Source organism: Bufo gargarizans, chromosome 1 (genome assembly GCF_014858855.1).
Source record: "Bufo gargarizans isolate SCDJY-AF-19 chromosome 1, ASM1485885v1, whole genome shotgun sequence".
NCBI lineage: Eukaryota > Metazoa > Chordata > Amphibia > Anura > Bufonidae > Bufo > Bufo gargarizans.
In genome coordinates this window covers 50,657,330-50,768,053 of record NC_058080.1, presented here as the reverse complement: position 1 = coordinate 50,768,053, position 110,724 = coordinate 50,657,330, and the positions used below count along the sequence as shown (strand labels likewise).

The 110,724-nt window shown below is 47.3% G+C and overlaps 2 protein-coding genes across 2 annotated transcripts; one reads left to right on the top strand and one right to left on the bottom strand.

Moving 5' to 3' along the window:
* The first annotated feature begins 1,097 nt into the window (after window positions 1-1,097).
* On the top strand, window positions 1,098-65,790 carry DNAAF9 (dynein axonemal assembly factor 9). Its single transcript, XM_044295402.1, has 37 exons — window positions 1,098-1,251; window positions 9,396-9,475; window positions 9,685-9,804; window positions 9,891-10,015; window positions 10,129-10,225; window positions 10,906-11,012; window positions 11,342-11,419; window positions 12,885-12,983; window positions 13,860-13,915; window positions 21,596-21,731; window positions 23,025-23,106; window positions 23,511-23,547; window positions 33,690-33,777; window positions 34,554-34,630; window positions 35,588-35,632; window positions 36,527-36,572; window positions 37,320-37,431; window positions 38,447-38,517; window positions 39,220-39,270; window positions 39,564-39,651; window positions 40,613-40,716; window positions 43,445-43,591; window positions 43,928-44,019; window positions 46,621-46,722; window positions 47,345-47,462; window positions 48,493-48,581; window positions 49,294-49,452; window positions 58,298-58,423; window positions 58,528-58,565; window positions 58,660-58,795; window positions 61,479-61,565; window positions 62,429-62,535; window positions 63,269-63,343; window positions 63,740-63,945; window positions 64,032-64,097; window positions 64,471-64,564; window positions 65,074-65,790. Exons 1-37 carry the CDS (start codon window positions 1,202-1,204, stop codon window positions 65,184-65,186), a joined length of 3,504 nt encoding a protein of 1,167 aa, XP_044151337.1. The 5' UTR covers window positions 1,098-1,201; the 3' UTR covers window positions 65,187-65,790.
* A 28,325-nt stretch (window positions 65,791-94,115) lies between these two features.
* Window positions 94,116-99,644, bottom strand: LOC122939323. The gene is made up of 2 exons (XM_044295395.1): window positions 97,201-99,644; window positions 94,116-97,158 (listed from the first exon to the last, which is right to left on the bottom strand). Exons 1-2 carry the CDS (start codon window positions 97,644-97,646, stop codon window positions 95,433-95,435), a joined length of 2,172 nt encoding a protein of 723 aa, XP_044151330.1. The 5' UTR covers window positions 97,647-99,644; the 3' UTR covers window positions 94,116-95,432.
* Between the last annotated feature and the right edge of the window lie 11,080 nt (window positions 99,645-110,724).

Sequence of the window (110,724 nt, the reverse complement as noted above, 5' to 3'; positions counted from 1 at the left end):
TGAGTTATATGACAGTATTATATGGACACTGTATGGTGGTATTAATGAGGGGTTATATGACGGTATTATATGGACACTGTATGGCGGTATTAATGAGTTATATGACAGTATTATATGGACACTGTATGGCGATATTAATGAGGGGTTATATGACAGTATTATATGGACACTGTATGGTGGTATTAATTAGTTATATGACAGTATTATATGGACACTGTATGGTGGTATTAATAAGGGGTTATATGACAGTATTATATGGACACTGTATGGCGGTATTAATGAGGGGTTATATGACGGTATTATATGGACACTGTATGGCGGTATTAATGAGGGGTTATATGACGGTATTATATGGACACTGTATGGCGGTATTAATGAGGAGTTTAACCCCACATTTAACCCCTCAGAGGCCGCGTTCAACAGCGATGGCGGCATCTGTGAAGTAAGGCAGAGGATACAGCTCCCGGCAGTGACATGGCGGGGGTCCGGCCGGTTCCCATGACAGCGGGGTCTGTCTGAGGTTCTATTGTCTGAACTTTTGAAATATTTTTTAAATTTCCTGTGCGGTGAACGCTGTGACAGAAAAAACTATAACACAGGTATTCGCCATTTTTCCCCCTAAAAAACAGTGATCAAAAAGTGGTAGATACCCCAAAATGTCATCAATAAAAGCCACAGTTTGTCGCGCAATGAACGAGCCCCTCACAGGAACAGCTGTAACACTATGGAGGGACAAGACGCGGGACATTAAGCGGCGCCATCACAAATGCATCTTGTGCTGCAAGAAATAAGCCCCCTGTGGGGAAGCAATAACCGGGGCTGGCCTCCCACGTGACCACAGTGAGGAGCGGCTGTCACTCCCAGGCCAAGCAGCAGAGGGATGCTGCAGGCGGAGAAGGCCTGTCAGTGGTCTGCGGCCTGGGCAAAAACCGCATCAGCCTGCCCGCCGGCTCTGAGCTGCGGCTTCTCTGCAGGACGGAGACCATTTCACCTCACATTGAGGCGCTCGGGCGCGCGCACCTCTCCCCGCCTCCCGGGCGCAGCTGCGCATGCGTGGACGAGGCTAGGGCACCGGCCGCGCGCTTGGAGGCCGTGGACGCGCCTAGTGAGAGCGGTCGGGCAGGAGGAGAACGGTAACGGGGCCATGCCAAGCGGCGCGCGCGGCTGTACGGTGTGAACTGGAGCCAGAGGCGGCGGCATCATGTCCCAGAGGAGAGGAACCCGCTACCAGAGCTGCTCCCCCGCTGCCAGGTAGGTGCCAGCCTCATTGTGTGTATACTGCAAGGCCTGGAGGAGCACAGGTCCCAGCATGCCCCATTGGCACCTCAGGAGCTTTTGGTGTCGGGGCCTGTTGTCATAGAGAGACGTCTCCATGGCAACCGACCCGACCAATAAGAGAATCATGGCGCACGCCAATGGGAAAAAAACGATGGCGATTCGTAATGTTCCGCGTTTATTGTGGCGGTTTTACCGATTGTGGACACCATTGATGGCGAAGGAGCGCACGATGGCCATTCTAGCCTAGATTGTTCCCATATCTTATGACGGGATGGTTACTATGGTAACGGTGTCACTACACTGTGACACTGACGAAAAATACCCGCTGTGCGTATACATTGTGTTGTCGGTCTGTAGTCGGGTTTTGTTGTCAGGTAAGTTGTCACTGTCGGTCTCGTTGCTATGGCGATGACCCTGGTGAACAATCCGGTTGTCAGGTCCAGTACCCCCCCAACACGAGAGCGTTACAATCGCCGCAGCGTCCTCCGGATCTGATCGCAGGGACTGGACGCGCCGTCATGAGCTGTGCACCAACCCCTGTAAAACCCATATACGTATATAAGACCGATGCTTGATGTCAGTGAATAGAAACCTCCTTAGTCAGCCTGACTTAGGGGCTGTGTCACTTCAGCAGAAATCATTTATCATGTAGATACAATAAATACAAAGCTCTTACTAATGTACTGTGATTCTCCATATTGCTTCCTTTGCTGGCTGGATTCATTTTTCCATCACATTATACACTGCTCGTTTCCATGGTTACAGACCACCCTGCAATCCAGCAGTGGTGGTCGTGCTTGCAGACTATAGGAAAAAGCATCGGCCTCTCTGGTGACCGGGACCGTGGGAGCGCGCATAGGCTGTGCTGTTTCCTATTCAAGCACGACCACTGCTGATGGATTGCAGGGTGGTCGTAACCATGGAAACGAACAATGTATAATGTGATGGAAAAATGAAAGGAAGCAATATGGACAATCACAATACATTAGTAAGTGCCTCGTATTAATCTTTCTCTACATGATGAATGCTATTTGCTGGAGGGAGACGTCCATATTGGGTGCTATTACTACGATATTGCCTAACTTTATATTTTTTTGCAAAACTGCAGTTTTTGTTTCCAACATTTGGGGTCATTACAGCCTAAAACTTCCCCTCTGCGATTTGACCGCACCATATAAATGCCCTCTATGGCTGCGATCCCATTCCCTGCCTGTGAGGTGTCTCTCAAGGAAGAGAAGAGTCTCGGCAGCGCCACCTAGTGGACGTGGCCCCTGTGAGGTAAGATCCGACTCTCCAACAAGCCTTGGATATAGCCAGGCCACAGATCCGACAGCTGTTTTAGGTGGCTTGCCCCTCAGATCTTCACTCATAGGGAGCCACTTCCAGTAGGTGGCGCTGGTGAGACGGTTCTCCTTCTCGGGAGACCCCTCTTTGGATATTTGCTTCCCGTAGAGCATTGCCCATAAGTCTCCGTCCCGGGGCGCCCTCCCGGCGAGTCTCCGTCCCGGGGCGCACTGCCGGCGAGTCTCCGTCCCGGGGCGCCCTCCCGGCGAGTCTCCGTCCCGGGGCGCCCTCCCGGCGAGTCTCCGTCCCGGGGCGCCCTCCCGGCGAGTCTCCGTCCCGGGGCGCCCTCCCGGCGAGTCTCCGTCCCGGGGCGCCCTCCCGGCGAGTCTCCGTCCCGGGGCGCACTGCCGGCGAGTCTCCGTCCCGGGGCGCCCTCCCGGCGAGTCTCCGTCCCGGGGCGCACTGCCGGCGAGTCTCCGTACCATACCGTGGACGGGCACAGTTCTTTCATGGGAGTGAGGCGCATACGAATGGCACACGGAAGGGATCCAGATCTGGCGGATCCGTGGTTTGCAGAAGGTAATAACGGACCGGCGCGTGCATGAAGCGGAGCGTAGCGGGCTCACGTAGGCCGAAAGGGCCCAGAAGGAAAATGCAGTGTGAAAGCAGAAACCTATAGAGGTATCCAGACATAAACCCGCCATACGCCTGTGTTTGCTGGGACAGTACTGCCGTATAGGTGGCGGTGGAGCCTTGTCCTGGGCCTCAGCCTTGTTGTGGACGGGAAGCTTGGATACGAGGGGGTGGGGGTGGGGAGGAAGTCATCAATTAACGGGATGTGAGCGCTGAGCTCACTGCGTCCTCCCCTCCCCCGCCTCTGGAGGAATCTCACTGACCCGGATCATGTCACTGCTATTGGCTGGTGGTCAGAGAGTCCCCTGACAGGAGGAGTTATAGGGGGATTTCCAGTGATCTCACTGCCCCCCATAACAAGAAGCTCAGTGTTCTGATATGTATTCTCCAGGCACGGCTGTGTGACTGTGTACAGATGAAGCAGAGCTGAGCGAGTTGTGTGCCGACAACAATAGTAGATCTTCTATTTTATTTGTATTTTTTGCGGGCTGCGGAATGGAGGCGAACAGTACACGGAGAGCTGTCCGCATCTTTTGCGGCCCCGTTGAAGTGGATGTGTCCGCGTCCGATCTGCAAAAATCACGGATTGAATGCGGAAAAATAATGCGTTCATCTGCATAAACCCTTACATGTAGGATGAAAGTCAGCCAAAGCACTGGTCCTAGTTGGATCAGTGATCTCCCAGTGTGTGGGGGGCGTCCCAGCCCTCTCTTGTAATGTTCTAGTGGGAGTAATAGAGGAATAGCACAACATAGAGTCATAGGGGTACTTTCACACTTGCGGCAGGACGGATCCGACAGGCTATTCACCCTGTCGGATCCGTCCTGCCGCCATGCCGCCGGACCGCTGCTCTGTCTCCATTGACTATAATGGGGACGGAGAGGCGCTCCGGCGCAGTACGGCAGTTCGCGGTCAGAGGCCGCCGGACTAAGAAGTCGGACATGCAGAACTTTTAGTCCGGCTGCCTTTCGCCGTGCACCGCCGTACTGCGCCGGAGCGCCACCCCCGTCCCCATTATTCAATGGGGACGGAGTGGCGGTCCGGCGGCATGGCGGAAGGACGGATCCGACAGGGTGAACAGCCTGTCGGATCCGTCCTGTCGCAAGTGTGAAAGTAGCCTAAGAATAGAGGTTCCAGGATTGTTATTCCTTGGGGAAGGCCAGGAGTCAGTGAGACAGACGTGTCAGGAGGGGAGACTGTAGGGCAGGGCTGGCCAACCTGCGGCTCTCCAGCTGTTGCAAAACTGCAACTCCCAGCATGCCCAGACAGCCTATAGCTATCAGCCTACAGCAGGGCATGATGGGAAATGTAGTTTTACAACAGCTAGAGAGCCACAGGTTGGCCAGCCCTGCTAGGGGTTCTCAGCCTCTGGATGTTCACTGACAGCAAGCAGGAGTCTTTAACATGGTAAGGAATCTGGGAAAGTTAGCGGATGACTGGTGTAAATCCATTGGGCAGCGCGCCAGGTAGTGCCTCACCTGTGTACTCATTACCGCACCCTGTCATTTCCAGCAGTGATTACGGCGATCTCCTTTACCTTTATGACGTGTCATAATTGAGTGTAATTACGTAGTGCAGCAACCGGCGGTCGGTCACACGGGCCCATGGAAGACGGGCCCACGTTGACTTTTGGCGTACAAGGCTACAATTTAGGCCACGCCCCCTGTCCAGCTAAACCACACCCCTAAATTACAGAAATGCGCGATGCAGCATTTTGCTTCAAAGTTGCGAGCAGAATCCGTAGTGAATCTGAGCCATTGTTTTGTGCCTCAGGACGGGTCAGTGGAGGTCCTGATGGCCCCACTACTACGTCCTGACATTTGCCTTATAGGGGCTGGAGCTCCGGGCTCCACATCCAGAATCTGTCTGCCTGCTGCCACCACTAGGGGGAGCTCACTGCCCCATGTCCAGAGAATACACAGAGGCACATTTCATGCTCACTCTCTGCTGTGGTTAAAGCAGTGTTTCCCAACCAGTGTGCCTCTAGCTGTTGCAAAACTACAACTCCCAGCATGCCCAGACAGCATTTGGCTGTGCGGGCATGCTGGGAGTTGTAGTTTTCTAGCAGCTGGAGGCACACTGGTTGGGAAACACTGGGTTAAAGGGATTGTCCAGAAACCCTCTTGTCCTGCAGCAGGGAGGTCCTCACCTCCTGGCCAGGTTGGAGAGCAGTTACCAAGAGCGTCTCTCTCTGTGGAGGACCAATCATGTGTAATACCTAATTCCCCCTGTGGTGGCGCTGCAGGGAAATTGAAGGAGATTTATCAATGTGGCATAAAAAGTCACAGATTATGGTGGCTGCCAAATTTGTGCCAAAATGTGAAACTTTTTGAGCTTCTCGACATTTTTTTAAAAGGAGCAGGGCATAGCGGGTGGGGGCGGAGCCTCCCGCCAAACTGGCCTAAACTGTGCCAGCTCCTAGGCGGTGAACAGGTTTTGGCACATGGATTAGATTTCTGGCCTCTTATTCCAGCGCAGTCGCCAGTGTAGTAACCGCCGGACAGCGCTGGGCTCATGTACACGACCGCGCGCCCTGTATCACCGATGCCGACCCATTCACTTGAACGGAAGGTGTGGTGCCAAACGGAGGCACAGATCGGAGCTCCTCCGTGGGGTTTCTGTTTGTGCTTCTGCATCGCCTAAAAGTAGTGCATGTAGTAGTGCGGGTCGTGGGCCCGTGTCTGCAGGAGCCATGTTTGGATTAACATGCGGATTCGCCATCACAGTAAATGGGGAAGATCTGCGTGCGTTTCTGGCGCAGGATCCGTGCCAGAAAGCCATTGTACGAACGTTCCCTTAGAGCATGTTCCGATGGAGGGTTTTCCCGAATCTGCGCTGAGGCCGTGCCACAGTCCATGCGGCCGAGGCATGCAGCGCGGTCTTCAAGATATACAGGTCCATTTTTGGTGCGGTCACCGCGCAGACCCCCTTACTGTCAGGACTCCCCGCAGATCACCGGGGTCCAGCAGGGGGACACTTTGTCAATGGAGAACTGGGATGTAAGGGGTGTACTGTGATGTACGTGGACCACGAGGGAGAAGACGGAGGGGATCGGGTAACTACAGGAGCGGGTCTCAACGAGGGGAGCAGACCGGCGGACACACGGCGCTGCGCTGGAGGGGGCCTACAGTTCATGGAGCTTTAGGTCGGCTGCCCTGGGTCCTAGAGATCCCGGCCTGTCATCAGAATACCCCGGCAGCAGCACTTGTTTGTTACAGTGTATCAGCAGAAGATGGTCTGAACAGTTGGAGCAGACCCTCAGCAGTGACCAGTATCGGACCACGTACACATGCCACTAATCTGTGGAAGGCATACATTGCCTGCTATGGGAGAGGGTTAACCCATTCTGCCGTGAATGTCCCAGTAAATGGATGCCACGTGCCCCTGTGTTTGGCCCGTGCACATGGCTTGCCTTGCTTCCTAATTCCCTGACAGCAAGCAGAGTTGAACAGATTTATTAAAGGGATTATCCTCCCCTAGAAGTGAATGGAGCGGTGGACTGACCTGATCACTACTCCTGTGTATAGAGAGGAGACCCCTCGTCCTCAGGGACATGGGGGGGGGGGGGGGGTCCTCTCACCAATATCTCCGGACTCTCCTGTAGCTTAGATGGGAATCTCCATCATATTCGGCAGCCGCCAGGGTTACAGAATGGGCCGACTGGACTATACACTGCTGTTTCTGTGACCCCATTGAAGTGAATGGGGAGAGCGTAGCCCACCCCGTATTTCCGTAATCCTGACCACCGCCTGGCGCAGGTATTCTAGTCTGTGACTGAGGTGGGAGCACTGGTTCTAGGCCCCGCTCCCTCCTGGAGACCACACTCTATTATTTGTGTGCATTGAAGGACTTTTTGTGCAAACTGCTTTCTTGAAGGGCTGTTTGATGCCATAATCTGGGGGATGTGAAGGTGTCTCTGGCACGGTGGTCCTGGTCCTTGAGGGGGCTGATAAGAAGACACCAGGATTAGTAATGGGGGTTGGGGCTCAGTGAAGTCCTTGATTTGAGGCTGTGTAATCCCAGAGGTGAGCGCCGCTAGGACGGTGTAATGTAATCTGGAGGTCCGGGGTGTCAGGAGCCATAGGTTCTCCTTCCCGGGGTGCAGTATATATGTACGCTGTGCTCTACCAGGTTCTTGGCTGCAGATTCTGGAGACTAATTAAGTCCCCTCGCCCGGCCTCATTCCAGCCGTGTCTTCTGCCCGTCCCTGGATGATTTAATTACATGCTAGATGAGCGCAGCGCTCCCCGCAGCAGTTTTCTCACCTCGATGAATCCCTTGAGGAATTATTCCCTGAGGCCTGAGCCGCGGTGATCTCTGTAGTCAGGCGCCTCGTGCTGACTCCTCCGTAAGATTTCATCTGGGATCGCCGCGTTACACCGTGGATATTGGGGGGTGGCTGCAGATCACCCCAATCCAAGAGGGGCTGATTGGTGGGATCCTCATCTACCCCTGCTGGTGACATGGCGGTTACAAGATAGTCACCGGAGATATATATATATATATATATATATATATATATATATATATATATATATATATATATATATATATATATAATCCCCCCCCCCGTTATTCGCCATTTATTGGCCTAAAGTGACAGCAGGTTCATAAAGCCACGGTAAGTGGCTCCTCCTAGACCAGTGACGTCCCGTCCATCGGTTACATTCTAGTGAATGGTATTGCAGCCCAGACCCAATCACCGCCACTACACAGCGTATGGCGCTCTGCTTAGTAAGCTATGAGGTCCCGGAGCACCACAACCTCTCCAAACAGTGCCAGGTGTCGGACCCCCACCTATCCTGAGGGTAGGCCATCAGTATAACTCCCGGGAGACCCCTTTCTATAGCCCCAGCCTATTCCACAGCACTTTACAAGTGGACGCATGGACTAATACAATCAGAGGTTATACAGCGAAAAGAAGAAAAAGCAAATCCAGAAAAGAGGAGTGAGGTCCCTGACGAGATTAGAGTGCCTGCTGAGTGCCATAGTCCGCCGGCGTCTTCAAGTGCAGGGAGTGGGGGGGATACTGCTGAATGAGGGGACCCGGGGCACAGGGTGGAGGTGTGGGTATAGCGGCTGGACAGATGGACGGCTGCTGCAGGGTCTGACGGGAGCCTCTTCATAGTGATATAGTGGATAACCCTGTCCTGGCACCACCGCTCAGCATCGTGGCTCGCACAGCGTGCCCTGCGCCATTCTTGTCACTTGCTGATAACAATCCTGTATTGTCCTGGACAACAGTATTGTATGTGTAGTGACGGCGCCGCGCTGTGGTGTCAGACTACGCCGGAATATTTCGGGCTGTGGCCGAGACCAATTTATTGACTAAAGACAAAAATAGTTAAAAGAGGGACAGTAATGTTTTCTGCCCCCTTCCCCGGTCCGAGGACCGTCTTGTAAAGGGATGGCATGTCTCCAGGTCCTAGCTCTGTGACCCCTGCTGATCGAGGGCCTCGCTGTGGTGGTCCCAGAGGGCAGACCCTCTCTAATCAATGATTTATAAGATGGGAGTACCCCTCTGCACAGGACAGGGCAGATAAGTGTGTGATGGTGGGACCTGCACTGTACGTTAGGGTCCCGTGCCCCCCTGTGAGCACTGCGCTCTCTTCATAGTCCATGGGACTGCTGGAGATGGCTGTGTACAGCGCTTGGCGGTCTCTAATGGAGTGGCAGTGCACATGATCGAACTGCCGATCTATTAATGCGAGGGCGCCCCGTTCTTGTGATGTGTGGGCGTCCCAGCGGTCCTACCCCCCCATTGTTCAGATACCTGTAAAAAACGTAAAAGATCAACTCTTTTGAAGGGGTTTTCCACAATTTTAATATTGATGAGCTATCCTCTGGATCTGATCGGTGGGTGTCCGACACCCGGGACCGCCGCTGATCAGCCGTAAGAAGGGAAGGCGCACGCAGCGTGCAGGTGCCGTCTCCCGTCTCTCTTCCTGCTTGGTGCTATGTCTATGGCAAAGCAGCGGTGCCGGGTATTGGACCCCCGCCGATCAGATACTGAGGACCTATCCTGAGGATAGAAGCCCGGAGACCCCCTTTAGTTCCCGACTGTCGGATCAGCCCAGACATCCCCCCCCCCCCCCCCTGCGAGCTCTGCGGCGGCGGCCATCTTTCCCTGTGCTGTGATCGGTGGTTTAGTCGCCTGCTATGTGTGTACATCCAGTGACAGAGTTCCCTTATATCTTCAGCTGCAGTCGTCTGAGGAAAATACAAGAAATCCTCTCAAAATCCAGCAAATCCTCTCCAGATGGCATCCTGTGTATCCTAGGTAAGGGGGCGAAATGAACGTTGTACCTGCTGGTATTGTAGAAGGGGGGGTACATGGGGTGGCACTGGGGTATGTGCCGATTGCTTGTGATAGCGGGGCTAGCGGGAGCATGGGTCCGCTATGTGTAGTGAGGCGATACAGGGTGGCTATGTGGGCTGCACCTCTTGTTTTGAGCCCCCGACCTCCATTGTCCTACCCTTGGTCTCCAGGAATTGACAGCCGCTACAATGAAGGATGCAGGGAGCTGGCCAATTACCTGCTCTTTGACTTGTACAGCCAGAGAAGCATGGAGTTTGAGAAGACGGCCTTTCCAGAAGAAGTTCTTGATGGTGAGACGACGGGAAGTCACTCGGGGGGGTCTCGTCTTTCTGGAGATGATTGTAGTGACCTTATCTTTGTGGATTCTTTCTTGCAGATGTCATAATCCTGATAAAGTCAGACGGCGTCCGCCTGTACTGTAATCCTGTGAACTACTCCTACCTGCTGCCGTACGTCAGCTGCTGGAGGAACCTGCATGTCCACTGTATGACCCCGAGCGAGGTATGAGGACTACCGTGGGCATGGAAGGCGGCCTACTTCTACTCTCCTGAAGAGCTGACAATTAGTTGCATGAAGGAGGTATTATTCAGCGTTCTGTTCTTTATTGTCCTCAGTATGAAGATGAAGAAGCAGCAGAAGAGTTTAAAATTGCAAGTTTTGTCAACATGGTGCGAGACTGCAGCCGCATCGGGATTCCTTACAGCTCCCAAGGTCAGCAGTAATACAGTCCAGCGTCCCTCTCAGGACTGTCCAGCTGGTGGTCCGGACAGAATAGAGTATCAGTACTATGAGTGAGCCAGCTTATACTGCCAGCACAGTGCATACCCGACTGCTGGGACCCCTACTGGAAAGAAGTTCATCATCTCTACAGAGACAACAGCCATGCTGTTCCCATTGAAGTCAATGGAAGTGGTGACCTCAGTCCACTGTCTGCTTCAGGCACAAAAGCTATTACTGATTGTTGGAGACCTGGGGGTCAGACCCCCACCGATCAGCTAAGGATAGGCTATCACTTAATAAAAGGTGGACAACCCCTTTAACTCCAACTCTGCCCTAGACCATGAGGTAGGCAGGCATTAACTGCTAGTGGACTTGACTCCCTTATATCCCCTAAAAAACCCTTTAATGTCTGCTTCTCTCTTGGTGTAGGGTAGTGGAGGGGTCAATGCTTGCCTGCCTATCAGTCTAGGGCAGTGAAGGGGTTATTGCCCACTTCCCTGCTGGTCTAGGGTAATGGAGGGGTTAGTACCCGCTTCCCAGGAAGTCTAGGATAGAGGAAGGGGTCAGGGAACCTTAAATGTGGTCTGAACACTGGTAGTTGATTTGCTGGGACTCCTGGGGCTATAACCCTGCATCCACAGTGTCACAATTTCCCCACGTCTCACCCTCAGGTCACCTGCAGACCTTCGACATGTTCATAGTGGAGAAGTGGCCGATCGTGCAGGCGTTTGCCTTAGAAGGCATCGGAGGCGGTGGTTTCTTCACAATGAAGTACGAGGTACGTGAGAGAGACCGAGGCTCCTGTTCCTTTAGCATTGTGGCACCGTGCTCGGCTGCTGACTGCCTCCCTCATAAACTTTCCATGTCCTCCTCTGTTCACTGTGTGTGGGTGGTAGGAGGGTGGGGACAACATGGACAGTTGGTGCTTTAGATCCAATGTTAGGAGGAGACGGAAGACTACTGTCCCCAGCCTCCTGCCGTCGGGGTAAGGCGTTGTGGTGTATTGTGGCCTGTTGTTCACCACCCCGGGTGGAGGCCGGTACTGACTAAGGCTGCGTTATGTGCCATGCTCATAGCATAGGTGTCACGTCCCTGTATGTCTTACAGCTAATGGACGTGAGCGAGTCTCTGTGGAAGGTGTACAGCATCATGGACCCCGTGTCACTAGAGGCACTGCTAATGGAGGTACGTTTGGTTTCTACATTCATAGAACATTCCTTTTTAACAAAAACCCAAGAAATATTAGTTCTTACATTTTTATAAATGATGTTTGTCCTTGGCGACGATGTTTTCTAGACTCGCGTACCAGCAGCCCTTCGTGTTATTGTCAGGTTAAAGGGGTACTCCAGAAGTTTAGCATTGATGATCTATCTTCAGGAGAGGCTGTCCGTATCAGATCGGTGCGGATCCGTCCATTGTATGGTAAATGCAAAGCTGCAGACATTGAAGTGAATGGGAGCAGCGCTGCAGATACCGCACGATGGACGCGGCTGCGTAGTTCCCGCAACGGTGCTGCTCTGAAACGGCTGATCAGCAGGGATGCGAGATGTTGGATCTCCGCCAGATATGAGGATAGGCAATCAGTATTACAATCCTGAAATATCCCTTTAAAACAGCATCTCTAGGGTATAATTCTAGTGGTAAGATGTTACCGTTGTCTCTTATTTTCTTCTACATTTCTGGGGCGTCACACGTGGCATCCATTCACATTCCCCCCAAAACATATGAAGTAAAGTTCTGAAAGTGACGAGACAAATTCCTGCCGTTCTCTACCCGCTTATTACACCTGGCAGTATGGATGGAATCTAGTCAGTTACAGCCATGTGATGTGCCATTACTGCCTCTGTCCGGCATGCTTGTCATCTGCACATTAGTCAGGTATCTGGACATCCATCATCATGTGTAAATACCGGTTGCACATGGTCTGATTTATGGGCAGGCGTGGATGTGCATGGGGAATCAGATATGTCCCGTGACCTTTGTTGGCAAAAACTAAAAAATGTCCTGTGTCCTTAATGCATAAATTATATTCCTCACGTTGTACTTATTCAGAGTTACGGCATGTGTTCTACTCCAGAGCTGAAATCACAGTGCTGCTGGTTTTCATTGGAACTAGTCAGTTATTCTCCGGGGAGATCATTTTAAATAGAAATTGGGGCAGAAATAAGAAATGGTGCGCACTCACTTTAATAATTCCTTGCTGCTTCGCTCCTCCTTTACTTCCGCTTCTCAGACTCAAGGCGCCAAAAACGGCTTGACCTGCCAGATCAGCCAATCGCCAGCTGCGCCGGTGAGCCGCCTCAGCCAGTGATTGGGCAGGCCACGTCGTTGCCAGCGTGCTGAGCCAGAGACGAGGTAGTGGGCAGCACAGGGCACCAGAGTAGCGGCAGGGGGCGGTGAGTGCACACCGTTTGTTGTTTTGCCCTGTGTAACCTCACCGAATACCCCGTTAATAACTGTTATAACAGGTTTGAGGAGCTCCTATGATACAGTAGATTTCCTTACATCAGATGCAGTGGTGCACAGACCAGGTTATAGGTCACCAAGCTCTGTGCAGACACTGAACCAGCAGGGAATGCCCGGAGATGTATAGGAAGACTGTCTGCTGCGGTGTTCAGTGTGGGACTAACCCCTCTGGGTTTTCCTATAGGATCTGGTAACATTTCAGCACCAGTGGAGCGGCTTCCTGTCAAACTTTGAGACTGAAATTCCTTTCCTCCTGGAGTTGTCGGAGTCACAGGCGGGGGAGGTAAGTGGTTATCTCGCGTATTAGATGTTTTATAGTCCTGCACTTCTCAATGAGCAATCCCTTTAAGATTGGGGCTTCAAGCATAAGGTTGGGCTACATACGACTGCAAAAGAAACATACCATAGCCGGCTCTATTCGATTTTATATATATTAAATTTTTTCGTGCTAAGTTATTGCTTCCTACAAGAATTATTCACCTGCACAGAGGCCCACCATGGCAGAAGACAAGGGGGGGGATTGATAATCAACCTGCGCCTGAAAAGTCGCAAACATGCATTGAAAAAAAATAAGAAAAAATGCAAGTGGTATTTTTACGCCACCCTGCCCCTTTTCAAAAAAAGGGGCGTGGCAAAGGCAGGAATGAGGCGTGGCCACCCGCATCGACAGATTTATCTGGCGTACATGAGCACAGAAATCTACGACTGCGCAGAACTGCTGTAGACTTCTTTTTAGGCGCACGGACTGTCGGAGAATAAGCCTAATTTAAAACAAAGCCCGCTCCTAGTAACTTAGGCGTGTCCTCCAGCAGTGCAGGAGATGTCAAGGCCGACGCAGAAAACGTCATTCCTGGCGCACCGGTTTTGTGAAACCTCCCCCTAACGGTCCCACAGGCTACATACACATACAGACGCTTGGGCATGAGACCTTTCGCGTAGTTCTGTGACTATCTGATGATGCGCAGGATTTAACAATTTGCCACCTGGTTCCTCCTGTTGTATCGACAAGTTATTTTTATGCTTTGTTGCACAGGATTATTATAGTGTGTGAAGGTTATTAAGATGTGACTCATCTGAAGCATCATTGTAGTGAATCGATTACCTGATAGTAAATGATATGAATTCTTATAAGACTGTGTCATCTCTTATTATCCTGCAGCCGTTCAGGAGTTACTTCACCCACGGGATGCTCTCCAGCCATATCGCAGATAACAGGTTTGTGTGTCTCATTTTTGGAATTCTCTGTCTTTCTGAACCATCTCTGTTATTATCATTCCTAAGTTATATGCTGAGGGCTCCGGGTGGAGGAAACAGTTACTGTACTACAAGAATACCTCTGTGTACAATAATGTTATCACTGTAGTACTGCCCCATGTACAAGACTGGAACTACTGGATCACTGTTTCCTAAGTACAAGATTATGACTACTATAATACTGCCTCCTATGTACAAGAATATAACTACTATAATACTGCTCCTATGTACAAGAATATAACTACTATAATACTGCCTCCTATGTACAAGAATATAACTACTATAATACTGCTCCTATGTACAAGAATATAACTACTATAATACTGCTCCTATGTACAAGAATATAACTACTATAATACTGCTCCTATGTACAAGAATATAACTACTATAATACTACTCCTATGTATAAGAATATAACTACTATAATACTGCCTCCTATATACAAGAATATAACTACTATAATACTGCTCCTATGTACAAGAATATAACTACTATAATACTGCTCCTATGTACAAGAATATAACTACTATAATACTGCTCCTATGTACAAGAATATAACTACTATAATACTGCTCCTATGTACAAGAATATAACTACTATAATACTGCCTCCTATATACAGGAATATAACTACTATAATACTGCTCCTATGTACAAGAATATAACTACTATAATACTGCTCCTATGTACAAGAATATAACTACTATAATACTGCTCCTATGTACAAGAATATAACTACTATAATACTGCCTCCTATGTACAGGAATATAACTACTATAATACTGCCTCCTATGTACAAGAATATAACTGCTATAATACTGCTCCTATGTACAAGAATATAACAAAACAATAGCAAAAGACAGGTGCACTCTGCAGTCTCACTAAACCCTCAAACTGATTTTAAAATTGAGAGATTAGTCAACATGTCCTACGGTGTAGAACATGTCTAAGCCCGAGCACCACGCCAAGGTTTCTCAAGTAGCTCGGGACCTAACGCTCTCCTACCTGAGCCGAATGGGCAAATACCAGGAGCCAGTGGGCAAATTACAGGAGCATGAGGCCGACTCACAAACAGCTCACCAGTTACCTCCAGCATGTAACCATGCTTGCAATGGGAGGAGGGAGGAGTCTGTGAGTCCCACTCAAGACTGGCTGATATGGCCCAGGCCTCACAGGTGCACCTAAATGTGGCCTGTAGGTGGAAAACAGGCACATTTAAATTGGAGTTTATATACCTCCAGGAATCTATATATACAAACTAAAAAGACAGGGTGGCATTAGCAGGAGGTGCTCAAACCCACATGCAGTTGTGCATATATACAGGGGAGCAAATCCTGCACTTGTGGCCCGTTGCTAATGGCGATCCCCAGCAAAATGCATACGGTGGAGGATGCCCGCGGCGAACCATAAGTACCACAATGGACATCTCACACATGGTAACAAGTGCGGATGTCATAATCAATATAACAATATAACAAAACAATAGCAAAAGACAGGTGCACTCTGCAGTCTCACTAAACCCTCAAACTGATTTTAAAATTGAGAGATTAGTCAACATGTCCTACGGTGTAGAACATGTCTAAGCCCGAGCACCACGCCAAGGTTTCTCAAGTAGCTCGGGTAAGTCATGCTCCTGTAATTTGCCCACTGGCTCCTGGTATTTGCCCATACGGCTCAGGTAGGAGAGCGTTAGGTCCCGAGCTACTTGAGAAACCTTGGCGTGGTGCTCGGGCTTAGACATGTTCTACACCGTAGGACATGTTTACTAATCTCTCAATTTTAAAATCAGTTTGAGGGTTTAGTGAGACTGCAGAGTGCACCTGTCTTTTGCTATTGTTTTGTTATATTGTTATATTGATTATGACATCCGCACTTGTTACCATGTGTGAGATGTCCATTGTGGTACTTGTGGTTCGCCGCGGGCATCCTCCACCGTATGCATTTTGCTGGGGATCGCCATTAGCAACGGGCCACAAGTGCAGGATTTGCTCCCCTGTATATATGCACAACTGCATGTGGGTTTGAGCACCTCCTGCTAATGCCACCTTGTCTTTTTAGTTTGTATATACAGGAATATAACTACTATAATACTGCTCCTATGTACAAGAATATAACTACTAGAATACTGCTCCTATGTACAAGAATATAACTACTATAATACTGCATCCTATGTACAAGAATATAACTGCTATAATACTGCTCCTATGTACAAGAATATAACTACTATAATACTGCCTCCTATGTACAAGAATATAACTACTATAATACTGCTCCTATGTACAAGAATATAACTACTATAATACTGCCTCCTATGTACAAGAATATAACTACTATAATACTGCTCCTATGTACAAGAATATAACTACTATAATACTGCCTCCTATGTACAAGAATATATCTACTATAATACTGCTCCTACATACAAGAATATAACTACTATAATACTGCTCCTATGTACAAGAATATAACTACTATAATACTGCCTGCTATGTACAAGAATATAACTACTATAATACGGCTCCTATGTACAAGAATATAACTACTATAATACTGCCTCCTATGTACAAGAATATAACTACTATAATACTGCTCCTATGTACAAGCATATATCTACTATAATACTGCCTCCTATGTACAAGAATATATCTACTATAATACTGCTCCTACGTACAATAATATAACTACTATAATACTGCTCCTATGTACAAGAATATAACTACTATAATACTGCCTGCTATGTACAAGAATATAACTACTATAATACTGCTCCTATGTACAAGAATATAACTACTATAATACTGCCTCCTATGTACAAGAATATAACTACTTTAATACTGCTCCTATGTACAAGAATATAACTACTATAATACTGCCTCCTATGTACAAGAATATAACTACTATAATACTGCTCCTATGTACAAGCATATATCTACTATAATACTGCCTCCTATGTACAAGAATATATCTACTATAATACTGCTCCTACATACAAGAATATAACTACTATAATACTGCTCCTATGTACAAGAATATAACTACTATAATACTGCCTGCTATGTACAAGAATATAACTACTATAATACGGCTCCTATGTACAAGAATATAACTACTATAATACTGCCTCCTATGTACAAGAATATAACTACTATAATACTGCTCCTATGTACAAGCATATATCTACTATAATACTGCCTCCTATGTACAAGAATATATCTACTATAATACTGCTCCTACGTACAATAATATAACTACTATAATACTGCTCCTATGTACAAGAATATAACTACTATAATACTGCCCCCTATGTACAAGAATATAACTACTATAATACTGCCTCCTATGTACAAGAATATATCTACTATAATACTGCTCCTACGTACAATAATATAACTACTATAATACTGCTCCTATGTACAAGAATATAACTACTATAATACGGCTCCTATGTACAAGAATATAACTACTATAATACTGCTCCTATGTACAAGAATATAACTACTATAATACTGCTCCTATATACAGGAATATAACTACTATAATACTGCTCCTATATACAGGAATATAACTACTATAATACTGCTCCTATGTACAAGAATATAACTACTATAATACTGCCTCCTATGTACAAGAATATAGCTACTATAATACTGCTCCTATGTACAAGACTATAACTACTATAATACCGCTCCTATGTACAAGAATATAACTACTATAATACTGCTCCTATATACAAGAATATAACTTACTATAATACTGCTCCTATGTACAAGAATATAACTACTATAATACTGCTCCTATGTACAAGAATATAACTTACTATAATACTGCTCCTATGTACAAGAATATAACTACTATAATACTGCTCCTATGTACACGAATATAACTACTATAATACTGCCTCCTATGTACAAGAATATAACTACTATAATACTGCTCCTATGTACAAGAATATAACTACTATAATACTGCTCCTATGTACAAGGATATAACTACTATAATACTGCCTCCTATGTACAAGAATATAACTACTATAATACTGCCTCCTATGTACAAGAATATAACTACTATTATGTACAAGAATATAACTCACTTAAAGAACCACTCCCAGAAAAAAAAAAAAATTCTGACCTGTTAGGAAAGTACATGATGTAAACTGCAGTGAAAGAAATCTTCTTACCAGTGACTGTATTTGTGAGTTATAACCTCCCTTCTGATCCTCAGGTGTGTTGTGACCAGCACTCTAATCTCTAACTGAAACCAGACAGGAAGTCAGTTACTTCTATTTTTATTTCTATGACACGGACATGGAGGCTCCTATAGGAATACATAGAGAAACTGACTTCCTGTCCACACATACGATGTATGACACAGCTGAGGATCAGAAGGGAGGTTATCACTCACAAATACAGTTACTGGTAAGAAGATTTCCTTCACTGCAGTTTACATAATGCACCTTTCTAACAGCTCAGAGTATAATTGGATTTTTCTACTTACCGTAAAATCCTTTTCTCGTTCAATTCATTGGTGGACACAGCACCATGGGTCTACGCCCAGCTACCACTAGGAGGCGACACTAGATATAAAAAAGGTTGGCTCCGCCCAGGTGGGCTGTACCCTCTCCACAGACACTAGGCTAATCAGTTTGTACCAATAGATGTAGGAGAGAGAAACAAAAGCGAAGAACCAACATGTCCGGGACCAGGTAAGGAAAGAAGAACAACAGCCCGGTGACAGAAAGAGAAATGAAAACAATGGGTGGGAATGGGATCTGTGTCCCCCCCAATGAATTGAACGAGAAAGGGATTTTACGGTAAGTACAAAAATCCAATTTTCTCGTTAATGTCATTGGGGGCACAGCACCATTTAGACGTCCCAAAGCAGTCCCCGAGGGTGGGAAGGAAATCTCATGCAAAAAGTTGGGCGCACAGGTGCAGGAGAACTCTGTGACCCAACAGGACCAGGAGAGGCCATAGCATGATATGGTTGGTAGAAAAATAATGAAGTGAGCCGAGAGGCTCCAGGACCAGGAAGGGTCCAAAGAAAGAAATTATGGGAGACCGCCAGTATCCCAAGGACAAGTGCCTGGGAGAAAAGGCCATATGCAAGAAAGGAACAATGGGAAACGCCCAGCTCCACCCAAGGTGGGAAAAATAAAGAAGCTAGAGGATAGGGAGCAGGGCTGGACGTCCTGCGCAAGAACAGAGAGTTGAACAAGTGCGCACTAGAGAGCCAGAGGAAGGAAGAAACAGAGAGCAGCACAACCGGAAGGCGTCTGTTGGTAATGGCCTAGCGCTCTGCATATAGAAGGATGATCCAGGAGGAGGATCTATAAGAGGACAGACCCAACAAGAAAAGTTAGACTATGAGGGAACCTGGCAGGAGAGAAAATGCCTGGGAAATAGACAGGAGCAGTCCTGAACCAAGGAAAAAACTTCCTGGAGACAAGCTAAAGAAAGACCCTGTGGACCACCGCTCAGCAAAAGGAAGGCGATTCCATAAGGCCTGGAAGCAAAAGAACCCGACCAGTAAGTGGACCCAGCAAGGAAAAACTCCAAATTGTCTCAAACCAAAAACATGGCCTGTCCGTGGCAAGCACCATGTGGATGCTAGGGTAGAGAGGACACAAGGAAGCACTGGAGGCTGAACGGTTGAGAGAGAGAATAGCAAAGATTCGCCATGGGAAGGGAGCAAGCCTCCTTCCACTGCAAGGCAGGTGGGGAAAAAAGAGAAACACCCTAGGAGAAGGTGGACACCCCATCCTGCCAGAGAAAGCAGTCAACCTCTGGGGGAGGAGGGGGGCCTCGGTAATGGCCAGGAAAAAGGAAGGTAAAGACATGGTTTCCACACAAAGAAGGCGAGCGAGAATCGAGCTTCAGAAAAACTGGAACAAAATATCATTGTGAAATGTAAGACTAGAGAAATCGCTGGCCTCGTGAAGTCGCAGGCCTTGGTAATACAAGTGGAGACACACTCGTCCGAGAGATATTGGAGTAGAAGAGAGAGGACTCTAAACAGCCTAAGGAGGAACAGTTCTCAAATCGAGGGAAAGCTCTATCCCAGAAGTGGCCAATATGAATGTAAATTTCAAACTGGAGCAACAAACCCCCAGGTACCAGGACCTGAACCTGGGGAGACGGGAAGAGAGGTTAGAATCTCAAGAGGGAAACAAGCCTGTGGGGATCTAGGAGGGAAAAGAACTAAACCGGGCCCAAAGAAGCATCTGTCATACAGAGCATGTGCGGTCAGAGATGCCGTGAGTAGCTTCCCCAGAGGGAACCGGCCAGCTAGATGGTGTAAGAATCATTGGGGCAGGGACTCCAAGCAGGATTACCCAGTCAGAGGGTCAAGTAGGGTCCACAGAACTGGGCCACATGAGGACAATAATTGATCAGATTATCAAAAGAAAATGTAATAACCATTGGGAAAAAAAAAACATCAGCCATGGTTAAGGTACTTTCACACTTGCGGCAGAGGATTCCTGCCAGATCCGGCAATTCGGACACAAACGGATGCATTTGTGAGATGGATCCGGATGCGTCTAACAAATGGATTGCAATACCAGATCCGTCTTTCCGGTTGTCATCCGTGGATGGCAGGGAAATCTGAAAACTGATGCGGCCTTGTCACAGCCGGAGCCAGGGACTAAAGTAGATGCCGCAGCCGAAAATGAAGCACCCTAAGCGGGCGGACACCACGGGACCTGGAGAGGGGAGGAGGGAATGCCCTGGGGGGAGGGAAGGGGGGGTTCATTGCGACCCCCATATAGAGAGAGAATGAGCCACACAGAGATCCTGGTTGCCAGGAAAAAGGCCGGAACTGGTGAGGCCTAGTCCAGGCACAAGCCAGGGACTAGAGTAATTAGAAGTCCGAGGAAGGAAGGGAGGGGACCCGATGGAGTATGGATGAATGGGAGGGAAGGAATCCCTAACTAGGGCAGGGAGCATACTCGCCATCTGGCGTCTTCAGGCGCCGCATGGTCACCCCTTCGGTAAACTCTCACTAGAGTTGGATTACCGGTACTCCACTGCAGATGCAGTAATAGGGGAATCGGTGACCAGTCAGGTACCGAGGTAAGCACCCGCAGGGGCTGCTACTAAAGTGGATTGCCACTATGAAGACCCCCTGCTGCAGGATAAAACCTGTACCTGTAAAGTAAAAAATAGAAAAAATAAAATAAAAAAGCAAAAATAATAGCAGCAAGACCTGGAGGAGAAGAGCAGGTTGTCTGCCTCCTATGGACACTAGACCAAAACTGATTAGTCTAGTGTTTGTGGAGAGGGTACAGCCCACCTGGGCGGAGCCAACCTTTTTCATATCTAGTGTCGCCTCCTAGTGGTAGCTGGGCGTATACCCATGGTGCCGTGTCCACCAATGACATTAACGAGAAAAACTTTTTGTAGGAGCGCTCCTTCAATAATATTGTTGCAGTCCATAGTCATGGTGTGCTGTTTTGATTAGAGGGTATTAAGCTGGGATTGCAGGCTGCAGAATGCAGTGAACGGCTTCCTCTGGATTTGTCTTCCATTGTTATCCCAGATGTGGTCTTGTTCCTGTTATTCCCTTTGTGCCTCTATAAGTCCAACAATCTGAATTAGTGAGAGGCATCTATTTGGTCTTTTCTAATTGTCTGATCTTCATGTAGTCCTTGTAGGCAGCCATTTGTACTGTTCGGCAGTCACTCCACCAAAGAGAACCTGAAACCTGGCAACTTTATATTCCCATCCGAAGGTCACCTGGTCAGGAACACGGGGCCTGGAGGCAGCACAGCCAAACACCTGGTAAGGAGCAAGCAATCTGTAATGTTCCATAGCCAGTTACACTGCATAGCAACCGAGGCACATTATTTCTCTTGTACTGAGTTACATCCTGTATTATACTCCAGAGCTGCACTCACTATTCTGCTGGTGCAGTCACTGTGTACATACATTACATTACTTATCCTGTACTGATCCTGAGTTACATCCTGTATTATACTCCAGAGCTGCACTCACTATTCTGCTGGTGCAGTCACTGTGTACATACATTACATTACCTATCCTGTACTGATCCTGAGTTACATCATGTATTATACTCCAGAGCTGCACTCACTATTCTGCTGGTGCAGTCACTGTGTACATACATTACATATCCTGTACTGATCCTGAGTTACATCCTGTATTATACTCCAGAGCTGCACTCACTATTCTGCTGGTGCAGTCACTGTGTACATACATACATTACTTATCCTGTACTGATCCTGAGTTACATCCTGTATTATACTCCAGAGCTGCACTCACTGTTCTGCTGGTGCAGTCACTGTGCACATACATTACATTACTTATCCTGTACTGATCCTGAGTTACATCTTGTAATATACCTCAGAGCTGCACTCACTATTCTGCTGGTGGAGTCACTGTGTACATACATTACATTACTTATCCTGTACTGATCCTCAGTTACATCCTGTATTATACTCCAGAGCTGCACTCACTATTCTGCTGGTGCAGTCACTGTGTACATACATTACTTGTCCTGTACTGATCCTGAGTTACATCCTGTATTATACTCCAGAGCTGCACTCACTATTCTGCTGGTGCAGTCACTGTGTACATACATTACTTGTCCTGTACTGATCCTCAGTTACATCCTGTATTATACTCCAGAGCTGCACTCACTATTCTGCTGGTGCAGTCACTGTGTACATACATTACATTACTAATCCTGTACTGATCCTCAGTTACATCCTGTATTATACTACAGAGCTGCTCTTACTAGTGTTTTGCAGCAGCAGAATAGCGAGTGCAGCTCTGGAGTATAATACAACTTGCTGAGCATCCTGTTTGACATGCAGTTCTGTCACACTTGGACATTAGTGATGTGTGTGCTGTATACATCCCCCCTCTGACAGGACATGCTGCTGTGATTCTGGCCTGTCAGTGCCGGCTCTGGTAATTACACGTTCTGTATGTGATGACTTCAGGAGTGAATATTCCTTGTGTAGACGGCAATGCTGTCCTTGTGTGTATGTGTACTGTATATACTGTGTGTGTGTGTAATATATATATATACTCAGATCTCATTTGTATTTACAGGTGGCACAGTGCGTCTCTGCAAAGGGGCCCTTAGCCTGTTCCAGGACTTACTTTTTTGGGGCCACCCATGTTCCATATTTGGGTAGGTTCACTCTTGGCATTGCGGACTGTTAGTTGTTCAGGACTTCCTCCCACTTCTATACCATTAATGAGGGGGAAGCCCCTCTTACACTGTCCAGCGGGCATCTCTCAGGGCAGCCTACATGTAGCCACTGAGCTGCGTCCCCGGTGTCATGGCCGTCTTTCTGCACGGTCTGTGGCTTGTATAAACTGTGCTGCCGACCACAGAGCTTTGTGCCATTTCCCTCCCAGGGTAGGTTACCAGCACATTACCTTGGTAGTGACCTGGGTACTATTGGAAGGGGCGCTCTGCCCAGTCCTGACCCACAAATACCCAGCTATCAGTATCACCCTATCGAAAAGCATTGATTCATCCGGACTCACAAGACAAATGTCTTCATGACTTTCCCTTCTCTTTTATTTTAGGTTGTGACAATGAGACTCACAAGAAAAATGAGCAAATGTGAGTATCCCTGTCATGGAGTATCTGTAATTAGTGTAGTGCTGTAAGCATGGGGGCCCCCACTGCACCCACCGTGGATAAAGCTTCCACACCCATCAAGGGGGCCCCCACTGCACCGACTGGGGATAAAGCTTCCACACCCATCAAGGGGGCCCCCACTGCACCCACCGTGGATAAAGCTTTCACACCCATCAAGGGGGCCCCCACTGCACCCACCGTGGATAAAGCTTTCACACCCATCAAGGGGGCCCCCACTGCACTGACCGTGGATAAAGCTTCCACACCCATCAAGGGGGCCCCCACTGCACCCACCGTGGATAAAGCTTTCACACCCATCAAGGGGGCCCCCACTGCACCCACCGTGGATAAAGCTTTCACACCCATCAAGGGGGCCCCCACTGCACTGACCGTGGATAAAGCTTCCACACCCATCAAGGGGGCCCCCACTGCACTGACCGTGGATAAAGCTTCCACACCCATCAAGGGGGCCCCCACTGCACCGACTGTGGATAAAGCATCCACACCCATAAAGGAGGGGGCCCCCACTGCACCGACTGTGAATAAAGCTTCCACACCCATCAAGGGGGCCCCCACTGCACTGACCGTGGATAAAGCTTCCACACCCATCAAGGGGGCCCCCACTGCACCGACTGTGGATAAAGCATCCACACCCATCAAGGGGGGCTCCCACTGCACCGACTGTGGATAAAGCATCCACACCCATAAAGGAGGGGGCCCCCACTGCACCGACTGTGGATAAAGCTTCCACACCCATCAAGGGGGCCCCCACTGCACTGACCATGGATAAAGCATCCACACCCATCAAGGGGGGCCCCCACTGCACCCACCGTGGATAAAGCTTTCACACCCATAAAGGAGGGGGCCCCCACTGCACCGACTGTGGATAAAGCATCCACACCCATAAAGGAGGGGGCCCCCACTGCACCGACTGTGGATAAAGCTTCCACACCCATCAAGGGGGCCCCCACTGCACTGACCACGGATAAAGCTTCCACACCCATCAAGGGGGCCCCCACTGCACTGACCACGGATAAAGCATCCACACCCATCAAGGGGGCCCCCACTGCACTGACCATGGATAAAGCATCCACACCCATCAAGGGGGCCCCCACTGCACTGACCATGGATAAAGATTCCCCACTGATCAAGGGGGCCCCCACTGCACCGACTGTGGATAAAGCTTCCACACCCATCAAGGGGGGGCCCCCATCGCACTGACCACGGATAAAGCCTCCACACCCATCCCGGATTTTGCTGTATGCTCTGAGTTGGCTTCCTCTTATGTCCTATACATTTTTCCAGCTGGACACAGCATAGGGAATACGCTCCTGATGTCTGCAGTACTGAACTGCTGGCACCTGGAGCAAGGACCTGGTCTGAGCACTCTCCAAAGGATAAGTTCCTGCGTCCTGCCTCTCCGTTCATTCTCTGTGGGGCTAGAGATAGCCAAGTGCTGTACTGGGCTATTTCCAGTGGCCCCATAAAAAAATGAAGGGAGTCGCAGGGTGCATGCTCCACTCTTGATGGAGTACATGAAGACGGGGGAACGGAGCCCCACATTCTCAGGATTAGAGGGGGTCCCAATGGTCCAAACGTCCCACTGTCCACCGATCAGTTAGTTATCCGATATCCTAAATTGAAAACTTGGCACATCCCCTTTAGGGCAGTCTATTGTAATAAGCAGTACTAGAGTAAGTGAGTAAGAAGTCCCAGGAAGGAGCGCCTCCTGCTGGGGAGGATCCAGCAGCACTGAAATCACTGGCATATCCAGTAACATTCTGCTTTGGAAACATGTATTCAGCTAGGGTTGGGTGATATCAAAAATATTCTCACGATAACAATATTAGGAAATTTATCGTGATAACGATATATATCGCGATAAATACCCTTTTAAAAGAAAAAAACACTTGGGGCAACAAGGAGACGTTATACTGTATGGGGGCAGCCACAAGGAGACATTATACCGTATAGAGGCAGCCACAAGGAGACGTTATACTGTATGGGGGCAGCCACAAGGAGACGTTATACTGTATGGGGGCAGCCGCAAGGAGACGTTATACTGTATGGGGGCAGCCGCAAGGAGACGTTATACTGTATGGGGGCAGCCACAAGGAGACGTTATACTGTATGGGGGCAGCCGCAAGGAGACGTTATACTGTATGGGGGCAGCCGCAAGGAGACGTTATACTGTATGGGGGCAGCCACAAGGAGACGTTATACTGTATGGGGGCAGCCACAAGGAGACGTTATGCCGTATGGGGGCAGCCGCAAGGAGACGTTATACTGTATGGGGGCAGCCACAAGGAGACGTTATACTGTATGGGGGCAGCCACAAGGAGACGTTATACTGTATGGGGGCAGCCACAAGGAGACGTTATACTGTATGGGGGCAGCCACAAGGAGACATTATACCGTATAGAGGCAGCCACAAGGAGACGTTATACTGTATGGGGGCAGCCACAAGGAGACATTATACTGAATGGGGGCAGCCACAAGGAGACATTATACCGTATAGAGGCAGCCACAAGGAGACGTTATACTGTATGGGGGCAGCCACAAGGAGACATTATACCGTATAGAGCAGGGGTGCACAACCTGCGGCCCGGGGGCCACATGCGGCCCTTGATACCATTCTGTGCGGCCCCCAACCATCTGGTAACAGACATGTATGCCTATGTCTTGTGGCTGCTCATATGTAGTTTTCAGGTATTTCTCCCATTAGAGGGGAGTACTGGAAGTGTAACTAGACATTAATGGTATATAATGTGTGTTCAATATGCCATAAGTACAATATTTCAGTTGTTAATACACCTTTAAATTTTCATTTCGGCCCTCGTCATTGGTTTAGTCTGGCAATGTGGCCCCCAACCAGGAAACGTTGTGCACCCCTGGTATAGAGGCAGCCACAAGGAGACGTTACACTGTATGGGGGCAGCCACAAGGAGATGTTATACTGTATGGGGGCAGCCACAAGGAGATGTTATATCTTCTTGTTGGTCATGTCATATATAGGGGAGGGACTCGTGAGGACTCGTGGTGACTCATTCCCTGATGCCTGCTATTTCAGTGTGCAGTAGTGCGGTGCAGCTTGCAGGCAGTAAGGGGTAGGCCAGAGTCAGACAGGGCCACAGTAGAAGACATCCATGGTCACCGTCATAGACGGACATTACACCTTTATTCACTTGGGTTGGGGCCGGCTGTAACATATATTAGGGTCTCTCTCTCCACTTGCAGGCGAAGTTGTGAACTCTGTAGGGGTCGGACTCGGAGTAACTTGAAAGACTTTTCTGCCACTCGCTCCTGTACTAGAGTAAGTGAGTAAGAAGTCCCAGGAAGGAGCGCCTCCTGCTGGGGAGGATCCAGCAGCACTGAAATCACGGACATATCAAGTAACATTCTGCTTTAGAAACATGTATTCAGCTAGGGTTGGGCGATATCAAAAATATTCTCACGATAACAATATTAGGAAATTTATCGCGATAAATACCCTTTTAAAAGAAAAAACACTTGGGGCAACAAGGAGACATTACTGAATGGGGGCAATCACAAGGAGACGTTATACTGTATGGGGGCAGCCACAAGGAGACGTTATACTGTATGGGGGCAACAAGGAGACATTACTAAATGGGGGCAATCACAAGGAGACGTTATACTGTATGGGGGCAGCCACAAGGAGACGTTATACTGTATAGGGGCAGCCACAAGGAGACGTTATACTGTATGGGGGCAGCCACAAGGAGACGTTATACTGTATGGGGGCAGCCACAAGGAGACGTTATACTGTATGGGGGCAACAAGGAGACGTTATGCTGTATGGGGGCAGCCACAAGGAGACGTTATGCTGTATGGGGGCAGCCACAAGGAGACGTTATGCTGTATGGGGGCAGCCACAAGGAGACGTTATGCTGTATGGGGGCCGCCACAAGGAGACGTTATGCTGTATGGGGGCCGCCACAAGGAGACGTTATGCTGTATGGGGGCAGCCACAAGGAGACGTTATACTGTATGGGGGCAGCCACAAGGAGACGTTATACTGTATGGGGGCAGCCACAAGGAGACGTTATACTGTATGGGGGCAACAAGGAGACGTTATGCTGTATGGGGGCAGCCACAAGGAGACGTTATGCTGTATGGGGGCAGCCACAAGGAGACGTTATGCTGTATGGGGGCAGCCACAAGGAGACGTTATGCTGTATGGGGGCCGCCACAAGGAGACGTTATGCTGTATGGGGGGCCGCCACAAGGAGACGTTATGCTGTATGGGGGCAGCCACAAGGAGACGTTATGCTGTATGGGGGCAGCCACAAGGAGACGTTATGCTGTATGGGGGCAGCCACAAGGAGACGTTATGCTGTATGGGGGCAGCCACAAGGAGACGTTATGCTGTATGGGGGCAGCCACAAGGAGACGTTATGCTGTATGGGGGCAGCCACAAGGAGACGTTATGCTGTATGGGGGCAGCCACAAGGAGACGTTATGCTGTATGGGGGCAGCCACAAGGAGACGTTATGCTGTATGGGGGCAGCCACAAGGAGACGTTATGCTGTATGGGGGCAGCCACAAGGAGACGTTATGCTGTATGGGGGCAGCCACAAGGAGACGTTATGCTGTATGGGGGCAGCCACAAGGAGACGTTATGCTGTATGGGGGCAGCCACAAGGAGACGTTATGCTGTATGGGGGCAGCCACAAGGAGACGTTATGCTGTATGGGGGCAGCCACAAGGAGACGTTATGCTGTATGGGGGCAGCCACAAGGAGACGTTATGCTGTATGGGGGCAGCCACAAGGAGACGTTATGCCGTATGGGGGCAGCCACAAGGAGACGTTATGCCGTATGGGGGCAGCCACAAGGAGACGTTATGCCGTATGGGGGCAGCCACAAGGAGACGTTATGCCGTATGGGGGCAGCCACAAGGAGACGTTATGCCGTATGGGGGCAGCCACAAGGAGACGTTATGCCGTATGGGGGCAGCCACAAGGAGACGTTATGCCGTATGGGGGCAGCCACAAGGAGACGTTATGCCGTATGGGGGCAGCCACAAGGAGACGTTATGCCGTATGGGGGCAGCCACAAGGAGACGTTATGCCGTATGGGGCAGCCACAAGGAGACGTTATGCCGTATGGGGGCAGCCACAAGGAGACGTTATGCCGTATGGGGGCAGCCACAAGGAGACGTTATGCCGTATGGGGGCAGCCAAGGAGACGTATGCCGTATGGGGGCAGCCACAAGGAGACGTTATGCCGTATGGGGGCAGCCACAAGGAGACGTTATGCCGTATGGGGGCAGCCACAAGGAGACGTTATGCCGTATGGGGGCAGCCACAAGGAGACGTTATGCCGTATGGGGGCAGCCACAAGGAGACGTTATGCCGTATGGGGGCAGCCACAAGGAGACGTTATGCCGTATGGGGGCAGCCACAAGGAGACGTTATGCCGTATGGGGGCAGCCACAAGGAGACGTTATGCCGTTATGGGGGCAGCCACAAGGAGACGTTATGCCGTATGGGGGCAGCCACAAGGAGACGTTATGCCGTATGGGGGCAGCCACAAGGAGACGTTATGCCGTATGGGGCAGCCACAAGGAGACGTTATGCCGTATGGGGGCAGCCACAAGGAGACGTTATGCGTATGGGGGCAGCCACAAGGAGACGTTATGCAGTATGGGGGCAGCCACAAGGAGACGTTATGCCGTATGGGGGCAGCCACAAGGAGACGTTATGCCGTATGGGGGCAGCCACAAGGAGACGTTATGCCGTATGGGGGCAGCCACAAGGAGACGTTATGCCGTATGGGGGCAGCCACAAGGAGACGTTATGCCGTATGGGGGCAGCCACAAGGAGACGTTATGCCGTATGGGGGCAGCCACAAGGAGACGTTAGCCGTATGGGGGCAGCCACAAGGAGACGTTATGCCGTATGGGGGCAGCCACAAGGAGACGTTATGCCGTATGGGGGCAGCCACAAGGAGACGTTATGCCGTATGGGGGCAGCCACAAGGAGACGTTATGCCGTATGGGGGCAGCCACAAGGAGACGTTATGCCGTATGGGGGCAGCCACAAGGAGACGTTATGCCGTATGGGGGCAGCCACAAGGAGACGTTATGCCGTATGGGGGCAGCCACAAGGAGACGTTATGCCGTATGGGGGCAGCCACAAGGAGACGTTATGCCGTATGGGGGCAGCCACAAGGAGACGTTATGCCGTATGGGGGCAGCCACAAGGAGACGTTATGCCGTATGGGGGCAGCCACAAGGAGACGTTATGCCGTATGGGGGCAGCCACAAGGAGACGTTATGCCGTATGGGGGCAGCCACAAGGAGACGTTATGCCGTATGGGGGCAGCCACAAGGAGACGTTATGCCGTATGGGGGCAGCCACAAGGAGACGTTATGCCGTATGGGGGCAGCCACAAGGAGACGTTATGCCGTATGGGGGCAGCCACAAGGAGACGTTATGCCGTATGGGGGCAGCCACAAGGAGACGTTATGCCGTATGGGGGCAGCCACAAGGAGACGTTATGCCGTATGGGGGCAGCCACAAGGAGACGTTATGCCGTATGGGGGCAGCCACAAGGAGACGTTATGCCGTATGGGGGCAGCCACAAGGAGACGTTATGCCGTATGGGGGCAGCCACAAGGAGACGTTATGCCGTATGGGGGCAGCCACAAGGAGACGTTATGCCGTATGGGGGCAGCCACAAGGAGACGTTATGCCGTATGGGGGCAGCCACAAGGAGACGTTATGCCGTATGGGGGCAGCCACAAGGAGACGTTATGCCGTATGGGGGCAGCCACAAGGAGACGTTATGCTGTATGGGGGCAGCCATATGGGGGCCGCCACAAGGAGACGTTATGCCGTATGGGGGCCGCCACAAGGAGACGTTATGCCGTATGGGGGCCGCCACAAGGAGACGTTATGCCGTATGGGGGCCGCCACAAGGAGACGTTATGCCGCATGGGGGCCGCCACAAGGAGACGTTATACCGCATGGGGGCCGCCACAAGGAGACGTTATACCGCATGGGGGCCGCCACAAGGAGACGTTATACCGCATGGGGGCCGCCACAAGGAGACGTTATACCGCATGGGGGCAGCCACAAGGAGACGTTATACTTACATATGGTGGCCCCCAATATAACAACGTCTTGTGGGCACCATACAGTAATGCCTTCTTGTTGGTCATGTCATATATAGGGGAGGGACTCGTGAGGACTCGTGGTGACTCATTCCCTGATGCCTGCTATTTCAGTGTGCAGTAGTGCGGTGCAGCTTGCAGGCAGTAAGGGGTAGGCCAGAGTCAGACAGGGCCGCAGTAGAAGACATCCATGGTCACCGTCATAGACGGACATTACACCTTTATTCACTTGGGTTGGGGCCGGCTGTAACATATATTAGGGTCTCTCTCTCCACTTGCAGGCGAAGTTGTGAACTCTGTAGGGGTCGGACTCGGAGTAACTTGAAAGACTTTCCTGCCACTCGCTCCTGTCCTGCGCTGCTCGGCGGTTTCGCTCATCAGCTGATTCCGACGTCGGCGGGCGGAGACTTCATTATGAGAGCGAGGAGGAGCCGGGGGCGGCCGCTGCAGGCAATAATTGTACTGGCGGTATGCAAACATTCGGGGGCGGGCAGCCGCGGATGCAGATTTTGAAGCGGGCAGCGCACATGACCGCTTTTATGACGTCACAAAATACTGCGGTTATAAGGAAACCATATCGCTATTTCCTAATACCGAGGTATGTCGCCAAGACAGGTATATCGCCCAACCCCATATTGAGATTTACAGGAGATCTCAGTAAATGACAGGGTTTATCCAAACCGGACTCCACCTTTATATCTATAGGGGATATTTCAGTCATAACACCTTGGTGTCTGCTTCTCAGATGCGCTGATATGTTCTGGAATGTCACTGATTAGGACTTCATGTTTGAGCCCGCACATCGGGTCCTGGAGCACTGCATGTCAGACAGGTCACTGCTCTGGAGGGTCCCTACCGCTCTGCATTACACTGCTGTTAAGGCTGTATTACATTGGCCGATATTTCGGCCGATAATCGCTAACGAGCGCTTGCAGTGTAATTCTGACGCCAAAGGCTATCGACATTTTAGCCCTTTTGCCTTCCTAAAGGCAAAAATTAAATAACTTTCTCTATAGTCTTCATTAACCTGTAGGATACCAATGCCGTACATGTACAGCGCTGGGAAGTGTGTCTGAAATCCCAGCGCCGTAAGGCTATGGCGCACTGATCGGGCGGGCGCAGGGTTACGGCAGGCACTGCTAGTAGGACCCCTGCTGTATGCGCGGGCATCGGTGAAAACACGGACTGCGGCATGTGCAGCATCCCGCTGCTGTGGCGGGGACCCTATGGCTGGGATGGCAGCCTGATGCCTTCCTTAGCATCGTGGCTGCCTTCCGTGTCAGCCTGTGAGATCCAGCCCCCTGTATTACACTCAGTAATACACTTACAGCCAATGCATTGTAAAGGAGATCAGACGTCCTTTTACCAAAATAGTTAAAAAAAAATGGGTAAAAAATAGGGAGAAAAAGTATACATATTAGGTATTGCCGCGTCTGTATCAACTGGCTCTATACAAATATCACATGATCCACCCCATCAGGTGAACGCCGTAAAAAAATTAATAAAAAAAAAACTGTGCCAAAACAGCCATTTTCTGGTCACCTTTCCTCACATCCCGCAAAAAATAAGCCCCTACCTAACACAGTCGACCAAAAAATAAAAAAAATATGGCTCCCAGAAAATGGCAACACAAAAACAAGATTTTATTCTGTTCAAAAATGCTTTTACAGTGTAAAACTTAACAAAAATAAAATTGATAGACATATTGGTTATCGCCGCCTCTGTAAAAACAACCTGCCAAAATGGCCATTTTTTCGTCACCTTGCCTCACAGAAAGTGTAACATCAAGCGATCAAAAAGTGTTATGTACCCCAAAATAGTACCAATCAAACTATCTCATCCTGCGAAAAATTGGCCCCCACATAAGACAATCACTCAAGAAATAAAAACCAATGGCACCCATAAACATATCCATCAAAATCTGCGCTGCAAAAGCCATATGGCGCTCCTTCCCTTCTGAGTCCTGCCATGTGCCCCCACAGCAGTTTACCACTACATAATGGGTTGTTGCCGTATTCTGGAGAAAATGGGTGACAAATTGTGGGGTGCATGTCTCCTGGTACCCCTTGTGAAAATTTAAAATTTGGGGCTAAAGCAACATTTTATTGGAAGAAATTAAAATTTTCATTTTCACAGCCAAGTGTTTCCAATTTCCGTAAAACCCTTAGGGGGTCAAAGTGCTCAGTACCCGCCTTTAAAATATTCTTTAAGCGTTGTAGTTTCCAAAATAGGCTCACTTTTTGAGGGTTTCCACTGTAGGGGTACATCAGGGTATCTTAAATACAAAATGGTTGCTAAAAAACATTCTAGCAAAATCTGCCTCTAAAATCCATATGGCGCTCCTTTCCTTCTGACCACTGCCATGTGCCCATAGAGAAGTTTACCGCCACATATGGGGTATTTCTGTAAACTGCAGAATCAGGGTAATATATATAGAGGTTGTGTAACTCCTTCACATAGCTGGCTGTGCTGATGCTTCTGCTTCAGGATGTGATGGCTTCAGTTCTTGTTCCTCTGTCCATGGCATCTAGGATTCCTACAAAGAACATTTCATTGTATTGTACATTGTATTACATTGTATTGTACAGTGACAATAAAGGCATCTTATCTCTTATCTCTCTCTCTGCGCTCTCCCACATTTTTCTCAGTGCTATAGACAGCAGTAGGAAATAAGGGGGTGGACAGAACAGATCAGAGAGTGGAGGAGAGGGAAAGCATTAATCTCTCCAGGGAGAGCAGATCACATAGGCTGCCATCGGGTATTGTAATATACAGAGTGAGGCAGAAGTAATGGACACAAGTCAACTAAACTTACCCCAGATGGGGTCAGAAGTAGCACTGCTCCAAGCCACTGACTCAGGGAGGTGTAGCCAGTAATGGATGGTAGCATACAGGGCATGTTCGGGTGAAGATTTAGTTGCACACATGCAGCAGAAAAAGTTTGCATTATGTGAACTCAGCCCTAACGTTTGGGATTTCTCTTTTAGCACGCTGCTGTCTCAGATCTACGCTGCAGCGGTGGAAGCCGTTCTCACCGGGATTGCAAGTTACGCCAAGTGTTCCAGTTTCACCAAGGTAACGGCCGGGTTTTTACATTGTCAGCATTCGCCACTTATGATCTGGGGCATTGGTATCCAAGCTGTGGATCTTGATCTGTTGAGAAACTACTCCTGCTGTCCGAACACGCTGGGAGTTGTAGTTTCACAAAAGCTGGAAAGCCACAGGGCCTGTGCTGGGCCATACAGGGCAGAAGATCCTGGGTGTGGTGGATTAAGACATCAGAAGAGACACAATCCTTGCAGGGGTTATGGGACTTACAAATGACATGTTTTTGAGTACTTTACCCCCCAGTCACACAGCTTTTCATGTCTCGTCAGGTCCAGCCCCACACCTGCAAAAGAGGATAAAACTGGAATTATACAAATCTGTAAAACCATGCAAAAACCTGCATGCTTATCATGTAGTTACAAAAACAAACAGTAAAAAAAGTAAAACCCATCATAAAGCTGGCGACGTCACCCGGAGGGCGGGGGAGCAGTAAAATGGAGGCTGTAAAACAAGGAACTGTCCGGTATACCCATTATAACCGGGCTCCTCACCTGCACACAGTGCATTTTCCTGACTTTGTCAGCCTCCCCCTTGTCTGAAGTGACTGATAACAGAGAGCAATAGATGCTGTTCAGTTGTATAGCAAATGGAGTTTAAGGGACACTTTAGGTTTAGTGACACAATGGCAGACCCGCACCACCACCACTTAGCGGCCTCTGGTGCATTAATTTTGTGGTCCTACCAGTTCAGATCTGAGGACCGAGCCGACCCTGTGACTTACTGCACGTCTCGTCTTTCCACAGGCAAAGGAAGCGGCGGAGCACAATCTCTGGATGCTGCTGGACTCCTTTAATCTCGTTCAGATGAAAGCTGCTCTGAGGTTCGTTTGATGTTTTCTCCCGTTTTGTGGAAGCATCAGGTTCTGTAATTGCACAGAGCTTTCTTGCTGGGGCCTGTAATCCAGTGCGGAGGGGGTAACATCAAGAGGGGCGCCTTCATTTGCTTTTTAATGTGACAGTGAAAGTTCTGAAAAAAAAAAAAGTAAAGCGATTGTCCACACAACCTAAGGTTCTGTTCACATTACTTTTGATCTTCCAGGACTTAAAGAGGACCTATCACCACTCCTGACAGGCCTGTTTTAATAGCTTCATGCATTCCCCATGTAATATGAATTCTGGAGCAGCTATCCTTATGACTCTATGTTGTGCCATTCCTTTATTATTTCTACTAGAAGTTATGAATTAATTACTAGCAGTCTGCAGTAAGGGTACAGAGAGGAGGTAACCAGTTGGGGGGGCGTGTACCTGCACAGACTGACAATGGCAGTACTGATTGGATAGTGTGAGTCTGTGCAGGTACACCCCCCCCCCCCCCCCAACTGGTTACCGCCCCCTGTACCCTTACTGCAGACTGCTAGCAATTCATACATAAGGGGGATCAGCTGTTTGAAGAGGCAAGTGCTGCACTGTACCAAACAAAGCTCTGTACGTTGTATAGTGGCTGTTCTGGGTGTTGCACTCAGCGTTATTCACTTGAATGGGCTGCACAAAGGCTGTGTGACTTGACGTCGCATTTGCTGGCTGGCCTCAGCGGTGATGTGTCTCCAAGCGGCAAGTCCCCACTGGTTCACGTGCCGCTTGTGGACAAGTCACCGCTGAAGCCAGTCATTGACCATGTTTGCTAAGGTGAAATCCTTTTAAAAAATCTACAGTGTTGTGAACATAACCTAAAAGACACGGCCAGAACTCATTGTCCCGCACTTTCTTTGTGATACTGTCACTGTAGTCACACTTACTGGTTACGCACGCTCTGATCTCTGCTGTATGTCTGATTTTAGGTCCAAAGTATCATTTCAGATTGAAGCTGTGAATAGTCTGGGCAGGTGAGTATTTTATATTTCCAGTTTACAAGCTTAGTTATCACTGGGGTGTGCCGTCCGCCTCTGGGATCCACTACTGTCTCCAGAATGGGGTTCGGAGGTTAAGGGAGAGAAGCTGTACATGCGTGGCCACCCTCCGTTCACTGGTATGAGAGCTCCGAAAATAGCCGAGTGTGAACATGTCCCATAGCAATGATGGAGAGCAGGCTGCACATGAGTGGTTTACAGCTCTTTAATGTTAAAAAAAATAAATAAAATGAAAACCTCTTTGCCACCATTTTTTTACTTTGGTAATTATGGTGGTGCCATCACATGCCGTTTGTTGCCGCTGGGAGGCATCTCTGTAGTCCCAACTTCATGCTGAGACTACATTTCCCATCCTGCCTTGCACACTGTAAGCAGAGTTCTGCTGATCGATGGCACCCATCATCCGGCCCCAGCCAGTGACTACCCGCAGAAATACCCCAAAGCAGCTTGCTGAGTGCACAGGTCAGAGATCTTGACGCATGCGCTGTGCTGTCTGTGTGTGCGGGCATGAGAGTGCAGAGAGGGCACATCTAAGGGCATGTCGCCAGTGCTCCTTGGCTGTGTGATTGGTATACAGAGCAGGCAGACAACAAGTTATGTGACACACGGCCCAATCAGAAAACAACGGCACGTTTGTAAATGTTAAAATCGGTGCCAGCAAAAATTGGGGAAACTTGGAAAACCTCTGTAAAAAAACAAACAAAAAACTAAAAAAACAGCTTCTCATTCACTGACAGCAAGCAGATGTTGAATTGAAACACAAAGTATTGCATATTAGAAAATATCACAACTGCTCCGTATGCAGCCATTAACATTTTCTTACGTAACACTGGCCGACCCTTTAACACATTTTTGTTCTTCCTCCTTCAGGAGAGTCCCATTGGACCATGAGGACAGCGCAGGCTTAATAAAGACTGTAAGTATCTCACTTGTTTTCTGGGGCCCCCGGGGTCCTTCTTGCAGCAAAAATCATCTTGAGCATTTTCCTAACATACTTGATAAGGCTGCAATCCCCTCTTCTTCCTGTGCAAGTCACTCAGCTGAGACCACTAGTGGGCAGGCTGTATATGGCTATTTAAAGGGGTTGTGCACTTTCAGGGTATTTTTTTGGCAACCCCCTCCTCTTGGTCAGACCTGCGAGGGGCCTCCTACTTACCTGCGTCATGGCACTCCTTCTCACCCCGCTCCTTCTCACATGGCCTTGGCAGCTCTGCTGCACTCTCAGGATGTCAACTTCCGTTTTGACGCTGCTGCAGCCAATCGCTTTCTGCAGCATCATGTGACCATTTGATGACCAAGGGGTTAAAACTGAAGTTGACATTCCATCAAGGGACTACAGGAGCCTTAGATGTAGCATGGCTGTATAGGTGAGAAGACACCTTCTGCAGGGGAAGTAAGAAGGGACTTTACCGTCAGCTGCCAGGGGGTGAAGGAGACTGATTCTGCTCAGCAGCACAGATTAGCCAGAGGGGGTAGATTAATTATTCTGTGCAGAATCTGTCCCCAGCAGCAGAGATTAGCGGAAGGACCAAGGGGGACACATGATCTGTAGCTTTGGGGGTGAGTAGATCAGAGTCATTTTCTTCAGATGCATATGCATGACATTACACGATCATAAAGGGGGGTAAGCAGCCTCTCATCCCGATGTGCACTTGTCTTCCAGGCGTCCATGACCATCTATGACATTCCTGACCTGCAAGGTGGAAGAGGAAACTTGGGATCCGTCGTCTTCTCCGAATCTTTTCTGAAGTCGGAAATACTTGTTAGAGACAAAGGTGGACTTATTTCTGCGTCTTATTACTTCACTCTTCCTTTTGCTTGCGCTGCAGGAGACGAGCGATGATTCCAGGGGTGTGATTGTTTACTTTGGTGCTGCCTGGTTTTGGGCGGCTGCACATTCCCCTGTTGTGTAGGATGTCTGTGATAGCAGGTAAACATGGAAGCAGGAGAGCGACTACATGATCGGGGCTTGTAGACACATAATTACAGGCTGGATCTTCTGCATCTTGTGTACACGCCAGTGATTTATGTGATAAGTGGGAGATACAATAAGGGGGTGGTAATGAATGGTCACAAAGCCCTTCTATCATTGTGGGTGAGATGTTCAGCGGGGGTAGTGGGGCGTCTGTCGATACTGGGAGCACATGGCATAGGCACAGCAGGGCAGGCTCATACTTGGGGTTAGTATGATGACCATACAGGTAAATGAAGCTTAATGGCGTTATCCAACCCTTATAATGCCCAGGCACCTCATACAGGTTATACATACCTTGCTCCCATCACCCGCTTCTCTCCTGATTCCTGCACGGCCGCCGCTGCCTCTCCCTGTCACTTGGATCAAAACATCTTGGGGGGAGGGGGCAGGCCGTGACGGGAACGAGCCTCTAAGCATCACTCGGCATACCGAGGTGAAAGGGGTTGTCCCATTAGAAACAATTTAAGGGATAAACATGTCATTGGCAGAGGACGGGGGCCGCTGTTCCCCCATTTGAATGGAGAGATGGACAGGCACGCTCGCTGCACTCTGCTCAACTCTCTGGGGCTGCCGGAGATAGCCGAGAGCTTCTGGCAGACCCAAAGAGTTGAATGGAGCTGCAGCGTCCATGCATGCCTATCACTCCATTCAAAGGGGGGACCCCCAACCAATGTATTCAGTGGTCGGACTCCTGCTGATCATCATAGGGGATACGTTGTTGCATTGGGACCACCCCTTGATTTGGGATGACCTGACTCTACGTGTCCCCCTACAGAAAATGTATCGCTGATTATCCCGTCTCCTCTCTATCTCAGATGGAGCGCTCACATCCGACTGTAACTACATCATCCTGACCGCTGCTGTGCCTCGCTTTATGTCATGGCTGGTGAGTACGAAGCCTTAAGATCCTACTGGGATTCACCCCTCCCTGACCTCCGTTATACATGTACTGCAGAAGTCTTTAAAGATGGAAACAATGAGGAGGCCTCAGCCCTAAAGATATGCCGTCGGCTTTAAAATCCCAGAAAACTTTTTCAGTCAAGCAACCTGTAAGAGTTCCTGTAAAGTTAGCCGGGACACCTTTGCCCGCTGGCCACCTGGCTCTCCCCTACCTCGTGGGTAGCGACAGTGATGTGTTTATACAGTAATCGGCTTGTATAGTGTGTATTAAAGGGGTTCTGCAGTTTGTTTTAACTGATTATCTATCCTCTGGCCCAGGCCAGTGATACTAGTCGTGACATCACTGGGCCAGTGGTAAACAGTGAGAAGGCCACCGATCAGATGCTGATGATCTATCCAGAGGATAGATCATCAGTTAAAACAAACTGCAGAACCCCTTTAACCTTCAGTCTGCAAGTCCCCATAATCCTCTCGGGGGCGTCCGAAGGATCACTATGCAGAGTTCACGGCTGACAGGGCTCCAGCAGGAGAGAGCGTCTGTGAGCTCAGGAGTGGGGGTCCTGCTCATTAATGGAGTTTGTCTAAAGTGGATAAGTGGGGTCCCCCATTAGTTTATGTAAGGTTAGTTTTTTTTTTGGCAGCCATCTTTGTACCTTTCTTATTTATTACATCGTATTTCACCCTGTAGGTGGAAGAGAATGAAGTCAAACTTTCTGAGAAAGCTCTGAATACTGTGAAGGTAGGTGGGGGTCTAATCCCCAGACTAATTGGCTACTCTGGATGATTTCAAGTGACTATGTTGGGTTACACTGTCTCTGTTCCAAATCAGTCTCAACACGAGGCTGTGAACATGATTAGTGCAGTGTATTCTAATTACCGATGAGACTCGCGAAGCAATAACTTCGGCTCATCTGAGCCAATACATTCTAATACTGTATGGAGCTCCTGCGTACAGTATTGGAACGAAGTTTTATGCGAATTCACTCCTCCCTAGTTATGACGCTTGTATAGCTGATGACTGTTGTTTTGCAGGAAGAGGAATCGTATCTTGGCAGCTTCCTGTCTGGTGGTGATGGGGCGTACATGTGTTCCAGTAGTCAGCACATAGCACCTGAAGAAGGTACACCTGCTGCAGTAGATTATAGCCAAGATAAAGGAAGGACTTCCAGATTATATATATATATATATATATATATATATATATATATGTATACAAAAAAACCACACCAAGATCGAAATGCAGAGCTCAGCATGCAGTTATGTCTCAGGCAGATATGGAGATGGGTGTGTAGTGAAGGTGCTACTTGTGTTTGGATGGTGGACAACAAAATTGTGAGAGCTCAGCAGATCAAACAATCCTTTCTACTTGTGGTCTCTCTGAGCCGTCCAGAGCCTCTTCACAGTTTGTGCATGCTCTCATGTGACTGCTCCCAACGTCTCCTAACACCTAGGGCAGAACGGCTTAGGTGGCGGGCAATTCGTCAAAACGACCATCCTGCTTCTCTCAGGCCAATGATTAACCTCCACTCTGTCAACTGGGCAGAGAGCGTTTTAGAGGCATGTTTAGCAGTCAACGATCTCTCTGCGAGAGGTACACTACCCAAAAGTAGCCCCTGAGAACCTTTTTAATAGGACAGCAGGGGAAACATTTTTACGCCTTCTTGTGGCAAGACCCAGTGTCTAATCAGACCTGACCTGTAATCATTAATATATCTGCCTGATACCTGACTGCATGGTGAGTTTTGCAGCTAATCTGACATTTCTATCTGGGTGTGTTTTTTTGTTTTTTTTTTGTCACTGAGTGTATATATTGGTGTGTAAGTACACATACATTATCTATCTATCTATCTATCTCTGTCATATCTATCTATCTATCTGTCTCCTATCTATCCTAATGATTACACGAGTATAGCATTTGTTAGACATCTATGCGCTGACCTTAGACCTTAAAAAATAGATGAAGAAAAGGGTCAGCAGCCTTTTGGGACCTTTTATATGAACTTGAGTTGTCGGATACCCCTTTACAAAACCTGCATTTATGAGCCGGACAGACTTTGTGATTAGTTCCATTTTTTTCTCAGGTAAATTGTATTTCTTCTCTGATGGCGTCCTGTTTGTTCATCCAAATCATGGCAGTGTTGCCATATCGAGGAGACACATGACTGCTGCAAAGTTCTATGATGGGGTAAGTACTGGGTAAGGACCACTGGCGACTGGTGAGAGTTTTGTGCCGGTCCCTGGCATCTGTTACACACATCCGCCTGAGGTTTCAGTAAGGAAATCCTCCCTATGGAAGCCTCGGGCGCTCCCTGCTGGGGCAGTGTGACAAGGGCTCAATGTGCTGCCAGCCCAGCGGTGCGTCACTTGTGGCAGTACTTCTGCGCAGCAGCCAGGCCACACTCCTATCCGCACTTGAAGTGAACTGGTTAATCACGGTTCTTACTCCTCGACAATGGTTTCAATAATAGGAAATGAATATTTGTGTAAGTAGAAAGCACATAATAGCGGTCATGTGTTTTATCCTGAATGTGCTGTTCTCCAGATTATATTATCTTCCTCCACCCACTGCGAGCGCCGACCTTCCTGCTATTGTGGTGGGCAGCTCATGGAGTGGATATCTGTGCTAATTATAGTCAGGGCACACGGCCAGGTCTAAAGATAAAAATATATATATGTATGTGCTCCTTTTGTGTGATAAGGAAGCCATGCACGGAGCAGTCAAGGTTTTCTTGTTTATTTCTGCCCCTTATAAAAGTCCCTGGGGGTCATTTACTAACAGTTTAACGTGTGTTTTTTTTTTTATGGTAAATTGTGGCACTACCTATTTTTTTTGCATATTTGGAACGCTCCTGTCACATAATTTTTTGCACAGGCGGTGCACAGTGAGCAGCACGGGCTGGACCTGGCCCCTAGTCAATTAACTAATTCTACGTCCGAAAAAAAGACTTGGTTAAAAAACGATGCCAGACAGAGTGGGCTAGATTGTACGGCAGGCACACGGACGGCCAAAGATGTGCCTAATGTATGACAGGGTGCGCGCCCTGTCATCTTCTAGCAGTAATGGTAGTAAAAAGACCGTAAAAAAATGCCACATGCACACAACTGTTGTGTGTTTGCACGGACAGCCATTGATATAACTGCCTATTCTTGTCCGCAAAACGCAGAAAAGAATAGGACAGGTTATATTTTTTGGGTGGACCACGGAACGGAGCAACGGTTGGGGACAGCACACGGAGTGCTGTCCGCATCTTTTGCGGCCCCATTGAAGTGAATGAGTCCGCATCCGAGCCGCCAAAACTGCGGCTCAGATGCGGACCAAAACAACGGCCGTGTGCATGAGGCCTTAATCAGTGACCCCTCTGTCTCCACCGGGGCTCGCATGCCTAATTCACAGGAAGCTCATTAACCTGTCACTGTGATTTTGGAGAGTGAGAGGAAATCCGGAGAACCCAGAGGAAACCTGAAAATAAAGAGTATGAAGATGAGCTGGAAATAACATTTGTTCATGCTCGTCTGACCGTTCTCATGCTGATCCTCCATATTTATCAAGCCTGCCGCCAGAAGAGGGCACGCCCGTGTTTTCTGTAGAAAAGGAAGAATTTCCTCAGCCAGTGCAGCTCCTGGTAGGAGAGCAAGATCATGAAGGACTAATGAGTGATGTGCAGGCATCTCTAGGCCACCTGGACACAGGGGAGGGTGAAAGCACATAAGATCCACACAAATTTCCATGTGGATTTATGTATGTTTCTGCAGCATGTCCACAATGTCTAACAGCGGATTTGATGCAGTTTTGCCGTAGATCTCGCCCTTCCACTGAAAAGGGTGAAATCTGCAGCTAAAACATCAAACATAATTGACTCGCTGTGGATTTGGAAATCCAAAGCAGGTCAGTTTCCTCACGGAAAAAAAATCTGCCAAGTCTAGATGAGATTTGGGTAATCTGGTACTGTAATACGCTGTGGATTTTCTGCACAGGAATCCACACAGAAAAACCGCACCTGTGCCACAACGTGTGGCGCCTTCACGCTCTGCAGGTTTTGTTCAGTCCCTTCATTTGAATGGGGCAGAAGGCACATGGATTTCAGCAAGCCCCGTTCAGGTGAATAGAACTGACTTTCAATTGCAGAATTTTCTGCAACAAAAGCAGCAGTGTGTGACGGCGTCCTAATACACACCCGCAGTTCTGCTTTACATGGACGAGACCCTGTGATCTCCACCATTTAACAGCGGGATCAATGCTAATTACTGAGTTCAAATGGAGGAACCTTCCTGTTTGATCATGTCACCGACGCAGGGCTCATACCTTGTTGAGGAAGACATCTCAGGGATTTCTGACCCATTAGGGCATACGTCCATCCTTTGGTGTGCCGCCAGTAGAGATGTATACATATGTGATAGTTAAAAGATCAAATCGACATGACAAATCCTCATGGGATGGGATTCAGTCTCTCGATTATGAGACATTCAATGCGAGTCTCATGGGTTTGCATAGAGGAAAAGAAAGTTCTTGTCCTCGCAGCCAAAATTGTCCAGGGCCTCTAAATGCCTTTAAACTGTAATCAGCAGGACCTGATGGGTGTCATATTGTCGGATGCAGGTCTCATGCACACGACTGTCCGTGGAGCCGCTAAATACAGATACCGGCCGTGAGCTTGCCGCATTTACCTAATAAAACTGCCTATTCTTGTCCGCAAAACAGACAGTAGGGCATGTTCTATAAAAGTTGTAGAATTATTCTTGTGTACTTTCTGTATAATTTCCCTGTGGTCTTCAAGATCTCTGCTTGCTGCGATTCAGTAGGAACCATTATGGATAAAGCCCTGTCTTGGTCATGTGCACGGCTGATTACCAGACCACACTCCCTCAGCGGTGTCTCCTCCGTGCCTTACACTGCCGCTGTTTTCCTTCCGCAGGACTCCAGCAGTACCACCGCCATCCTGCTCATCGACTACAAAAGTTCTCTGCTCCCCCACCTGCCCCTGCATTTCATCACTTCCGGCAACTTCCTTACATTTGCACTTTTCCCCAAATCCAAGAGCTACCGGGGCTTCTACTCCCAGGTGATGTATACGGCGCTCTGTTATTTACCATGTGGCGATGGAATATAACGTGTAGAGAAGACATTGGGGCAGATTTATGAAAACGGGCACAGGAGAGGCGGAGCGGGTACCTATAGCAGCCTGTCGGGTGCCCCTTTCATGTGAGTGCTTACTATGGGAAGCTGCTCTGCTTTTCCTTTGCACCAGTTTGATAAATTACCCCCACTGTATTTACATGTATACGTATAGACATAACCCTGCTGTATCCATGGCAACTGGAATAAAAACCCGCCATCCTTTACACTGAAGGCTGAAGCTATGATGTCAGTTTCTAATGATTTTTATCCTTTCCTGTAGGTGCTGAAGAAATGGCAGGGGCAGACGGAAAGCTCGGGGATAACCCTACAGCTGATCCAGGAACACCAGCTCTCTAATGAACAGAGGAGAATGTAAGTGTTACCGCCACGATACAGGCCGTGGCCACCCGTCACAGCGTCCCTCACTGGTCAGTGAACCCAGTGTTACTGCATCTGAAGAGGGGCCATTACGTCCTAATGTCCCCTTTTGTGTTCTAATCCTCCTTTGAATCCAGTAGGTAATAATAATAGATTTGGAGGAATTAATGAACTCGCCAGACCTGCGCTCTCTCCGATTTCCAGCTCTATGTTAGCTGCTTTATTCAAAAGATACTGAACGACAGCCATTGGATGAGACGGCCACATAACACACTGGCCATGCAGCTACCACTAGGGGGAGCTTTCTGTATATGGATTTCTATAGATCTCGTTGAACACATTGGGGGTCATTTATTAAGAAGCCTACTCCAGTTTTTGGTGTAAAAAAAGATTGCCATAGCCCGTTTTTTGACCTTTTTAGTGGTCATGCAGCAAAATTTTGTCACATGGGTGTTTATACGCTGTCCTCGCCACTTGGGACTGACAAGGAGCTGGACTGGGGCTGGGATATCGCCCCAAGCAAATTTACGAACACTCCTGGAAACAGGTGTAAAAGAGGAGTTAAAAGTTCTCCAGTCAGGGGCTGAAGAAGATTTTACCCCAGGCGCACGGACCGTCCGAAGTGCCTGCGCCTTGTCCATAAATTATCTGCTTCTTCCGGCAGCGCAGGGGCAATTGATGGCCAGTCTTTGATAAATGACCCCTATTGCCTTCTGTAAGAAGCTCCCCCTCTGATGGCTGCAGACTGGATTTAATTATTTGCTGGGGGGCAGAGAGTTAGTCTCATGGCACGTACACCATGTGAGAAAATGGCTGGGCAGCTCACCTCAAAGAAGCCATGTTTGGACTCCGTATTTCATCCTTTCTGTAACCCTGGTGTGTCCGTTTCTGTCTTAGGGCTCATTCACACGACCATGTGGTTGCCATGACGGACATCGGCCATGTGCACTCTACTGCGATCGCCGACCCGTTGACTTGAATGGGTCCGCGATCCACAAGATACGGCAAAAGATAGGAAAGCATTTCCGTGGGCTTCGGATTTGTGCCTCCCTCCTGCCAAAGATTGGACATGTCCTATCTTTTGCCGTATCTTGCGGATCACGGACTAGTCAAGTCAATGGGTCCGCCGCACAGAGTTCACATGGCCGGAGCCCATGTTTTGACCACGGCCATACGGTGAATGGACCTTATACAGTGGTTGATTCGGACAAGTAAATTATCAGATTGTGTGTCTAAAGAGTGATCTGCTGCCCAGAAACAATGCAGCAGCCACCCCTTGTCCTCACTCTGCGGAGGTGATCGCCGAATGTTATTACAGCTTTTCACCTCCATTAACAAGCCGGTTTCTTCCTGATAACGCGCTGCAGGTTGGAGCGTGTAAGGCGGAGTTCACACTTCAGTTATTTGATCTGTTATTTCCGTTATTGTGAGCCAGATACTACTCCGATATAAGGTCTAATAGAAAGATCTTCACCTCTTCTGTGTTTCTGACCCTCCCCTGGTTTTGGCTCACAATAACTGATGGAAATAACTGACCAAAAAACTAAAGTGTGAACTCAGTCTGAATCAGCCTCCCACCTACTAACATTCTGTCTGCTTCTCATTATTGTGGTGATACATATAGATCGGTGGGAATGTCCTTTTAAAGGGATTGTTACCCTGTACCCAATGGCAGATTATAATAGGGGCGTTTGGTCCTTTAGACCTGGACCCGACATCGCTGTGGGGCCCAACGCCGCCCCAAACACTCACATTGAAGAATACATTCAGCAGCGCCAAGCATTGCGGTGTCCCCCTAAGCGGCAGAGCTTCCTTTCCTGGCTAGTCTGTAACCAGCTCAGGGCCGCTCTGCAGTCCCGCTGTAGTCCCTGCCTCCTCCCTCTTGCTGCTGTTATCGATGTGTTATATGGGGTGTTACATAGGACTGCAGGTAGTATCTACTTCTCTGTCTGTATACGAGAAAAGACGAGCAGGATGGAGTCCAACAAAATTAAAAACTAAAAATTTTATTAATCTCTATAAAAGGCAAATAAATCCGATCAGTGAAAGGACTCTGCACAGACATATGCGTGTCGCACATTCAGGGTATACCACACCAATCAGATGTTTGAGGAGACCGCGGGGCTCACTCGCTGCATACCAAGCACAGCGCTGTCCATTGTATAGTGGCTGTGCTTGGTATTGCAGCTCAGCCTCATCCACTCCTTGTGACTGATGAATGGAGTGTCTCATGGAGCACCACAGCCTCTCCATACAGAAATAATAACTATTGGGTGGCACACAGAACGGATGATTTCAGGGGAAAATGGAGGCAGGCGGACCCACGTTGGGTAGACATTGCCCTGGGCCCATGATGCACTTGCATGCCACTACATTCATCTCTGAAGGAGTTCTGGGAATAACTAAGCATTGATCTCCGCTGAGCCCCCCTGCCCCTTTGTTTTAGAGAAAATTATAGGTCCCCTTTAATCACTGTATTAAAATCACCGCTGTGTGACCGGTGTAATCTCCCCCAGCGGTCAGTGTCCGGTGCTTTGCTACCTTCCAGGACTGCCTGGGGTCTGATTAGACATTTTCTTTTAATTTTTCCCCCAGTTACTTGAACATGCAGAGTCTGTATGAGACATTGTCCTTCTCGAGCACAGAAAGATGGAGTCATCGAGCAGTGATCCCTGCCAACCTGCCGGGGCTGGAGAGGTAACCTATAGCATGGCTTCTGGTCTGTCTTATAGTTATACCCTGTATCATGTAGGTGCACGTGTCTGGATTCATCCACGTCATCTCACGCTTTAGGGCCTTTTATACGGGCCGAGAGTCTTAAAGATAGGAGCACTCGTTAGTGATTATCTGGCGGTGTAAATGCACTGACAGTTACCCGATCAACAAGTGGAACGCTCGTTCATTGGGTAATTCGATAGTTTGTGCGGACACAAAAACCATTGTTTGCCGGCAGCCGATTGCGCTGTGCAATCACTGAGTCAGTATGGGGATGAGCGATGGCGTTAGTTATCACTCCTCCCTATACTGTGGAGGAGATCACTGCATGTAAATACATCAGTCTCCTCCACCAGCGAGCAGCAGATTCCCTCCCGGCAATCTGCTGCTGTCTTGTGTGAATGGACCTTGAGATATGTACTAGAACATGTGGGGAAAGGTGGCCGATGGGGAAGGGGGGGTCGTCCAATATTAGCTGCCACACTGTGAATACAACTGCCTGGATACAACTGTAACAAACCCTCAGATAGTGGAGTGCACACATTAGCTCATGTATGATCACATGTCGGGACCTTCCTGTAATGCTTCCACTTTATATCCTCAGCTTCTTGCCGCACCTGGCTGTCAGCAGCGTGAGCCGAGAACCCGTCCCGAGATCCCATCTGCCAGCGCTGCTCCAACACTCGGAGACCATCGCTGGGAGCCTGGCGCAAAACGACAAGGTGATTACCGCCCAGCTCATGAATTATGGAGGACCGGGGTGTGAGGAGTAATATAAAGAAGGGAAAATGGGGCTCACCGCCTATTAACTAACAAGGGCTTGGGGGGTTTAGTGTCAATTTGATGTGTCCTACCAATGCGTGATATGATAGTATGAGAGGGGTAGGAGCTGTGACCCCCGAAGGAGTGGCCACAGCCGCTGTGTATTGGTATCCACCTCACAATGGCGTTTCCTCCTTCTGTTTTCTATCAGGCAGGTCCAGAATTAGAGACGGCCCTCTGAATATGTGTGTGGTTACACATTAGGTGAAATGAAGAATACGTTTCGGGTTTTAATATGTCCTCCTTCAGGAAGATGAGAGATGCGATTTTAGGGCACATTTGCTAAATTAGGCGCATCTATGGCAGTCCCTTCGCCCGGTGAAAAAATTAAGCCAGACCCTGGCTGGTGTAGTTTTTTGCTAACATAAATGTTTTAAAATTTGCCTGTGCTGGAGCCCCGGCCCCTAACGTGCTGGAGCCCCGGCCCCTAACGTGCCCCCGCTCCATCCCCATTTCACCAAACTGTCGACCACAGTGTAAAACCAGGCAAGAGACTAAATATCGTGGCACGTCCAGTTAAAAAAATAAATAAATAAGTTGTTCGACTAAAATAGTCGCCAGTCTCTTAATAAATAACTTCAGTTATATCTCGTTTTAAAAAGAGCCTGAAGAGGGGCGCGTTACCACCTGAAGCATATTTATTTTTCACTTCATCTAATTTGTAGTCATATGCACACTGTAAGGGATGTCCCTAATTCTGGAATTGTTGGCGCTTTGACCCCATTTCTAACCCTCCTGTTATTGGTGATCCACTGACTGTAATGGCACATCAGTCGCCCCCTAGTGATGCCCAGGAGGTATAGAGCTCAGAGAGAGAGAGCATCAGCCCCTTTCTTATTACCCGCACCCCCAGTAGTAGGACTTTCTTCTGGCATGTCTGTGTACTGGGAATTGGTGCAGGGAGTTACACCTAATGTCTCTGTCTTGCAGGTGGCTATAAACATTATAGTCGGGCTACCAGGAAGTCATTGTAACGAGCTGTGTGATTTTCTGGTGTCCTTCCAGAAGGAGTATGGAAGGTAGGTCATCATACAGGAGCTCACGTCTGACAGTCGCTGCTCTGGTGGTGTGTGCAGTAGATGAACACAATCCAGTATGTCATCATGGCTTGGTTGTGCTGACCATGGATTGTAATCCCATTTTTTGCTCCAGTCACACCCAGATCTGCATTCAGTGTACGGAGCTAAAAGCAGACAGCTTTCAAGTGAATAGGGGCTTTGCTGCAGTATGCTGGCGCCAGAAACAGCACAGTGTATGGAGCATTCTGCATCCATTCCTTACACTGTGTAGTTTACAGTACCGTGGCTACCCGAAACAGCTGATTTTAGGGGTTATCGGACCCTCACTGATCTGTATCTATAACTTCAAGAACCCCTGTAAACCCATCCCTGCACTTCTTTACTTTTTTACTTGCCTTATGTTGTAATGATCACAAATTGTACTCCAGTCACACCCAGAGCTGCATTTACAGTTCTGTAGGCTGCCAGAGATAAGTCCAACTCCTGTTCTGCAGACATCCTATAAAATATTGCACACTCAACACTCAGAAGTTGCTGGCATGATTTGAGGTTCCATAGCTGAATTCTGAGTGCAGCTCTGGATGTAAATTCAAGAGAAGTAAAGCATGGAATTTGCAGCCTGTCTACAGTTTTCAGTATCTGAGCACTTGTGTAGTCGGGGGACACTGCTCGTTGGTCATGATATAGATGCTTGCTGACTGTTTCCCTCCAGGTGGATGGTGTACCGTCAGCCCACGGATGGCACTGAAGAGTTCAGTAAAGCACAGTTCCAGAGGTTCCTCTCAAGCATCCTGGAAGCACAGCGCAATCGTAGTGCCCGCCAGGCCGTCTACTCCAGGAAGAAGATGAGAGTCCTCGCTGCTCTAGAAGGGTAGGTAGTCCGCAAGAATAGGCATTTCTATCATAGGGCTGGCAGTTCAGTTCCGCAAAATACGTAGCGCACACTGCTGGTATCCGTGTTTTGCAGACCGCAAAGCAAATACGTCATCTGAATGAGCCCTATGGATGAAAGACGGGGGCTATATTCTCCACAAAGTAATTGTAATGTAATCATGCGTCCGCAGATAAAGGCCGTGGAACGGTAATCGTACATAAACAGGCTTACTTAGATGGATCACTATTCATTAAAGATCCCACCACAGATATTAAACGCGATTATAAACGAGAAGATTTCCTACGTGCTGCCGACCGCCGACACCACTCTTTTTTTATTATTTACCCACAATACAGAAATCCTTAGTAAATCCCTCCGGGCGACCGATCATGTCTGGATTAAACTCCCTGGCTTCTAATCTGTCCCCTTTACCTTTTTATTTGAGGGACTCCATACAACTCATCGCTGAAGTGAAAGCCTCATCTCCACCCGACACTTTCTCTTTTTGTCACCAAAAATGTCATCTCCCAGTAAAACCAGATAGTAACACATCTCCTTATTTTGTAATCTGTTTTTATTTTCTGATTGCAGATTATTTTTCTTATTCTATTTCCTGAACTTGATTATGGGGCGGCCATCTTGCCTGAATTGTTCTTAACAGGGTTTAGAAAGCATTAAGAAAATTTCTTTATGGCAGCGCCATGGGCCATAGACACAATGGTCAGGAGGGGACCTCACTGACTTCTATGGGAGAGTTTTTTCTAGGCATGCAGCGCTCCAGATGGTGACCAAAATGGTGGCCAATGCGACTTAGAATTTACAAATGGCGACTAGACACCCCGCCTCCGATAACCCTCATAGGCTTCAGGCTTAGTAGGCCTGAAGCCTATGAGGTAGTAAATACCCACGCAGGCGTGTGTGATGACATAATCACGCCCTTCCTGCAGCGGGACACAGTGAAGCGATGTGGCCGTAGACCAGAGGCGGTTGTGGCTTGCATCGTGAACACCGGCGAATGTGGGATACAGGTGAGTATCAGTTGTTTTTTTGTTTTTTTTTCACAGCCAAATTGGGGGCCTTTACTAAGAGGAAGGATAGCACTGCAGGGGGCATTGAGGACATAATACTGTAGGGGCACTTTTGGGGCATTACTCAATGGGAGCACTGTGGGGGACATTACTACAGGAGGGGCACTGTGAAGGACGTTACTACTGGAGGAGCACTGTGCGGGATCTTACTACTGGAGGAGTACTGTGAGGGACGTTACTACTGGAGGAGCACTGTGAGGGATCTTACTACTGGAGGAGTACTGTGAGGGACGTTACTACTGGAGGAGCACTGTGAGGGATGTTACTACTGGAGGAGCGCTGTGAGGGATGTTACTACTGGAGGAGCGCTGTGAGGGACGTTACTACTGGAGGAGGGCTGTGAGGGACGTTACTACTGGAGGAGCGCTGTGGGAGACGTTACTACTGGAGGGGCGCAATGAGTGACATTACTACTGGAGGGGCACTGTGGGGACATCACTGTTGAAAGGGCACTGTGGGGGACATAACTGGCAGCATAATTGGGGCACTCTAGAGGAATTTTTAGTACAAGGGACAGTATAAGGGCCATTACTGGTGGCACTGGAGACTTTTAACACTGAGGCCCTATGGGGGGCATTACCAGGGCATTTTTTAATGAGGGCACTATATTGGGCATTACTGGATGCATTTTAATCTTGGGGCACTATAGAGGGATTTTTTTTGTGCATGGGCATTACTACTAGGGGCAGTGGCACTATAGGGGACATTTAGGGGGCAGTATAGTGATATTTTTTACCTGGGGTAAAATTGGAGATATTAATGCTGGAGGCACTGTAGGGGGATTTCTATTACAGGGACATAATAGGGGGCATTCTTTTTGGGGACACTATACAGGCATTACTATTGGGAGCACAATATAGGGTTTTATCATTATTACTGGGGGCATTTTAGTGGACATTATTATTACTGGGGGAGGGCACTCTAGGGGGCATTATAATTGCTGGAGGCACCATAAGGACACTATGTCTACTGGGGTCACTATTTTTTCAGCAGGGGCATTGGGGAGCACAGTGAGCACAGGACTGGGAGGGGGACAGCAGGATGACATTGTTGGGAAACCAGGGTGGCGAGGTTGTGTTAAAAATGTGGGGAGGCTTATAGAAAAATGAAGAAACTCTGCAGAGCCTAGATGCAGCTGAAAGAATCTGTCATGGCGGTCTGGGTCAAAGGAGAAGAGGAAAGAGAATGTCTACATGACAGGAGAAGTCACTGGATGGAAGAGGTATGTGGTGCCGTAGTCTCCTATACGTTTCCTAGTTCTGGCAGGAAGTCTGCTGTATGTAGAGCTGGCTCACTACTGTCTCCTCTTCTCCAAGTCTTTGTTAATTATAATTATATGTATTTAAATTTGGCAACTACATTTTTTTGTTCAGTTGCTAATGGCTCCTAGGTATTTTTTTTAGTCTGGAGCACCTGGCATGCCCTGTGACCTGTGCAGAGGTCATTGTACAAGGGGCAAATAGATGAGCTCCGACAATCACCTATGGTGAATGGTGGATCCTGTCTTATCTGTCATTCTAATCCTGCCTATAATATCACCCCTGTGCATAGATAAGCAGGTAACTGCATTGAAGAGATCTGTACAGACCAAGAAGTGACGCCTATTATTAGGCTTAGTGGCCAGTGCGAAAGCTGCAGGGTTTTATGTTTTTATTTTATTAGATATTGACATGGAAAATGAAAATAAAATGATCAAAAATGTGTTTAACAATAGGTCCTTTTCTGATGACACACTCCGTTTACCAATCAGCGTCTTCTCACTTTATACTAATACTGGCCGTGATCTGGGCTTTTCTCCTCTCTGCTATCTCCTAGACTCTGATCCCTCACTTACCACCTGCCAGATCAATTTTTTTTGATTGACGGATGACATTTCAAATAATAATAATTAGGGATGTCCCAATACCAGTATCGGTATCGGGACCGATACTGGACATTTGCAGAGTACTTGTACTCGTGCAAATGTCCCCGATACCACTGCCAATACCTGCTGGCCGCTTGCGGCGGCGCTCTCAGCAGTTCGGCGTGGGGGAAGGAATTCTGTGACTCGCATTACCGGCACCCGACCTCTGAGAGGACTCTGTTATCCGTGCAATTAACCCCTCAGGTGTGGCACCTGAGGGGTTAATTGCACGGATCGCAGCGTCCTCTCAGAGGTCGGGTGCCGGTAATGCGAGTCACAGAATTCCTTCCCCCACGCCGAACCGCTGAGAGCGCCCCCCTCCACAGTATTAATCATTGTATGTTAGTGAGCAGCATTATACTCACGTGCGCCGTGGCCGCCGGGCGCTCCTTCTTCTCATAGGTCTGTGCGGCGCATTGCTAATGCTATAAGCATTAGCAATGCACCGCACAGACAGAAGAAGGAGCGCCCGGCGGCCACGGTGCACGTGAGCTATAAGCATTAGCAATGCACCGCACAGACAGAAGAAGGAGCGCCCGGCGGCCACGGTGCACGTGAGCTATAAGCATTAGCAATGCACCGCACAGACAGAAGAAGGAGCGCCCGGCGGCCACGGTGCACGTGAGCTATAAGCATTAGCAATGCACCGCACAGACAGAAGAAGGAGCGCCCGGCGGCCACGGTGCACGTGAGCTATAAGCATTAGCAATGCACCGCACAGACAGAAGAAGGAGCGCCCGGCGGCCACGGTGCACGTGAGCTATAAGCATTAGCAATGCGCCGCACAGACAGAAGGAGCGCCCGGCGGCCACCGGTCACGTGAGTATAATGCTGCTCACTGACATACCATGGCAGCTAGGACTTCTGTAGCGTCCTGGCTGCCATGGTAACCGATCGGAGCCCCAGCATTACACTGCTGGGACTCCTATCGGAACTGCCCACTGCCAGCAATGATGGGGGGGAGGAGGAGGGGGACCCTGTGGCCACTGCCACCAATGATTAATACTGGGGAGGGAGGGAGGGGGGGGGGCGCACTGCCCACTGCCACCAATGATGGGGGGGAGGAGGGGGACCCTGTGGCCACTAATACTAAAGGGGGGGTGGGTTGAGTTACCATAGGGGGCTGATAAGAGGGAGAGGCTGGGAGTGCTGATGATAGGCTGAGGGTGCTGATGAGAGGCTGGGGGCTGTTTTTTGGACTTTTGGTTGGTCAGTGGTCACAAAATAAATGTGTTATTTATTTAATTGGTATAATTGGTATTGGTGAGTACTTAAATAAAAGTATCGGTACTCGGTCTAAAAAATATTGTATCGGGACATCCCTAATAATAATTATTTTTATGTTTGATCAATATTTGTACAAACAGATCAAAGGCTGTGAGACGGGGACTTGGGAGATCTCTTCATGGGGCAATTTAATTTCCTCAACGCACAGTCTTCACATTTTTGGTTCAATGTTTTTTTTTGGTTTTTTTTCTGCAGTTTTTAGGGATGAGCGAATTTCATATTTTGACATTTGTTTTCGGTTTGTGTTGTGGTATTTACTGTGTTTGTATGTGTATTTCGCTATAGCAATGTGCACCTGCATATAGGGTTGTGCTGACTGAACCCCCCACATTTTTTCTTTGTAGTATATATTGGAGGCGTGGCGATCTCAAAGCAGTCATGCACACCTGACCCGTTAGTCTGCCCTGGAGGCTGGTTTTAAAGTCAGTATAAGGCTCCATTCACACGTCCGCAGAATGTGTCCGCATCCGTTCCGCAATTTTGCGGAACGGGTGCCGACCCATTCATTCTCTATGGGGACGGAATCGATGCGGACAGCACACAGTGTGCTGTCTGCATCCGCAATTGCGGAGTGCAGCCCCAGCTCCGCAAAAGATAGAACATGTCCTTTCTTGTCCGCAGCTTGCGGACAAGAATAGGCATTTCTATGGGGGTGTCGGGCTGGTGTATTGCGGACCCGCAATTTGCGGGTCCGCAACACATCATGGACGTGTGAATGGAGCCTAAAACTGAGTCTGCTTTTATAGCGCCTACCAGTAGCCATTTGGCTCCAGGAGAAGTATATAGTGGGCTCAGCATGCATGTTGGTACTTGCATCCCTGGATCCGATGGAAGCTATTATGGCACCGGACAGGGTTAAAAGCAGAGTGTGCCTGGTGTGCATGCTGTACCTGCGCTCCCTGGACTTTGTGTGGCCTTCATGGCCCATAACAGGTAGGAACTAGTGTTAGGGACCACTCATAGATGCGACCTTGACGTGGTGAGTGGCTTATTACGCTTTGGCCAAAATGTACACCAATGCCTTATTCAACATCCAGCATAGAGGCAGGGCAGAGTGCTGGTTGCAGAGTGCGATTGCATTTGTGTTTTTGCATTTACTGAATTGTGTTATGGATTCCGTTACCACGGACCATAACGCAATTCCATGACGGACTTCCTTTAGAGGCAATACGTTATTCATTCCTTAATAATAGAAGTCTATAACCTGCGTAACGGATCCGTCCGGTTTACGTTATGCTGGTGTCCTCTAAAGGCATTCCGTCATGGTGCGTGGCAACGGGCTCCATAATGCAATTCACATTATACCACAACCCGAGCCGAAAACGAATTTCAAAATATGAAATTCGCTCATCCTTAGTAGTTTTATAAATGATTTATCTTTTATTTGGTCCGGAACAGAGAAAAATGCTCACAAATTTCTTTTGGAATTAAATAAAATACATGGGGGCTGTGTATCATTTTTCCCATTCATCAATTGATTTCCTAGACTTAGGTATTTTATAGAGCATCTGTCAGCAGTTTTGCACCTATGACAATGGCTGACCTGTTACATGTGCACTTGGCAGCTGAAGATGTCTGTGTTGGTCCCATGTACATACAGTACAGACCAAAAGTTTGGACACACCTTCTCATTCAAAGAGTTTTCTTTATTTTCATGACTATGAAAATTGTAGATTCACACTGAAGGCATCAAAACTATGAATTAACACATGTGGAATTATATACATAACAAAAAAGTGTGAAACAACTGAAAATATGTCATATTCTAGGTTCTTCAAAGTAGCCACCTTTTGCTTTGATTACTGCTTTGCACACTCTTGGCATTCTCTTGATGAGCTTCAAGAGGTAGTCACCTGAAATGGTCTTCCAACAGTCTTGAAGGAGTTCCCAGAGATGCTTAGCACTTGTTGGCCCTTTTGCCTTCACTCTGCGGTCCAGCTCACCCCAAACCATCTCGATTGGGTTCAGGTCCGGTGACTGTGGAGGCCAGGTCATCTGGCGCAGCACCCCATCACTCTCCTTCATGGTCAAATAGCCCTTACACAGCCTGGAGGTGTGTTTGGGGTCATTGTCCTGTTGAAAAATAAATGATGGTCCAACTAAACGCAAACCGGATGGAATAGCATGCCGCTGCAAGATGCTGTGGTAGCCATGCTGGTTCAGTATGCCTTCAATTTTGAATAAATCCCCAACAGTGTCACCAGCAAAGCACCCCCACACCATCACACCTCCTTCTCCATGCTTCACGGTGGGAACCAGGCATGTAGAGTCCATCCGTTCACCTTTTCTGCGTCGCACAAAGACACGGTGGTTGGAACCAAAGATCTCAAATTTGGATTCATCAGACCAAAGCACAGATTTCCACTGGTCTAATGTCTATTCCTTGTGTTCTTTAGCCCAAACAGGTCTCTTCTGCTTGTTGCCTGTCCTTAGCAGTGGTTTCCTAGCAGATATTCTACCATGAAGGCCTGATTCACACAGTCTCCTCCTAACACTTGTTCTAGAGATGTGTTTGCTGCTAGAACTCTGTGTGACATTGACCTGGTCTCTAATCTGAGCTGCTGTTAACCTGCGATTTCTGAGGCTGGTGACTCGGATGAACTTATCCTCCGCAGCAGAGGTGACTCTTGGTCTTCCTTTCCTGGGGTGGTCCGCATGTGAGCCAGTTTCTTTGTAGCGCTTGATGGTTTTTGTGACTGCACTTGGGGACACTTTCAAAGTTTTCCCAATTTTTCGAACTGACTGACCTTTATTTCTTAAAGTAATGATGGCCACTCGTTTTTCTTTACTTAGCTGCTTTTTTCTTGCCATAATACAAATCCAAACTTTTGGTCTGTACTGTATGTGACAACGTTGTCGGTTTGGCGGTTTTATCATATGCAAATGAGCCTCTAGGAGCAACATGGGCATTACCATTACACCTAGAGGCTCTGCTCTCTCTGCAACTGCCGCATCCTCTGCACTTAGATTGATAGGACCAGGTGTGATCACGTTTACACTGCCAGGTCCTGTCAATCAAACTGGAGAGGGTTCTGCAGTCCAGAGAGAACAGTCTCTAGGTGTAATGGCAACGCCCCCGTTGCTCCTAGAGGCTAATTTGCATATAATAAAACATCATTTTCTCAGCAATGCGGGCACATATGAACATGGTACTAATACAGATGTCTTCAGCTGCCAAATGCGCATGTAACAGGTCAGCCAGTGTCATAGGTGCAAAACTGCTGACAGATGCCCTATAAACAGGTAGACAAATAATTACCTTGATTTTGGCAGCAAGCATCACGTTAAATGGTTACAGAACACAACATTTAAACAAACAAGCGAATCAGAAAAAAATAGAATTTCAGAAATGGATTTTGCGCTAAAGATTCTTAGCTTAGGACGACCCCCGAACCTCTTCTGTTCTGACATCAGCTTGTATTATAGTGAAAGTAAAATATCTCTATGACTCGGGCAATATGGAGATTATAGTGGGAGAACAGTGCAGCCGTGCACAGGACACTGGACACGTGGCAGTAATGTACAGAAAGGGAAGGTGTGTGCCTCCCTCCATTACATGTTATATACTACAGCAGTGCAAACCTCCAGCAGGGAAACTCACTGGATTCTTGGCTTTAGCAGAGTTATATGAAATGTTGTGTTTCTTTCTTCATTTTTTGGTGAATTGTAAGTTTTCTGATCATTTTTGAAATTTGAATGTGAGTTTTGCTGAAGGATGCATTTGCCCGCCCCGCAGGAGTTCTGTTGTCAGCGCTGATCCTGACCGTTCATCAGATCCAGTATCCGAATGTTTGTAATAATGCTTGCTATTTAAGGGTTGTCCCACAAAAAATATTCTACATTTTTCAAACCAGCCCCTGGATCTCAATACTTTTGTAATTGCATGTTATTAAAAATGTAGTACAGCCGCTGAGTTATTCACTGACATCTATCAGTATAGCGCCCCCTGCTGTTTGCGCTTTTTGTTAAATTTCTCTGTCCTGCTCACTGAGATGAAGCACATGCTCATATCCGTCCTTCAGCTGCAGCAGACAGGACATGCCTCCTGAGAAAGGACACACAGTCTTTTTCTGTCAGTGACTTATCCTCAGGATAGGCCCCCATTATCTGACCGGTGGGGTCCGACACCCTGCCCTGTTCCTGACCACCTGTTCTGCTGTAGCTCCAGAACTGTTCAGCTCCTTCCATGGTGGACAGAGCTGGTTACCATTCACTTCAGTGGGGGCAGCGCTGCAGTAACCAGCTCCATTCACTTCACCGTGGACATAGCTGTAAAGTTCTGGAACTACTGCAGAACAGCTCATCAGAGGGAGTGCTGGGTGTCGAACCCCCACCAACCAGATATCGATGGGTTTTCATGAGAATAGGCCTTCAAAATAAAAAGACTGGAAAATCCCTTTAATTCCTTGCCTGTGGCTGTGTTGGTGCTGTCAGTAGTGGATGCAGGGTCCTGATCACAGTGCGTTCTTATGGTGGGGCCCTGAGCTCTGCCAGCAGTGCCCGGCCGCTGACAGCTGTTCTTATACTTAATTGTCACCTCCATGTCTCCACTCGTCTCTTCTAGATACGCAGACGTCATTGATGTAGTGCAGGCAGTGCAGACTCACGTGGACCCTCTCGTCAAGTCCTCCTTCGTCATTGGCACCGTGAGCACTTGTGTGGATCCTCTGAGCTGCATCATGGAGCACAGGTAGGCCCCCGCTCCCCAGGACTTTATGGAAGGGCAGGCTCATCTCCTGCACAGTTAGAAAATCTAAATCAGCTAAAAATTCTTCCTTTCCTTTATTTTTACAGGTTCTCTTTCCCTAAATTCCTGGAGCAGTGTTCCCAAGGTACTTCTCTCATTACCCGTTACTTTACATATCAGCCGCACATACAGGTCAGTGGTGATATCATCCATACGTCATGTCTGTGTGTTTCCTGTAGGTATTGTCAGCAACATCGTGTTCACAAGCCTGACCTCGGAGCAAAGGCACCCATCCCTAGCACTCGCCCAGAAGCTGCTCCGCACTGTCAACCCCGGGGCGGCCTTTATTCTAGCAGAGAAGGGAGTGATCACCAGGTAACCAGCCCGGCACTGCGGATGTAGTAGGAGACTGCACGTCCTGGGGCGGCCTTTATTCTAGCAGAGAAGGGAGTGATCACCAGGTAACATCCCGGCACAGCGGATGTAGTAGGAGACTGCAAGTCCTGGGGCGGCCTTTATTCTGGCAGAGAAGGGAGTGATCACCAGGTAACATCCCGGCACAGCGGATGTAGTAGGAGACTGCACGTCCTGGGGCGGCCTTTATTCTAGCAGAGAAGGGAGTGATCACCAGGTAACCAGCCCGGCACTGCGGATGTAGTAGGAGACTGCAAGTCCTGGGGCGGCCTTTATTCTAGCAGAGAAGGGAGTGATCACCAGGTAACATCCCGGCACAGCGGATGTAGTAGGAGACTGCAAGTCCTGGGGCAGCCTTTATTCTAGCAGAGAAGGGAGTGATCACCAGGTAACCATCCCGGCACAGCGGATGTAGTAGCAGACTGCAAGTCCTGGGGCGGCCTTTATTCTAGCAGAGAAGGGAGTGATCACCAGGTAACATCCCGGCACAGCGGATGTAGTAGGAGACTGCAAGTCCTGGGGCAGCCTTTATTCTAGCAGAGAAGGGAGTGATCACCAGGTAACCATCCCGGCACAGCGGATGTAGTAGCAGACTGCAAGTCCTGGGGCGGCCTTTATTCTAGCAGAGAAGGGAGTGATCACCAGGTAACCATCCCGGCACAGCGGATGTAGTAGCAGACTGCAAGTCCTGGGGCGGCCTTTATTCTAGCAGAGAAGGGAGTGATCACCAGGTAACATCCCGGCACAGCGGATGTAGTAGCAGACTGCAAGTCCTGGGGCGGCCTTTATTCTAGCAGAGAAGGCAGTGATCACCAGGTAACATCCCGGCACAGCGGATGTAGTAGGAGACTGCAAGTCCTGGGGCAGCCTTTATTCTAGCAGAGAAGGCAGTGATCACCAGGTAACATCCCGGCACAGCGGATGTAGTAGGAGACTGCAAGTCCTGGGGCGGCCTTTATTCTAGCAGAGAAGGGAGTGATCACCAGGTAACATCCCGGCACAGCGGATGTAGTAGGAGACGGCAAGTCCTGGGGCGGCCTTTATTCTGACAGAGAAGGCAGTGATCACCAGGTAACATCCCGGCACAGCGGATGTAGTAGGAGACTGCAAGTCCTGGGGCGGCCTTTATTCTAGCAGAGAAGGCAGTAATCACCAGGTAACCATCCTGGCACAGCGGATGTAGTAGCAGACTGCAAGTCCTGGGGCGGCGTTTATTCTAGCAGAGAAGGGAGTGATCACCAGGTAACATCCCGGCACAGCGGATGTAGTAGCAGACTGCAAGTCCTGGGGCGGCCTTTATTCTAGCAGAGAAGGGAGTGATCACCAGGTAACATCCCGGCACAGCGGATGTAGTAGCAGACTGCAAGTCCTGGGGCGGCCTTTATTCTAGCAGAGAAGGCAGTGATCACCAGGTAACATCCCGGCACAGCGGATGTAGTAGGAGACTGCAAGTCCTGGGGCGGCCTTTATTCTAGCAGAGAAGGGAGTGATCACCAGGTAACATCCCGGCACAGCGGATGTAGTAGGAGACGGCAAGTCCTGGGGCGGCCTTTATTCTGGCAGAGAAGGCAGTGATCACCAGGTAACGATCCCGGCACAGCGGATGTAGTAGGAGACTGCAAGTCCTGGGGCGGCCTTTATTCTAGCAGAGAAGGGAGTGATCACCAGGTAACCATCCCGGCACAGCGGATGTAGTAGGAGACGGCAAGTCCTGGGGCGGCCTTTATTCTGGCAGAGAAGGCAGTGATCACCAGGTAACGATCCCGGCACAGCGGATGTAGTAGGAGACTGCAAGTCCTGGGGCGGCCTTTATTCTGGCAGAGAAGGGAGTGATCACCAGGTAACCATCCCGGCACAGCGGATGTAGTAGGAGACTGCAAGTCCTGGGGCGGCCTTTATTCTTGGGAAGGGAAGTGTCTATGATGTCCTGTAGCCATATTCTTTCTAAATGGTGCCATACCCTGGAACTATTTATAACAGCCTCATACCCCGGTTTATTTAAGGTAAGTGAAGGGGCCACCAGGTAACTAACACTGGTGGTGGGTTTATTTTGAAGACTGGAAGGTGTCGACATCTGCCATACACAGCTGCTGGCTGAAGGGTTGTCCAATATATATTTTAAAAAAAACGGAACCTATTAGACTAATAGTTAGACATACCGTCCGGAACCCCCTCCGTTTTATCACAGCCGCTCCATCCTCCCACCAGGCTTTGTGGCCTGGCTGTATACCACACGTGACCTGCGGGGATGAGAGGATTGACAGCGGATTGTGTGCCGCTTTTTGAAAAAAAAATATATCTCTGACAATTCCAAAGATGGAATGGGCAGACAAGGTCTTATACACTGACGTTTAACCCATCAATAGGTATGGTGCCATTTCTGGGGACCTAGTCAGGACATAAACAAGTATATTTGTCCAATTGCCGTATACCCAAATCTTCCATATCATTAGACGTGTTATCCAGGTCTGCGAACACATTTCCTAATCTCCAGCTCCTACATCTGTCCGGAGATGACGTCGGAGCATCGTGCGACTCCGGGCCCTAGGCCTTGCCATGTTCAGAGCCGGCCTCAGACGGGTTCAGGTCTGTTGCCTCTGCACAGATCTGTCCTAAAATGCCTTCTGTTTTCTTCCTCCTGCAGAAATGAGGACATTGAGCTGGTCCTGTCAGAAAGCGGCTTTTCCAGTCCTCCGATGTTAAGAACACGACATTTGATGTACCCCGGATGGTGAGTCTCTCTAACCCTGGGGATCCCTCCCTTATTTCTGACTGCCTCTAATACTTTTGAAGGTCATTGACAAGAAATAGACTCTGAGACAAGATGCAATGGTGATCAGAGTATTGGCAGGTTCTGAATCTCCCGACGGCAATCTCTGCTGGCTGTCTGAGGGGTGGGGCATGACACAAGGACCCCGCCTACTCTGAGCCTGCAGTAGACATAACACAAGAGTTTCAGTACAGCCTGCAGTGTTCTTGTAAGCCATTTTTAGGTTAAGCTGAAAGTGTGGAACATCAGAGTATTGCCTAAATAGCAGCCCCCTAACTGAATATCATCAGCAGACCCCACTACTAATGTGCCACGTCATCTGGACACATCACCCTTGTCCTTGAAGAGTAGTCCCCTCATTTCTAGGATGCATGATGGGAGTAAATGACCCGGCTACTTTCTGATGTCACCGTGTTAGGGGGTTGTTAGTTCAGCAATGCTGGTGGATTTTATTCCCAGATTCGGCCGTATGAATAGAGCGTTGCTTTACTCTATAACGGCCGCGTCCTCGTTCCCCGGGATTTCCTCTAAGTCCCCCAGGGGCTGCCTGACTGTGATGGACACACGTCCGCTGCTGTACATCTCATCCACTCCCTTCTCTGGATTAGCCTTGCCTTTACTAAGCTGGCAGCCGCCACATCCCGGGGGATGGGAGCCTTCTCCGCCGTGTCTGTGCGCACAGGTTTTATCCTCGGCAGATCCGTCTTGAGACGCTGCAAGGCTCCAGAGGTTTAATTAGCATAAAAAGAAAAGTTTTGTTAAGAAAATGCCTTCTGTACAGAGCAGACGAGAAAGGAACGGAGTGTTTCTTTAATGTATTGCAGGTATGATGGGAAATTCTCAGCTGGACCTGTCTCACCGAAGGTGGACCGTATCTGTCTGTGGTTCAGTCGGCCCCTGGAGAAGGCCCGCTTCATGACAAGGTGTAAAAGTGAGTAGACGGAAGACGGGAACCTCACAACTGGGCAGAGGACCCAACACAGGGGCAGATTTACTGGTAATATTTGGATAGCTATCACTGGCTGGGGCCGGAGGATACGTTTTTACACCACCGGTTGGTTGGTCTACTGTGCAGAAACATGTTGGCTCGTTTTAAACCCATGCCCCTTTCCAGCCACGGCCCTTGTGGATGAGGTGCAAACGGGTTTGAAACACATGATAGCTGTGGCACAGGGCATGTGCCCACAATTCAGGAGCACGTGCCTCGGTAAATCTCCGGCATTGTTCCGAGTCTTTCTCCCGTCATGCCTCACTGGTTCCATATTCTCTTTACCCCGGAATGGGCTCAGTATCGCCTCCTACTGGGTAGTGAGCAGCCAAGAAGAGCGGGGAAAGGGAAAGGACAGCTGCTGTAGGCTGATATCTGCTCCTCTTGAGATAAAGGGAATACAATAAACTCCTCTAATCCGGCATTATTATGACCTGATAGTTGCCGGATTACTGGGTGTTCTGGGTTACTGGACAGTCATTGAAAAACATGCAGATCTCCTAGACTGTGACATGCCAGATTAACGTATTTCTACAGTAATATAAATGAAACTTTGGGCTCCTGGACTTAATGGGGGACAAATACACTTATACTGCTGTAAAGTAGTACTATAAATCCCAGCATGCCCTGTGTCACAGTCTGGACCATCCACGTAATATGTTGTTTTTATTTTTAGCCATCAAGTCCTCCATCAAGTCGTTCCCTTTTACAGGAAACATATATCATATCATGGGACGAGTGAAGTTCTCTGGTAAGCGACATTTCATGTCCCCCTGTATCTGCTGCCCCCCACTTGCTGCAGCTTGTATCTGGTATGGCTGCTCAGCTCCTCTGATGTAAATGGGGCTGATTTTGGATACCACATACAACCTATAGACAAGTGTAGCGCGCTTTTTCTTTTATTCAAAAGGGTTGCTATAGTATAATGTACATGATGGCTGTTAAGAGCGCGTGACAGTGCTGCCCACCCCAACACATTTCCTGCCTAGGGTAGCAGGGCGAGGAATGTCAGATGATGTCATCAGAGAAAATTAAATAACCCAGCCCCCCATCAATTTCTAGATTGAAGGTACTAACTGGTGTACCGTCGGTTTCTGTCTCCCTGGTTTGTTGTTGCTGTAATAATCACATCTTTCTTCAATACTAGACTCGGAGCAGATGGTAGAGGTCTGTCACAACACAGTGACCAACTCTCTCAGTCTGATTCCATCGGTGGAAGGGCCGACGCCTCCTCCTGATCCAAGACACGAGCTGAGAGACAACGTCCTACATCAGCAATGTGTCCTGGTGTTCACAGGCTGCATCCTCAAAGAAGACGACCTGAAGGACTGGCTCCGGCAGTGTGCCAAGCAGGTGAGGAGCGCCCGCTGCACCACTACATAACTTATATAGTGAATATGGAGGTGTCAGATATTAACTCATTATCTGCTGTCTCCTAGAAACCTCAGAAAAAAGCATTAAGAACAAGAAGATCATTATCCGTACAGGAGATCCGGAACATACACGTAAGGCTGGATTTCTCAGCTGCCTCATATCTGTCCTGTCTATCTATCTCCGCTCTATCTATCCATCTCTTATCTATCCTCTCTCTCTATCCCCTCTATCTATCTCCTATCTATCCGCTCTATCTATCTATCCGCTCTATCTATCTATCCGCTCTCTCTATCTATCCCCTCTCTCTATCTATCTATCCCCTCTATCTATCTATCCCCTCTATCTATCTATCCCCTCTATCTATCTATCCCCTCTATCTATCTATCCCCTCTATCTATCTATCTATCTATCTATCTATCCCCTCTATCTATCTATCTATCTATCTATCCCCTCTATCTATCTATCTATCTGCTCTATCACTCTTCTGGTTGCTTGTACCTATAGGCAAGACGACACTTGGATCCTCTTCCTGAGGGATATTTCTACAATGGAACTCAGTTTGTGAATTTCCTTGGAGAAAAGATGGATTGCCATCCACGTATCCTTATACCGTACACTTGAGCACTTATCTGATAGTAGTGGTAGTTTTGATGATGGGGGTTATCTTCATTAGACCATGGATATGTCATAAGCTGTAGTGGGACACAGTGAACCCCAGCATAGAACCTAATTTTATCGATGTGCCGCTTTCATATGCCCTATTAATGTATGGAGAGGGAACTGTTCACATAAACTAATTGAAGGGGTTTTCCCAAGATTTCAACCATTCCACAAGATAGGGGATAAGTATCTCATCAGAAAGGGGGGTCCCAGGTTCCCCAAATTAATAGGCCGGTGGTCATGCATACACACTGCCTACATCTCTTGGTGGCCCCATGGAGGTGAATAGAGTTGCACTGTGCATGCTCGAACGCTGCTCCATACGTTCAGGGGACTTGGGACCCCTCCTTCTCATGAGCAGTGGGGGTCCCAGCTAGTCGGTGCCATCATGCTGTTATTAGCGCAGCCCAGTTGACATGAGACTTGTCCTTGACTCCCGGCCCTCAGTAATGGATCAGTTCATATACGATTATGTCATTGAGGCAAACAACGAGATTGAGAAGTACAATGGCGAGCTGGAGCAGCAGGAGTACTATGACGTCTTTGGACAGAAGCTGTGAGAGCGCTGCCGTCTCATTGATGTAGGGTTCAGCATCACCAGCTATTAGTGAGGCAACTGCAGAGCCGCAGTAACCATCTGTGCGCCGCGGTTCCCTCCTGTACAGATGTGATTAGTCTTCTCCCACAATCTGCTTCATATTCGGGGATGGGGGGGCAGTTGTAAATCAATTTGCACCTTATGTGTTCGGTCTGTTCACAAGAGCGTGGCAGCTGAGAGCCAATTACCCGGCGTATGTCAGGTTGTAATGATCCACTTAGTCACTGTGGGCCTTGTTAAATCCGCTTCTGTCGTCATAGCCGCTGGTGGATCCTGTGGCTCTGAGTGCAGGATGCGCTTTTTCTTGGGTCTCTGAAGTTGTGCGGCCACCTTCTTGATCTCCATGCACTCCTCTTGTCGAGTAGTTGAGATTTTGACTCAATGAGATGCGTGTGCGTCTTCCATCCTTTTGTATCAAGCCCACATCTATATGTCCTATCAGATTTAACGGGGTTTTGCCATCTCAGACAATGGGGGCATCTCACTAGGATCCGCACCTACAATGAGAACAGAGCGGGAAATGAATGGAGGGCGCACTGCATTCATTTCTATTGGGCCACCGAAATTAGCCGAGCGCTGGCTCAGCTATTTCCGTCTTTCCCTACAAGAGTCTGCCCCATAGAAATGAATTGGAGCAGGGGCCTCGCGTGCGTGGTGCGCTCCCATTCACTTCTATGGGAGCAGCGCTTGGTGGTGGACAGACCCTGGGAAATCCGGGGTCCTCCAGCAACAGCTCTCCTGCTCCGTTCTCATATCCTAGCGATATACCCCCATTGTCTCAGATGGGAATACCCCTTTAAGCAATATCCATGATAATTAAGGGGCCTACTCAAGCCTCTAGCACCCCAAAATCTTGTATCGTGTACATTTCCGGTACAGTATTGTTTTTCTGTTAGCTCCTCGTTAGAGGATTGTATAAGCCATTCCAGATCAGCAGTACTGGGGACCAATAACCTTCACTATCAACCAAGCCCAGGTAGCGGAGGCAGCCATATAATGGGCGGGGCCTACATTCCTATGATGTCACCCTCCCCCTTATTGCCGATTACATACCTTCACAATGGCTGCCTGCCGTATGTTATTGTGGGGTACACCCCCCTCCTTACTTTTACAGTCTGTAGACTCTCCTAAAGCCATAGAGCTAGACAGTGAAACACTCCATGTTAGGAAATCTCTACAGAGGCGTCTCCCAACAGCGGACTTACGTCAAACATGTATACCTGGCCTTAAAAGTCTGCATCTTTGTTGAATTTTTATTACCTCATTGCATCTAAAATGAAGTAACTTTGCAAATTGTTCCGATTTTTAAAAAAGTCTAAAAAATAAAAAAATGTTTATAGGGTACAACTACTAGGCCTACACGGCATTGATGTCGCACCAAAGTCTCGCAACATTTTTTGCAATGATAGTCTATGGTGTCATCTTGGATGGATTTTTTGCGACTGTCATGTCGCAATGTCACACCATAGGCTATCATTATAAAAAAATGTTACGCGACTTTGGTGCGACATCAATGGCGTGTAGCCCTAGCCTAATGCTACATCCACACCTGCAGCAGGCATTGTGGAATACTGCAGCGGTATTCTAGTAAATGGGATCCAGCGGACCCCAGCAGTGTCCGGCTGTGCCCGATAAAGGAATTTCAGTATTCTGTTCCTCTGTCAGAACTGAATACTGCAGGTTATGATGTAGCCTGTCACAGCTCAGGGAGGCATATCCTTCCTGTAACTGTCACAGCTCAGGGGGAATGTCCCTTCTGCTGCAGATCTCTCTCTGGAACTGCAACATCAGATCCGGCTGGTGACAGTTGTAGGGTGAAACTAGGCATGTCTGACCACCTCAGCAAGGTGAACAGGGAAATAAGGAAAAGAACAAACAGCAGGTGGCGCTATACAGATACATTTTATTGGATAATTCAGTGGCTATACTAAATTTCTAATTACCTATTCAGAGTCAACTGTTTTTTGTGGGACAACCCCTTTAAGACTTTGCCAGGTTGCTTCATTATAGATGCATCAGAGCAGTGGTTTGTAAAGTATACACGCCCTGTACACATTACACATCCCCATGGTATACCCTCACGTCTGATCCTCTCTGGCAGCCATTCATCCCCTCTCTCTACATAATATGTATGGACGCTTGCAGGGGTCTGTGGCTGATGGGTTAGCCTCAGCAGCGAGCGTTTGACCCCATCATCCAGAAAGATAAAGCTGATACCTTGTAGGTTCTGCCACATGAAGTATCACCTCCATCATGCTCAGCAGGTGCCAGGTCGGATGTGAGGTAGACCCCGGGGACACTGTAATGCAGCTGTCTCCTACTGACAGAATCCTTGGTTATTTTAAGAATATTATCCTCCCCCCATCTGAAGCCCCCGGCAGCAGGACCTGCAGTCATCTGTACTCACACAGTATTTGACCACAGTTAGGGTCCATTCACACGTCCGTTGTTTCTTTCCTGATCTGTTACTTTTTTGCGGAACAGATCTGGACCAGTTCTGTACCTATTCATTTTCAATGGGTCCTGAAAAAAAATCTGACATTGTGCTGTCCGATTTTTTTTTTCAGGACCCATTGAAAATGAATGGGTACAGAACTGGTCCAGATCTGTTCCGCAAAAAACTGAACAGATCAGGAAAGAAACAACAGACGTGTGAATGGACCCTTACCCACCGTACTCCTCCTTCAATTTCCTGAAGGGTCCAGCGTTCAAAAAATTGAGTCCCAAAGCGGTGGAATGTCTTCTGTAACATAACGGAGGTATTCCGTATCTCCCCCCCGCCCCCAGAAGACACATTTCTAATGTGAAAAGAAAGCGTCTTCACCCCGGGCACATGGAGCCATGTTTGCAGGACTAGTCCGGTCTGTGCCATACACTTTCTGAACGCAGCCATTGTGCAAGCTTGAGCTATTTTTTTTTAAAGGGACACTACACTTGATCCTCTGCTGGAGTTAAAGGGGTAGGCTCAGCTTATGTGTTGTTGGGGAAGCAAAGCCGCCTCACAGATAGAGCAGCTTAAGGTTCGCCCATTGCACCCAATGTTTTTCACGTGCACTAGCACTGGATGGGGGGGGGGGTCGTGAATTGCTGCTGGGACACACAGTATTGTATATTTTTGAATTCATGATGCAAGTCCATACCATGATCAATGCAGCTGGTGCCCCCCACCTTCACCCATGTCACGGGTAGGCTTGGACATCGCCATCATCAGTGACCTATAACTTCGCTAAGGACATACAGTATAGGACACTAAGGTGGGTTTTGCCTTTGGCTTCCAGTTAGGTTCCAGCCTTCTTGTACACACGGCATACGCTTGAATACAGCCAGCACAATGGCTTCCCCGCGTTTCCTCGCTCTCCAGTCTCTGCAACCATGGCTCCAGAACCTCTGATTATCCTACTTTTTTTTTTTGCTTGTTCTTGTGATATTTTTTATTTTTTTTTGCTCACATATAGACTCTTATTACTACCACGACTTGAGATTATATCGTGTATTGTGATCTAGATTTAGATTTGTTACTGATTTGTGTTTCGGGGGTTGGAACGTGCTGGCTTGTCCGAGAACAAGCCGCCATGTTGTGACCTCCTAGTAATTGGAGAGAAATGTGACTTATCTATGCATGGACTTGGGTGACGCCGTGCCTCTCTAGAATGGACAGGGATTAGCAGCAGATGTAATACCCACATGTACCTAGAGCGACAAGACCACCACCTGACTCTGGAGGTTTGCAAGAACTAATTTCTCCAACTCTGACACAGGCTACATACATGTAAACCTCCCAGAGCAGGTAGGTCAGTCTTTGTCTCCCTCAGATGAAGCATAGCACTTGGCCTTTTCATGTTTAAAGGGGGCGCCCCTCTTTGGCAAGTTTCTTTTTACCTATAATTGGAATTTCCATTGCTGGGAAAACCTGGCATCAAGTGCTTAGTTTCCCTACAGCGCCCCCGCAGGGGAAGTGAAGCATTGCATGTTGCCAAATAAATGCCTATTTAATGCCCAAATGGGCAGGGTCTTTTAGAGCGAAAAGGGACCCTATTTGTATCAGACGATCGCTGTGGATCCAGCTTCTGGCAATCGGCTGTTTTTCCTAAGGATAGTCTTGTCCAGCAATGCATTTCCCCTGTAGAAGTCGGGTGTGTAATACATGGGTAGGCCGGGTTGGCTAGAGCAGGCGCTACTGACACTTGAATGCTCTCAACTCGGGCTCTTGGGGCCCTATAGGGGGACACGGGGCAGGCGTTCCTATGATATATAGGATATACAGAAAGGGGCTGGCTGAGTCGGAGAGCTCTAAGGTGTATGTACAGCAGACAGTACATGCAGCTCCATGCAAGAAAATAGTAGTCACCCAGACAGGAACCAAGTACTGCAGCTTAAAGGGCGACCATAGATTCTACTAATAATGTGTATGGATACAGTCTTACTGATGATGTCCTAATGTGTCCGCACTGCTAGTCCCTAAAGAAGGATATTGCGCTTTGTGAAGCCATACTGACGTAGACTATGTGTAGTTTAGTCACGGAGGCACAGATTGTACGGACTGTGCCTCCAGCATCATACGCCACCACGTGGGCTCAGACACCCCGTGATCTCTTTACAAACAGCGCGGCTCGGAAGTGTGAAATGAGACGGGCCGAACTTCAAACCAACGAGGCACGAGGTGCCACTGCAAGCTGAAGGGGCGTGCCCAGGTAGGCAGCGGGCACGCTTTAATGATGAGCACACACGAGCTGTTTTTTTAAAGGGACACAGCCCATGTAATATCTAGTGCACTTTGTATCCATTGTAGCTGTTGAATACCTTTCACCAGACTGGTACTACACTTCCATCGAGAAATCCCCGATACGGCACTGTATCGATTAGCATACCTCAAGAATTATTTTTACTTTTTTTAATATATATATAAAAATTTCTAGGAGACTGTGACGGTGCTATTCCAGGTGAGACAGCAGTGCCTTCCAGTCACAGCACAAGTAGCCTTCGAGCTGCACCTATTCAATTCCAGTAGATTCCCCCAGGATTTTAAGGGGTTAACGGCGCTGGTGAAAGGATATAAAACTCGCTCCTCCGATTATTTTCCAGCACATTCTATATGTATAGGAATTTAAGAAATTGTAAAAAAAAACAAAAAAACTCTTTGGGGACTGAAGTTGTTAGAATAGGATTGTAAAAACCGACTGAGAGCAGCGCCCGCGGGGGACGAGACTCCGTCGGTTTCTGGTTAAAGCTGATTTTTTTTATTTTTTAAAGTATTGTACTAAAGCAGGAGAGATTTCCGCATGAAATTGACGGGCAGGGATTTCACTGCAGTCAGGTCTGCGGGCATTGAATTGGTAAAATGACCAAATGAATGAAGTGCCATTACAGTGCGCGACGACCGTCGCCGTGACATGGCCGCACGTAGCGTCCTCAAGGAGTTTACATGCTTGGCTGACCTTACCTTTGGCAGCTTGTGTTTATCACAGAGTGAGTGCGTCAAGAGTTGCTGAAGTTATAGGGCCAGAAGGAACGGTTATGCAAAAAACTTTCCCTGTATTTGTTTTTTAAAGGGCATCTGTCAGCAGTTTTGTACCTATGACACTGGCTGACCTGTTAGATGTGCACTTGGCAGCTGAAGGCATCTGTGTTGGTCCCATGTACATATGTGTTGCATTGCTGAGAAAAATGAGGTTTTATTATATGCAAATGAGCCTCTAGGAGCAATGGGGGCGTTACCATTACACCTAGAGGCTCTGCTCTTTCTGCAGCTGCCGCGACCTCTGCACTTTGGTTGACAGGGCCAGTTGTGATGATGTTTTCACTGCCTGGTCCAGTCAATCAAAGTGCAGAGGGCGCGGCAGATGCAGAGACTCTAGGTGCAATGACAACGCCCACATTGCTCCTAGAGGCTCATTTACATATATTAAAGCATCTTTTTTCTCGACAATGAGGACACATATAAACATGGGACCAACACAGATGCCTTCAGCTGCCAAGTGCACCTGTAACAGGTCAGCCGGTGTCATAGGTACAAAACTGCTGACAGATGCCCTTAAGGCGTAGTGCCGCTTGTCGAACATTGTTTGACTCCAAAAATACTTTGATTGCATTCTCTTGTACTGATCGTGAGTTAGAGTTTGCTTAAGGCTACATGCACACGAACGTTGTTTGTTTCCGTGTCCGTTCTGTGTTTTTTGTGGATAGGATGCGGAACCATTCATTGCTGTCCGCATCAGTGTGTCTATTCCGTAGCAAAAAAAAATAGAGCATGTCCTATTCTTGTCCGTCTTAGGCATTGTTACAATGGACCCGCAAAATAATATGAATGTCAACCGTGTTTTTTTTTGTTTTTTTGTTTTTTTGTTTTTTGCGGACCACAAAACACACGGTTTTGTGCATGTAGCCTAAAGGGAATCTGCCAGCAGTTTTCACTTCCTAACTTCTCCAGCGCCTGCCAATGAGTCCCCATGTTCATGAGCTCACAGCTCTCCCCGCCCACCGGCCTCTGATTGACAGTTTTTTCCCCATACGAATTAGCAGCGGGTGGGTGGGGAAAGCCAGGGGCTCATGAATATGGGGACTCATTGGCTTGAGCTGCAGCTATTCAGTAGTAGATTTTTGGCAGAAAGGCTGGGTCAGTTAAAGGAAGTGACCCAGCATTTTGCTAAGGAGCTCTGTCAGTAGTTTACGTTGCTCTTAGGAAACTATAAAACTGATGACAGATTCCCTTTAACTTAGCTTTTACTGATCTTGACTCTCGTACTCTAGTCACATCTAAAGCTGTTCATTTTACATTTGAGAACCTCGCATCTCATTGCTGCCCACCTATACTAATTCCCTACGTTGGTGGGGATAGCTGTGATAGCAGGCCCCCCGACAGTACTGCTATGGATTCCATTAGGCAGCCGGAGGATTGGTTGTGAATGGAGCAGAAGACATTGCAATAATATGTTTAGGAGATAGCAAGCCAGTGTTCTCTGCAGCTGTAGATGGGAACGGGGTTGACACTGCAGCATTAAATTCTGATTTTTAGGCTATAAAACAGGATTTAAAGCTGCATTCACAATCCCCATCTCCTGGGGCTCAGTCTAAACATGCCTTGTCCTGATGCCATCTCACAATACAATATTTTGTTAATATACTGTACCAGTAAACAGAAGAGTGAGTGCAGCTTTGGATGTGAACAGAGTATAAAACATGATGTAACTGAAGCAGTAAAGCAATGTAGCACAATATCCTATTCAGATTTAACTTACAAACCGATGTTCAAAAGCGGAGCTGGGATTTGAATTAGGCCTCAGTTCACATGAAACGCTGCCCTTCTCTGGGACCTATCCCTGCTTTTTCATATTAAAAAAGCGTGGAGTGTGAACATGGCCTGAGTCCAGAAAACCTGCCACCTATACAACGGGAGGGGTGCCATTGTGAAGCATAACCGTTCCATGAAAGTTTTCTTTTATTTTTTTTATTTTTTTATGTTGTTTTGCACATTTGTCCACATTGTTGGATACCTGCTGGTATTCACCGAAAAGGGAAAATCTTTGAGATTAAAAACTGTGACTTAGAGATCTATTAATTAAGTTCTAGAACTTTTCTTTACCTCAGAGCACTAGTGAGATGTAGCTACAGTCTGTTCACCACTGAGAGGCGCTAACACGCTGGGCTCTCCCTCCACAGTGTGCCAAATTCACTTTATTTTTATTTTATGTCTGGTTTTAACTATTTTACTTGATTTTAGAGTGTTTTTACTCTCGTCCACAGACACTACTGTAACTTCAGTAAAACTGAACTGTGTGATTGCAGCTTTTGCTATAACTATTGTATTTATTACAACTTAGTATAGAAAGATGTTATTAAATGACCTTTCCATTTATTTTTGTATTACTTTTAATGTTTTTACTTGCCAATGTGCAAATCTGATTTTTACTCTTAACTCTAATGTAATGCTAGACAACAATAAAGTATTTTATGTCTGTTTATTTGTATCCTGGTTGTTTTTGTTGGTTGAATAACTACTATAATACTGCCTCCTATTTACAAGAATATAACTACTATAATACTGCCTCCTATTTACAAGAATATAACTACTATAATACTGCCTCCTATTTACAAGAATATAACTACTATAATACTGCCTCCTGTGTACAAGAATATAACTGCTATAATACTGCTCCTAAGTACAAGAATATTACTACTATAATACTGCCTCCTATGTACAAGAATATAACTACTATAATACTGCCTCCTATGTACAAGAATATAACTACTATAATACTGCCTCCTATTTACAAGAATATAACTACTATAATACTGCTCCTATGTACAAGAATATAACTACTATAATACTGCCGTTATGTACAAGAATATAACTACTATAATACTGCTCCGATGTACAAGAATATAACTACTATAATACTGCCTCCTATGTATAAGAATATAACTACTATAATACTGCTCCCATGTACAGGAATATAACTACTATAATACTGCCTCCTATTTACAAGAATATAACTACTATAATACTGCTCCTATGTACAGGAATATAACTACTATAATACTGCCTCCTATGTACAAGAATATAACTACTATAATACTGCCTCCTATTTACAAGAATATAACTACTATAATACTGCCTCCTATGTACAAGAATATAACTACTATAATACTGCTCTTATGTACAAGAATATAACTACTATAATACTGCCTCCTATTTACAAGAATATAACTACTATATTACTGGTCCTATGTACAAGAATATAACTACTATAATACTGCCTCCTATGTACAAGAATATAACTACTATAATACTGCCTCCTATGTACAAGGATATAACTACTATAATACTGCCTCCTATGTACAAGGATATAACTACTATAATACTGCCTCCTATGTACAAGAATATAACTACTATAATACTGTCTCCTATGTACAAGAATATAACCACTATAATACTGCTCCTATGTACAAGAATATAACTACTATAATACTGCTCCTATGTACAAGAATATAACTACTATAATACTGCTCCTATGTACAAGAATATAACTACTATAATACTGCTCCTATGTACAGGAATATAACTACTATAATACTGCTCCTATGTACAAGAATATAACTACTATAATACTGCCCCTATGTACAAGAATATAACTACTATAATACTGCTCCTATGTACAAGAATATAACTACTATAATACTGCTCCTATGTACAAGAATATAACTACTATAATACTACTCCTATGTACAAGAATATAACTACTATAATACTACTCCTATGTACAAGAATATAACTACTATAATACTGCTCCTATGTACAAGAATATAACTACTATAATACTGCCTCCTATGTACAAGAATATAACTACTATAATACTGCCTCCTATGTACAAGAATATAACTACTATAATACTGCCTCCTATGTACAAGAATATAACTACTATAATACTGCTCCTATGTACAAGAATATAACTACTATAATACTGCCTCCTATGTACAAGAATATAACTACTATAATACTGCTCCTATGTACAAGAATATAACTACTATAATACTGCCTCCTATGTACAAGAATATAACTACTATAATACTGCCTTCTATATACAAGAATATAACTACTATAATACTGCCTCCTATGTACAAGAATATAACTACTATAATACTGCTCCTATGTACAAGAATATAACTACTATAATACTACTCCTATGTACAGGGATATAACTCCTGTGGAATGCACCATGAAATATCTGCTGAGCTTTTAGGGCTGTGTCAATACCTCACTGATGCATTCCAAGTGTCAGCCAGAAGAATTGTGAATGCAGCTCTGGATGTGACTGTAGTATGCGGCATCACATATTACATTCTGTTTGAAGATCAACAGTTAAGTTACAAATGTAAAAATGAAATTTAGAGGGAGGGGCAAGTACTTGTGAAATATCAGAAAAAAACATATTAATGGAATCAGAGATGACAGAGACAGGTCAGGCATGGTAAGGTAGGTGTCAGATACAGGCCCCAGCCTTGGAATGTGCCCCTTATCTGCCCACACAATGGTTGGCACTGGAGCTGCCCCTATCCCCGTCCTATTAATACACTGGGCCTAGTGTGATGTTATCAGCGGGGGGTGGACGCAGTGTCCTGGTGTAGACGAGGGGCTGAGTGATGGGAGATGTGGGAAATTTCCAATGTGATAGTTCCCTGCAGCACTGGCAAGGCTCCTGTGCCCCTCACCCTTAATCCCTGCGATAGGGCAGGTTTATTTTCGTCCTGGTTTTCCTAGAGAGTAAAGCCGATGCTTACGGGCAGAGCGTCTATAAATACCACCGCATAGTGGTTCTCACATTATCAGGTGCCCTGAATCCTGCAGGTTACTGTTGTCAGGATCATTGATGCCTACAGTGAGATGTCAGGTCCATATTAAAGCTACTTTCACACGGCTGTTTCAGGGCTCTCACAAGCGTCCCCAAACGGATCAGTTTTGCCCCAATGCATTCTGAATGGAAAAGTATCCGCTCAGAATGCATCAGTTTACCTCCGTTCAATCTCCATTCCGCTCTGGAGGCGGACACCAAAACGCTGCTTGCAGCGCTTTGATGTCCACCTGGCGGTGCGAAGCCAAACAGATCCATCCTGACTTACAATGTAAGTCAATGGGGACGGATCCGTTTATATTAACACAATATTGGTGCAATTGTAAACGGATCCGTCCCCCATTGACTTTCAGTGTAAAGTCAGGACGGATCCGTTTCACTTACACTTAGACTTTTTTTTTGACTAAGTTATGCAGACAGATCCGTACTGAACGGATACCATCGTTTGCATTTATAAGTGCGGATCCGTCTGTGCAGATACCAGACGCAGGTGTGAAAGTAGCATAAGGCGCCAGCACCCACTGCTCCTGTGCCCCTGCCTCCCACTGGTCTGACACGCCTTATTGTGATAAGAAGACCCGAATTCAGACACAATAGTACATCCACATGTGAGAAGAGGTTAAAGACATATCAAGCATATACAAGTCCTTGAGTTGTCCTCTTCTGCCTATTGTCTCAAAATTTGGTGAAGACCAATATGGTCGCTGTAGCTTCGAACAGTAAACCCGCCAGATTGTACAGTCTTGGCCAAAAGTTTTGAGAATTACATAACTATTGGAAAAGTTGCTGCTTAAGTTTTTATAATAGCAATTTGCATATACTCCAGAATGTTATGAAGAGTGATCAGATGGATTGCATAGTCCTTCTTTGCCATGAAAATTAACTTAATCCCAAAAAAAAAACTTTCCACTGCATTTCATTGCTGTCATTAAAGGACCTGCTGAGATCATTTCAGTAATCGTCTTGTTAACTCAGGTGAGAATGTTGACGAGCACAAGGCTGGAGATCATTATGTCAGGCTGATTGGGTTAAAATGGCAGACTTGACCTGTTCAAAGGAGGGTGATGCTTGAAATCATTGTTCTTCCATTGTTAACCATGGTGACCTGCAAAGAAACGCGTGCAGCCATCATTGTGTTGCATAAAAATGGCTTCACAGGCAAGGATATTGTGGCTACTAAGATTGCACCTCAATCAACAATTTATAGGATCATCAAGAACTTCAAGGAAAGAGGTTCAATTCTTGTTAAGAAGGCTTCAGGGCGTCCAAGAAAGTCCAGCAAGCGCCAGGATCGTCTCCTAAAGAGGATTCAGCTGCGGAATCGGAGTGCCACCAGTGCAGAGCTTGCTCAGGAATGGCAGCAGGCAGGTGTGAGCGCATCTGCACGCACAGTGAGGCGAAGACTTTTGGAAGATGGCCTGGTGTAAAGAAGGGCAGCAAAGAAGCCACTTCTCTCCAAAAAAAACCCCATCAGGAACAGATTGATCTTCTGCAGAAAATATGGTGAATGGACTGCTGAGGACTGGGGCAAAGTTATATTCTCCGATGAAGTCTCTTTCCGATTGTTTGGGGCATCAGGAAAAAGGCTTGTCCGGAGAAGAAAAGGTGAGCGCTACCATCAGTCCTGTGTCATGCCAACAGTAAAGCATCCTGAGACCATTCATGTGTGGGGTTGCTTCTCATCCAAGGGAGTGGGCTCACTCACAATTTTGCCCAAAAACACAGCCATAAATAAAGATTGGTACCAAAACACCCTCCAACAGCAACTACTTCCAACAATCCAACAACAGTTTGGTGAAGAACAATGCATTTTCCAGCACGATGGAGCACCGTGCCATAAGGCAAAAGTGATAACTAAGTGGCTCGGGGACCAAAACGTTGACATTTTGAGTTCATGGCCTGGAAACTCCCCAGATCTTAATCCAATTGAGAACTTGTGGTCAATCCTCAAGAGGCGGGTGGACAAACAAAACCCCACAAATTCTGACAAACTCCAAGAAGTGATTATGAAAGAATGGGTTGCTATCAGTCAGGAATTGGCCCAGAAGTTGATTGAGAGCATGCGCAGTCGGATTGCAGAGGTCCTGAAAAAGAAGGGCCAACACTGCAAATACTGACTCTGCATAAATGTCATGTAATTGTCGATAAAAGCCTTTGAAATGTATGAAGTGCGAGTAATTATATTTCACTACATCACAGAAACAACTGAAACAAAGATCTAAAAGCAGTTTAGCAGCAAACTCTGTGAAAACTAATATTTGTGTCATTCTCAAAACTTTTGGCCACGACTGTACAGTGATACAATAGAGCAGGGATGGCCAACCTGCGGCTCTCCAGCTGTTGTAAAACTACAATTCCCACCATGCCCTGCTGTAGGTTGATAGCTGTAGGCATGCAGGGAGTTGTAGTTTTGCAAAAGCTGGAGAGCCGCCGGTTGGTCATCCCTGCAAGAGAGCATCAACGGGCAATTTCATCTCAAGACACGGAGGCTCCTATTGCTTAACCCTTTCTTTACTAAACCATACAGCAGCAAAGAAAAAACAATAACATAACCTCCAATGGGCGGATAGCCCCTCCCCTTAGCCCCAGTAGAAAGGGAACTCCTATCAAATCCTCTTCCTCTTTCTTTGCTGCTGCCACCCAGTTAAGTATTCCACTGACCTGTTCTGCAGGTTTTGTGGTGTTTTTTTATTCCAGAGTTTTTTTCCCCCTCTCTTTTGTTTGTTTTTATAGGCTGTTGAATCTCCTCAATTTTAGGTTTTCATATGTATGTGTGTACTGTCAATGTTTTTTTCCTAGGTCCTCTTAGTGCCCTGTGATCTGGGGCGGGGGGGCTCTCGACCTAACTTACATCCGACCGACCGCTTTTGGCGGTTGGTGACTCTCCCGTTACCTTTATTGTCGTTACGGTGTGTCCCCATTGGCGCCATTACCAGTGTTTCTCTTCCCCTTCATTCGCTCAGTCGCGCCCGAGATCTCGCAAATTTTTGCGGGATCTCGGGCGCCATCCTGGTTTTTGCTGCGTCACATTACACCCATCGGCGTCCAAAGTCTCGCGAGATTTCGGACGCCATCTTATGCATCGCCGCACCGCTGTTTGCATTTGGTGGGCGGCGTCTTCACTGCGCACATCGTTACTAGTGGGGTGACTAACCTTGCTTCTGGTTTGGGGGGGACTGTTGTATATGATAGTAGTAGCATCTGCATCCTATTCTAGTTTGCCCCCATATATCATGTCCTCTCATAGGACCCCTACACCGGCTCATGATGGCCCCAACCCACTACGGCCGAGTCGGCAACGACATCAGGTCGACCCGTTCCCCTTACGGACCCTACGGGCGACCCGTTATTTGATCCGGACTCCCTCCGCCCCCTAGGTCTGCAGAATGGCTCCCAGCTCCTCATGTGACCAGCTATTTGGAGACCATGGTCTGTAGACCTCTTAGTAAGGAGCGAAACGCCTGTTGTGGACCCTAAAATGGTCCAGTTTTTGTCTAAATCGGGGTTTAGCCCCTGGAGAGGCCTGGATTCGGCTCTATGAGCTTGCCAAGACAAACTGCAAGACATCCTGGGGCCTCTAGCAAAAATATTTGATATGGCAGAGTCTGCCAAAGCGGAGGGACAGCAAGTCGACCCAGAGGAGCTCTGTGGTTGGGTCCAAAGAGCCATTTGCATGGCAGGAAATGCAAACACGTCGCTGGCTATCGAGCGACGCAAGGCCATTTTGATGAAAATAGAGAATAAGCTGACCAATATGGCCCTAACAGAGTCGGGAAGGAGGCTCAGGGGTTTCTCTTCGGAGACGCGTTTATAAAAAAGCTCGGGAAGTTCGTAGGAACCTTCACCGCCCTGGATAAAGCGCAGACATCCATGCGTAGGGTCTTCAGCGGTAGGGTCTCCTCCTGGGCCGGCAGTGCAAGGGGCAGTCCTCTTTTCAGACCCGGGGCTCGGGTCGAGGCTCCTTTCCATCCTACCGATCTTCAGGTCAAGACCCAAGACATCAACCGTCCTTTTTCCCATCCCGCGGCACTGCAGGACGAGGGAGAGCATATAGAGGAAATCCGAACCTCAGACGTCCCTTCGGTAAGTCTCCCACTTCGTCTCCTTTCTTTGGACAATTATGTCGGGGGCAGACTCCAACATTTTACTCATGTTTGGGCGTCCATTACCAGCGATTCAGGGGTTTCACATAGAACTAGTGGGGCCTCCGCTAGTGTTTTCTCCGCTTCATCCCATAATCCGGTCTCAAGCTTCACAGTTCCTCATAGACACGGAATTACAGGCCTTATACCCCAAGGGAGCCGTGGAGCTGGCTCCTCACGCTCACGGTGGGGTGATCAGCAATATCTTTCTCGTCGAGAAAAAAGGGGGTCAACATCGCCCTGTCATCAACCTCAAGGCTCTGAATGCCTTCGTCAGGTATCGACATTTCAAAATGGAACGCATCCACCTTCTAAGGGGCATGCTTCTTCCAGGCGTTTGGATGGTGAAGTTGGACCTCAAGGATGCGTACTTGACAGTCCCGGTTGCACCCTTCTCCAGGGATCTGCTCCGGTTTCGCTGGCAAGGGACCATTTGGCATTTCACGTGCCTTCCCTTTGGCCTCTCGTCCGCCCCCTGGTGTTTCACCAAACTCATGCGTCCGGTTGTTGCTTGGCTCCGCAGTCGAGGGGTGAGACTTATAATTTACCTGGACGACATTCTGATTATGGCCAGGGACCCTGCTACCCTTCTGGCCCATCTCCAGATGTCTATGCACCTCATCTCCACCTTGGGTTTCATAATCAACCACGAGAAGTCCTGTCTTACCCCGTCCCAAACCATGGAGTTTCTCAGTTTCATGGTGGACTCTGCCTCTTTGACTCTCAGCCTCCCATCAGCAAAAGTTTGGACGATTCGCAAGGAGTTGCGCCGCACCCTGGCTTTATCACAGATTTCTCTCCGGCATCTGGCCCGGGTGATAGCTCTCCTGTCATCTTCTATTCAAGCTATCTTCCCGGCACCTCTGCATTATCGAGCTCTCCAACGACTCAAGATTGCCCACCTGCAAGCGGGTGCATCGTATGCAGATCTGATCTCCTTGGATTCAGAGACGCTGGACGAGCTGGAATGGTGGATTGGCAACCTTTCCGCATGGAACGGCAGAGCAATCTTCGGTCCACAACCGGACATAGTGGTGGAGTCGGATGCCAGCCTCCACAGCTGGGGAGCCCACTGCGAGGGAGTATCCACCGGAGGCCCATGGTCAGCAATAGAGTCCCTTCTTCACATCAACGCTTTGGAACTCCTGGCAGGTTCTTTTGCGATTCACAGCTTCACCAGTGGGAGAGCCAGGGCATGTATCCGCCTCCAGATGGACAACGTCTCAGCGGTTCGCAATATCAACTCCATGGGGGGTACCCGCTCCACCATGTTGACACACTTGGCGAAGGAATTCTGGGACTATTGCCTGACCAACAACATCTCGGTAGTGGCGGAATATCTTCCCGGTCTCCACAACACGTTGGCCGATTGGCACTCTCGTTACATTTCAGATGCCAGCGACTGGAGGCTAGGTGTGGAGGTATTCTCCACCATCGCGTCACGTTGGGGTCCGTTCTCTATCGACTTCTTTGTGTCTTGCTGGAACGCCCAACTCCCCAGATATTTCAGTTGGAGGCCAGATCCGACCGCGGAGGCGGTGGACGCGTTTCTTCAACAATGGTCGGACGACTTGCTGTATGCCTTCCCACCGTTTTCCCTTATCCCTCGGGTCCTGGCCAATGTGGTCGCCAAGCATCAGAGCTGGTTCTGATACTACCTTTTTGGGGGACCCAGTCTTGGTTCCCGCAGCTGTTGTAGCTACTGGTGGACGAACCCCTATTGCTTCCCAACCAGTGGACTCTGCTGCTGGGTCCAATGAATCAGTTGCATCCTTTGCTTCTGGAGGGCTTCTTGCGTCTGCTGGCCTGCAGAGTATCGGGGTGTCCTGGCAAGCCCCGGGAATTTTGGAGACAGCTAGATTCCTGTTGGAAAGCGCGTGGGCCCCTGGAACCAGAAGGGCCTATCGGGCAGCTTGGCAGTCTTGGGCTAGTTGGTGCTTCCTTCGGAACCTGGATCCCACTACTGCAGCTGTGAATGATGTTATCCAGTTCCTCACCTCTCTCTACGAGGAGGGCAAGGCCTATTAATGTGTTTAGGTCGGCTATTTCCTCTGGCCATAGAGGGTTTGAGGGTTGTCCTGCGGGGCGCCATCCTCTGGTATGTCAGTTACCTAAAGGTTCCCGCCTCACTCGGCCTCCTCGGCCTCGCTTTACTAGCTCTTGGGACGTCTCCACGGTTTTGTCATTCCTTTCAGCTTTGCTGGCTAATGAGGTTTTGTCACTTCACCAATTGTCGGCCAAGTTGGTCACTCTCTTTTGTCTTATCTCATGCAAGAGAGTTTCGGATGTCCGAGCTTTGGATCATGACGCCCGGTCATTCACTCCGCAAGGGGTGACATTTAACATTTCTCGACGTACAAAGACCAATATCAGTTCGGTCTCTTATCCTTCTTTTCCTTCATCTGTGGCGCTCTGTCCGGTCGCATGTTTGAAGTAGTACGAGTCCAGAACTCGGTTGCTACGGTCCCCGTCCGCTTTGCAGTTATTTCATTCCATAGGCCGTATGCTCCGGTTACCTCGGTCACGCTGTGACGGTGGGTGAAGTGGATTCTATCACTGTCGGGTATAGACACTTCTATCTTTACAGCACATTTCGTTCGTGGGGCTTCCACCACGTCTTTGGCTATGTCAGGTGCGCGCCTAGAGGATGTCATGAAGTTGGCGGACTGGTCGCCAGTCTCCACTTTTAGGGAGTTTTATTTCAGACCGGATCCTCATGTGTTCGCCTCTATTGTTAACCGGCTTTAAACTAGCAATAGGAGCCTCCGTGTCTTGAGAAAATTGCATGATTTTCCTAGTTTATGACGTAAAGTCATGATTTTATGAAGGACACGGAGGCGAGTATTGACCCACCCGTTTTTTCCCTCCTCTACTGGCTTTTGCATCGTACTGACCTTCCATGGTATGTATTCTGATATGTTTTACTTATTTTGCCTTTGTATTGTATTTTCGGATGTATATGCTTATTTATAATTGCACTCTGTTTACCGATTCTAGGTTGATCATGCAGACGCCTTGGTTGCGTTCTCTCTACTATTTACCTGTTTTTATTTCTTCTCAAGGTTGATTCCGGAAATCATCGGATGGAAGGTTAATTCCCTACATATGCGGATGGTGCTTCGCTGTCAGGCTCACCGTTTCGGTTGTTTAAGATTGGTTCATGTTGATCAGTTCCTTCAGGTGGCATTTGTTCTGGTTCCTTTGAGGAGGGTGTCAAGTCGACAAAGAAAGAGGAAGATGATTTGAGAGGAGTTCCCTTTATACTGGGGCTAAGGGGTGGGGCTATCCGCCCATTGGAGGTTTTTGTTATTGTTTTTTCTTTGCTGCTGTGTGGTTCAGTAAAGAAAGGGTTAAGCAATACTCGCCTCCGTGTCTTTAAAAAAATCATGACTTTACGTCATAAACTAGGAAAATCATGCAATTATCATTCAGAACTCTGGAGCTAGATTTCTCAGAAGCGGACATAAAACCTTGTGCACACGGCCGTATCACATGTCCTATATATATACACACACACTGCATTCGGAAAGTCTTCAGACCCTCTCACTTTTTTCACATTTTGTTACATTGCTCCTTGTGCTAAAATTATAAAAATTTCAGTTCTTCCCATCATTCTGCACTCAATATCCCAATATCGGAAAGTGAAAGGAGAATCTTTGCTAATTTAAAAAAAAGGAAAAACTAAAATCTTGCATTGACATAAGTATTTACACCCTTTACTCAGGACTTAGTTGAGCACCTGTGACAATTATTCCGACCTCCAGTCTTTTTGGGGATGATGCCACAAGGTTTGCACCCCTGGATTTGGGGATATTCAGTCATTCTTTTGAGATCCTCTCAAGCTCTGTCAGGTTGGATGGTGACCATCGGTGGACGGCCATTTTCAGGTCTCTCCAAAGATGTTCAATTAAGTTCAAGTCAGGCTGTCTGGGCCACTTAAGGACATTCACAGAGTTGTCCCTAAGCCGCTCCTGTGTTGTCTTGGCTGTGTGCTTAGGGTCATTCAGGGACATTTATAAAGACTGCTGTTCCCATACACCAGTCGTGATTCCCCTGCGTGGGAGTAAGATGCACCTAGTTTATTAAGAGGCAGATGCCTCCTTCATTGTAGGGATGGGATTGGGCAGGTGATGAGCAGTGCCGGGTTTCCTCCAGACATAACAATTAGAACTGAGGCCAAAAAGTTGTCAGACCAGAGAATCTTGTTGCTCACAGTCCGATAGTCCTCTGGAGCTTTTACTGAGGAGAGGCTTCTTTATGGCCACTCTGCCATAAAGCCAAGATAGGTGGAGGCTGCAGTAATGGTTGACCTTCTGGAAATGTCTCCCATCTGCACACAAGATCTCTGGAGCTCAGCCAGAGTGACCACTTGGTTCTTGGTTACCTCTCTTACCAAGGCCTTTCTCCCTTGATTTAGTTTTGTGGGGCGCAGGGGTGGGATTCAAATTTTTAACAGGTTCCCTACCCAACGGCAGGCATGCGGCGTCATGACACATGTTTATATAAACATACACAATATATGTGCAACACACACATACACATAAATACACCATATATACACTACACACACACACACACACACCATATATACACTACACACATAAATACACCATATATACACTACACTCACACACACACATAAATACACCATATATACACTACACACATAAATACACCATATATACACTACACTCACACACACACACATAAATACACCATATATACACTACACACACACACACACACATAAATACACCATATATACACTACACACATAAATACACCATATATACACTACACTCACACACACACATAAATACACCATATATACACTACACACACACACACACACATAAATGCACCATATATACACTACACACACACACACATAAATACACCAGATATACACTACACACACACACATAAATGCACCATATATACACTACACACACACACACATAAATACACCATATATACACTACACACACACATAAATACACCATATATACACTACACACACACACACATAAATACACCATACATACACTACACACACATACACATAAATACACCATATATACACTACACACACACACACACACACACATAAATACACCATATATACACTACACACACATAAATACACCATATATACACTACACACACATAAATACACCATATATACACTACACACCACATAAATACACCATATATATACACTACACACACATAAATACACCATATATATACACTACACACACACACACACACACATAAATACACCATATATACACTACACACACATACACATAAATACACCATATATACACTACACACACATACACATAAATACACCATATATACACTACACACACACATAAATACACCATATATACACTACACACACACACATAAATGCACCATATATACACTACACACACACACATAAATACACCATATATACACTACACACACACACATAAATACACCATATATACACTACACACACACATAAATACACCATATATACACTACACACACACACACATAAATACACCATATATACACTACACACACACATAAATACACCATATATACACTACACACACATAAATACACCATATATACACTACACACACACATAAATACACCATATATACACTACACACACATAAATACACCATATATACACTACACACACACACACATAAAATACACCATATATATACACTACACACACATAAATACACAATATATATACACTACACACACACACACACACACACATAAATACACCATATATACACTACACACACACACACACATAAATACACCAGATATACACTACACACACACACATATAAATACACCATATATACACTACACACACACACACACATAAATACACCATATATACACTACACACACACACACACACATAAATACACCATATATACACTACACACACACACACCCACACACACACACACATAAATACACCATATATACACTACACACACAACACACATAAAGACACCATAATGATACCACTACACACAGCAAACACATAAATACACCATAGATACACACACAACACACATAAATACAAACCATATATACACTACACACACACACACATAAATTACACCATATAGACACTACACACACACACACACCATAAAGACACCATATATACACTAACACTCACACATCACACATAAAGACACCATAATATATACACTACACACACATAAATACACCATTATTATTACACTACAACACAACATAAATACACCATATATACACTAAACACCACATACACATACACAATAAATAACACATATATACACTACACACACACACAACACACGCAACACACACACACATACATTACACATATAATATACACTACATACACATAAATGCACCAATATACATCTACACCACTACACATAATGCACCATATACATACACACACAGAAATGCACCATATATACACGACACACACATAAAGGCAACCATATATACACTACACACACACATACATATACACTACACACACACATAATACACATATACACTACACACACACATAAATACACCATATATACACTACACACACACACACATAAATACACCATTATACACTACACACACACATAAATACACCATATTACACTACACACACACATAAATACACCATATATACACTACACACACACATAAATACACCATATATACACTACACACACATACACATAAATGCACCATATATACACTACACACACACACATAAATACACCATATATACACTACACACATACACATAAATACACCATATATACACTACACACATACACATAAATACACCATATATACACTACACACACATACACATAAATGCACCATATATACACTACACACATACACATAAATACACCATATATACACTACACACACATACACATAAATGCACCATATATACACTACACACACACACACATAAATGCACCATATATACACTACACACACACACATAAATGCACCATATATACACTACACACACATAAATACACCATATATACACTACACACACACACATAAATACACCACATATACACTACACACACATACACATAAATGCACCACATATACACTACACACACATACACATAAATGCACCACATATACACTACACACTACACACACATACACATAAATACACCATATATACACACTACACACACACACATAAATACACCACATATACACTACACACACACATACACATAAATACACCATATATACACTACACACACATACCACCCAACTTTTTAAAAAGCCCAAGGAGATAAACTATCAGAGGCGTATAAAGCTCGTCACAACTAGTTTTTTAAAGCGCAGGCCCACATCCCTAACTCCACATAATGTCTGCTTAGTCTCCATTGTGCCCCCCACACAGTAGTTATGCCAGATCTGGGATGGTTGGGAGCTATGCATACATAAACAGACTATATAGACACTACACTCGCATAATCTCATATACAATATACACCCATATAGGGGGCACTTACAGTAGATTTACCTACTCCATATACATTTTATACACATTTGTACCTAGCACTAAAGACATATTTGCATGCACATTATATTCTGTGCTATCCAGAATACAGCGCCACATACCTCGTACATCCAGTGACTTCTCCTCTGATGTAGATGTTCTCTTTCCTCATCTTCTCCTTTCAGACCAGACCGCCATGATGTTTTTTCACCCATCTCTCGTCTCTGCAGTTTGGCAAAAAGACATCTTAGGTTACTACTTTTCCATCCTCCTACCTTCTGAACAACTCATCCTGCCACACTTAATACTGTGCCCGCTGTGCTCCCCAATACTATACTACAGAAACTGTGCACCTGAAAATGCCAGTACTGTACCCACTGTGCTCCCCAATACTATACTACAGAAACTGTGCACCTGAAAATGCCAGTACCACACAGATAGTGCCCCCAGTACTGTTCCCACTGTTCTCCCCAATACTAACCAGCAGAAACAGATAAACCCCTGATAACACTAGTACCACACAGATAGTGCCCTTCAATAATTATTGGCAGACACTGCCCTGCAAATAACTGTGCCCAGCAAATAGTGCCCCTGACACTAAAAGTGTAAAACATTATTTCCCCCTGTTACTACTGGGGGACTATGGGGAACATGGTTACTATTATGGATACCATGGGAGCATTATTACTTCTGGGGCACAGTGGGGACATTATTACTACTAAGTGCACTCTGGCAGAGAATTATTACTATTGATGAAACTTTGGAGCAGTATTACTGTGGGGGGCAAACTGGCCACTTAAAATGAGCACCAGTACAAAGAATGGCCCTTGTAACGTTCCCCAGTACAAAGAATGCCCCTTAATAATGTGCACTAGTTTAAAAATGCTCCCGTTCTGTGTGCCAGTACAAAAAATTCCCCCTCTTAGTTCCCCCTGTTGAGCTAATATCCCTATAGTGCCCCCATAATGTGTGCAAGTACAAACCGGATTCCAAAAAAGTTGGGACACTATACAAATCGTGAATAAAAACTGAATGCAATGATGTGGAGGTGCCAACTTCTAATATTTTATTCAGAATAGAACATAAATCACGGAACAAAAGTTTAAACTGAGAAAATGTACCATTTTAAGGGAAAAATATGTTGAATCAGAATTTCATGGTGTCAACAGATCCCCAAAAAGTTGGGACAAGGCCATTTTCACCACTGTGTGGCATCTCCCCTTCTTCTTACAACACTCAACAGACGTCTGGGGACCGAGGAGACCAGTTTCTCCAGTTTAGAAATAGGAATGCTCTCCCATTCTTGTCTAATACAGGCCTCTAACTGTTCAATCGTCTTGGGCCTTCTTTGTTGCACCTTCCTCTTTATGATGCGCCAAATGTTCTCTATAGATGAAACATCTGGACTGCAGACTGGCCATTTCAGTACCCGGATCCTTCTCCTACGCAGCCATGATGTTGTGATTGATGCAGAATGTGGTCTGGCATTATCTTGTTGAAAAATGCAGGGTCTTCCCTGAAAGAGATGACGTCTGGATGGGAGCAGATGTTGTTCTAGAACCTGAATATATTTTTTCTGCATTGATGGTGCCTTTCCAGACATGCAAGCTGCCCATGCCACACGCACTCATGCAACCCCATACCATCAGAGATGCAGGCTTCTGAACTGAGCGTTGATAACAACTTGGGTTGTCCTTGTCCTCTTTGGTCCGGATGACATGGCGTCCCAGATTTCCAAAAAGAACTTCGAATCGTGACTCGTCTGACCACAGAACAGTCTTCCATTTTGCCACACTCCATTTTAAATGATCCCTGGCCCAGTGAAAACGCCTGAGCTTGTGGATCTTGCTTAGAAATGGCTTCTTCTTTGCACTGTAGAGCTTCAGCTGGCAACGGCGGATGGCACGGTGGATTGTGTTCACGGACAATGGTTTCTGGAAGTATTCCTGAGCCCATTCTGTGATTTCCTTTACAGTAGCATTCCTGTTTGTGGTGCAGTGTCGTTTAAGGGCCCGGAGATCACGGGCATCCAGTATGGTTTTACGGCCTTGACCCTTACGCACAGAGATTGTTCCAGATTCTCTGAATCTTCGGATGATGTTATGCACAGTTGATGATGATAGATGCAAAGTCTTTGCAATTTTTCGCTGGGTAACACCTTTCTGATATTGCTCCACTATCTTTCTGCGCAACATTGTGGGAATTGGTGATCCTCTACCCATCTTGGCTTCTGAGAGACACTGCCACTCTGAGAAGCTCTTTTTATACCCAATCATGTTGCCAATTGACCTAATTAGTGTTAATTGGTCTTCCAGCTCTTCGTTATGCTCAAATTTACTTTTTCCAGCCTCTTATTGCTACTTGTCCCAACTTTTGTTGGGATTTGTTGACACCGTGAAAATTTGAATCAACGTATTTTTCCTTTAAAATGATAAATTTACTTGGATTAAACATTTGATCCGTCATCTACGTTCTATTACAAATAAAATATTGACATTTGCCATCTCCACATCATTGCATTCAGTTTTTATTCACAATTTGTTTAGTGTCCCAACTTGGTTTGTATAAAATACCCCTATATAATGCTCACATAGTGCTCCTCTCCCCTTACCCATAGTGTCCCCCATAATGTGCTATTATAAAATGACCAATATAGTGCCCCAAGTAGATGCCACCATAGCGCTCCTTCCCTTTCCCCATAGTTCCCCATAATGTGCCTATATAATATGCCCCCATAGTGTTCTCCCCCTTCTAACCCAATAGTGCTTCCATAATGTTCCAGTTTAAGATTCCCTCATAGTGTCCCCAATGATGTGCCAGTTTAAATGCCCCCAGCAGATGCCCCTATAGTGTCCCCATGATGTGCCAGTATAGATGCCCCCATAGTGTCCCCCATGAAGTGCCAGTATAAATACCCCATAGTGTCACCTATGATGTGCCAGTATAACTGCCCCCCAGTAAATGCCCCCATAGTGTCCCCCATGATGTCCCAGTGTAAATGCCCGCAGTAGGTGCCCCCATAGTCCCCCATAATGCGCCAGTATAAATTCCCCGAAGTAGATACCCCAGATGTGGCAGTATAAATGCCCCCAGTAGATGCCCCCATAGTCCCCCATTATGTGCCAGTATAATTGTCCCATAGTACCCCCATGATGTGCCAGTGTAGATGCCCCCATGATGTGCCAGTAATGTCCCTTTAGTGTCCCCATGATGTGCCAGTGTAAATGCCCACATAGTGCCCCCCATGATGTGCCAGTAATGTCCCTATAGTGTCCCCCATGATGTGCCAGTGTAGATGCCCCCATAGTGTCCCCCATGATGTGCCAAATGAAATGCCCCCATGATGTGCCAGTAGATGCCCCCATATTCCCCATTATGTGCCAGTATAATTGCCCCCATAGTGTTCCTCATGATGTGCCAGTAGATGCCCCCATAGTCCCCCAGTATGTGCCAGTATAAGTGCCCCATAGTGTCACTCATGATGTGCCAGTGTAAATGCCCCCAGTAGATTCCACCATAATGTCCCCATGATGTGCCAGCATAAATACCCCCCAGTAGATGCCCTCATAGGTTACCCCATGATCTGCCAGTAATGCTCCCATAGTGTCCCCTGTGATGTGCCAGTAGATGCCCCCATGGTGTCCACCAGGATGTGCCAGTAATGCTCCCATAGAGTCTCCCATCATGTGCCAGTAATTGTCCCATAGTATCCCCCATAATGTGCCAGTAATGCCCCATAGCATAACCCATCATGTGTCACTAATGCCCTCATAGTATCCCCCATCATGTGCTGGTAATGCCCCCATAGTGTCCCCATCATGTGCCAGTAATGCTCCTATAGTATCCCTCATCATGTGCCAGTAATGCCCCCATAGTGTCCCCCATCATGTGCCATTAATTCCCCTATATTGTCCCCATCATGTGTCAGTAATGCCCCCATAGTGTCCGATATCATGTGCCAGTAATTCCCCCAGTTAATGCCCCCATAGCGCACCACATAAAAGAAAAAAAAAAACACTAATACCTCCATGCTGGCAGCGATGCAGGCCTCTTCCAGCCTGTGTCCCGCACAGTACAAATCTTTGCTCGGGCGGACACGATGATGTCATCGCTCCGCCTGCACCAGCCTCAGAAGAGCAGGAAATGGAGAAGCCTCTCCCTTGCTCTGCTGCTGCCGCCGCTGCCGAGCTCCGGATCGGGATTCAGCCAGCAACACGGTTTTACGATCCGGCTGTAATTTTAACAACCGGATCTGGAGAACCCATGCCTGGTGGGGCGGCCAGCTCTAGCAAGAGTCCTTGTTGTTCAAAACTTCTTCCATTTAAGAATTATGGAGGCCACTGTGCTCTTAAGAAAGTGAGTGTGGTAAATTATTCAGTGCAGCAGATTACTGCTCCTTACAGTCCTGTCTCTGAGCTCTACAGGCAGTTCTTTTCTTATCATGGCTCAGATTTTGCTCTTGTATGCATTGTCAGCTGTGAGACCTTATATAGACAGGGCCGTGTATTTCCAAATCCTGTCCAATCAACTGAATTTACCACAGGTGGACTCCACTAACGACGTAGAAACATCTCTGAGATCATCAAGAAAGATGTGGGGCCACCAGAACTAAATTTATAGTGTCATAGCAAAGGGTCCGAATACTTCTGTCCATGTGAAATTTTACTTTTTCCGTTTTCATGAATTTACAATCTGTGTTCACTTTCTCATTATGGGGTACTGAGTGCAGATTGATGGGGAAACGTGAATTTCTTTGTATTTTAGCACAAGGAGCAACATAACAAAATGTAAAAAAAAGTGGAAGGGTCTAAAGACTTACTGAATGCAATATACTGTATTTACAGTTGTGTTCAAAATAATAGCAGTCAGACATCACTAACCTGATCAATCACTGTTTTTGGTAGAAATGATATTTCTACATGGCAAATAATTTACTAGCAGGTGTAGTAGAGTAATAGAAACCCAACAGTCAGGACATGCATGCTGCTGATTCTCTGTAACTCAATCACGTATTGAAAGGGGCATGTTCAAAATAATAGCAGTGTGGAGTTCAATGAGTCAGGTCATTCATTCTTTGAAAAACAGGTGGAAATTATTGCCCTTATTTAAGGAAGGAAGGAAGGCAGCAAATGTTGTACATGCTGGTTACAGTGCATTTCTCTCTGAAATTCTGAGTAAAATAGGTTGTTCTAGACATTGTTCAGAAGAACAGCGTACCTTGATTAAAAAGTTCATTGGAGAGGGGAAAACATATGAAGAAGTGCAGAAAATGATAGGCTGCTCAGCTAAAATGATCGCAAAGGCTTTAAAATGACAACCAAAACCTGAAAGACGTGGAAGAAAGCGAAAGGACTCGGCCAACAATCAGCTCCAGGAAGGACTCGGCCAACAATCAGCTCCAGGAAGATGAAAGAAGGTGTGAAGTTCCCTGTGAGAACTGTTACAATGAGAAGACGCCTATGTGAAGCCGAGCTCTCTGCAAGAAGCCCCCGCAAAGTCCCACTGTGGAATAAAGATATGTGCTGAAGAGGTTACAATTTGCCACAGAGCACATTGACGGCCTAAAGAGACTTTCTGTGGACCAATGAAAGTAAGATTGTTCTTTTTGGGTCTAGTGGCCGGAGACAGTTTGTCAGATGACCCCCAAACACTGAATACAAGCCACAGTGCACTGTGAAGACAGTAAAGCATGGTGGACCAGCATCATGATATGGGGATGTGTCTCATACTACGGTGTGGGGCCTATTTATCGCAGACCAGGGATCATGGGTCAGTGTGAATACATCAGAATACGTGAAGAGGTCCTGCTGCCTTATGCTGAAGAGGAAATGCCCTTGAAATGGGTGTTCCAACAAGACAACGACCCCAAACACACCAGTAAACGTGCAACATCTTGGCTCCAGACCAACAAGATTGACGTTATGGAGCGGCCGGCCCAATCCCCGGATCTTAATCCAATAGAAAACTTGTGGGTGACATCAAAAATGCAGTTTCTGAGGCAAAACCAAGAAATAGAGACGAACTGTGGAATGTAGTCCAATCATCCTGGGCTGGAGAACCTGGTCACAGGGGCAGAAGGTGGTTGACTCCATGCAACACAGATGTACAGCCAGGTCCATAAATATTGGGACAGCGACACAATTGTAATATTTTTGCCTCTATACACCACCACAATGGATTTGAAATGAAACAAACAAGATGTGCTTTACCTGCAGACTGTCAGCTTTAATTTGAGGGCATTTACATCCAAATCAGGTGAACGGTGCAGGAATTACAGCAGTTTGCATATGTGCCTCCCACTTGTTAAGGGACCAAAAGTAATGGGACAATTGGCTTCTCCGCTGTTCCATGGCCAGGTGTGTGTTATTCCCTCATTATCCCAATTACAATGAGCAGATAAAAGGTCCAGAGTTCATTTCCAGTGTGCTATTTGCATTTGGAATCTGTTACTGTCAACTCTCAAGATGAGATCCAAAGAGCTGTCACTATCAGTGAAGCCATTATTAGGCTGAAAAAACACAACAAACCCATCAGAGAGATAGCAAATACATTAGGCGCGGCCAAAACAACTCTTTGGAACATTCTTAAAAATAAGGAACACACCAGTGAGCTCAGCAACACCAAAAGACCCGGAAGACCACGGGAAACAACTGTGGTGGATGACCGAAGAATTCTTTCCCTGGTGAAGAAAATACTCTTCACAACAGTTGGCCAGATAAAGGACACTCTCCAGGAGGTAGGTGTATGTGTGTCAAAGTCAACAATTATGGGATTTTACTAAAGTATGACGTAAAGTCATGATTTTATTAAAGACACGGAGGCGAGTATTGCTTCAACCTTTCTTTACTTCTACCATAGCAGCAAAGAGAGAAAATGGTATACAAAAAAGAAACCATGGTAACAGACTCCTCCCCCTTATCCCAGTATATCCTTCCTTGTCTGTCTGAGCTCTTCCTCTTTCTTTGTGTCTCAAACAGCGCTGGTCAACCGGAACAACAGACGCCGAAACCACCGGGTAACGAAAAAACCCCTTGAACTCGTCGGCTTGGACCGCCACAACTGGACCTCCGACCGGAACTGTGTAACTCTAAAACATGAAGCCGTAAGCCTCTCAACCTAGGAAAAAAGGAAATAAGAGAAAAACCTTCTAAGAGCATAATCCAGTGCATTAGAAACATAGGATCCACTAGTTGGAAACACAGTAACAACTTTAAAATTCTGACCATACGGTAAATCAACAAAACATACTTACGTCAAAAACCCCAAGGGGTGGGTCCAGGGAGGGCAATACTCGCCTCCGTGTCTTTAATAAAATCATGACTTTACGTCATACTTTAGTAAAATCCCATAATTTTATAACAAGACACGGAGGCTCCTATTGCTTGTTTAAAGCTGAGCCACTATAGAATCAAAAGCATGCGAAGCCGGTCGGAAATAAAACTCCCGGAAAGTGGAAGATCTGGACCAATCCGCCAATCTCATAACATCCTCCAAACGAGCCCCAGATAACGTCATGGACGTAGCTGTCGCACTGCGGACCGAATGTGCCGTGAAGATAGACGTATCAATCCCGGAAAGGGATAGAATCCACTTGACCCAGCGAGATAACGTAACACTGGTAACCGGAGCAAACGGGCTGCGAAACGAAATGAATAAGTGGGGGAGAGAAAGAGACCGCAGTGGACGGGTTCTGTCCTCATACTCGCGTAAGCACGCTACAGGACATAGCTGTGGAGAAGTCGGAAAACGGGGGTAAGAGACCGACCGGATACTGGTTTTCGTGCGACGGGAAATGTTAAAGTGGACCCCCTCCGGGGTGAAGGATCTGGCGTCCCAATCCAAAGCACGCACATCCGAAACTCTCTTACAGGAGATTAAACAGAATAAAGTGACCAATTTGGCCGATAACTGACGTAACGACAATAGCTCATTTGAGGGCCAACTGACTAGAAATTGCAAGACATCCGACACATCCCAGGTAGACGAAAACCGTGGCCGAGGTGGTCGGGCCAAACGTGAACCCTTGAGTAAACGACAGACCAGGGGGTGTTGACCCGCTGGACGGCCGTCGAAACCGTTGTGTCTGGAGGAAATTGCTGACCTAAAGACATTGATGGTGCGGTAAGCCTTCCCTGCCTCAAAAAGTGAGGATAAAAAGGCTAAGATGGAATTGACAGGGGCCGCAACGGGATCCAGAGTCCGGTCGACGCACCAGCGAGACCAAGAACCCCAGGCGGCTCGATAAGCCCGTCTCGTCCCGGGCGCCCAAGCGCAGTCCAATAAGAACCTAGCTGTTCCTGAAAGTCCAGCGCCTCCTCCTGGACTCCCGATATCTTGCAAGCTAGGAGGCGTAGCGACCCGTTCTGCAGGAGTGGGTGAACTTCTCCTGCAGGCCCTTGGAGTAGTGACACCTGAGTGGGAAGGAGAAACGGAAAGTCCACTAGAAGTTCCAGGATCTGAGGGAACCAGGACTGGGTTCTCCAAAACGGAACAATCAGAACCAGGTTCGCCAACTGCTGACGAACCTGAAGGAGCACTCGTGGAATGAGCGCGAAGGGAGGGAATGCGTACATCAACGCTCCTCCCCAATGTTGAAGCAGAGCGTCCACTGCCTCCGCCAAGGGATCCGGCCTCCAGCTGAAAAACCTGGGCAGTTGGGTATTCAAACGGGAAGCGAAGAGGTCGACTGCAAAGGGACCCCACAGAGAAGAAATAGCAGAAAAAACCGTCTCGTCTAACTTCCAGTCGCTGGAGTCCGATATGTAGCGAGAACTCCAGTCCGCCAGAGTGTTGTGAAGGCCTGGAAGGTACTCGGCCACCACAGAGATGTTCCTGTCGAGACAGAATTCCCAAAAATCCTTCGCCAAATGGGTCAGAACCACCGACCGTGTGCCACCCATACAATTGACGTACCTGACCGCAGATATATTGTCCATGCGGAGCCTGATGGCTGAGCTGACCACACCATTGGCAAAACTGCGAATGGCAAACGACCCTGCTAGGAGTTCCAGGGCGTTGATGTGAAGATGGGATTCTTCTGGAGACCATGGACCGCCCGTGGACACACCACTGCAATGTGCTCCCCATCCGTGCAGGCTCGCATCGGATTCTATGATCAGATCCGGTTGGGGACCCACGATCGCTCTGCCATTCCACACTGACAGGTTGTGGATCCACCATCTCATCTCGTCCGTCGTCTCGGCATCTAATGAGACCAAATCTGCGTAAGAGGCCCCCGACCGAAGGTGAGCAATTTTGAGGCGCTGCAACGCACGATAATGGAGGGGGGCTGGGAAAATGGCCTGTATTGAGGAGGCCAGAAGTCCGATTATCCTTGCCAAATGCCGCAACGACATCTGAGGTAGGCGTAGAGCATGCTTCAACTCCTTGCGGATAGCCTTGACTTTCGAGAGTGGAAGACTGAGGGATAATTCTTCCGAGTTCACCTGGAAACCCAAGAACTCTATGGATCTGGAGGGGGTCAAACAGGATTTCTCCTGGTTGACAATGAACCCCAAGTCGGAAACGAGCGTCACCGTCAAGTGGAGGTGTCTCAACAAGAGAGCCCGTGATTGGGCCATGATCAAGATATCGTCCAGGTAGACGATCAGACGAACACCTCTGCTGCGAAGCCAAGCCACCACTGGGCGCATGATCTTGGTAAAGCACCAGGGGGCGGAGGACAGGCCGAACGGAAGGCAGGTGAAGCGCCAGGCCTGACCGTTCCACAGGAACCGCAGCAGGTCTCTTGAAGAGGGGGACACTGGGACCGTGAGATAGGCGTCTTGGAGATCTATCTTGGCCAACCAATCGCCTGGAAGGAGCAGATCCCTCAAAAGATGGATGCCCTCCATCTTGAAATGTCGGTATTGTACAAAATTGTTCAGGGCTTTCAAATTGATCACCGGGCGCATCTGGCCCCCTTTCTTTTGCACCAGGAAAATACTGCTGATGACACCCCCACGATTCTCCGGTGCGCGTTCGATCGCGCCTTTCTGCAGAAGATCCGACAATTCCCTCTGAAATTGGGACCGTGCCGCATAGGACAGTGGTACCGTAGGGGGGGCTGGGATGGAGCTCGGATCGGCAATCAGATCTATTGTGAACCCCTGCACAGTAGAAAGGACCCATTGGTCTGAGGTTATGCCTGACCACACATGAGAAAAGAATCGGAGTCTGCCCCCGACTAAATGGTCTAAAAAAGGAGGGGGACGAAGAACATAACTTACCGAATGGTCGACGGGAGCCTGGATTCCCTCGGAAACCTCGTGACCTGAAGGGAGCGCCTCGTGAGGGAAAAAAGGACGGCTGATGTCTCTGATCCTGGAGGGATGCTCTATAATTAAAGGAGCCTCTGCCGGAACCTCTGGCATGAAAGTTGGAACGGCCGGACAGTCGGCCCCTAGCACTGCCGGCCCTGTTGGAAAAACGCCCTTGAAAGACTCGACGCATCGAAGTCTGGGCTTTATCAAGAGCCGTAAAAGCTCCTACATATTTCCCTAGCTCTTTAATAAAAGAGTCGCCAAAGAGCAACCCCTGGGCGTCCTTGCCCGCTTCAGTCAATGCCAAGTTCGAGAGCTTTGGCTCGATCTTAATTAGTATTGCCTTCCGCCTTTCAATGGCGAGCGAGGTATTGGTATTACCCGCTACGCATATGGCTCGCTGGGCCCAACCTCTCAATTCTATAGGGTCTACCTGGCTACCTGCCGCGATAGCGGACTCAGCCAAATCGAAAATCTTTGCTAAAGGACCTGTAATGTCCAGTAGCTTGTCTTGGACAGCCTTCAAGGCCGCGTCTAGCCCTTTACGGGGGTTAAACCCCGTCTTCGCCAGAAACTGGACCATCTTTGGATCCACTGATGGCGTCTCGCACACTTTGTGTGGTATTAAAGGACGAGGGCACTCCGCCCGCAACTTATTACGCGATTCCTTACTAAGCGGATTGCGTATGCGAGCCTCCATATACTGCGCCACATGTGTGGCGGGCATCCATTCCGCGGAGCGGGGATGATGCAGCTCCTCGGGGTTAAACAGCGGTTCCCCAGACGGATCCAATAAGAGATCCTCTGCTGATCCCTGTTGTAGTAACGGGGCTTCCGGGTCTAGATTACGAACCGGATCCACAGCAATATCCGCCAAATCGTCCTCCACCTCATCCGTCAATTCATAGACGTTGTCATGAGTCTCCTCCTCTGACTCCCTATCAGAGTCTGACCTAGGCTCAGGTAGAGACCTGGCAGTCTTCCATGCCCGCGTTTTTTCTGCCTGGCGGGTACAAGCTCGTTTACGCGACTGAAGCGCGTTGTCTTGGGATGGGGATGGCCCATCAATCTGAGGTGTTCTGGAGACAATAGGAGGTGGTCCTGGAGGTGGGACCAAAACCTGGGTAGTAGTAGCAGGGCGCGCCATAAGGGCCTGAGATATAGACTGGGTCAATGCAGATGACATCGAACCCATGGCGGTTATAATGGCATTAGATATGGATCTTTGCAGTGCCACCTCATGGTCGTCCGGGTGGATCACCTCGGACCTCCTATCCTGCGCAGGGGAACCCTGATCTACTTGGGGGGCTTCACTAGGGGCCACAGAGGCAACGGAATTCTTTCTGACAGACATGGTGAAGTAGCAAAAGGCAGGGGTTAGTCACCCCGACCGGAGCAGCAAAAATAGCACTAGAGGAGAAAAAGAGAAAAGGGGATAATGAAGCCAGGAATCATAGCCAGCTAGTGGGTAGACGAAATGGAATAAAACAGAACTTACAAGGCTCAAGAGCAGTGGAAAAAGACCGCCAGGAGATGCGCTGTGCAGAGCGGGATGTCCGGTGTGTGCAGAGCGGGGAAACGCACAGGGACGGCGAAATCTCGCGAGATCTCGCCGTCAGTAGCAGCCGAATGCGAAAATATGCGAAAATATGCGAAAATATGCGAAAAAACGCGCGCGAAATCTCGAACTCGCGAGACTTCGGGCGGGAAGGAGAGGAAGAAGAAGCAGAAAGCGCGCGCAATGGCGGCGCAGTCTGAGGTAACGAGGGACAAGGATGACAGGGCAGAGAAACGGATCACACGGGGGGAAAGCGGGGAAGCCGCAAAAACTGTTATAAGGACAAACACCTAGGCAGAACGGCCACAGAAGTACCTGAACGAAAAAACATATACATATATATACGTACCCTAGATAAATAAATATATATATACAGGAGAGAAATATGTATCTACGATAAGAGTCTAATCAGAATCTAATAAAGAAACCGAACGAACCGATAATCCAAGCACATAAAAATACAAATATACCAGACCCTGAGCAATGCCACAGAGCTGGAGAGTACTTATCTGCCTGGTAGCAGCAAAGAAAGAGGAAGAGCTCAGACAGACAAGGAAGGATATACTGGGATAAGGGGGAGGAGTCTGTTACCATGGTTTCTTTTTTGTATACCATTTTCTCTCTTTGCTGCTATGGTAGAAGTAAAGAAAGGTTGAAGCAATAGGAGCCTCCGTGTCTTGTTATAAAATCAAGAGAAGACTTCACCAGAGCGAATACAGAGGGTTCACCACAAGATGTAAACCATTGGTGAGCCTCAAACACAGGAAGGCCAGATTAGAGTTTGCCAAACAACATCTAAAAAAGCCTTCACAGTTCTGGAACAATATCCTATGGACAGATGAGACCAAGATCAACTTGTACCAGAGTGATGGGAAGAGAAGAGTATGGAGAAGGAAAGGAACCGCTCATGATCCTAAGCATACCACCTCATCAGTGAAGCATGGTGGTGGTAGTGTCATGGCATGGTCATGTATGGCTGCCAATGGAACTGCTTCTCTTGTATTTATTGATGATGTGACTGCTGACAAAAGCAGCAGGATGAATTCTGAAGTGCTTCAGGCAATATTATCTGCTCATATTCAGCCAAATGCTTCAGAACTAATTGGACGGCGCTTCACAGTGCAGATGGACAATGACCCAAGGCATACTGCAAAAGCAACCAAAGAGTTTAAGGGAAAGAAGTGGAATGTTATGCAATGGCCGAGTCAATCACCGGACCTGAATCCGATTGAGCATGCATTTCACTTGCTGAAGACAAAACTGAAGGGAAAATGCCCCAAGAACAAGCAGGAACTGAAGACAGTTGTAGTAGAGGCCTGGCAGAGCATCACCGGGGATGAAACCCAGCGTCTGGTGATGTCTATGCGTTCCAGACTTCAGGCTGTAATTGACTGCAAAGGATTTGCAACCAAGTATTAAAAAGTGAAAGTTTGATTTATGATTATTATTCTGTCCCATTACGTTTGGTCCCTTAACAAGTGGGAGGCACATATGCAAACTGCTGTAATTCCTGCACCGTTCACCTGATTTGGATGTAAATGCCCTCAAATTAAAGCTGACAGTCTGCAGGTAAAGCACATCTTGTTTGTTTCATTTCACATCCATTGTGGTGGTGAATAGAGCCAAAAATGTTAGAATTGTGTCGCTGTCCCAATATTTATGGAGTTCTCAGAAACAGCGGTTATACAACTAAATATTAGTGAAGTGATTCAAAGGAAAGCAAAATCTTCAAACATTTCTCAGTTTCTATAGTGAATGTTTGAGTTTGTAAAGAAGAATACAAACACTGCTATTTTTTTGAACAGTCTAATATTCACTTTTATTCAATTTTTTTAGAGGAACAATACAAATTTGATATATTTTTCTTCATGTTTTGATTTGGAATAGAATGTGTAGTGTTCCCAATGCATTTGTGTTGAGCTATTAGAAGGATTTTGAGCTTTGTTCACTTTTTAAACACACTGCTATTATTTTGAACACAACTGTATATATACATACATAGCACATATACCAGAAATGCAGCAAAGAGTTAATCTTCACTAATCTTTATTCATCATTATGTTACATGCTTCAACTTCTGCAAATATCCCCATACACAAACTCCATTCCCCAAAATAGCTCTCCATGGACTGACTTCTACACAACAGCCGATCAATATGGGAAGTGCTGCAGTGTAAAGTATAGTCATATCTCAGATTCTAAAAGAATGCAATCTGTCAACTATTATCTAGGATAGATGAGCATGCTCATGCTTTTGTTTTAGTTCATTCACCAAATACTTTCCCAAAATTTAATTTAGGGAAATGTCCAAGCTGGAGGTAAAAGTACAGAAAAAAATAGCAAATTTACTAGGTTTTACTTTTAAAGGGGTTTCCCGGCACCCAAAAATGTGACATAAGGCTGGGAAAGAGCTGCTGCTCAGTTGGTCCCAGTGGTCTTTTTTTCAGGTGCCGCAAGAATGACATCGCCAGCTACTTCACATGATCTCTGCAGCCAATCACTGGCCTCAGAAGTCATGTGAGGTAATCAGGTAGAAGATCACTCTAGCGATGATGTGCCCGACTACCCCAGGACATGATTGCATGGAGTAGTCGACGCCGTCATCCCTGCAGCATCAGAAGCAAAGACTGCTGGGACCACCAAAGCACCATCACTGGAACGGCAGTGGATTGAGCAAGTGAAGAAGGTTTTTTTTTTTTTTTAAGAGGGTTTCGGGCCTTCTGTAAAATTTTGGTGGTTCTGAAAAAAAAAAATATTTAACTAGAGATTTGCTGATTTCAATACCTTAGGGGTAAAATACCTTAGGGGTATGATCAATACTTTAGGGGTAAAATATGATGTCTATTTATTAGTGTCCTATCTCTCCAGCCCTGGCCAGAGCAGAAGGCTGCCAACAAAAAACAGCTTCCATCATGGTGGATCTGGCCTGTCATGGAAGGTTCTTCATGGACCTATGGCGATCAGCTGATTAGTATTCAGTCTAAAAAGGGACTCAAATGGCTCAGGTGCAAAGCTATATAAGGACCCTCCACCTACCTATCAATGACTTCATCTGGCACGGTATGGTGACATGCTATATGACCTTTACACGTTATATCACATGTAGGTTATAAGGTTTTGCTTTTTGCAACCTTCAATGGAGGCCGCTACATGACTGCTACCCTGAAGACGTATCCAGCATGTCATTTTGAGTTTTAAATGACATCACAATGTCCATTGTAGTGGAGTTTGGTGTGACTTTCACAGCTATTTTAATGATGGAGCCAGCAGTGCCTGTGAAAACCTTCCCTTCCCAGATCTTGTTCTTGGTAAGCTGAAGTTCAGTCTTCATGGGACCAATGACAAGGACCTTACAAGCACCAGGAATTTTCACTCTAAATATCTCCCAACTCTCAACCGGAAGGAGTCCGACTCGTGGCTGCAGTAAGGCGCAACCATGTCCCCATGCGCTAAAGACTTTTGGGAAGGGTAGTAAGCTTGTGTTGGAGTAGCAGTCAATGACATAGTCACACACATGCGAAAACTCCTGAGCTTCTTCGACATCTTGACGTTTGGTAAAAATGCTCAGTTTGTAATGTCCAGACTCTGGAAGATGAACGGTCAAACTGATCTTATGGTCCAGATGGGTAAGGAAACAATGCCGGTCCAGAGAGTACAAGCCATTAGCTCCTTTACTATTTTCCAAAACTGGATATAACTCCAAGTCCCACAACGTATGGAAGGTGATATTACATTTACCAGTGGTTGTCGTGATGACTGGAGATGTGTGACTGGGATTGGTGAGACCATGCCTTCTTGAGTTGGTTCCAGGTCCACAGTGACCACTGAGGTTGGACGGGAAGAGTTCATTATGGTTTATTGGGTTCTTGCATTTTATTAAAACATTAGCCGCATTCTGAAATTCCGTATACTGGTCTTTAACAAATAAAGACAATCGATAGTATCCATGGAACGGAAGGAGAAGATGACATCCAAGCTGGCTGTCCTCTATCTGAGAAACTAGACATTTTTGACTGAAAGTCTCCAACATCTCTGGGTGGGCTAATTGAAATGTTGCCACTAAGGATCTGGATGTCTTAAATGTAACCTTGAGGGAGCTGGTCTCCGTCATGATAAGGTCTTCACCAGGGTTGTAGCTGATGACCCCAAAGTCTTTTGCTTTGTGATTCAACCCCCAGAAGTGATACGGGTTTTCAGGCAGCTTTAGAGAGGTTTTCGGCTGAGGGCAGTCAATCTGATAGGAGCAAACCCATTTGTATGGATATTCGGCATCAACGGGCCTCGCAAATATCATGAGCTCATACTGTCCATGCCAAGGGGGAAAAATACGTAGGGTCATGAGGGTCTCCTGGATGGTGAGTATCCCGAAGGTCTTTTCCACCAAAGTTCTGCTATTGAAAATCTTGTAAATCTTATAACTATATTCCATTTGGTGGGAGCAGCCAAGTGATATTGTGACTTCACCATTTTCTGTATAGAGGGAAGAGAAAAAAATCTATTAAAAATTAGGGCATTGATGAAACCTTTTCTGATCATGTCACAGGAGAGCACTTTGTTACAATGTTATCAGAGATCTGTGTGAGCAAGACTGGTCTGGATGTTAAAGGGCACCTGTCAGCAAGATTAACCCTATTAAACCAGTCATACTGCCTGATAGGGTTTATCCTGACGATTAAAATGATATCTGTCTTGTGAAAATTGGTTGTGGCGTTCCGAAGAAAAATTACTTTTATCCTTTATGCAGTTGAGGGCTTCAGTGCACCATGGGGGTGTGGCCTGCACTAGTAAGCTGATAAGCTGAGGGGCGATGCCCCACCCACTAGTGCACGGAACCCCTCATTTATATAAAGAACAAAAGTTGTTTTACTTGGGAACACCACAACCGATTTTCACAAGACAGGTGTCATTTTAATCAGCAGGATCAGCCCTACCAGGCTGGGTGGTTTAATAAGGTTGATAATTTATTAGAAATTGTCTGATGAGGCAGCAAATGTGATAAAATAATAAAAGAATGCAAACTCACCTATTTCACCAGACCGAGGTTGGATGCGATCAGAAAAGATGGTTGACAACAATTTTTGCGACGTTGAGGAAGAATTTCTGATCACTGTAAGTAATTTGACATTAACGCAGTGTATTTGATTACATTTCACATGCATGTTAGAACAATCGCTGTATATGCAGATCGAGTGTTTAAAAAAAAAAATGCCATTGCAAAAATCCCTAATGATGCGATTTTTTTTTTTCGCAGTACACACACAACTTCACATTTTATAAGGTCTCATGAGATATTAGTGATTGGTGCACTAAGTTTTGTTGTGAGAACTTGCCACTCCAGTACAGGCCCCAAAAAATTGCCAATAGGCATTCACCTGACAGCAAAGAACTTGCCAGTCGGCCAGTACCGGCCCCAGAAAAATAGGCATTCAACGGACATAAAAGGCCTTTTATGTCGCTGTATTTACCTAAGACAGGGACTATGATTTGTCCTGGGTGATGGCGGACATGTGTGGGCTGTCTTGAGGAAATTAAATTAAAAGTGGTCGTCACAGGTGTTGGATTCCTCAGAGATCCATGCCTCATTCATTTTTAGAAATGTGAGGTAGTCTACACTGTTGTGAGCTAGGCGAGTGCGCTTATCGGTCACGATCCCCCCCACTGCGCTGAACGTCCTTTCGGACAGAACACTGGACGAGGGGCAAGCCAAGAGTTCCATGGCAAATGGTGCCAGTTCTGGCCACAGGTCAAGCCTGCACAGCCAGTAGTCCAGGGGTTCCTCGCTTCTCAGAGCGTCCACATCGGCCTTTAACCCGATGTAGTCGGACACCTGACGGTCTAGGCGTTCCCTGAGGCTGGATCCGGAGGGCGGCTGTTGATGGTTTGGCGGCAAGAATGATCTCATATCTGAAGTGACCAACACATCTTCAAACCGCCCTCTTCTTCCATGCGCGGTAGGATTGGTACTCGCAACTGTTTCTCTGTGGGTGTAAATTCCTCTGCCAGCGCCCACAACAGCAGCATCTCTCGCAGAAAGGCCTGGAAATGCTGCATTCTGACAGCCCTCTGTGATGCTGGTAACCTGTCCGCCATTTTGTGTTTGTATCGGGGGTCTAAGTACGTTGCCACCCAGTACAGGTCCTTGCCCTTTATGCTTTTTATACGGGGGTCCCTCTTCAAACACTGGAGCATGAAGGCCCCCATGTGCACTAAACTGGAAACGTTGTAGTGGCCTGGCTCCTGCTCATCGCCCAGGAGAATGTCGTCCTCGGTCTCCTCCCCCATCCACGGACAACACCAGGGATCCCCGAAATGTTTAAAGCATGCTCCTCTTGCTCCTCCTCCTCCCCCCAGCCACCATCCTCCTCTTACTCCTCCTCAGACTCCTGTTGCTGACTTGTCTCAGATGGAGTAGCCCCCCTGGGAATTCATCCAGCATTGCGACTTCCTCATTGTAAGGTACGATGGCACTGATGGCACCCTGGTTACGAGTCACTGATCAGTTTGGTGATCTCATCAAATGGCTGCAGAAGTCTGCATGCGTCGCGCATGAGCAGCCACTGGCACGGTGAAAAAAAAAACAAGCTCCCAGAACCTGTCCTGCCACAGAGTTCGTACAGGTAGTTGTTAACGGTATGTTTCTGCTGGAGCAGGTTATCAAGCATATACAAGGTGGAGTTCCATCGCGTCGGGCAGTCACAAATCAGACGTCTGACGGGCAAGTAGTGTCGCTGCTGAACGTCAGCAAGGTGAGCCATGGCCGTGTAAGGTATTTGGCAACGAATCACTGCACAACTAAGTTCTGGACGTGTGCCATGCACGTCACCTGTGTCATTATGCCCTGTTTCAGCGTGCTCAGCAGATTGGCATCGTTGCCGCACACCACTGTACCAACTGTCAAATTGAGCGGGGTTAGCCACTGATCGGCCTGTGACCGCAGAGCTGAAAGCAGTGCAGGATCGGTGTTGTTTTTGGCTTCCAGGCAATACACCCGCAGCACAGCATGGCAACGTCTCACCTGGCACATCGAATAGGTTCTGGGGAGCTTGGGGGGTGCAGCGGAAGAGGCGGTAGCAGTGGAAAAGGAGGAGTCATCCAAGGAGGAGGCGGAGGATGGAGTAGCTGGAGGAGAAGAAGAGGCAGGCCTGCATGCAATCCGTGACGTTAACACCAAATCCACACAGGTGCCACGGGTTACATGCTTGACGGTTGTCAGAAGGTTCACCCAGTGGGCAGCAAAAGTTATGTACCTTCCCTGCACGTGTTTGCTAAACCACGTGTCTGTGGTCAGATGTATCTTGGCACTGACACTGTGTGCCAGAGATACATTCACTTGCCGCTGAACGTGGCCATATAGCTCTGGGATGCCCTTCTGGGAGAAATATTTCCTTCCGGGGAGCTTCCATTGTGGTGTGCCAATGGCCACATATTTTCTAAAGGCCTCCGAGTCCACCAGTTTATATGGCAGTAGTTGGCGGGCTAGCAGTTCCGACAAGCCGCCGGTCAGCCGTTGGACAAGAGGGTTATCAGGCATCATCATCTTTTTCCGCTCGAACATTTGGGGCAAGGAAGCCTGCCTTTTGCCAAATGAACGCGATGACGGCACGGTGGAAGGTGGAGTGGAGGACAACTGGGAGGAGAGAGGAGAAGGAGAAGAGGCAGGACGTGGAGCGCCGGGAGTGTGGCTTTGTGGGTTCAGACGGTGTTGCTCCCACTGGGCTGGGTGATGGGAGGCCAGGTGCCTTCTTAAGGCGGTCGTCCCTAGGTGAGTGTTGGGCTTACCACGACTTATACGTTGACAGCACAGGCTGCAGATGGCAACACTATTGTCAGCAGCGAACACGTTAAAAAAAAGTCCACACTGCAGAGCCATGTGCCAGTGTCCTGGGAGCGCCAGATGTGACCGTGCATGGTGGATGGCTCGCTCCAGATACATTAGCAGTCTGCTTTTTGCCTCCTGTGCACTGCGAGTTCTGCCTGATTCTCCTCCTTCTCCTCCCTATCTGCTGCTCCGTCTCTCGCTGTGAACTCCTCACCTCTTCCTCTCTTGTGGGCCCCCATGTGACGTCCATCGACACGTCATCATCGTCACCTTCACCACCACTGACATTAGAGATTTCGGAGTAGGCAGCAACAACGGGGACCTCCCTCCTTGGGCTGATCTGGGTGCTGTCGTCAGACCGCTGGGTGGTGGCCGTTGATACCTCCTCTTCCTGATCCGATGCCAAGAATCGCTGCACATCGGTAAGGTCTTGTAATGGATGGGAAAATAATTCCTCTGACTCGAGCGGAGGGGATATGGTGGTGGTGGTGTTGGTGTTGGTGTCTTTGGGGGGTGCACACAGCAGAGAGTGAAGAGGGTGCAGATACAGAGGAGGAGGAGGGTGCAGAAGCAGAAACCTGTACCTGTAGATCCTACAGTGTAGGTCAGGATTTGCAGCTTCACAGCAGATTCAGAAGATTCACCCGTGCGGGATTTGCGGAAGTTACCGTATTTTTCGCCCTATAAGAGGTTTTAGAGGCGAACAATAAGAAAAAAATATTTTTCATTAGACCTCAGGTCAGACCAGCAATCAGACCCCCAATGTTAATAAGACCTCCCTCAGATCAGACCCCCAATCAGACGTCATCTCAGACCCCAATGTAAATGACCCCCAATCAGACCTCAGATAATTATCCATGATGCCTCTCATCATCCCCATTATTATCCATGATGCCTCTCATCATCCCTATTATTATCCATGATGCCTCTCATATCCTCCATTATGATTCTCATCACCCCAATTGCCTCAGATAAGCCCCAAGTTTCATAAAATATAAAAGCACTTACCTCTCCGGCTCCTGGACGCCACCGCTCCTCACCGCCCGTGCTGTGTGATCCTCCTGCTGTTGGCTGTGCTGTGAACTGGCGCGCGCAGCGTGACGTCCCAGAGCGCCTCACACTGTGCGCAGCCACTGCACAGCCGGCAGCCCAGGACCAGGAAGCAGTGAGAACAGTGCACCCTACACACTGCTGCAACCAATCACTGGCCTTAGCAGTACACAGCACGGGACTGCTGAAGCCAATGATTGGCTGCAAAGATCACATGGAGTAAAACGGGTCCATAAAAAAAGTCCAACAGAATCGGAGCAGCGGCTGTGGATAAAAAGTGAGTACACATTCTTGTATTATTTTATTACAATTGCTGCCTGGGGGGTGTTATTTGATAAATCACACAACCCTTTTAACAATGAGTGTTTCCATTCACTAACAGTATGCAGAGATCTTGAAATTGTAAGCAAGTTATACAAAATACATAAAAAGTTTCTTATTTTTAGAGGGTTGTCCCATGATTAATGTAAAAAATGGAAATCAGACATCATCTAGAACATGACAATCTCTTTCTAACAAAGCTAGAACCAGCCCTGGACCTCACATAGATCCAGAGATCTCCTCATTTATTGTTCCAACTGTTCTGCTAGATTTATTTCATGCTGGCAGCTCAGGGGGCGTGTCTTTTCAGCTACAGCTCAGGGGGCGTGTCTTTTCAGCTACAGCTCAGGGGGCGTGTCTTTTCAGCTACAGCTCAGGGGGCGTGTCTTTTCAGCTACAGCTCAGGGGGCGTGTCTTTTCAGCTACAGCTCAGGGGGCGTGTCTTTTCTGCTGCAGCTCTCACTATCACAGCTGAGGAGGCAGTTGAAGGATGGAACTGAGCATGTGTGACCACCTCAGCATGGTGGACAGAGAAATAGGAAAAATAACAAGCAGCAGGTGGCGCTGTACAGATGCATTTTATTGAATAGCTCAGTGGCTATACCCAATTTTTAATTACATGCAATTTCAAAAGTATTCAGACCCAGGTGCTGGGACCACCCCTTTAAGGTATAACATCCATATTAGTTTGCAAAAATCTCCCACTTGCAAAAAAAAATAAAAAATAAAAACAAGAAATAAAATATCTGTGTTGGCTAACATGGCGGTGGTCAGCTTCACATATTGATGGTCAGAGCTGAGCCTGGTATACCAGAAGGTGTCCATACCAGGAGAGTCCTCGCTGTCCTGGGTAAAGGTGTTGAGAGATAAGAACAAGGATTGACCTGGTGCCAACTGCTGCCAAGAAAGCACCCGCACCGATAGCCTGCAAATCCGGGATAATAAACAGCTGCTCCATGGAACAATAAATTGTGGGCGACCTTTGAATTTCATTTTCCATCGCTATTTCAAGTTGACAATAGAAATAATAAAGGACATATTAAATCTGGGTCTTTGCATGGATCAGTCAAGATCTACGCTTATTACTTCTTCCTCTGAGGAGAGGTCAACATGGAAAACCACATTTCTCAAAATTGTCCTGAGAGCTTGAATATACTGACAACAAGGGGTTAATAAATGTTTCCGAGTTGGCTAATGGGGTGGTTAGTGGGCTATAGGGATACTTAGGGTTAATGATAATATACTTGGTTAAGGGGTTAATACATATTATACCTCCTGGACTAAGGTGAATAGAATACTACATTTAATATCCCTGGTGGCCTAGTGTAAAAGTATTAACCCTGGTTGTCTAGGGTGGATTATGGATTCAGTGGTTAGCACTGGTGCCTCCACTGGGAACAGCAAACGATGATAATGGGGGTCATTTATCAAAGACGAGCGTTTTACACCGGTCTGTGATAGCTGCTGCTGTAGCATTCTCCTAATTTATTATGAGACGGAGGCCTTGTCATAAATTACATAGTCGCGTCCTCCAGCAGACCGTGCCCCCAGATCGAAATCTGCTCCTGTCCCTGACTGAAGTAGGTATCAATCACTACTTATGAATGGAAACATGCGTAAAAGTTAGTGAATTTGGCGTCCTTGGCCAAACCCTGCCATGCCCCCACCACTCCCAGGGACGTGCCGATTTTTTATGCCTACAACTGGTGTGAGGAGCCATAATAAATGACCCCCAGTGTCTGTAAAGCGCTGCGGACTATGTCAGCCCTATATAAAGTAGTAAAACGACCTGATGTCCAGTAAGGAATGGGTATGTGATGGTGACCTAGAGTCTATTAAGGGAGGGTATGTGAAGGCTATCTGGAGACTATTGAGGTGAGTGTACAGAAGGGGGAACTGGTGTCCAGTGAGGAGGAGGTATGAAAAGGTGACCTGGTATCCAGAGAGGGGGAGTATGGGAAGGTGACTAGTGTCCAGTGAGGTAGGGGTATGGGAAGGTTACCTGAAGTCTATTAAGGATGGGGTATTAGAAGGTTACCTTGAGTCCATTAAGAAGATGTTGACCTGATGTCTAGTGAGAAGAGAATATATAAAGGTGACCTGGCTTCCAGTGAGGATGGTGTATGGAAAGGTGAACTGGTCTCCAGTGATAGTATGGGGCTAGGGTGTGCAGAAAGCTGACCTGATGTCTAGCGAGGAGTGGGTATGTGACGGTGACCTAGAGTCTAGTAAGGGAGGGTATGTGAAGGTGACCTGGAGACTATTGAGTACAAGGAAGGTGAACTGGTGTTCAGTGAGGAGGAGGTAAGGAAAGGTGACCTGGAGGGTGTACAGGAAGGTTATCTAGTTTTTACTGAGGAGGAAGTATGAAAAGATGACCTGGTATCCAGTGGGGTAGGGGTATAGGAAGGTTGCCTAAAGTCCATTAAGGAGATGTGGGC

Bases quoted from the DNA above. Each gene is read 5' to 3' on its own strand.
- DNAAF9 (XM_044295402.1), top strand. From the start codon at position 1,202: ATGTCCCAGAGGAGAGGAACCCGCTACCAGAGCTGCTCCCCCGCTGCC. The intron at 1,252-9,395 runs GTAGGTGCCAGC...TTATATCTTCAG, and splicing joins AGCTGCTCCCCCGCTGCCAG to CTGCAGTCGTCTGAGGAAAA. The intron at 58,424-58,527 runs GTAGGCCCCCGC...TTATTTTTACAG, and splicing joins AGCTGCATCATGGAGCACAG to GTTCTCTTTCCCTAAATTCC.
- LOC122939323 (XM_044295395.1), bottom strand. From the start codon at position 97,646: ATGCCAGAGGTTCCGGCAGAGGCTCCTTTAATTATAGAGCATCCCTCC. The intron at 97,159-97,200 runs GAAAGGGGGCCA...TTTGAAAGCCCT, and splicing joins AGTATTTTCCTGGTGCAAAA to GAACAATTTTGTACAATACC.